Here is a 142,500-nt window from a genome sequence, read left to right on the forward strand (position 1 = left end):
AATATTCAGAAGCTTAACTGATTTCCATCTTTTCCCGTCCTCTGTTGGTGTGCGTTGTTTGGCTTGAATAACGTTCATGTTACGACGCCATCTCATAGACCACGTGCTACAGCCTGCCACGTGCCAGTGTTGTTTATTTTTTGACTGTTCGCCGCTTGATTGTCCCTTGTTTGTAACCACAATCCTCTTGTTAGTTAATTGTTTGTTACACCTGCACGCTGTTAAATCATAATCATAAAAATGTAACCTCCTCTGTTTGGAGTGTGTCAGTCATTGTTCCTTTTCTTCACTTTTGTTGCGCTACCCTTTGGCTACCCTGTTGACTAGTCTGGTTTCCATGCGTGCCATACTGTTTAATATTCGTGTTTTGTTGACAGTGTTTCATTTTCATTTTCAATAAACGTCTGTGTGTGTCGAGACTCGTTACAGCATCCTGCGCCTTACAATGAGGCACTCGGGCCGTCACAGTTCAGCTGTGTATACTGAATGAGTGCAGTCACCTCACAAATAAAATATATATTTAAACCAATAATGAAAATAATTGGGCCAGCGGCACACTCCAGAGCCTTGTAGCCGTCGGACACCTCCATTCCGGCCATGGCTGCAGGTGTCTCAGCCTCGCAGATACCACATTCTCATTTGTCATTTCTCACATTTCTCATTGCCATTTCTCACTAGGACTCAAACCCTTTAGAGAGCAGCTTTTGTATCAGAATCTGAGCTGGAAACAATGTGGCAGTCCACGAGGTGCCTGGACATGTTTGGGCCCGTCTCCTGCGGTCTGCAGGTGCACACACAGCACCATGGTCACACTAGAATTGTGCAGGAAGGCACTAGCACAGTGAACGCAGGCCCGAGTAAGGGAATTATAACATAGGGTTATGTCACTCTCTGAGGGCTTTTCTCCCCTAGTACAGCGGCCCTCAGCAGAAGGTTCATCTGAGCTGCGTGTAGATCTAATGCTTGGTTCTGCCCTTCACACAGAGGGTCTTCCTCTCATTGACCTGACCTGAGCATATCTCCTGTTCAGCAGCATGCCACAGGCACCCTCAGAGCAGAACACATGAGGAACCCCCTGCCCCCGCCAAGCAGAGGCAGACAGACAAGGGTGCGGGGTGGGTGAGGACATGGGCAGAGCGAAGGCGCATATTGGGCGTGTTCCAGCTAGAACAACACTTGCGGTTTTGTGCTCGCATGAAGTGGAGCAGTTCCACATTCTCGTGGGTGAGCATAACGAGAAACTGACTGTGGAGAAAGGGCAGGATGGAGGGTGCTGGAGAAGAGAGGGAGGGAGGGAGGGAGGGAGGGAAGTTATAGAAAGAGTGGACATCAGGAGAATGAAGGAACGAAATGGAGCATAAAGTAGAGCATGTAGCAAAACAGAAGACAAGGAACCAAAAGCCAATAGAGATGAAGACAGAAGGTGCTGGGGAGCAGAGAGGAGAGGCAGTGTGGAGGTAACGGCCTGGACGTGGAGGTCGAAGGTCAAAGCATGCAGCCATGGAGAGGGGCGAAGAGGCTGAAGCAAGGTGCCAGAAACTGCTGCCAACTGCTGCCAAGCTCAAGTGAAATACAAGATATGGAGGCATGAGAGAGAGATGCAGGAGAAAGAAGAGCATGTGTGAGTGATGATGTCACACTTCAGAAAAGATAGTACTTCAGAGAAAGAATCTAGAGGTGGCTGGTCAGTTAGGCAATACTAGTACTACTGAGGTAGGTGTGGCAGAGTGGAGTAGGGCACTACTGAGGGTAGTAGGTGTGACCGAGTGGAGTAGGGCACTACTGAGGGTAGTAGGTGTGACCGAGTGGAGTAGGGCACTACTGAGGGTAGTAGGTGTGGCAGAGTGGAGTAGGGCACTACTGAGGGTAGTAGGTGTGACCGAGTGGAGTAGGGCACTACTGAGGGTAGTAGGTGTGGCAGAGTGGAGTAGGGCACTACTGAGGGTAGTAGGTGTGGCAGAGTGGAGTAGGGCACTACTGAGGGTAGTAGGTGTGACCGAGTGGAGTAGGGCACTACTGAGGGTAGTAGGTGTGACCGAGTGGAGTAGGGCACTACTGAGGGTAGTAGGTGTGACCGAGTGGAGTAGGGCACTACTGAGGGTAGTAGGTGTGGCAGAGTGGAGTAGGGCACTACTGAGGGTAGTAGGTGTGACCGAGTGGAGTAGGGCACTACTGAGGGTAGTAGGTGTGGCAGAGTGGAGTAGGGCACTACTGAGGGTAGTAGGTGTGACCGAGTGGAGTAGGGCACTACTGAGGGTAGTAGGTGTGGCAGAGTGGAGTAGGGCACTACTGAGGGTAGTAGGTGTGGCAGAGTGGAGTAGGACTCTACTGAGGGTAGTAGGTGTGGCAGAGTGGAGTAGGGCACTACTGAGGGTAGTAGGTGTGACCGAGTGGAGTAGGGCACTACTGAGGGTAGTAGGTGTGACCGAGTGGAGTAGGGCACTACTGAGGGTAGTAGGTGTGGCAGAGTGGAGTAGGGCACTACTGAGGGTAGTAGGTGTGGCAGAGTGGAGTAGGGCACTACTGAGGGTAGTAGGTGTGGCAGAGTGGAGTAGGGCACTACTGAGGGTAGTAGGTGTGGCAGAGTGGAGTAGGGCACTACTGAGGGTAGTAGGTGTGGCAGAGTGGAGTAGGGCACTACTGAGGGTAGTAGGTGTGGCAGAGTGGAGTAGGACTCTACTGAGGGTAGTAGGTGTGACCGAGTGGAGTAGGGCACTACTGAGGGTAGTGTGCAATACGTATGGCTGTGTGGAGTAGGTGTGGCCATGTAGAGTATGTATGGATGTGTGCAGTAAGTGATATATGTAGTAGGTGTGGATCTGTGTAGTGGGTGTGGCCACGTGTAGTGGGTGTGGCCATTCACAGTAGGTGTAGATGTGTGCAGTAGGTATGGATATAGGTAGTAGGTGTGGCCATGTGCTGTAGGTGTAGATGTGTGCTGAAGGTGTGGCCGTGTGTAAAGGGTGTGGCCGTGTGTAATGGGTGTGGCCATGTGCAGTAGGTGTGGCCATGTATAGTAGGTTTGGATGTGTGCAGTAAGTGTGGGTGTGTGTAGTAGGTGTGGCCATGTGCGGTAGGACACTGAGGCCAGTGGATAAAAAGAGGTGAAGCCCATACACACACTGGAACAGATTTATATTGTCCCAGTGCCCAGACTTCAAACCATCAGAGACCAAAAAGTGTGTGTGTGTGTGTGTGTGTGTGTGTGTTCCAGAGATTGTGGAGTGCAAATTGATCCAACCCTGCAGCAGGACCATAGAAGAAAAAAAAAGAAAAAGAAAAACTGTTCCTCTTCAGCGCCACAGGAGTCTGGAGTGTGCATAGTTTCCATTCACTTTTTCACTTGCATTATAAAAATAATTAAAGGGGATGTTGTGCGTCTTGCAGTGTCCCTGATGTCTTCCTCCACAAAGCTGCCTGCTTTGTCATCTTGGCAGGGGCCTTTGCTGTCGCCACAGGTCTCCTCATTTCAAACAGTACTCTCCGACTTGGGCTGCATCTACCGTTGAGTCAAGGGCGATTGCGTCTTTCATTTTATGCTCATACATTCAAATACACGGATGTATCGATCAAAGAACCCAATAATGCCTGTGTTGATTAAATAAATTGCTGCAAGGTTTTATTGCCTGCAAGCTGTGAGTCATGTATCTGCTTGGCTCATTTCTTCCAGAACTCATTCCATTTTCTGCAGAAAGCGTCACAGTGAATCACACTTTTGACTTGCTGTTTGGAGACCATCATTAGCATTATAATATGTTGTTGTTGTTGTTGTTGTTAATTAAACCTGTGACCTGTGATAGTGCCTGTACGCTAATGGTATGCCCACTTGCATCACTGTAAAAGCGCAGAAGTTTCTTCCACCATATAGCTCAGCAGACCTCTTCATGGTTTACATGTGTGACTGTCATGAGACTGTTACGCGTACCAATTTCCCCTCAAATACCTGCCCTCATTTGAAACACATTAGGAAGCAATGCGTTCATTCTTTCCAAGGCGAGGTGATGTACTCGTCTGGTATGGGGCGCCGAGTTCGTGGGCGGCCCTGACAAGCCTCCGAAAGCGTGCAGTCTCTGCTACTAGTTAACATACATCTGCAGCTCGGGCGGACAAGGGGCCGGTCCTCCAAGGCCACGCAGCGGCCAGGCACACGATGAAAAATGAAATGCAGGAGCCCTCCATGAAAACTCACATCCAAGGTATATCCGCTTGCGTGTCTGGCCCTCGCACTCCGTGATTTTTTTTTCCTCGGAACAGCAGTTTATGTGTGTGCACAGTGTGTGTGTGTGTGTGTGTGTGTGTGTGTGTGTGTGTGTGTGTGTGTGTGTGTGTGTGTGTGTGTGTGTGTGTGGCTGTGCGTCTGGGAGTGTGACACAGTGGAAGAGCAGAAACAAGCGTGTCATGTTTTCTTCTGTGGTGTTAATGAGTTAAGTAACAGCAGGGAAGGGTTCTTTACAGGCACTAGGACATGGCCACACTGAAAGGGAGCTCACACGCTACTGCTGCTCACGTCGTCATAGCGATTACTGGCAGACTAAATATTATGTGGAATCAATCTTGAAAACTGACCCAAGGCCATAAAATGATTTTTACTCATTTGTAATTTGTGTTTATGTTGTGAAGAAGTTCAGTCCAATTTCCAGTGTATCAGTGGTGTGTATCAGTGATGCACATTGTGCATCATTTTATACTTACAGATGTTGAAATGGCTCTTGTGGTGCCAAACATCAGTCTGGGCTACAGATTCACACTAGTGCTTCCTTGGGAAACATGGCCCGCTGTTTCAGATTGGTCAATGACAATCCAGCGTGTCTACCAATGCGGAATGGCAATGGTAAATGGCCGAACAGGATTAGCTGTCAAAGCTGATGCTGATTGACTGCAAATGAATGAACCAGCATGTTTACAGCTGTTCCTTTGCTGGTTGCCTCAGTCACTTTAGCCCACGATATGACCCCATGATGCTCATTTATGTTTGAACTCATTGTGAAACATATGTGACATCCTCAGGATTAAAGGTCTGCTGAAAGTGGTTAAAATGGCTAGCACTCACTTTTGGTGTAAAGAGTTTGGATGAATCCATGCATTGTTCATCTACAGTTGTAAAATTTCTCTTTTGCTGGACAGCCACTATATAGTTGGCAGGCATCCAGGGACCGAACTAAGATCTCAGTAGTTCAATAACAGTTAGTGATTGGATCCAGATGTTTAATAAACACACACACACACACACACACACACACACACACACACAGCCCTACACACATGCCCCACCACAGGTCTCATTTTTCCGTCAAGCTGCTCCTTTGCCCTCCTAGTCTGGCCAAAGGGGTGTGAAGGCCCCGTTGTTTCAGCCTTCAGCTCTGGGGCCGGCTGATCTGAACGTGTCTCGCTGAGGTGCGGGTTGCCACCGCGCCTCCCTTCAGAAGCATTACTGCAGTTCATGCTCCACTGGCAACACAAATGAACTGGGCAGCAGAAGCTCAATTTTCCCCAATTGCACCAACAATAAAATTTAACCAAATGCAGGTCAGTTTACAAATATTTATGACAAATCTGCCAAACAAAAAAAAAGTGTTTTTAGTTTACACTCTTCAGTTCAAAACCTTGAATACAGCAGTTTTGATTTAGACAGAATACCCTTCACTTTCCTTATCTACCACTCAGATATAAGAAAGGTAGAGCGGTAATATTACAATACATACAATATGATGTTACAATACACAGATAATGTGTAATATAATACATAGATATCTTACATTTTGAATATTCTGGTGTTGTAATGCCGCTGTAAACCAATGCACATCATTAATCAGGTGCCCAGGACACATAAACAAATGCTGACCTGACCAGAACTGGCATACACACACACTGCACACGGCTGGGATGTGTCCATGCTGGCGTGAAACAAGACTGCAGTCGGCATGTAAAACCAAGTGCGTATGTGTGAAACAGCGACAGAATAGATTAGAAACAGGTGTTAGAAGTCAAGCGAAAGACTTCCAGGAATAGCAGGGCTCACCTTGCTGCTCTATAGTGGTGCTGTGTGCAGGAGACATCTTCAGTCCAGTAAGCCGTACAATACAGTGCATGAGAAAATACTGTAAGTATGATAAGCCTTCGTTTTCCTGTGGAAATCCATTTAATGACGTCCAAGATACTGTGATATAAATATTAATTCGTCCTCCAGAACTCGTAGGCCTTCATTTTCTATGTTTAAAAGATTAGATGGAGTCTTAGATGGAATTTTAGATGGAGTCTTAGACGAAGCCCTGCTGGGTTTGCCAAATGCATTATTCACAATCTGCTACTCCGTAGTTTGAATTCAGTACATTTTCATTTAGTATTGGGTTTGTTTGACTTTGGGTTCACATTCACCAACCTTCTGATCCACTTACCTTTTTTAGCATTCTTTATATTTGTATTGATTATTGGAAATTTAGTTTGTTTGTGTGCTTTGCAAGCCAGTGTTTTTATTTGTTGTTTGTTTATTTGTTGTTTTTACAAGCCACTGGCACTAGATGTGGACCTATGCTGATGTTTTCCAAGCCCTGAATCTTTTGGGAAAGGGGTTGGGTTTTTTTTTCCACCAAGGCCCCAGGGGTCTACAGAGAGGCAGTAAGCAGAGCTGTCTAGGGAAGTGTTCAACACGTCCCACCAAGAATCACGCAGCGTAACTGTGTGTGTGTGTGTGTGTGTGTGTGTGTGTGTGTGTGTATATATATATGTATATATGTATATATATATATATATATATATATATATATATATATATATATATATATATATATATATATATATATATATATATATATCATAAACACATAGTGTTGTGTGTAGTGTGTTGTAAGTTTCGTGTGTGAGTGTGTTCGGGGGGTGGAGTGGGGGGGGGGGGGTTAACTGACTGACTGTTCATTTCAGGAACAGGCAGCAACAGGAAACTCCCATGAGAGGTGATGCTACACAGATGTTATAGTAAAAGGCATGTTTTTATGACTAATTTTACTTTTGTGTTGATGTTACATTCCGTAATATTTGTATAATCAAATATTTGGCGCATGGCTCAGCCATGGCACGAGCAAAGATATTATCCTGACTGGGATCTGTTTAGCCATCTGGTAATCTGCTAATCTGCTAATCTTCTGTACACACTGTTTTCTCCTTTTGTTGTCTGCTGTCTTATTTTAGAGCCGAAGATCAAGAGGTGACTTTCAAGAGGTGATTCATTCCAAAATGAGCTAATAATAGAAGCTCAGTTAATTAGCTATGGTAAAATTAGCCTCCTGTAAATTAGCTTTGTTAAAATTAGCCTACCTTTGGCTCTACACAAGTAATCAGTGGGTATTTTGGGAAGGGTTTTTTTTTTTTGGATTGGCACTGACTGTGCTAAACCTGTGCTAAACCTGTGCTAAACCTGGCGTTTCCTTATATGAAATATTTTCAGATGAAACTTTGTGTGTGAGCCAGAGTTTATGTAGATTGCAGGAAGCTGGATGCTTCTGTAATGTGACCATGTCTATTACATAAAGAAAAGTGAATTGAAATGAATTGTCACATTCATAAAGACCAAGAACAAGAGTATGGAGTCCATTTGAATATAACCAGAAATAATTCGAACAAGCACTTCAACCATGGATGAGCGATGAATGGCGATGAGTATGAAAACGCGACGGATTTCGGGTAAAATTTACAAAGAGCAGCAAGTGTTTATTTTAAGGTTATGCCGACTGAAAAGTCTGTCATGGACATTTTTTCCAAGCTAGATTCAAAGGCACAACTCTGACGGTTACACGTAAACCAGCCCTTAGCTACAGATAGACGTGCACATCGTTATGCATGGCACTGCTTGATTTCTGGAAACTTTCACAAAATCTTGCTAAGTTTCCATGAACACAGCCATGGCGCTCTCTCCTCCGGAGCGACCGCGGCCAGGCCTTCCAGGTGTTCGTGCAGGCTGCACAGATGACCCAGCTGCCATGCAAGCACTGGGCGAGGAGGGGGGTTTTAAATTCAAGTCAGACATTTTCTTGCCTCAAATTGGGTCGTTCTCCAACAGTAGTTGTTTTCTTTTTGGAAGATGATAGGTTAACCGGTCCATCCTGTAGAAGGGGCAGGGAGTGCATGACCCCAACTCTGTTCAACTCCAGATGTCAGAGATGACCTAGGCTGAGTGGCTCAGTAGGAGCTACGCGCATGTGTGGTGGCATTACACGATGAAGACGAGATGGTTCCCTGTGGGCTGCAGCTTTGATCTGATGTCATTGCAGGCTGGAGCACGCAGGCAACGCGCGGTCAAAGTGTCAGAATGCTGACATATGCATATGTAGATGGTGTGTTATATATGGTTGTCTTTGTATGTGTGTGGCCTTGGAAGCTACATCCTCACTGGACAGCATTTCAACCAAAAGGTAATCGTGGTTGTGCTGTATTTGAGATGATGTTCGGTGTCAGCGCATGCCATACTGCGTCTTGCTCTTCTGTACTTGAAGTTGTTGGATTTCAGAGTAAATGTGAAGCATAAGCTTTACTCCAAGGGCCCGTTATAAGCGAGAGCTTTAGGACACAGATAAATCGTCTAGCTACACCTACTTTTACAGGACCAGACGTCGTCGGCCTTCCTTGCCATGTGTTTTCACTGTTCACACCAGTGCGTCACGAAGACAAACATGAGCAGGTTTCATCAAAGACATTCCAACACCAGAAACGCTCAGAGGAAAACCCTCCTTTCACTTTCCATTATCTGCCCTCTCATTTTGTGTTCTTGTCTGGCCATCAGATGAGTGAGTCAGTAGACAGCATTGCTCTTTGTGAGCCAAGTACTCAGCCTGCGAGCTTGTGGCTAGGACCATAGACCTCAGAGTTAACTTAAAGGGCTATGGCTTCAATTAGACCCCAGTCAAACAGGCCGTGGTTCGGGGAGACTCGAGCTCTTTCCCTGCTCCCTGCTTCTTATTTGCTCCGTGTCCCTGAGTCTGTACACACGGAGTGAATAAGGCTCCCAGGCGGTTTGCGTGAATGGCTTTTCGCATTGCGGCGGTGTCGTGCACTCACTGTTGACAGGCCTAGAACCAAGCCGGAGTCAATCAGGATTGCGTGCTCTGTTCAGCCCTGGGCATTCTGTTTACATTAGCACCAACCTTGAGAATCGATTCAGACCAGGTGCCCCCCCCAAAGGAATGTGATGTGTGGTGAAGTTTACAGAAACAGGAAATTACTCTGAAAAAGGAAGTGATCTAATCCACTTCCTTAACCGCAGTTCTACCAGAGAAGAAGCATGCTAATTCACCAGAATCATACCGCTGCTCCAGAGGTATTCAAATCTCGGCTCTTGAGGTCTGGGCACCGTGGATTTTCCACCCTCCCTTTTGTTTATGAATAGTGAGTGATGACAGAGTGTCTGACCAGTTACACTGACTACTCAGTAAACAAAGAGTGACTACAAAATCTACAGCGCTCTGCTACAGTCCATAAAAAAACAGATAAATAATACAGACATACATTCATGCATACGTAAAATAATTCAATTCTTTCTTCTTTTTGTCTGTAAATGGGGACATGACAGTGCAGAGAGTCCCTTAAAAGAGAAACCCTGCTCCTGTCCCTTGAGGCTGTGACCCCCGGATGACCTCACCCAGTACCTCGTCTGAACATAAAAACCGCCCCACTTCTCACCTTCCCTAATCCACCACAGCTGAGAGCAGTCACCATCTCCTCTGAGAGCGTCCATGCTGCTGTAAAACAAAGAGGCGTCCAATCAGAGCCTAGAATATGGATGGCAGGAATGAAGGCTGACCCGGTGCTCGTGAGCAAGCGAACGAGAAGCCTCACTTGTGCCTGTCCGTGACTCCGGCCTTCCCAGTTTTAACAGCTGTAATTAAAACAAACAGCAGGGAGGCCAGCCTCTCGGCCGTCTGTCGTGTCTTCTTCCTTTTTTTCCTGTTTTTTTCCTGTTTTGGACGGCTGGCGTGATGCACTCGCCGCGCACCGCCGTTGAACGCTGCGTTTGGAACGGCATCTGACGAGCGCAAGAGCGTGTGTGTTGGCGCACAGGAGGTGAGTAAACGCTTGTTTTTGCCTGTGCTGTTACTGGAAAAGGAAAAAGAGAAGGATTGGAGGAATATCCGATTTCACGCCTGCAAATGAGGGAAGCGCTCAGTGGCTGCAGTGCACGAAGACAAATAGTAATTCCAGTGTTTAAAGAACGTTTGGAAAGAGAAGTTGAAAAGTAGGTGAACATGGCAAAGACTGAACTTTTCCATCCAGAGACGTTCCTGGAAAGCCTGTGAGGTGGCCACCAACACTGCGAGAAGCCCACCAGGAGACGCAGAGGCACAACCTTCCCGGGAGCATTCGATCACAGAGCTCACAAACACTTGTGAAGGATCTGTGGCTTCAACAGTGTATTTCCAGATATTAACATAATCACGAGAGGAAACATTTATGATTAAAAATAATAATAAAGGAGTGAAAAAAAAGCCCTAGCCAAATTAAACCCAGCTGGAGCATCAGTGTTCAGTGGTATGTTCCACTGTACCACTGAGTAGACAGTGCTGGCTGTTTGGGGCGGGCGGGGGGGGGGGGGGTTGATGAAAGTAGACTTGCTTTATTTATAAATGAGAACTGAATGCACAAATTAACAGGTCAGAGGTTTTTTCTTTGTTAATTGCTGCCTTTTCAAAGAAATTGTAATTGACATACATAAATCTATATAGAGCAGTATCTGTTTAGCCATACAATTAATGTAAGTGGATATCTAAAGTAAAGGTTATATTATTCATAACCTAATGCATCTTGGATCTTAATACCTGTCTCTCTCTCTCTCTCTCTCTCTCTCTCACACACACACACACACACACACATACATATATGTATATGTGTGGGTTATTGTGAAAGTGTATACAATTTATGTGAGTGTATGTAGTCAAAAGTAGTTCACAAGGTTAGCATAGAAACAGGAATACACATACTGTTTATACACACGAAAACGATTACTATAAAATCAGTCAAAAACCAAAACTCAAAAACCAAACTAATACCAGAAAACCCACAACAAAAACCCAAAGCCAGTTGTGTGAAATTACATTATATCCCAGTAGAACAAACAGGTGAATGACATTCCATGTAAATCCATATAACTGAACAATATGGACTCCCATTCCATTATATGAAAACAGTTTGAGGATATATAAATATCCCAGGGGCATTGGGACTGTATATAATATGGCCTGACAAAGGCCATGTTTAATATAGGCTTCACCTTCTGCCCTTAAGGTCAAGACCACAAGTTCTAGACTAGCTCTGTGCTCATAGCTGGACCAAAGTGTTCATGAGGTCATTGGGTTTGCTAAATTCCATAGACATTTCCAAAGACTTGCATAATGTGCCCCATTAATCCTACTCAGGCTTTTTTGATCTTCTCCATAGTGCAAACATGTTGAAAATCAAATCACTTTCCCATTTTAACTCTGGAAGCTCAACTGTTGAATAAAATTTTTTTATTATTATTTTGAGAACAGCTTGACATATTACAAAAATGAAGTCGAGGAATATAACTTCAAAAAACATTCCACCGTCATTTGATGTGGACACCGCTGCTATGGTAACAAGGTCAGAGGGGGTCAGGGGAAGGTGTCTTGAGTTTATTCGGATTATGACAGAGTCCCACCTGTGCTGAGACTAGCATCTCTGGTCATTAATTCACCGTGACTCGTTTTGAACATTGATAGCCAGTGATGTCTTCCCTTGTTATCTCACTTTCCTGAAAACATTGGAACCAGCGATATGCTTGCGAAACCTTTTACAAAGTCTCCATGGCACTGTGTGGTCCATCACACAGACCCAATTTTGAAAAAGCATTTTGGTGTTAAGAAGTCAAGTTATTTTCACTGCTAAGATTAAAGCATATGTACCCAGCATTGTCAAACAAGCATTAACAAACACAGATTTTGGGTGGGTCTCCCTTTCAGACTGCAGGAAACATTTTAAAAAATGTTTTCTCTCCCAATAACTCCAGCTCATTGTAAGTTCATTGGTATGCAATGTCTTTGCATAATGTTGGTTCACAAACTCAGATATAAGGGCGAGTGCGCTGTCCTTTCCTTGGTTCTCAGAACAAAACCACATGTTACATATAGATTCTATTTGTCTTCCCTCTGCAGAACGGTGTGCCAGAGTGTGTAAATAATTCTAATCTAGATTAAAGTTCTACGCAGAATGTGATGTTATGCAGACTTCCATGCTGAAATGAAGAAGAGTGCTGGCAATGGGTTAAAAATGATTTTTGTCACAATTTAAAAAAAAATGCACAAACAAGTATTTTCAGGAACTGGGGCATACTTGGTGCACCTTAAAGTACAGAGTTAGTTTGGTTTATGTCTTAGTTCTCTTGGTTTCCACCTCCAAATATTTGCTCGGAGCCAAGATCGGCTGTGTTATAATGTGGTATGTTTTGTGTACAAAAACTTTTCTAACCTCCTTAGGCTAAGCTTTGATACAGTGATAGTTCTTCTGTTTCATTTCGTATTTCTAGTCATTATTAAATTGTTTACTAGGCATATAATTGTGGGCCCCACCCTCAGTATACAGTACAATAGAACTGTCTGTATTGCAGTTAACTAATGGAAAATAATGATGTAATATAGATCCTCCCCAATCCACTGTTTCTTTCTTGTCCAGACAGTTCTTGTCCTTTCAACTTTTAGGACATCTGAAATGGATCCATGTAATAATGTCTCCTTTTTTTATTTACTTCCATGGTTCTTGCTTTTGCTGTTCCACAACAAAAGAGTTCACACGACACTTGACGATGTGAAGTCGGAATTCTCCAAGCCACATATCTCCTGTGATGTCATTCTGTGCCGGGGTGCACAAATCTTCGTAGTGGGAAATGCCATCCCTGGCAGGGGATGGGCCTCGAAAGCCACTACCCTCAGAACACTTTATGTTACACATGACCCTTTTGTAAATCACAATCAGAATCCCATTTTTTGGCCAGGTTTGCTAACACACACAAGGAATTTGCTTCTAGCTGTTGGAGGCTCTTAAGCAGTTCTGACAACACACGATATACAGCACTGTACAAATGACGTACCAGACCAACAATATACATAAAGTGCAAGTGTGTATGGTAGTGATGACATCAGTAATGCATACTAATGGGAATGAAATTGCAGTGTATGTGCATTTTTGCAATACAGTGCTTGCAAATGTGAAGCAGGCTGTGATAATTATATAAAGAATTGAGAAGCGCTGGTATAGCAGATGAACCTGGTCTGCTGTTTATGAGGATGAATGCATGAAGAAAAAAGTGTTCCTGGGTCTGGAATTTTAGTATTCAGGTTTGTGTGGCGCCTGCTGTAAGGGAGGAGTTGAAAAAGGTCGTGTCCAGGGTGTGATGGCTCTGTAAAGATTTTCTCTGCCCATTTCCTGGTTCTTGAAGAGTACAAGCCCTGGAGGGAGGGCAGGGGAGCACCATTGATCCTTTCTGCTGTCCTTACTGTTCACTGCACTCTGTTCCTGTCCTGTTTGATCCTTTCTGCTGTCCTTACTGTTCACTGCACTCTGTTCCTGTCCTGTTTGATCCTTTGTGCTGTCCTTACTGTTCACTGCACTCTGTTCCTGTCCTGTTTGATCCTTTCTGCTGTCCTTACTGTTCACTGCACTCTGTTCCTGTCCTGTTTGATCCTTTCTGCTGTCCTTACTGTTCACTGCACTCTGTTCCTGTCCTGTTTGATCCTTTCTGCTCTCCTTACTGTTCACTGCACTCTGTTCCTGTCCTGTTTGATCCCTTCCCCAGTCCATTTAACTAAGAAATCCTCATAATCAGTTAAAATTCAAATGGATGAAGATATAGCCTTAGTAATTATTCTAAATTGAAAATACACTTTAGTATATATTTTGAAATGTAGTGATTATATATACGCGCACATGCACACACACACACACACATGCACACACACATACACACACCCAGACACACATGCGCACACGCGTGCACACACTTTGTTGAAGGACCTCTGTCTGAAACATCCTGTAATTATATATATATATTTATATATTTATATATATATATACACACTGCCTGGCCAAAAAAAAAGGTCTCACACTGTAATATTTTGTTGGACCTCCTTTAGCTTTGATTACGGCACACATGCTCTGTGGCATCATTTCCACGAGCTTCTTCAATGTCACAACATTTATTTCTGTCCAGAGTTTCATTAACTTTTCCCCAAGATCTTGTATTGATGATGGGAGATTTGGACCACTGTGCAAAGTCTTCTCCAGCACATCGCAAAGATTCTCAATGGGGTTCAGGTCTGGACTCTGTGGTGTCCAATCCATGTGTGAAAATGATGTCTTTGAGCCCGATGAATCCTGGCAATGCCATCTTGGATTATGCCCGTGTTATCAGGGAAGAAAAAATCCATTGGTGGAATAACCTGGTCGTTCAGTATATTCAGGTAGTCAGCTGACCTCATTCTTTGGACACATAACGTTACTGAACCTAGACCTGACCAACTGCAGCAACCCCAGATCATAGCACTGCCCCCACAGGCTTGTACGGTAGGCACTAGGCATGATGGGTGCATCACTTCAGCCGCCTCTCTTCTTACCCTGATGCGCCCATCACTCTGGAACAGGGTAAATCTGGACAAATCAGACCACATGACCTTCTTCCATTGCTCCAGAGTCCAATCGTTATGCTCCCTAGCATATTGAAGCTGTTTTTGCCGGTTAGCCTCACTGACAGGTGGTTTTCTTAAGGCTGCACAGCTGTTTAGTCCCAATCCCTTGAGTTCCCTTCACATTGTGTGTGTGGAAATGCTCTTACTTTCACTATTAAACATATCCCTGAGTTCTACTGTTGTTTTTCTACGATTTGATTTCACCACACGTTTAAGTGATCGCCGATCACGATCACTCAAGATTTTTTTCCGACCACATTCCTTCCTTGAAGATGATGTTTCCCCACTGTCCTTCCACTTTTTAATAATGCGTTGGACAGTTCTTAACCCAATTTTAGTAGTTTCTCCTTAGATGTTTTTTCTGCTTGATGCATGCCAATAGGTTGACCCTTCTGAAACAGATTAACATCTTTTCCACTACCACAGGATGTGTCTTTCAACATGGTTGTTTAACAAATGAGAAGCTACTCACTGCATCAGTTAGGATTAAATAACTTGTTGCCAGCTGAAACATAATCACCCATGCAGTAATTATCCAATGGGAGGCTCTTACATATTTGCTCAGTTAAATCCAGTTGGTGAGAAACTTGCCCTGTATGTAAGCAAAAAATCAATTAAGCATGTTTTCTGTGGATCAGTTTCAGTGTGAATCCTCATCCGAACAGGAAAATGGAGCGATCCGAGCGACTTCAAAAGAGGCATGTTCATCAGTGCTGGACTAGCCAGGGCCAAAAACTACCGACTGTGTGGGGTTTTCTCGTGCAATGGTGTGGGGAGTAGACGGAGAATGGTATGACTGATGAAAAACATCCAGCGAAAGGTTAACGTGTGGTGCAAACAACTTGACAAAAGAGGTGAAAGGAGCATGTCAGCAATCGTTCTGATGAACGACAGTGCACTATCAAACACATTACAGCTGAATGCAATGCCGGTGCTCCAACTAACGTGCAAACACACAACTCACCGTCCCTTAGCACAGATGAGCTATAACAGCAGACGACCACTTCAGGTGCCATTGATGATGAAGGCAAGACTCCAGTGGGCAAAACAGCACTAAAAAAAGAGCACTAAAACCGGATCACTGAGCAGTGGAGATACATCGCCTGGTCAGATGAATCCAGATTGCTGTTGCACCATGCTGATGGGAGGGTCAGAATTTGGCACAAGCAGCATGAATCAGTGAGCCCTTCCTGTCAAGTGTTAACAGTTCAGACTGGTGGAGGTGGAGTAATGGTGTGGGGAAGGTTTTCTTGGCACACCCGGGGTCCTCTGATACCTGTGGCTGGGCATTTGGACTGTAGGGCTCACTTAAGCATTGTGGCTGACAAAGATCTTCCCTTCATGGAAGCTGTTTACCCTGTGGCAGAAGGACACTTTTAGCAGGACAATGAACCATACTATAAAGGTCTTATATTCCTCGATTGGTTCCAGGACCATGACAGTGAGTTTTCCTTGCTTTCCTAGTTTTCACAGTCCCCAGATCTTAATCCTATACAGCTTCTCTGGGATGAGGTAGAATGGGCTGATCAATGATTGTCAGAAGCTGTCCTCTCTGCACGAGCCAAGATTCCTACATAACGATTATAACTAGTGGAATCTATACCACAACAAATTGCTCTGGTTCTGAAGGCCATAGGCCATATGCATGTGTTTGTTCTTTTGTAGCTAAACTAAAGATTGTCAGGAAAGTTCACACCTTCTCACTTTTAGGGCCCCTACCACTTAATACTCTTTATATGTTACTGTATGAAACGGTGTTTGTATTGTTTAATTGTATTAAATGATTATCCTTGGATTCTCTAAAAATTCTGAAAATTGTTATGTTAATGAATGAGATGGAATTTTTAAATAACCTGAGCTCAAGATAACCAAGCATACTACACTAGCATCATAAATAGACAAACAGTTCTGTCAAGGGGGAATTTTTGTCAAGTTACATTCATTTGTGATCACAACTGTGCCCAGGAAAATCCCTCTTTAACTGAAGCATAACCCTGTACATTGGCCAGGAAGCAGAGTATGTGTCTGGCTCTTTCCCATTGCTGCCATTGGTGTGATTGGGCCTGGGCACAATGGGACCAGTGTGTTGGCTATTGTCTCTGTTGATGACTGGGTTCCTGATCAGTGTGACCTCATTTCCAGCTCCACAGAGACCCTCGACCCGGAGGGGTGTGGTGCCGTGTCAGCTGGCCTTTAGTCCCTGTTGGGCTAATAACACTTTGGTTGCTTAATTTCATTGTTTCAATTGGTCAGCCTTTAACATTAGGTGTGAAAAGGTGGGGTTTTAAGCTCAATTAAACTGTTGTTTGTGTGATTTCTTTTGATTTGTATATTGGACTATGCTTGTAGGATTATAATAGCAACATTTAGCAGTGTTAATATTTAGGTAAAATATATTCCTTTAAAAACAAACTAATAAAAGAATACACTACTGATTAATCACTTCCATCCCATGACCAAGAAATCAAGTAGACCTACAGTGGACACAGCTGGCTGATCTGTCTCAGTGACGTCTTCCACGTATATGTCAGTGACCTGACTAACACTGAATGGACAAGCATCACTGAACTGAGTGTCTGAGACTCTGCTGAAGGTAAGCACGTTGACGAAGACGTGTGTATGTGTGCATGTGTATGTGTGTGCGTGTGTCTGTGCAGGCACATGTGCACTGGGCCATTGATGGGCAGAGCTTTCACGATGATCTATTTGAACTTGTCAAATGCTTCCCTTCTTTACACACTGCGGCATGCTCTGCTCTGTGTATCGATCATTCCTCTCCATGTATTGATCATTCCTCTCCATGTATTGTTCATTCCTCTCCATGTATCGATCATTCCTCTCCATGTATTGGTCATTCGTCCTCATGTGGACTCTGTGAAGTCACCCTATGTGATTAACACATCCTACTGTAACAGTTGCTTCTGGTCAGTGTTCTGTCACTGCAAATATTATACAGAGAAAGATGCCAAAGCTCTTTAAAGTAAGGTCCCACCTAACCCAAGCATAATTAAACTTTCGCCCATTCAAATTGTTTTCTCTAATATATGTGGAAGGAAAATATTTTATGGCTTTGAATCAGCCAGCTTCATGATTCATGTTGCCCATAACAGAGTGAATAACAAGAACTGCATTATCAGATCAGAGGAAGCTGGCACACCCTTATTTTCATATGGACAATAGGTATTAATGGACGGCCATTTAGCCATTATTGACCGAGTACTGCGAAGTGAAAGATAACGTGGTGAGTAAGAAGTAAACATAAAGAGGTAAAATAAAAACAGTGTCCTCACAGAGTGGTGTTTGATGTCACAGGGTAATAGCTGGTTTATCTGAGGAAGGTCATCCAGCGTCATCGTCCTCCTGTGGTGCCCGCCAGAGCGGCACTAAGAGTAGGCCCACCATCTGAAGAACCTTTGCTCACTCAGACATTTAGAATACAAATGCTTCTCCTTATAGTTTTTGTACATATGATTATTTTAAAGATTATGAATACTCAAGTTGTGATATGAAATAAATATTTGCGCATCTTGGATCATTGAACGAAGCTGTTTGTTAAACATATGTATGGACAAGACACCTGAGCTTCCAGCTGTGTTACTATTTGCTCTCCCAGGTGACCAAATACTGTGGCTGGCTCCAAAATAAAATGCCACCCATGGTCAGAGGAAAAGCATTCCAGCCTATAGCTCTGAAGTTCTGAAAGGGAGGTGGGCAAAATTTGAGTTGCCCATTTAAAAAAGCTATGTTTATAGTATTTCCATTTTTGTTGCGTGTGGTCTGTGGGCAGAATTCAGTAATCAGACTAACCCTAGACAACTGCACCACAGGGCCTTAGCACTGCCAACCTGGTGGCACTCAGTCATAGCACACAGGAGAGGCCTGCTCCCTTTGCCCTGTGATGTAGAAGAAGAGAAATGGAGAGAGGAAATAAGAGGGACAGCTGCACGTGACATGTTATCACACCTCACTGTGGTCACAGTCTAGAATGTTGGCAGTATTAGATTTTGTTTTCATTTATTGGATCACTCATATTTAACTTTGAGAGAACGGGTCCTAAACATTATGTTTGTGGTCAGTATGGAGAACATAGTGTTAGTGGTATTTCTTACCCTGTCAAAGTCGGGGTGGGGGGGAAGGGGCAGCAGACTAATGGTTGTGGTGAGGTAGTATGAATGGGAGGTGATGAGAAATGAGTTAATGAGCTGATGTGGAAAACATTCAAATGGCACGACTGAAGAACTGGATTTCTGATTCACACCCATGACCACATCTATTTACCTTCACCGGAGACACTGATAAGGCACATTGGAAGCAGCTTCAGGCGCATGGTCCAGTCTGGTCGTGCCTCCGGCTGCACTGACCCAGGTGTAATTGCAGGTAGTGGGAGAACTGACTGTGAGAATTTTTATTTTTTTTCACATTTGAGTCTGAGTGAGAATTGATCTTTGGTGGTCTCTGGATTGCTGGGACGCAGAATGCGGTTAGATATATGAGGTTGAAATATAACGATAAAAACATGGTGACTTGCTTCGCCAACTGTAAAAAAAAAACAAACAAAAAAAACAAAAAACAACTGGTCAGGGTCGAAAGCTTGACAGTGTCAAAAGCAGGAATTTTAACAGGACAAATTGCATTTGCCATGCCCATCCATCTTGGCCAGTAAAGGCTTTGTGCCGACAAGTATGTGTCAGTAGCATTCGACTCTTACTGATTCCTGTTTACTCGGTGGCTGTATGGGGAAGGTCCAAGCCCTGATTCCCAAACATTCCCAAACATTCCCAAACTGACTCTACTCAACCCTGAGTCATGATTCAGCCTGCTTTCATAAAATATTCATTTCTCAGTTTGGAAATATACAGAAATATTCTCAAAACCACATAAAATGGTGTGTAATTGGATTCCAGACTAGATTTTTTGATTTCTTTTTCTTTTTTTCTTTTTTTTTTTTTTGAAATAGCTTGTCTTTTGGGGTTGTTTGGTGTAAAATACAAGCCTACCATCAGATGAATGAATACAAATGTCTTATTGGACCCTACTACCTTGTGCTTATCAGTAAACAGCGAGGTGGTGCTTTAAACTGGGTGAGAGGAGAGCAGACGCTGGGTCATACCAGCGAGAGAGAAAAATGCGAGCATTCAGCTGGGAGAGCGCTGACCCCGTCCTAACCTGACAGGAGTGTGGGAGTCGCTCAGAGGGAAGAGGGCATGTGCTTACACTTCCCTGACACAGGCATACAGGCCTTCTCATCAGGGGATGTTGTCCAGCCCCAAGCAAGGCAACTGAGTCAACACAATGTGGCGTGGGTGGTGGTCTCTTTCACATGGACCTTTCTGATCAGTTGGGGGGGGGGTCTGGCTGTGCACATTCAGTTAACGGGGGGTGTTGCAGCACATGTTGAATACCCGCACCCCCAGGGAGGCGGGCATGGGGATAGTGTCAGTCCATAGAGGGAAACAGAGTTGTCATGAAGGCCATTCGTGAGTTCCTTCGCTACTAATGCATACTGCAAATCAGTCATGCATTTTGATGGTGTTTTTGTAGGTACATGTTACATTCGTGAGTCTTAGATGTTGTTTCGGAACAAAATATCTTGATCATCTAGAAGACTTGCCTTAAAGCCACTGCTATGTTTAAGTGAATGGAAAAAACTGTACCCTTTGGACCACAGTTTGATTGTATTGGCTGCAATGCCAATGTTAATACTGCAACGAGAGAATTCAAGCTCTGTCTGTTAGAGAACTGTAAAGTGACTGCTTTGAAGTGAAATCAAGTCAGGCACTGTGATCAGATTGTCTGTCACTCTTGTTTTAGAACCTTTAATTCAAGCAATTTGGACACGAAATTAGTGCGAACTGAAAGTACTGCACATTTCAAAACCAAAAATGTGATCCAATATCCTCAGGGCTTTTAGAGCTATTTCAGCAGAGGCCTGTGGGTAACAAATACAATGTTGATGTTGAATATTTCAACAGTTGTTTTAAACTATTCTTTCATCTGGGAAATAGGGAGTATTACTTATTCCTGTTAAAACTAATAATTCAAAGTATAATTTGAAAAGACATTTCACAAGATGCTTAGATAATGGTATTTTTTGCATGTTTCCTTTTGTATAGCATTGGATTATGTAAAGCCACAGCAGCACCTGACCGTCCATTCAGAGCTTGGTGTTTGAGCCATCAAATCAGAGCTTGGTGTTTGAGCCATCAAATCAGAGCTTGGTGTTTGAGCCATCAAATCAGAGCTTGGTGTTTGAGCCATCAAATCAGAGCTTGGTATTTGAGCCATCAAATCAGAGCTTGGTGTTTGAGCCATCAAATCAGAGCTTGGTGTTTGAGCCATCAAATCAGAGCTTGGTGTTTGAGCCATCAAATCAGAGCTTGGTATTTGAACCCTTGCCAGTGCGAATGCTGAGAGTTTCCTTTGTTTCATCAAACACCATTAACGCAGGTTGATGTAAAGTCTCAGTGGGATTGGTCTTTTGGATATGCCTTGCCCCACGGCCACACCCCAACCCCTTTAAATTTGTTCTTTTTCTTAAGATGCTAAAGCTAGATGTGAACTCTGGGGAAATTTGGGTTTCGCTGTTATGAAAAGATCTTAAGGTCCAATTTAAGGTAGATTAAGGTACACCAGCACTGGTTTAGCTAGCTGGGCCTGCTCAGTGAGGACTTGGATTTCAGCAGTGAGAAAGTTTGAGCACAAATAACTGTGAAAAATCGTGTTCCTGGTCCATATAGTAAAAATGCCTTGTGCCTTTTTTTTTTTCGGGGTAGAATATCTAAAGACGTAGTTATGCTGGATTATCTGTTTTCAGTAAATGGTCAATTTCACAGTACTACAGCTATTGCTGAGGATGATCTATACAACATTGCAACATGTTGGGAAACAACAATTTAACAAGTGTTGAAAAACAGTAAAGCTATCTTTTAAAGCCATTCTTTTGAAAGCACATCTGCCTGTAAGCAGTGCTATCAATAAATGAGGTTCCGGTTTTATAAAACATATTATACATTTCCATATACATTTCACGTGACGTCTGGAGGTGTCGTGGACTTAATTCAGCGAAACACAGACGGAGGGACGTGCCTACTGGATGACCTCTGAGAAGAGCTCACATTGTTGTGATTTCTGGAGTGAAGAGTATAAGCAGAGCCTTAGGTGCAGCTCTGATGCTGTTCTAATGGCATAGTGTATATATCCAATACAGGGCCGATCTGCTTCTGCCATTTTCCATCAGGTTTTACATGCTTTTTGTGACTTGCATGAACACATTGAGATGCACTGAGGCCACACTGATGAATGTGATGAATCTATATTCCTATTGTTTCTATATATTCATAATTCAGAGATTGGTAGGAACAGTTCTACATAGTGATTGTAAAATGTAGATTATTTTTGAAGATGAACATCTAACAGTGGTGTTACCACACAGGTAATACAGACTTTTGTTCAGCTGCCTACATGCTAATGAACTTCAAAATCAGTGGAGTTTCTAGTTAAATAAAATGACATTGTGTTAATATAGTGTGCAGGGACCCTGGGCACCTCTAAAGTGTCAACATTTGTCATATTATAGCAACAGTAGTGGGGTTCTGCAGCACAATATCCTCATCACACACATTTTCCAGAACAACTAGGAGTCTTTGCATCCCATTCTGAATAGCCGATTGAACTAACCTCTTTTTTTAACCTTTTTTTTTTTACTTAATGGACATTTCCAACACTGCAATCAACTTGGCTTAACTCAGATGTTACAATTTGTTAGAATTGTTCAGTAAGGCCTGTAATAGGCCAGCAACATCAGAATACGCTGATGCCTCCATAAATGAACAGCTCGCATGACTCCGAACATGTGCACTCTAGGATATTTCCCACAGTCTCGTCTCAGCCTGCTTTAGTCCTGTCCATTTGTCCTTCCTCTGTGTTGCTCTTTAAACGCAGTCCCTGGCTGATGAACCAAGAGCGCTGTCTTTCTTCTTGTGAGCGAATGCACACTGCACGTTACACTAAATCATGACATGACCTTTCTTTGCCCATGTCTTAATTCTTACGTCAGGGTTCTACTGCAGCTGAAATGCCACCTCCCTCAGCGAGTGCAGCGTGCAGACGGGGTGTTGGTCGGACGCGCGAGAACAAGTGAACAGGGGTCAGGCCTCTTCCACCCTCACCTCTACGATTACTTCTGCCATGACCACAGAAATGGAGGGAAAGCATGCCGCCATATTGGTTGAGCAGACAACATGTACACTTTTCAATCCGTATTGTTTCTTGCCTGCTACTCGTCTCCATTGTTCAATGGACAGGGAAGAGCCTTCAATTGTTATGACAAACCAGGGACATTCCATGCGCTCAGGTGGTTTTCAGAATCTCTCCTGATGGAAACCTCCCTTCTGATAGAAACCTATCTCTGTAAGGCAGACAAAGCGCACGTTTGCCTGTCTGTGGTGATCCCATTCCTGGAAGGTCCCTGGCTCTCACGCTCTGAAGGTACTTCTGTGTCGCTTCCCCAACATGCCCATGAGCCACAATAACACTGGGTTGCATTGCACTTTGCTGCTGTGCAGGTGGAGAGACTGGAATACAGCAGACACCCGATACGCTTCCCCCAGACAGCCGGAAGCACTACAGCAGTTTTAATTCTAGTTCCACTCTGGCTCTCAACTGACCTTTCTGCAAAAGTATTTCCTGAAATGTATTGACATATGTTTAGCAAATTGAAAGTTTTATTCAGTTCGCAATTACATTTAGTTCTTAATTATATTTCAGTATTAGTTCTGTGCCTTTTCTGACAGGTCTTAAACCAAAACAAATGTTCCATGCGATTGTGAAATGATTCTTCCTCTGATGAGCCGCTATAGTCTGCTGTGGTCTGAGGTCCGCAGGCATTCCAATACTGTGTGCATGGTGCCATGAATTTGTTGAATGAACTTGTTAAGTTGCTCTGAGGTTCTCTGCTCTGATGTTTTGGGCTATGGATCCCTTCTGAAAAAGTTGACCTGAACTGGTTCAATCAAGCAAATTGTACCTAGTATAAAATACTAATCTAAAATGATCCACACCATCAAAGGAAACAAATTATATTAATAAGCATAACAATTTTCTTGTGCCTGTGCTGTGGCCAAAATAACATTGTACTTTTATAACATGATTGGCCCATGAGATCTGATATGGTTCTAAAAAAGCAAAAGGTTCCCTGGAAAGAGCACTGCTTGGGAAAGAAAAATCTCGAGGTCTCTAACTTTTGCAGCAGACCCTTAGCAAGTTAGAATGTGAACCAAGATACACTGTAGTAAGGTTGTATGAGAAACCACATCATTGCCAAATCTGGCCTGGGACACCCAAAAGCATGGCTACATCCTGAGTTGCTGATGGGGGAAGACTGTTGGGAGAGGTATTCCTAAAACTGGAATATTGATGTTACCACTTGGAGGCTTCTGGGAGGGGGGACAGGCTCTAAGCCCCCACTAAACTTCACACATGGGTAGACAGTGTGCTGGTGCTACCTTCCAGACTACACAAGATACCCATAACCTGCTGAGTCTGTACCTGGCTTGGTCTGAGTCTGTGCTGACATGCCTACAGGGGAACTATGGAAAGTGAATCTGAAGAAAAAAATAAATAAAAAGAAAATGCCACTAAAATGACTAGTAATCATTTTATACCATAAAAATATGGTCTGCATTTGTTTTTGATTATACCCATTAGAAATCACAGGAAACAAAATACAAAATATGACTTGTTTTTCATATTTTATTTTTGGGAAGTAAGTTTGCTTAGTGACTGTGCTCATGTGAACAGGATGTGTGTGAGTGACGCTTTTCTCTTCATATTCCTGTCAGTGGAGGAAGTTTGGCCATCGGTCAGGGACCATTTCCTAAGTTTATGTAATTTTGTATTGTGTCTGCATTACATCAAAGGAGCAGTGTTGGATTTGTAATACTCGATAATAGTTAGTAGGCCAGCAAAGAGTGGACCATAACAGAAGTCTAGAGATGGACGATAATAAATATAACAGGATCCAAAACAGGCCCATGCCCATTCTCTTTACTAAACACCTCGGCCAGTTTCGCTAGCATGTTCCATCTGTTGGAGGTGGGCGTGGGTTAGGGGGCAAGGGTCTTGAGAGTGTGTGATGTAAATCTTCTTACATGTATAAAGTGCTCCACAGAGGCAGGGTGCAGGAGAAGGAATGCTGGGACTGATAAAGATCTCCTCTTGGTGAGGTGTGGACTGACTAAATAAAAAATGACCTTTTCTCACATCAAGTCAGCGCATGGGTCATCGTGGAGAAATGCAAACAGCCCCACGTTTGGCAGCTCGGCTGGCGAGGGAGTGTGCTGCAGATGTGAGCACAGACAGGATGGGGAGGGCAGAGGCGGGACGGGAGGTGGGTGGAGGGATGGGTGGGGGTTAGGGAGGTGGCAGGCGGGTGGGGTGGTTTGGGATGGAGCACGAATCGTGTCGCATGCAAGTGACACAGACCCAAAAGCACACATGTTGTTGCTGCTACAATGACGTGCTTTTTCCATACTGGGCCTCACTCCTAAGCGTGTGTGTCTGTGTGTGTGTGTGTGTGTGTGTGTGTGTGTGTGTGCGCGAGCACGCGCGTGCACTAGGGGTAGCTGATTGTGTCGTGCTGTCCGCCTTATTACGTTTAATCGCCAGACGCATGTCACGGCTAAGTCAAATCCTAGGAGGAAACCGCCAAGATTCAGAGTGGAAACATTACTGTTTGAAGATTTTATTTGCTTTGTATATTTGTTTGCACTGCCAAAAGAATGATGCCTTGCGTGTCACAAGTTTTTTATATCAAAAGATCCAAACACAGATCATCACTGAATAATATTTATCAACAGCAGAGTGTAGACCTGACATAAGTTGGGTCCTAGAGGGATGGGTAAGCAGCGGACCTTCCATTAGTGTGACTGGGTCATCAGTTCGCAGTGTGAGAACTGGATTATGCTGTTGCATGAATTCATAAATCTCATTCCTGTTTGTATGTAACAGCACCGGACGTCCTGAGCAAAGACATACAGATGCTTAGTTAATAATTAACATCACTATTGTCTAAGGTAGGATCAATTTTTTCTGTTCAAAGATCAAGTTTAGTCTTGGATTAAAGTAGATCTAACCAATGACAAGTCTCCAGTGAAAATCAGTTTTAGCCTAGGACTAGATTTACTTTGACTCTGTTAAAATGGCCTAGATTTGGTTAATTTCTCAGGAATGCTTCACATTGACAGGCTCCAAACTGCTGACCAATAAGATCACACGAAGAGGACAACACAGATGTCACAGATGCATATCAAGTGGTCAGAGTGGAAGAAGGACACAGGGGACCTGTGATGTTTTGCTTAGTAGTGAATCTGTCACTTCCTGGGAGCCTTTGCTGAAGAACAACATAATGTTGAACAGACCATGCATGGGCCAATAGACTAAGCACAATTAGGGGTTCACATTCCAGCTGTTTCCATAAATACCCACCACGTCTCCCCCACTCTGTCTGTCATTCTCATTAAAACAGTGGAAAATCAGTAGAGCTGTAGGGACCCGGAGCCCCACCACCCCAAGAACACTTTATTGGTGGCTTTTCAAATGCTATTGTACAGGCCTTCACATCCTGAGCGTAGATCTCTCAGGCCATTTAAGTCACTCAGCTCAGATGCGTGAAAACCCACATGACGCAGATTACAATGGGACAGCAACTAATGCACTAAGCACCAAAGACAGGCCAAAGGACCTTCTATTCTAACCGCTTGTGACAACCATTATGTAATTTCCACAAAAAGGGCCTAACCCGTCTGCTTTTCTACTGCACGGTAGTAGGATCCCATAAGCGTTTGGAATAAGTGAGACCGCTTAAAGGAAACGGTGCGTGACGATTTTGTTTCATTTCAGTTTGTCTTCAGACATCCTGCTTTAATGGATTCCTCCCCAAAGGCACAGTGAAAGCTTTCTAGGTTTGTCATGGTGCGCAGAGAAGTATTTATTTCCACTGTTATGGTAGTAATGAAAACCCAGTGCTGATGGAGACTCTTCATCTCCTCTCACCCACACTGTTTACCAGCACACGTGGAGCTGTCAGTGAGGTGCTGCAGTGGCTGCTGTACTCACACACACACTCACACACACACACACACTCACACACTCACACACACACACACACACACACACACACACACACACACACACACACACACACACACACACACACACACTCAGATGCAAACAGAGACACATACATACACACATTACTGAACACTTGAGCAACTGAACACCTGAACACATAAGAACCTGAACAGCTGAGCACCTGGGGACCTGAGCACCTGAACACCTGAGCATCTGAACACCGGAACACCTGAGTGCCTGAACACCTGAACACATAAGAACCTGAACAGCTGAGCACCTGGGGACCTGAGCACCTGAACACTTAAGCACCTGAACACCTGAGCATCTGAACACCGGAACACCTGAGTGCCTGAACACCTGAACACATAAGAACCTGAACAGCTGAGCACCTGGGGACCTGAGCACCTGAACACTTAAGCACCTGAACACCGGAACACCTGAGTGCCTGAGTGCCTGAACACCTGGGCACCTGAACACCTGAGCATCTTGAGCATCTGAACACCTAGTACACTAATGCTGTAATTCCCCATTACGCAACACTGCCCAAGCAGTCTTAACTGCCCACGTAGAAAAAAAGACATTTAATTGTCTGCTTCCTAAAGATTAATGCTGTTTTCTATGAAGCGTATTCTTCGGTTACAGTACATTCACTTCGATTACAGTGGCCATTACGGTGTAAAGGTTATTGTGAAGAAAAAGCACACAGAGCGCTAGGTTTTTTCTGTTCTATAGATGGTCGCGTTGTGTTTGGGTGGGAGAATAGCCGAAAGAAGTCATTCTTGGCACGAACTTTCTAACAGCAGCGAGTGGAATTGAGACCCGCGTGCAGTTACCGTGAGAAAGTGGGTCTGACATCGCTGTACGGAGCCTGAGGCAGATTGTTTCTGCTGGTCATGATGTCACTTCCTGGCCGACCATGGCTCGCAGAACAAAGCAGAGCGCACAGTCAATTCTCTTCTCAGCCTGCCTACCAGTATTAGTAGAAAGGGACTAACGTCTAATGAGTCCAGGCAAACTTTGCCAAGTTGTGACGACATCTAGTGCAGGTGCACATTCATATCGTGCAGAAAACGGGCTCTTGTCTGGAGCACTGCAGCTGTGCAGATAGGAGATGGGTCTCCTGAAGGCCCAGCCATAGCTGCGTTTCCTATGTCACCGTAACTGGTCAGATAACGGGTCAGATAGCATGAAAGCTGGCCTGCACTGCCTGGTCTTATGGGAATAGCTGTCAATTACTTCACTGGAATGCTGAAAATACAGTAGATCTCTACATATTTAAGGAAGGCTCAGGTAACGCCAGAACAAAAAGCACCATGATTGATCCACACACTCCCTTTGAGATGTGATCCTTTAAATAGCCAAAATGTCATTCACTCTGCACAATACAGAAGCACATTTTTAATTGAGTGTACTTATTTTTTGTACAAGTGTACTTAAATGTACTTTTTTTTTGTGACTTTGTCCCTAGTTTTCAGATAGATTTAGAAAGATCAGAGCTCTTCGACAGGCACATATAATGAGGAAAATATTACGTGAGGCATTGTGTTTCGTGAGGCAAGACCAATTTGTGGTCTGCAGTTTCCAGTAGTTACAGAAGCTCGAGTAGCACGCATCCCCAGGATGATTCGTGTTTTTGCTGTCTCAGATTTGATTTCACTGTTTTGTTTGGGTGTGTTGTTGATGCTGCTATTGCCTGCTTTTCTTTGTCTGTTCTTCTGCGTCTACCAGAAAAACTGCGGTTCGTCAATGACAAACTCAGCAGTGGGTCCTTTTCCGGAACAGGGTTAAAAGAGTCGGCCAACAGGTCTTTGAGTTTCCACCGCATAACAACAATGTTTCGATTCGTCTAATCGGGGGTATTTAGGCTAAGTAAACTATTGCTTTTTGGGATTTCGTTGAAGCCATGGCCCAGTCATACCGGCCTCTTATTCAAACCATTTGTGTGCGGTTGGAGTTGGGGGGGGGAGGTGTCTGTGAGGGAGGGGGGTGGAGGGATAAAGGGAGGATTGGATAGCCCTGGGAGAAAGGCTGAGATGCACGGTGTGAGAGGTCTTGGCAGCCAGTGGCAAGCCATGCGCGGCGTGCGTGATTGTGGCTCCACTTCAGCCATGTGCTCCCCAGTCACCCTCGTTCACCCCCAGAATCCCAGAAGCACCTGCACGCACTGCCACCTGACCCCTGTGACCTTTGAACTCCAAAGAGTAAGGATCAACTATAAAGAGTAAACGGGAATTGGGAGAGAGAGGGGACGAATATGAGGGACTCACAAAAAACGATAGCGGCATCACAGACCTGTAAAGCCGATTGGTTTAGACAGGGTCTTTTTGCGCAGCCCAAGCACAGGTCGGTTAAATGGTTCCCAGTGCTGCTTCTAGCCAGCAGAGCGGGATTATAAATGCATCACCAAACAGAAGTTATTATGTCCTTCATTCAGGATACTTTATAAGTAACACTAGCTGCCCATTAAAAGAAAGTGAATAACATTATGGCAGGCCTCGCATGCTTTTGACAACTGCCATTTTTCTTCTGTTTTTCTCCGTAAAAAAAAAGAAAGAAATGCAACAAGAAGAACGTGAGCTTGAGGAAGCTGTGAGAGCCAAAAAATCAGATCACGCCAGCAGGTTTTTAATGGTACAGGTTTATAATGAAACACTCCTTTAACCCCTCTCCCAAAGCAATGACGTTATCCACTGGACACAAACGCGTGTATTAAAAACGCATGCTATTCGTAATGTGTGGAACTGCCACCAGTGGCAAGAGAGGCTTTGCACCAGCTGAAGAAAGCTCTGCTAGGGTTCACAACAGAGTCTCTGGAGGCCACAGCAGGCTCGGTTAGCCTCGTAGCTCTGCGTTCAATCGCAGGTTCTTCGTCGGTTATGAAGTTCATTCCATTTAAACAGATGTATTGAGGTCATTGATACTGGTCAGCCTCTGTGCACAGACCACGACTGCTGGATTAGAGGCGGTCTTAATGAAGCACTCGTGATTTGTGGCCTCTTGTGCTCTGGCTCTCATCCATATGAAACCCCCAAGATGAAATACAGCTTCCTGCATGGCGTTTCAAAGCCACAGACGCTGCTTGTCCTTCCCGAGCCAACGGCGAGCAGTCAAACCGACAAGCCTGGAGCTGAGAGCCTGCCAGGTTGCATGACTTTATATGGACACCAGGTGCCCTCTCGCTGTGGGTCTGAAGCAAAGCCCATGACGTCCTGCACTGCAGGAAAAGTATCTTGTGCGATTAGCCATGCAGAGCCATTCCATAATTCCATGATTATGGAATTCTTGCTGGTTTTGGCTGACTCAGCGCTTGCCTTTGCTTCTCGGCAAACCTCGTCTGAGAGCTCATCAAACACCTGAAGAGTGGGACTGCCTTGTGAAATCTGATTGCAAGCTTTCCAGTTATAGAGTCTAAAGGAAGATTTGGCTTGGACATGTCTTCCTTTGCTCCTGCTCTTCATGAAGTTGCTATGCTAAAAACTCTTCCCGGGCTTCAGTATGGGTCTCCAGCTCCCTTAGTAAGCTTTAACAAATGCTGTGTGTGTGTGTGTGTGTGTGTGTATGTGTGTGTGTGTGTGTGTGTGTGTGTGTGTGTGTGTGTGTGTGTGTGAGAGGGAGAAAGAGAACTTTGTGTGTGCGTGTGTGCATGCGTGCATGTAAATATAGTAGTGGAAAAGTGTGACTCACTCACTCATGTATGTCTATGGGTGTTACAGTATTGATTTGGTATTGCTGAAGATTTTATAGATTCAGTTTAGTAGTTGCCTCACAGAGGTTGAGTTTCTTAATTTAGGTTCTTAAGAAATGTAATTTTCCAAATATGCACATATCCAAATTGCATTTTAAAGACAACACATGTCTTTAAGGTGTGTCACATGAGAAATACATTGAAATAAGTAAACAACAATATTTGTTCTTTTTTAGAAAGGTTTGAGGCATAGTCGACCATAGGAAGCCCTGTACTGCTTTGGAGCACCAAAGACGTGATAACGTTCGAGAATATTCTGGCATGACATTTTGGTGTATTTTTATTGTATTTTTAGATGGATCAGCCCATGCTTGAGCATCAGTACTGTAACCAGCCTGAAGTTAAGTTCTGCATCTAAGCTTTGAACAGAAGCATCTGGAAGGGAAGTGCGGCGGGTGCTTACACAAGACAAGTGGACACTATACTCATACTGCTGCTGTGACAACATTCATACTGCTACGTCAACATCCGCACTTTTACAGCAGCATCCATCCTGTTACGGCAACATTCGTACTGCAACGTCAACAGTCACACTGCTACAACGTTCTTACTGCTATGACAACAACACTCAAACAATTTTTTGTTGCACAGACATGAAAATCACTAGGAAATTGGCCTGCCAAGTTGGCCTAGATATGCTACTTGGCAGAGCTAAGGCCAGCATCCTTCATCGGGCCTACTACAATGTTGCGTCTTCTCGGCTTCCACAAGGGGGCGTGTGTTTCAGGAAGGGGCTGGGTGATATGAAATACTACTAGAACAGAAAAGAGGAAAGTGTTAAAAAACAACCTTTAATTTTTTTCCCTCTGTTTCTGAGTGAATGATGTGTCCTTTGACTCCAGAGGCACAACTACTCGGAGACTGCAGATTTAGTGTTTATTATGGAAATGTCCTTGATATTTACTGTTCATTTCCAGCCATTTAATCTAGAAAAAGCGAGAGAGAGAGAGAGAGAGAGAGAGATAGAGAGAGCGAGCAGACTGCATGAGTCTTGCCCACAAAGTGATCAGTTCAATTCTGTACAGCAAAGCAGCTACAAATGCACGTGGTTTGGTCCTCCTCTGACAGTTGTATCATACTGTACAGAGGGAAGCGTGATGCAAGAAACATAACTGTTTTGGGAGGTATCCCTATGTAAACCGTCTGTTTAGTAGGACTCTGTCACAAATGAACCGTGGAGAATGACTAAAGATTCAGCCAGTTTAGCCAGCCAGAACACTTTGGCCATATCCTCTAGAAAGGTTGATGTACAGCACAGCCTTACTGCTGCAGCTTGACACGCTCAACCAGCATTCCTTATGACAGTGCTGCCTTCTGCTGTTCCATCAAGGAATCCTCAGGTTCACTGAGTTCAAATGGAAAGCAGTTCAACTTGCTTTGTCCTCTGTGTGCATTTATTTGAAGAAAATCCGTGCCATCTCCACAACATTCAGTCTGTTTGTCATCATGAAGCTCACTGACACAGGCTTTCACCACTGTTCTTTCTGTGCATTAAACATTTTTAAATTGCAGTAAACCTTGATAAATATTGTTTCAGTTTACATGTTTCAGCTACACAGCCCCCATCGCTCGGCTCAGCTGGTGTTGCCAGCTGCCACTATAGCATGGAAACTAACGCAAAAATGGCCTTTCACATCCTCTTGGATACCCTGAGATATAAAAAGATGTGATTAACCTTAGTCGTCTGTGTGTGTGTGTGTGTGTGTGTGTGTGTGTGTGTGTGTGTGTGTGTGTGTGTGTGCGCGCGTGCGTGCGTGCGTGCAAGTGTGTGTGTGTAAATATAGTAGTGGAAAAGTGTGACTCACTCAGTAGAAATGGTAGACAGATGCTACAGCGCGGTTTCCTGGAGGGAAGCGGGTCAGGCCTCCAGGTCTTGACCTCTCCCTATACTGGCCTGTAGGCGAAAAACAGATACTGTTCTAGCCAGATAAGGGCCTGTTCATCAAAGTTAACACCAGAAGATTTAAATCCTGCTACTCCTAACCATGAGGACTGATGAACTAATTACATTTATATACCTTCAAAATTCTGATGAGCGTGTTCATATTCTTCACATTACTACAGTGGTAAGTAATATTTTGGCATTTTGTAAGTCTAGTAATTATTGCCACATAGTATATGCCTACTTCTATCTTAATGAATTTAAACATTAGGACATGTGGACATAATTTCTACTTTTATCATAATAATTTCAAACATTAGGACATATGGACACAATTTCTCTGTAGATCTGCTTGCCTTGGTTTAGTGTGTTTTGACTACTTGAGAGTTCACTCATACTGTAGACAAGACTGGAGGGCCTCAATATTCCCATGGGTCCATCAGCAATGCCACTTCAAAGAATATAGGGTATGAACAGTCCATGCTTGCAGCTTTAAACAATCGCTCCACCTAGTGCTCATCTATGCCAAGCAATTTATCTGCAAAAAATAGCAGCTCTCCGCTAGGAGGCAGTGTGGAACGTTGATGAGAGTACTTCAAATCGGACACAAACGAGAAAGATTAACAACATAGAGGCACGGGGCATGTACAGTCGTGGACAAAAGCTTTGAGACACACAAATTTTGGTTTTCACAGTTTACTGCCTCAGTTTTTTTTAGATCCTATTGTCAGATGTTTATATGTTATGGTGAAGTACAATCATAAGCATTTCATAAGTTTTAACTTTTTGTTGACAAATACATCCAGTTTAAGCAAAGACTAAATATTTACAGTGTTGACCCTTCTTTTTAAAGACTTTTGCAATTTGCCTTGGCATGCTGGATATCAGCTTCTGGGCAAAATCTTGACTGATGGCCACCCATTCTTGCCTAATCTGTGCTTGGAATTGATCACAGTTTCTGTTTTTTTGTTTGTCCACCCTCTTTTTAAGGATTCACCACAGGTTCTCAGTGGGATTGAGATCTGGGGGGTTTCTTGGCCATGGACCCAAAATTTCAATGTTTTGTTCACCGAGCCACTAGGTTGTCACTTTTGCCTTGTGACATGGTGCTCTGTCATGCTGGAAAAAGCATTGTTCATCACCAAATTGCTCCTGGATCGTTAGGAGAAGTTGCTCTTGGAGGATGTTTTCATACCATTCCTTATTCATGGTAGTGTTCTTAGGCAAAGTTCTGAGGAAACCCACTCCTTTCAATGAGAAGCAACCCCACACATTAATGGTGTCAGGATGGCTCACTGTTGACACAGGACTTGTGGCAGTGCTCACCCTTTCTTTTCCAGACAATCATTTGTCCAGTTATCCAAAACAGTCTGAAGGGAGCTTCATCAGAGAAAATATCTTTATCCCAGTCCTCATCAGTCCAATCCCTATACTTCCTGCAGAATGTCAGTCTGTCCTTGATGTTTTTCTTGCAGAGAAGTGGCTTCTTTGCTGCCCTTCTTGACATCAAGCCATCCTCCAAAAGCGTCACTGTTTGTACAGATGCACTCATACCTGCCTTCTGCCATTCCTGAGCAAGCTCTGTACTGGTGCTGACCCAATCCTGTAGCTGCATCCTCTTTAGGAGACAGTCCTGGCACTTGCTTGAATTTCTTGGGCACCCTGAAGCCTGCTTCACTGCAATTTAACCTCTCTCTTTGAAGTTCTTGATAAGTGTTTGATTCGATAAATGTTTGATTAGCTGCCTTGTCCTCGTTAACACTTTCTCCTGAGCTAACGAGAAGATCACTAAAACGATGTTAGCAGGCCATTTTGTGGAAGTCCTCAGCACGCGCCTCTCCGCTGACTGGCCCACTCCCTAGATCCAGACACCAAACAGTCCATGATTGTGCAGCCTTCCTGAATACTTGGTGATCTTGCTGAACCGTCTTGTTCAGTTCCGTCACTAGCAAACCTCAGCCTCCGCAGCACTGTGAGCAGCTGCCTGACCGAGGTTGCTGCTGTCACTTGTCCGAAGAGTCACTGAAGGCCATGGTCAATTCTGCCTGACCCAGAACGCTGCTGCTGTTTTCTGAAACATCGCAGAAGGGCCGTGGTCAATACAGCCTTGTGCACAGCTGGCTCGACCCATCTTGAATAGCGCTGGGCATGCTCATCTTTGGGCTACTTTTTCTTCATTGCCCACCACAGAGTTTGCTGATACGCTGCTTAGTTTCTCAGTAGTGGCATTCCAGTTCTTTTTTTTGTTGTTCCCTGATTTTTCTCCCCAATCTAGACATATCAATTTCCTACATCTCAGGAAATCTCCCCTGCCGCAGGACCGCTGTCGACCAGGGAAAGTGAGAGCTGTCGTGCTACCTTTGAGGCCCATGCAGCCAATCACTACATCTTTACGAGCTGAGGATAGTGCAGTCCCACCCCTTTATGATGCATGAGCTCTTGGATTGGCCGATATTGCTTGTAATTGACAGGGGAGAGTGAGTATGCCATCCTTCCCTCCCAGAGCGCTCAGCCAGTTTGGCTCTCTCAAGCTCTGGCCACAGACAGCATCTCAGTTCCAGTGTAGCATCAGCATGGAAGAAAAGTCAAGAGAATCTCCTTTCTGCTCACCTGGCTCACCTACTCCCTATAGATCCTTTGGCAGACACCATAATATAAGGCTTTCTCTGGACCTTACCATCATTTTACAATAATCATCAGCACCTGCATATTCCGTAATAAAGGTGACATCAAATATGTGCCCTTGCAAGAGACATTTTGTTCTTTCTTTTCAGTTGTTTTTTTTCTGTTATTAAAACATTAATTTTACATGACTATTGCAACAAATGATATTATGCCTTTTCACACACCTAACCTATAACGTTACATTTGACACATGGAGATTTTATACTAAAACAGTATTTTTTAAATATGAAATGCCACAATTTTAATATGACATGCACTAGTTCTACATCACATGTTTATTTATTCATTCATTTTAAGTATAATGCATGGCACCTTTATAGACTTTTTGCAGTTATTGTGCATATGGGTGAATAACCAGGGAACAAATCCATAGTTCCTCATTCATGATTTATGTAGTTGCGCATGAACTAGGAGCTTTACACAAACTAATTAAAACGCTTAAATGTAAGGGCCAAATACTATAAAGGAAGGAGAATTTCAGAGCTAGATAATGAGGAGTGTGATATTTTGCGATGTTCAGTTGATACGGGCGAGGGAAAAGGACGACGTTCTGTTATCGATCGACATTCTGTTTTCATGCATTGCGCCCCCACTTCTTCAGTACTCAAGAGCACGGTGAGGTGATGGAAAAGTTTCTGGTGTCTGTCCACGCTACGGGCTTCAGGACAAAGGACGCACGATGAACGCTTCCCAACAGATCCAATTTTCTCCAAACAGGAAAGTTGAATCTGCGATCATTTCTTTAGTATTTTCCGTTATTTTTCTGGTCGGCACAGTGGGGAACTGCCTAGTACTTGCCGTCTTGTTTCGCAACGGGCAGACGAACGCGAAGACAACAAACATGTTTATTCTCAACCTGGGACTTGCGGATCTCTGCTTCATCGTGTTCTGCGTTCCGCTCCAGGCTACCATCTACGCCATGGATGAATGGGTCTTCGGTCCGTTCGTGTGTAAGGCTGTGCACTTCGTTATCTACCTGACAATGTACGCGAGTATCTTTACGCTTGCCGCCGTCTCGCTGGACAGGTGCGTCTTCACCCTCTTAGGTGCAGTTAGTCTTTTCTGTTACAGTCATTTACAAATATTGGCGAAATTTTATTTTCGGGAAAAAAATAACATTTTCTCACCCAATAGGAAATTGATTCATTGCAACGAATATTGTCATAATTTATTTGATTGGAATTCTTGTTGGATGAGAACGGAACTCATATGAAATAGACAAATGGATTTTTATTAGTGTGGAAATCTTTTTAGTTTCTCTTTAATACTCTAGATATACATACTGGTGGTATACGTTCTTGTCAGGAGAGAAGTAAGCAACAGTTAGAATGAGCAGGTCAGAGTGGAAAGCAAAAAGAAATAAGTATGAATGCAATCCAATTATTCAGCTGTGCTGGAATCAGTGATACCAGATAAATGTGCTTTCTTTTGCTTGATTGTAATTTGTATAAAATCTGAATTGTGGATTTCTGCCATAATTAAATATTATAAGGTGCAGAGAGGTCATGCTTTTGGTATCAAACAGAAAGCTCTCTTGTATGATGATTTCAAAAGATATTTTGTATATTTCCAGATATTTAGCCATTCGCTACCCATTGCGCGCAAGAGAAACGAGAACCCCTCGTAATGCTTTGATCTCCATCGGCGTGGTGTGGACTCTTTCCCTGGTGTTCTCCAGTCCGTACCTTAGCTACTACCAGCAGATGGACCTTGATGGCACCATCGTGTGCATCCCTGCCTGGGACTTCCAGCACCGTAGAGCCATGGACGTCTGCACGTTTGTGTTCGGCTACCTGATCCCTGTGCTGATCCTGAGTCTCACTTATGCTCGGACGATCCGCCACCTGTGGACCAGCGTGGACCCGATGGAAGACATGTATGAGAGCCAGCGTGCCAAGCGCAAGGTGACTAAGATGATAATTATCGTAGCCGTGCTGTTCTGCCTCTGCTGGCTGCCGCATCACCTTGTCATCCTATGCATGTGGTTCGGACGCTTCCCCCTCAACCACACCACCTACGTGCTGCGAATCCTTTCTCACCTGGTGGCTTACACCAACTCCTGCCTCAACCCCATCGTCTACGCGCTAGTGTCCAAGCACTTCCGGAAAGGCTTCCGGAAGGTGTTTGGCTGTGTGATGCAGAAGCGGCCGGTGAACCGGGTCCACGTGGCTCCGCAGGGCCAGACGGTGAGCCTGGTGGAGGTCGGCTCAAGTGACACATCCAATCAGGGCGAAGGCCTGGGAAGGGTGCGTTTCTGGAACAAGAAAGGCAGGAGGAGGATGACTGGCACCTTCATGACATTCAACGTCACCTAAACCGATAGCATGTTACTGCAGTGGTCAAACTGAAGCTTGCTGAGACCTGTCGTATCCAAATGACAGTGAAAGTAGTGTTTTGACATTGTTTTGAGTCGTGTGTGAAACTGATTTAAACATGAACAGTGGGTGAAGTGGATTCCGTGTTGTTAGTGAAGAATGTGCTCTCCTTCAAGTTAGAGGTTGTTTGATAATTAGTGAATCAGTGTTCACAACAGTTATAGTCACAGAAATGCATTTTTGAAAGATTTTGTTAAACTGTGCATTAAAGAAACTTCAGTGTAATGACCATATGCAGACCGGGTAACAGGCACTTTAAATAAGTCATTTAAAGAAGATCAATTCAGTCATTGTGGTTGTAGTCATAGTGGTAATTTTTTGTTAGTTAATTCAGAGGTAGTGCTGAGCGCTCATACTTCTCTGACATGTTTTGTGAATGCCAGCTCTGGTCACCATACTGTATGTTCTCCGAAATCTGTTTTATTTGAGTTTCTTAGAACATCAGAAGTCATCAACACATGGGTTCTCTTGTCGATGACATGGGTGAGCACCCAATGATCTCATCTGATGTAGGACTGTCAGAGTGGATAGCTGGAGCCCTGGCTGGTGTTGGGACAGCACAGCGGAAATGGGAATGTGCCAGTGCTCCGTCAGTGGAAAATGCACCATGTTGCCGCTTCATTTAACACGTGATGTGAGCAGTGGTTTCACAATGATGGGTAATCTGGGCCCAGTCATGTGGACACCTACCTAGTGTGTGTGTTATATAGTGTACGAGCATGTGATGGTCTATCAAAAATGACCAAACTCTAACATCAGATGATGATTTGAGGACATTTATTATATGAATTTTATTTGTTACGACAAATATTTGAATGATCTGAATGTAGTAACTGAGATGGAATCATGGAGTGAAATATTTATGTTTATTGATGCATTAGTTCATGCATTTTTCAAACAAATTTCTTCCCACCTCTTTTTAGTTTTGTCCACACTTATTTATTCATGGCTTGCACTCTCTGTCTTGTCAGTCATGAATCTGACAGGAATGTATCTGACAATTCATTTTAGTAAAAAAGAAAACTTTTCTCTGTCTGAAGATGCTTGGGTCAGAAGGACAGAAGCTAATCATTCATCTGCCTTTTGACCTTCCAGATGCAGCCGCAGTGCGTGTCAGAGCTGTGCCGTGCTAACGGCACCCTGCATCATAAGGCACAATTCCGGCAGTCGGTGGGTGCCCATGTGCGTTATATGTAAAACCAGTGATGCAATGTGCCGTACATTTAAAAAAAATTCCTTACTTCAACAGTATTCATTCCCTAAGTTCATTTTACCAGCTAAACAAGCATAAATACAGGAAAACACGCTCTTCAGTGTGCACAGACTATGCTATAGAGCTCTCGCCATATGAAATGGCTTCCTGGTCCTATGCTGTGAGCTGCTTCGAGGTGCAGTATAAACAGATGTCACCAGTTAAGCCATGCTGCTCTGACCAGTAGCACAGGCGCTGCTGTTCTTCACATGTCCGTAGTGGCTTAGCTCGGCCTCTCTGCTTCCCCTGATCAACACCTCTGTCTTGGTTGCGATGCCATATTTCCTCTGCCATAAATAGCTTGTGTTTGTTGTGAAGTCTTGCAAGACAGCATGGTCTCTACAGAAGCACTGCGTTCTTCCTGCATCACAAGGTGTCTCCGGCCGATCTGTGTTTGCTTCTCTTTCTGCACGTGCGTCATCATTTAATAGGAGACATCGCCAGAATCCTTGAACACAGGTAGAAGGGATTTCCAGCAGGTGGACAGTCAGCTTTCAGCGAGTGCTCCTGGTGTAGAAGGAAATCAACCAGCTCAAGTCCACGAAACCCGAGAACAACAGCTGACTGTCCTTAATGTGCACTAGTAGTGCACTAGTGTACGATTCTGTGGTGCACTAGTGTACGAGCCTGTGGTGCACTAGAGTACGAGCCTGTGGTGCACTAGTGTACGAATATGTGGTGCACTAGTGTATGAGTCTGTAGTGCACTAGCATACAAGTCTGTGGTGCACTAGTGTACGTGTCTGTGGTGGGGGCATCTTGGGACCTCACTCCACCACCACCTGGATTGGAATCAGGTATGTTTGTGCAGGGAAATCACGAGGGACACCGGCCCCAGTACAAACGTTGGTATAACTGATCTTTATTATAGTAGTACTGATTATACTAATATTGCCTCCAACCCATTAATGCAATTCAAACCCTTACGTGAAAGGTGTATTTATTTATTGACTGCATTTATTTATTAACCTATTTGTAGCCTATTGTAGAGTATTGATAAAACGTTGAATGACTTTTATTGCTTCTACAGTGTTTACCAAGGCTCAACAATTTTTTAAAATCTGAATCTCCTTTATCTCCAGGTGGGCAGACCCCATCAGCAGTACACGCTGACCTGAGCCTGATGAGCTGAATCAAGCCGTGATATACAAGACACGGAGGCAGAGCATGCCTCGACCAGCTATGGGGGAGTCGGGCCGGAGAACTCCTGTGGAGCTCGGCCTCGCTGCTAAAGTGGGTCAAATGAGTGTTAACAAAGACTCCATCTCCGCTAGCTAAATCACCTGCGGAAAATGACCTTCTCTGGAAGCCACTGTGTCCAGAGTACATTGGCTTTTTGTGATGTGTTCCTTACAAACTCACGATCAAAAGAAGTGAATAGAAAATGTTGCCATGCCCTGGAGGGAGTGCACTGCAGCGTGTGTTTTCAGCTTTTCTGGGACGTGCTGACTCACACATGCCTCTGTATGTGAGCGCTGCTGATCTGAGCATGAATAGTAATGAGGTGCAGTGTCGGCGTGGGCTATTGGTTAATATGTGGTCCACTTTAGACCCAAGTTCAGTACATTCCTCATGCTAGTGGCATCAGCCAAATTATTTAAACATTACCATAGTTTGTAGATTTATGTCCCCTTATTTTAAATAGTGTAAACCCCATGCCAGTTTGCAGCATGGCAGAAGTAATAATGATTGTGAACAGTGCATATATGTTACACTCACGCCCGTATTGAGTCGGGAAGGACACTCACTAGTGGATGATGTGTGGTTTATTCTCAGAATCTGTAATGAGTATGGCAACCACAAAAAATCACATCATAACCTGGTTTCGTCGGCATACAGTGCAAAAGCTCTTCTACCGAGTTAAACAAATACTGTCAGAGTGAGAAACCCTGAAGTATACCTGTGTTTCACAGCTCTTCACAATCTGTGTGCAAATACTCGATTGTACAGTAGTTACTTTAGATGCGATGTTAATATAATTAAAACATTAATATCTACTTCGTAGACACGGCTGCAGAGTATATCACACATCCGTCCATATTTAAAAAAAAACCAAAACAAAAAAAAACCTTTTAAAAAGTACCATTTAAAAGTAATTCAACAACAAAAGAATAATACAAAAATCTACTGTACAAAATTACACCACCTGTCGGCAGAACAAAAAAAATCACAATATGGTACGACCGCATGGTATTTTCTCAGCAAACCAACTCTTAATAGTATGTGCCAGTAAATCTAAATTCAACTTCTACTAATTACTCAGGTTTGAAAGAAAAATAAACTCTGACCTGTAATGAGTACGGCAACCACAAAATCTAATTTCATAACTTCCCCTCAGCATACAGCGTCTGTCCACATGAAACAGGGTAATATTAGTGAAAACTAGCATCGATATGCTTCCGTTATAAAAACGACTGAAGGGATGTCCGTGTATAATTGTAACTTTGTGTTTATGTGTGTATTTATTTATCTGACATCCCATGTAAAAGTTGTTTCAATTTCTCATTACGTTATTATTTCATTGCTTAATGAACTGGATAAATGGAGCAGCGCTTACTCGCAGCAGTACATAATCCGTACTGTATCCGTTAATTATCTTTTTGACAGAGTTGCATAAACTCATTTAGCAGGAATTTCACTACATAACTGTTTTACCCCGTTACATATATACTGTAAAAAGTCTAAACATGCCAGTTTGTAACTGAGTTTTAATTACTATGACAGCTTTAGGTTGTAGAAACTTGAGTATAACCACCTTAAATTATATAATATGTATGCTTATATGTACGATTATATAATCTTAGAACCAAAATCGGTTTAAATCCAAATTATGTGTAGAAATGTGTGGAACATAGCGTTAGATATCTGGCCTAAGTATAAAGGTAAGCGTTCTTTGAGTTAACTACTGTGTTATGTAATTAACCAAGCTGAAGGTGCAAGCAAAGACCTACTATAAATATAGATAGCACAGACACATCTTTACCCATCCTGGGAAGTGCTGGGAAAAGGGATGAGACTGAGATTAAGGAACAAAGGCCAAGATGCAGGAAATATATCTGTGTACCCATTAAAATAGTTTAAATAGGTATACAAAATGGTTTATAGTAAGTGGTTCTCAGGTTGCCGGAACAACAACAATTCAGATGGCTATAGTATGCAATACAAATATACCCTATAGTATACGATACAAAAACTATACAATAGCAATATTGCAAAAATTAAACCTGTTCACAAAGTGAGAATTCCATTAGAGAACCTATTTGTAACGATACCCGCATTGATTTCGAGGTTTAAAAATAACTTGTGCCTTAAGAGGGCGCCATTGAGACACATTTGTAAACAAGGGGGCAGTGCCGCCGGTATTTGCTCTTGGAGTTCTGGTTGTATAAGCGGGGACGCGCATATATTGCAAATTTATGAAGAGTGGTGTCTTTAACTCCGAACATTTACATATCGTTTCAGCCATCCTCCACCGATTAAAGTTAGGTTTGAAAGTGCTGAGTTTATTTTTCACATGTTAGCTGTACATTTCTCCTTGATATGATTACATTTCTGGGTACATGTCGCGGTATTTCTCCAATGCGTTCCTTCTTGCGTGCCTTCCACGCCAAGCTTATCCAACTATTGTGCTCTTATAGGAAAGAAGCTTTAGAGAGGAGGAATGCCAGGTAAAGACCCGCATACCGAGAGCCTCAAAGGTAAGATTTTACACGTTAGCGTTACCTTTCCCCTCATTTGATTGTCTGTTAAAGTGTGTAAGTTGCGTATAATGTCACTACGCAGTGTCTGTAATTTAGGGGACGTGTCTGTCTATACTTGTAATCATAAACTTCAAGGAATCCACTATATCCGTTGAAACGTTGCTCTGTATTTATCCCTGGACATCCGCAAGCGATATTTCTGGGCCAGCAGTCTCCAAAGTACAAGAGATCAATATTTATTGTTAAGGTAAACCCTGATATTTTGGCAATGTAGTTGATTTTCCAGGGCTCTGTAATATAAAACTAGCCCGAACCGATGTCCTTAAGAGTATATGTGAACAAATAAAGGCAATTAGTGATGATGCATGTGATCTGCAGTGCAGAGGCAGACTGTGAGTCACCACATCCCGAAACAAATGAACCGTGTCTGCTAAAGTGCCTGAACTGGTTTGTCTTTAGTGTGCATTCTGCAGCTACAGGAGGAAGGCCTGTTGACTGACTCCAGCCCTCCGCTGGCTTCCTGCTGTGAACTTCTGGAGCACATACTGCGCAAGGGTCTCCAAAGTCAGCACTGAACACACCATCACCTGTATTTACACACACACACACACACACACACACACACACACACACACACACACACACACACACCTTAACATAGATAAAGGCGGTACAGGACACACATACACACCACAGTTTGTAGGAAGATGTATTTTTACTCTGAAATTTCTATTTATTGAGTGATTTGAAAGCAAACCCAGTAATTGTTTATGTCTGTAGAGCCAGTCTTGAGCTTGACACACAGAGACTACTGGCACTGTTTTGAGCAGCTGCTAAAGCAGGATACATGCGGCAGGTCAGTCTTACTGAAGACCACATCTGTTGTGAAAACTGAAAAGTGTCAACCTACTTATTCTTTGTTCACCCAGGAAACAGCAAAAAAAAAAAAGTAGATTAAAATCAACTCTCTCCAAATATTGATCAGCCTAGAAACTGATGTAACAGATCTAGTGTGGTATTGATTCTGCTCCCTGTGTTCTGGGCAATGTCTTGAATATGGCAATTTATAAGGACAAATGGGAATGGTTTAAATTGTCCTCAGAAGATCTTTAAATATTGGACTAAATTCCAATATCGTTTTGGTACTGTCAGTTCAGAACTGTGGGAGAACAGACCTAATGCAAGTTAGGTAAACTCATGTATAAATGTTTTACATGAGGAGTCACAAAGGATGTCTTCCTAATTTACATAACAAGGTTGTTTTGGGACTGACTATTCACATTTGTCTCTCTGACTAAAGGCTGGGTGCAGTCTCTCTGGCAGTGCAGCAGACCATAGCCTGCCCCAAGCTCCTGACTGCCCAGGGACGAGGACGCTTCTTCATCCGGCTAATGCTCAGCAGGAGGATTCTGGGAAATGTAGTCAAGCATCTGTTACACACAAGCAGAATCATGGAGGTGACTAAAACCATAGTTATGATTTGACATGTACACTTTCTTGATATGTTCTTTTTCAATGAATTAAAGAGTTTAACATTCTTTGCCCCCATTGCAGTGGTACCGTCCTGAGGTTTCAGTATTGAGGAATGAGGATTTTGTAGGTAAAGGTTTTTCTCTGGTAATAAACCTACAGTTGTCTCTTGAGGTCCCTGCCATTTGAATTGTTACTGTATTGCGTGTATGTGTGCTCTTTCCCTTCCAGAGCCATTTCTCTCCCTCTGTCTGATTCTCTCTGAAATGCAGTTCAAGCTCAACATAGAGGTGAGCATACTCCGCTCTCGGAGTACGGACACTGTGCTAATTGAGGAGTGCTCTGTGGAGTCTGTAAGTATCACTTCTGTTATGAGCAACGCTGGTGCTGTGTGGGGGACTCTGTGTTGGCAGGCAGCTCCTCAGCTCTGCTATCCTGCCTGTCCTGTGAAGCTGTTGCAATACCATCTTTCCTTTCACTCTTGTTTTCTCTGCCAATGGAACGCTACTGCATCCGCCACTCCAGAACTGTAGCTTCCTAGATGAGAGCTGGCTGCTACCGGTAAGCCTTCATCGTTGTTGTCGTCGTCATCATCATCATCGTTGTCATCATCGCAGTACGGTGGGATGTGCATGTGAAACGCATGCTGATTGGCTGCTTGTGTTGTTTTAGGTGTGTGAAACCCATGAGGCAGTGCCTTGTCGTGAGTTGGGGATGGTTCTGAGGTTAGCATGCGTCCACTGGGGTTCCAGCACGGAAGGTTGCTTTAGCACCAATTACATCAAGTTTTTTTGGTTTGGCTTCATTGTTTGACAAGATACTACTGTACATGTTGCCATAGGGTATGCATTCTGGGAGAGGCTATATCATCTGTCTTTTTGATTGTTTCTTTTTCCTGCTGTTCTTATCAGGTACCTGAACGGCCGTGTGTTTGTGTTGGAACTGCTACACGGCAGAATGGCTCAGGTGAACAAGTTTGCAGAGCCTGGTGACATCATAGATGAAATCAATGGGATATCGCTGCGGAATTCCAGAAATGGGCAGGTACGGGATAAAACGGAGCATTGTTCTTCACATGCTGTGACTGGAGCTGTTCAGAAATGTGACCTCTGGTGGTCAGTAGCTGAAAAAGTATGAGACCTTGCAAAGTGAAGGCAATTGTCATTTTTCTCACTACGTAGCAACGAAGACGTGACCTAGTTAGCGTGTAGTAACTAGTAACATAGATGTCTTCTCTTCTAATCAAAGAAGAGTAACACAGATGTGATCTAACCAGAGCCTAATGAAATGGACATGATCTATTCAAGTGAGTGTCTAGTAACATAGATGTGATCTCTTCTAATCATAACCTAGTAATGTAAACATGATCTATGCAGGGCCTTTTAATGTAGACATGACGGAACCAGAGTCTTGTAAGTTAGATGTGATCTAACCAGAGCCTAGTAACCTAGACGTGATCTCTTCTAATCAGCATCTGTGGCGGCTCTGCCCCCTGCTGTTGTGTGAAGGCAGGTGTGCTGCTGTCCCAGCTGAGGGGTCAGCCTCTGACCCTGCGGGTCCTGCACTGGAGAGGCGAGGACGGAGCCATGTATCGGCCGCTGGTGTCGCTCCTGCAGCGGCTCCAGCAGGAGAACCCTTCGCTCTGGTTCGGTCCGGACCCGGCCCGGCCTAAAGCCTGTCTCCCAGGGCAGGACCAGAGTCAGTGTATGAACGACGGCCGGTACGTACGTCTGCCTGTGTGGCCATCATAATGAAGATGCATGTCTGTGGAGCGTATTTGTGGCTTTGTTAGCTTCACATACCATCAAGTCACCCAGCTGTGCTCTTCTACTCTGTTAACAGGATCCTGTACTCTGTACGACTCTTAGGAAAGGCGAACATTGGAATGGTAGTGTAGTAAACATTATCACTGAATTAACTCACATTTACTCTTTTTGTGTACTGGCTTTTGTTCAAAAGCCAGTAAATAGCCCTAAAGCTACTGCTAAGTTTATACAAGAGTTAAAAGAAAATTTGCATAACTGATGGATTTTGAATCTGAATTGATTTGGGGAACTGTGATGTGGCTTGTATGTCTGTGTCAGTATGGAGGGAAGGAGGTTCTGAAGCATGCTATTCCCACCATTCTGCAGAAGAGACAGGGCACGGAGGTACGCCCGTCCCAAGCTGTAAACACATCACCAAGCCTTCTCCATTACACGCTTCTGTTGCTTATGATCAGGATGTACCTGGAGTCCTTTTGTGCATTATTAATTTGATATGTATCAAAATGGTGGGTGAAAACAACCCCTTTTCTCTGTACAGGAGGTGCTGTTAGATGTGAAGGAGACTCATCTGACCTGCACTGACAGATCCAATAAACAGGTCTGTAGCTGTAGTTGAGATATTGATATTGCGATTTTGAGAGATTGGAACTTGTGCATTTATGAGGACGACAATACCTTATCACCACCATTATCGTCATCATCATCATCATCACATTTTACCATAAACAGGAGCTGTTCCAGCATCACTTTCCAGAGATATCATGTGTGGGGAGGTTTGGCCAACCGGATTTTACCATCTTTGCTTTTTGTGTAGTGTAAGCATTTGGATTCTTCACTCGTTGTATTAATATGTTCAGTTCAGTATATTTTAAGTTGCTCTTACACTGTTGCAAAGAGACAAAGTATAATAATACATTTTATGCCAGTTTTTATACATTTCAACTGCAGCTCCTTGTGGTACATAAGCACAAACATGACGCATGCAACTTTTTAATCAGTGTAAAATGAATGAGAGAAATGATATGAGGACTTAACAATTATATATGGTTTTATACTGTGTAAGCATTCAGTTTATTTTCAGAGAGAAAAAAAAAACATGCTTCTTAGCCTCATCCACTCTGTATGGTCTACACATTTGCTCTATCCCAGTACCCAGCACCATCCAAGCAATTGACACTGGATGTAGCTTAGTTGTTGCAGTGGTTTCCTATAAAGGCCAAAGGGAGTGAAAATAGCTGTATATGTGAATTCCATTGGCGTATCAGTGGAAGAGAAAAGTGGAAAAGGCATTTTGGTGGTGAACTGTGACTTGATAAGTCGGGTCAGTATTGAAGCTGAGAATTTTATTATTTCAGAGACACTTCTGACACAGGCCAGCCACCCGGATTCTGTTGTGTGGTACTGCAAGCAGAATCCAGCAGTGAGTGTGAGGAGATAGTCCACCGTATAGGTGAGGAATTGAACCCAGTAGTGTCATTAATGTACCCCTTGGGTAAGATGTACTGACTTGGTGTTTCATTTTGTTTACCTTTCATAGCTGCTGGATTTAAAAACACAGAATGGTTTGTATGAGAAGATTAAAACACTAACAATGTTGGAAGTTTTACATGTTGTCATGAGGGACTCTGTCTGCAGTTTTTAACAAAACTACCCTGTCTATTTTAAAATGATTTACTGAAAATATTAATAGTAATGTAACATGTAACTTTCATAGGAGAAATTATAACAAAAGTATTGTAATAACATGTTTGTTAAATCATAAAAGTGTTTTAGAAAAAAAAAACTATTAAAGAACCTCTAAGGTCAAATTCTATCCGATTACTTATGGCTGATTACTTGATTATTGCCAAAATCAGATCTCTGGGTATCGGGAGAAATGTTAGGGGATGAGTGCTTTATTATCCTCTAAACTGCTTATGTGAGCTGCCTCTTCTTTATTATTATTATTATTATTTATTAATGATTACTTGTTGCTTATTTATTAGTTATTATTAATAAATAATAATGGTGATATACAAAAGGAAAGGGGTAAAGGTGATAAACTTTTTACACTATAATATTTCAAATGTGTGATACTACGAATAAAACTACATAACTGAAAATATGTTTTCTTGAATCCATTCTCTTTATTCGCGATATGACCATTTATCAACGCGCTTGACTACCGACTCTTTAAAATATATATATATATATATATATATATATATATATATATATATATATATATATATATATATATCTTTTTACTTTTGCCTTCGACTTTTTTTTTGTTACATCAACATGGCCCGGAAGTTCCTCTTTAGCAAACCCGCGCATGCGCACATTGAAAAAGATGCGGACTCCGAAGCTCTCGCAATATTATATAGTTTGATGGCGACAGTTCGGTAAAAAAAAAAAATTAAAAAAAAATGTCGAAGGGATCGACGCAACCCAGTTCGTCGGTAGCTGCGGCGAACCTCGGACCTTCCTCCTCTTCTTCCTCCTCGTCTCCTTCTGCGTGCGGCTCGGCGTCTCCCGCCAACGTGCTGCACGCTCAGCCTGAGAAACCACAACACTACACGTACGTACCCCCCGCACACCTGACGTTCCCCGCACGCAAAAACACACCTGACGTTGCCGACCGGACAGGTAGCGTTAGCTACGTGGGCCATCCTTTTACAAGCCGTAGCGACTTCTGTCACAGTGTGAGTCAGAAGCCCGTTTAACCCTGTCCTTGTGTGCTGGGGGGCCTACCGAAATGGCAGGTTAGCGTTTCCTGCTCTTCACCTGTGTTTTGAAGTTGCTGGCTAACGTTTAGCTAGCAAATGATATTCAAAACCTTTACGGTAGCTAGCTACGTTAGCCTTACATTACAAAGTTAGCTATGTTAGGTTAGTCTATAAGTTAAAACCGCAGTGGTGAGTCTAAGGACAAGCGAAATGCATTGCAATTTTAGCTAAAGTTGCTATAGATAGCTCTTAACAGCACGAGTACAGTTATTTTTCTAATGTAGCTTTGCCACGATCAAAAGACCAATAGTTGTTAAGCGCACATAACAAATCAGGCTTTATGAACACCCACCTTTAAACACATCCTTCAACACCATCGTTTTATCTGTATTTCCCTTCCCCCTGTCTTTTAGATATCTGAAGGAGTTCAGAACAGAACAGTGCCCTCTGTTTGTACAGCACAAATGCAGTCAGCATCGCCCCTTTACCTGTTTCCACTGGCACTTCCTGAACCAGCGTCGCCGGAGACCCATCCGCAGGCGTGACGGGACCTTTAGCTACAGTCCTGATGTGTATTGCGTCAAGTACGACGAGGGCACTGGCACGTGTCCTGATGGAGACGAGTAAGAAGAGATCGCTGGTTATTTTTTGGTTGTTTCACGTTGCACTGGTGCCCATATGTGAGCAAAACGCAACTTAAGCGCAGGTCAGATAAAAACGGTGGTGGTGTTAAGCTCACGGTTTTGTCAAAAGAGTGGAGGCCATGAGTTCACCTTAGCTAATGGTGTGTTAAAAGTAACACAGAACAGACGTTTTGGCAGATCTTCCGATAAATCAATGCTTCAGGAAGAAGCAGATGTTGAAGCGTCTCCTGAGCAACTCTATTTTTTCTTAGCTGCTGCTGGCATTATTTGTGTTTAGGTGTCCGTTCTTGCACCGGACGGCCGGGGACACAGAGCGGCGCTACCACCTGCGCTACTATAAGACAGGGTCCTGTATTCACGAGACGGATGCCAAGGGCCACTGCAGTAAGAATGGCCCCCACTGTGCTTTTGCTCATGGCTCTCATGACCTGCGATCGCCAGTATTCGACATCCGGTACGTCTCACGGCTGGCAGCGCAGGCCCGGCTTGAAGAGTGTAACCTTTTCAGTCGGTGTTCTTTTATGGTTTGCAGTGGTGCTTGGTTGCCTGGTGTTGTTTGTTGAATTGTATCAAGAATGGCATGTGGAAAGGAGCACAGCCATTCGCCACTGTAGAAGACGTCCCAGTAAGCCAGCACGTGGATGTCTGTCATGCAGGGAGGTACAGGCACTGGAGGCTCAGGCTGGCTCTGGATTGGCAGAGACTGGATTGGTGGAGGGACAGTCTGGCTTAGTGGCAAGTACAGCTCTAATAGAAAAAACTCTGAGTGAGGAGCCACGTTGGCAAGGTGAGGACAAATACTTCAATTTTTATGATGAAGCAAAATATGATAAAAATATTTAAGGAAATATGAGATTTTGATTGACTGGTTAAAGGAATGTTTGGAAAGCAGCAAAGTATTTATAGTTTCGCTAAAATCTCTCTCTCTCTCTCTCTCTCTCTCTCTGCACAGATAACAGCTACGTGCTCTCTCACTACAAGACTGAGCTCTGCAAAAAGCCCCCCCGCCTGTGTCGCCAAGGTTACGCCTGCCCTTATTACCACAACAGCAAGGACCGCAGACGATGCCCTCACAAGCACAAATACAGGTAAGTGCTAACCCAGCAAGACGTCACCCGGCAACCTTTAGTGCAGAAATGCTGATCATTTGTAAACGTGAGACTGTGTAGTGGTCATCCTTCACCTAATGTTCATGTGTTAGTTTTGTATTAACATAAATGTCTCAATCTGAGCAGTGTCGAGGGGTTTTGAACGCTGCTCTTATGGTGTGTGTGTGTGTGTGTGTGTGTGTGTGTGTGTAGAGCCTTGCCTTGTCCATCAGTGAAACACAGTGATGAGTGGGGTGACCCCAGTAAGTGTGAGAGTGGGGAAGGCTGCCAGTACTGCCACACACGAACTGAGCAGCAGTTCCACCCAGAGGTAGTGCACCTCACATTGCAAACGAATCGTTACTTGTCAGTCATACAGTTAATACTGGCATTTCACCCCACACCTGGCACCGATGTCACTAGTTATTAACAGCCTTTAGTAGAAAGTCACTGTATATTTTATTCTCAAGATACTTTCGGTTATTTAAAGGTTGTTTTAAATGCTCTTGAAAAGGGGGGGGGGGGGAGCAGCTGTGGCATATCTGAAACCACACTTAAAAATAATAATTGGTATGAAGAAATTACATCCCTGTGACACTAATTTGTTCTCTAATGTATGATGATTTGGCTTGCAGATTTTGTTGGTTGTTTGTTTTTGAAAACATCTCCTTTGCTCCGGGTCTGTCTGCAGATCTATAAATCCACCAAATGTAATGACATGCAACAGAGCGGCAGCTGTCCCAGAGGACCTTTCTGTGCCTTCGCCCACCTGGACAGTAAGAGCTCCTTAACCATGATTGAGAAAGGCCTGTATAGTTATCTAGTGTATGATCTAGTCCAGTGATTCTCAGGTCAGTCCAGTGGCCATGACGCTGCTCATTATATAATTATACTAATGAGTATAATCTCGTTATACTAATTATACTAAGTATAATCTCATTATACTAATTAGGTTCACTTCTGTGCCCAAAAGGAGAGTTGATTAGTTATGTGTGAATGCTCGTGCTATATTACGGCTACAATTACCCCTAATAGTGGAACTATATTGTGAATTTTATGAAATGTATCTAGGAAATAATGTGGCTGAAGAATTGCGTGTTCTATTTAGGTTTGCCAGTGTAATGTTGCTCGACAATAGTTGAAATTGCTTGAATGCAGCCCTTAAAATGCTATTGTCTTGGCAGAAGATGTGTAGCTAAAGTGAAGTATGAATAAAGTGTGTTTTTTCTTTCTCACCCAGAACCAAGTGGGAGTGAAGACCAGCCTTTCCCAGAGGGGGGCACCTCCCCCCCTGCAGTTCCCTGCTCAGTAATCACTGATAATGCCACCTCAGCACAAGGCCTTCTGGGAAGGGTTCTGTATGAGGAGTCCACCAGCCTGGATGTGTCTCACTCGCGCTGGGCAGGAGAGGGGGGTTATGGGAGAGCGCCAGGGTTTGAGAGAGAGGACCAGGTGCATAAAAGCAAACTGTTCAATATTTTGCTAGTGTTACTATTGAAATTGTAAAAATTAACAACCACTGTAACTGGAAGTGCCGATTTTGGTAATGGATCGCCTACGATAGACAGACATTAGTCATTTGCTGCACACGACTTTGTGTTATTGTGAGTGAGCACCTGAACTGAAATGTTCAGTGTGACAGGATAGACCAGATGTCCAAGGTTGTAACTCGGGTGTGAAATCATATCACGTGTTCCTTCGTCCCAAACGTTGATTGTGTCAAACTGAAAATCCTCCCTTAAATGTATTTCTTTTTTGTTCAGGCTAAACAGAAGTCATTTGCAGTGGAACCTCACAGTAAAGAAATTTCCACTATGCACAGCAAGCCGGTACTGTTCTGCTCCTTCTGCAGTTTTATATATTGCATTACATAACTTTTACATTGTTATTTTTTTGGAAGTACTTTTAAGTTTCCATGCTTGATAATTTTGCCTTCTTTTGCGGCTGTGAGGTTGACCCGTGTTAAGCAGTGCCGTGCGGTCTTTAATGCGGTGTTGTCTGCTGCTGTAGGAGCTGTCGGTGTTTCTGCCGGTGGGCAGCCCCCTCAGCTTGTCGTCCAGTGTGCCCTCGAGCCTGGCAGCGACACCTCCCAGCCCGGCACCCCCTGGCCCCACCACGGGCATGAATGCCAATGCTCTGCCCTTCTACCCCACCAGTGACACCGTGGAATCTGTAGTGGGTCAGTTCTGAATCTAAAATTAAAGTTCAAAGTTTGACAGGCCACAATGGGTTAAAAAGTAGAATTTGACAGGATTGTGGTGGAAAATGTAATGTCTGTGGTAACCTAAATGTTACAAAATAAGAGTATTGGTTGTAATATTGAACATTACAAGAATAAGAACATGGGTTAAGACCTTTAGGTGTTTGAGTGTGTAAGCTCTCGTAGTGGCACTGTAAGTTTTGCATGGTTTGTGTGTCTTGTGTTGCTCAGAGTCTGCGCTAGATGATCTGGACCTGAACGCTTTTGGTGTGTCTGCGCTGGAGAAGAGCCTAGAGAGCAGCTCCATACCCAGCATGGGGCTCATGTTAGGTTCGCACCAACCAGCTCAAATGGGAGCAGTGCTTAACTGTGACTGCAGGGTGCTTTTTGTGTTTATTTTTAGAAACTTGAGTGGGTTTGGGTGAAGCCTTTTTCCTCTGGGTTTGTAGCTTTTTTTTTTTTTTTTTTTTTTTTTTTTTTTTTTGAGTTAGTGAGTCAGCGAGTCAGCACAACTCTGTTGCTCGGGTTGGAAACGCTTTAAGCTTTGTGTGTTACCTGCCAATCAGCACAAGAAACAATTACAAGTTCGCCATGCACGCCTGTAACGATTTTTGTCATGCTTTGGATTGTGAAAGTGTGTTGGTGAGTTTTGATGAGAGAATGCCATTTTGAACTGATTTTGAGTGTCGTGTCTCTAAACAGGAGGGAATCAGCTTCAGAGCTCAGCTCCTGTTAATATCCCTGGATCTCTTAGTAGCCCCTCCCCTTTCAGGTCCCCCTCACCCTCTCCGCCAATTAGAGCTCATGCTTCTCCTTTTCTGGCAGCTCAGTTGCCACATCCCAGCCAATCGGAGAGCAGCTTTCTGGGAGCGTCGCATAGTTCATTAGGTTTGTAGCCTCTTGGAGCCTCTGCGATGCTGTGTTTTGTTAGTAGCCATTATTTTAGCAGCACTTCCTTTTCCCACAAGTATTGCTTACATGAGAAATGTCTTACACTAGGCATGAGAAGCAGTTAAAGCTGTAGCAGCATCTGTGCAAATTTGTGTGCTCAGCCACGCATTCTTTTTGTGTAGGTTTGAACGGAATGAGCAGTAGTATCTGGGAACACTTCCCCCCAGGTCAGAGTTCCCCCGGCACGCCACCAGCCCTCCTGCCCGCCGGAGCCATGTTCACCGAGGCCTCCCGTCTGAAACAGGAAGTAGACGAGGCTCACAGGGTGCTGAAACACTGGGACCACAGCTGGAGGCAGATGTCTCAGGTGAGGGTGCATCGGTGCGAGAGGGCGTGTCTACGCATAAGTGTGGGTCTACACATGAGTGTGTGCAAACTCAAGGATAAAAAGCAGTAGCACAATTAGGGATTTCTTTTTCTTCCTTTAAACATTTTTACAGAGACAGTTCTTCACATTTTGTACAGTAGCTATTGTCTTTCTCTAAGTGTCTTCTCATATAAAGGCTCCCAGACAGGTGATGAGTGGTGATAAGGCAGAGTAGGAGAGAGATCTGTACATTTCATCGTTTATGTATCAAAATCACAATTTAGAAGCAATGCGGTGATCTTTAACCAATAACGGTGCCTGTATTCTTAACAAGGTTTTTAGGATCTATGTTTTTTAAAATAATCTTTTTATTGTTCTCTCATGGCAATTAACAATAGTCCTATAATAAGGTTGTTTAAATATACAGTAGATGCAACTGCAAAGCAGTCTTTTTAATGTAGTAACCAGATAGTTCACATAATAAATATCTACAAACCTATGAGTTTAACTAATTAAGGATAAGTAACTAATTAAGTGATTAAGTAATTGCAAAGTCAACTGCAGTCACAATACAGATCAAGACAAATCAAAATTGGACACCTTGGCTCCTGACTGAACGCGGGCCTGTTTTGTCTGGGTACGTGTTTAAACGGCCGTTTGAAGTCTTCCCACTGTCGGCAGTCTTGGGCGGTGCTCAAAGCAGACGCAGAGGAATCGCGTGCGCTGGCGAGCCGGCTGACCATGGAGGCCGAGCGGGCCCGGCAGGCCGAGGAGGAGGTGCAGCAGCAGGCGGCTCTCCTGGAGGAGGCGCTCGAGAGCCTGCGCAGTGCAGAGAACCCACGCCTGCAGCTCCACCAGCTCCAGCTGATGCACAGGCTCCCTCTGAGCTCGGTGTGCAGCCTGCAAGCGCAGATCTGCACCTGTCTGCGGATGGTAGAGCAGGTACAAGCACGGGCACCCTATCCTGGTACACCAGTGCAGAACATTAAGAACGGTTACCTGAAAGTATCAATCTGTTCTCTGTTCAAATACTAGAATTGTTTTTGGTGGTGAGTACAATTTTTATTCGCTGCCCCTCCCTCTGGCTCTCTCTCTCTCAGGCCGTGTACAGGAAGCAGCGGTTGTGTTGCGTGTCATGCGAGGAGCTTGGCTCGGTGGCGTTGCCTTGCCAACACGGCGTGTGCTGTGAGCGGTGTGCCACATCTGCAGAATGCCCGGTGTGCTCAGATCACTAGCAGAGCCTGAATGTCCACCAGTCCGGAGCACCAGCCCTGTGTTTCCTGAACCATTCTGAACACTTAAGACCAGTCCCTCCTCTGAGCTCCATCTTAACCTAGGCCTGACCAGTCCGTCTTGTGGAGTTCAGTTCAAACCCAAAACTGTCGGCTCTTGAAGACGGTGGAGGATGACGGTTGAACCTGGACTTCAGAGAAGTTGGACCTCCAGGAGGACACGTGTGGGTACCAAACTAAACCTTCGCCTTGGCTCCGATCCACAGGCTGGCTCCTCTCTTAGGGCCCTAATTAGGAATCTCTGTATCTGCTCAGCAAGTTTGTAATTTTTAAGAAACAAATAACAAAAGCCACAACGAACAAAATGAATGTTTAATGCATGAGGTTTAGACTCCGGTCTGTTCCTAGCACACAGTGATTTGGCCTTTATCCGACACCTGTCAGAAACTGCCATTTAAATGTAACCAGTACCTAATCCTGTACTCCCGGACTAAACCCTGTTTCTTTAACCATAAGATCATCTTCATCTAACCATTCCAGGCAAGATCTGAACCTTGTCTTAGAACATCCTAGTGTAAACTCTCGGTTGTTGTAGAGATAGTTGGCTTGGCCTATCAAAGTATTGAATGAGGACCATTATAAGCTTTCATTAGAAATGTTTGTAGTTAGGGGGAATTGGCCATTCATAGAGGATTCATGTGGACCCTGACCTTACCTAATGTCCTGACATGGGTCCTAAATTCTCAACCTGAGCTTGACCTCATCAATAACCCTAAACCATTACTGATCCAGCTCCAATTATCAATAACCCTGCATCAGTACTGATCTAACTATGTTCCACACACTTTTTTAATGTATTTATTTATTTATTTTTTTTAGCGTTTTGTTACATTTTTCTTTTGGCTTTGCCTTCATTTTACTAATGACCCGTCTTTCCCCTGCCCACTTAATTATTTTCCTTTATTATGTCACATGACGGGTGCCAGTGGAGACAGCTGTCGCTGGTTGCGTGGGCCTTACTGGTTGGGATGTGGCTGACTGTGCGTACTACCTTGGTTCCTAGGTACCGGATAGAGGGCACTATGCCAATCCCAACGACGCGCAACTGGAGGAACAATCGCGGGATTTCGTTCTGGTCCCCATCTGAATCTGACTCGGATGGGTGACGCGTGCAATCCTTTAAATTGCAAAAAAAAAATATATATTTAATCCTTTAAACTATGATTAACAATAACCCAGCACAATTACTGATCTAACTCTGATTCTGAGGCCACCTATTCTGCTTCTTACACATAAATGCACGCGCGCACACACACATTCTCATATAGGGCTATTGGCAGGTGCCATCGTATTTATTTCCATGAGCCCCAAGGCAAATAACTAATGGTAAAGCTGTTTTTACTGAATTTAGACTTTTCATATTGTCATGAGTTTATTCATTGGGAAGGGGAGAGCTTAGGTGTAAATGAGTATTATTATTATTGCATAAATACTGTAATTTCAAATTATATTCTTAGTTTATTAAAAGGCTTTTCAGAACAAGAACTCTTGGGGACAGTTTTGCTCACCCAGATCATCATAAGACTCTAAAGAGAATTTCTGATTCCATTTCCTTTGCAATTTAGTCCAAGACTAGGTTTGATCCATGTATGGGAAACCAACACTTGCCAGTTTGCCAGAATCAGTTTCAAACCTAAAATATCAATGAAAATAATGTGATTATTATCTAGTAGATATTCTCTACCTGTGTCAGATGATAGCACAGCAAATACTGGTAAAGTGGGACAATCACAGCTTATTGCCTCAGCATTCAGAAAACAGTTTCCCGAACATTCCCACACATGCTTTGGGAATGTTCCAGAATCAGAATTTGTGACATGCATTCTTTCTGCAATTAGTGGATTTTGTGTGTTACATTTTGAAACTTCTTCAACAAAGGAAAATGTATAGCATTACTGAAAGCTCCTCATTGCTTTTGCAAAACCTTTTGTTTTTAATTGTATAACTATTGTTTTAAATAACTCCCATGATTTTCTAAAGAGAAACATTACTTTTTGAACAGAGATGGAAAACACACCTCTGTACACAGCTTGGCACACTCAGGTTAATGTCCACATACCACAACCATGAAGTACAACACAGAGGCAGGAAAAAGTGAAGATTTATTCATAGTTCTCTTTTAAGATATTGACTCTGTGTAATAAGATACTAGTCTGTTTTTAAATCTACCTTTTTCATGTAAGCTTTTGATTCATTTTGACATTTTGTGTGAACAGGTGTCAAACAAAAAAGATTGGTTTAAGCAACCTTTTATGTGCACTGATTCTAGCAACCCAACAGAGGGCGTCTTCTATATGAATATTCTAGGACCATGGAGCAGATGAGACTACAGACATTTTGAATAAGTACTGGGCATGTTTCATAATTTTAATATCAGATCATGAGTAAAGGTTAGGGTATGAGTGGGCTTCTGCCTAGGGTTGGGTATTAGGACAGTCTGAATAGACTGATCCAACAGATCGTAGGCTAGTCTAAGAGTTCCTTAAGTCTGGTAAGACAAATTACATTTGTGGGTGCTCTGTTCTTGGGATCCACTGCTCCTCTGGGAGCAGAGGTGCTAGAATAATTTAGGTTCATTTCAGTGTGAAGTTGAAGAAATGAAAGAATTTGACCTAATATCAGTGCTTCACTGTGAGTTCTGTAATCATCTGCTCAGAACCATTCAGCTACAGTCTTTCAATCTGATTTTGTACAAGAAAATAAATGTATATTTTTGGATGAAAATGTCTCGTTTTTTTGCGATTGGTTTTTAATAACAAAAATGCGCACAAAACATTGTCATATACAATGTATTACAATGTATAAAGTCTGATAGATATAACTAACACTTGTTCTAATATAATTGTGCAAAACATTTTAGAATAATTCACTTACATTTTGCTCTATAAAATAAATGCATCAGAAACAATATATCCAGATCTAAAACTGTTGCCACATTTCTAAGATCTGTTGTATACCTTGCTTCTTTGCTCATTACTTTTCCATTGTTTTACGTTTCCTGAGACTTCTTCTCTCTCTGCCTGCGCTGCTTTACAAAGGCTTGAGCCTCACGCTCACCTTTTCTTGCTTCGAGCAACTTGAGGGTGGTTTCACCTGCAAACACACGAGAGAGCCATGAGGCCTGCAGACTCCGCAGTCACGGGAGTCACAGTAGGGTTTCTCACGTGTAGACCACAGTGAAAAGCCTAATCACAGACACATTTATGCAGCATTAGGGCAGTGGTAAAGGTACTCAAGTAGTAATCAGAAGGTTGCCAGTTCAAGCCCCTCCACTGTCAGGTTGCCACTGTTGTACCCCTGATCAAGGCACTTAACCCCCAATTGTGCAAGTTATGTTCAGTCAGAATTGTAAGTTCTTTCGGATAAAAGCGTTAGGTAAATGTAATATGGCTCTGCATCCTTTGTGTTATTCATTCTTTTGTGTATTTGACAACAACTAGACCGACTGCCGTTATACTAAGAGCACATAATTCAGGATGGACGTGTGTTGTTTATGAAGTAAAATATGTGAAGCATCTTTAGCTTTAAGAGTAACAGAAGATTGTACTGTTTGGTTTGGGGTGCAGCAGCGGAAGGCGGATCTGTGCAGGGGCGGGGTCTGGGGAGGCTCCGCCTCCAGCCACCCCTGGCACGGCCTTCAGGGAGAGGAAGGCTTCTCCTTCAAAGTCATCACTTCCCAGGGTGTCGTGGTCCAGCACTGTCACCATCAGGCATGCTCCTGTTGACTGGCACTGCTCTAATGTTACAAGACTGCCCCCCATAGGGCATGAGTAAAATTACCACTATGAACCAACAATCAGAACATGTAGAAACATAAACTGAGTAGAAACTGAGTAAGACTAGTCATAGACTAAATCTTAAATTCTACTTATGTTGTTTTTGGTTTTTTTTGAGGGGGAGGGAAGGTTGTATGTAACCAAATCAGACTGAATTATTACTTTCATCATGTATGTGCACTCTGTAAAGTAATCGCTATTTTTACATTATGGACCTACTTTTTCCTTTCAAAATAGATCAAATTAGTCATTTTGGCCAATGAATTGTGTTTATTAGACTTAAATTAAAACTGCTGATTAAACTTAAATAGTTTTACTCACAATTCAAAGGATTCCTCAAACAGTGGGTTGAGCTCACAGTTTATGATCTTGGTATAGTGCGGTTCAACTTGTGGGAAGATGTGCTTCGGTTCCAGAGAAATCTGAACAAAGGGATCGCTGGAGCCTGCAGAGAAACAGTTCAGAAATCACACAGCATCACAGCCTTTGGAGCCTTGAGCAGAACCTACCTACGTCATGAAGCAGGTGAGAAATATTTCAAATCCAAATGCATTTGTATTTATTCTGAAACACAGCAGATGACTGACTTCCACTGCTCCTGTTCTGGACATTTTGAGGTAAATTGGACCCAAAACAGGTTTTCCTTCAGTCCAAATGTGGTTATTCTAATTCCACACATCATTGCTAAACTCATACAAAAAGGTTCTTTATTACTTCAGGGGAAGGACCCTACACCACTGTCAAAATATCATCTTTTGCAAAATTGTCCTTGGCATGTCATCATCTTTGGAAGGTCTCGCATGTCACGCCAGGAACACTTGTTACGCCGATGCCTACCATTAGAGTCCAGGGGGATGAGGTTGACGGCGTTCAACACCTCTACACGCAGCTTCTCATCTGAGCGCTTGTAGGAGATGATGAGCGTCACTGCGCCGTACTTCTCGCCGTGACACACTTTCTGTTACAGACATAAATAACCCAAGTGCTCTCACCCGCGTACACGTGACTACAGGCATGCTGGATCCACTAAAAGACACAAACAAGAATATTCACCTGCTCCCAGACTTTCCTCTCAAAAAACTTCTCCATCAGCTGTTTGCAGGTCATGGAGTTCAGCATCAAGTGGTTTTGCAGAGCCTGGAGTGGGAAATATGGACAGATGAAAACAAGACAGGCTATCCAGGCACAAGTAGACATCATATCTGCCAGTAGTGTACAGTGTTTCAAGAAAGTATCTTATTTTAGCAACAATTTTAGCAGTGCTTAAGATTTTTTTGACTGTCTGAACACTGATAATTAGTTCTGACCTTATACTCCTCTGTGTGCAGTGTGTTGAGAGGAAGCCCGTTGCCTTCAGCATGAAAGCACTGCTCCAGACACTACCAAACAGCACATACAAAAATACTCAGTTAATGGCTTAGCAGTTAAAAATGTACAGCGTATACAAGGAATATCAGGAAATATCTGGAAGCTGATTTCTTTTTTTTTTTGCCTGCCTTGTGAGTCAACTGGAGACTAGGTTTCTCAAAATACCGTAGTGTAATTAGACTGAATTCACCTGGTTGGGTCACATGATCAGGTTGAATGACCTGATGTTGGTCAAATGAAGCTAAATGTTTCTCAGAACTCTAAAATCCTGTGGTTCATGTCTGCCCATGTCTGTCTAAAGTGTTGACGTAAAAAAAAAGAAAAACCCATGACATAAACCTGCAACCCTGATGACTAAGATGGGAACAGGTGACATAAGACGGGATAGAGATGTAAGCAGTAGAATCGCCCCCATAGCTCTGGGTCCCCATAGACCTTTTTGTGCTGTGGCAGGTTGTAGTTTAGAAATGGATGCTGCACATTAGCGGTAGACTTGGAGCTCAATTGTGCAGGAAGCTTCCCCTGTAAGAGAAGGGGCGTGTGTAGAGAGAGTGAACCTGCAGTGTGAACTGCAGCCTCTGGAAGTAGATCACACTGCTGTCCTCCTGCTGGGAGACCTGATGCAGTATCTTCACTGAGTTTGTCCACAGCGGAGTCAACAAACTGAGAGAAAGCAAAAAAAAAAGAGGAAAAAAAAAAAAACAGGTGAATACTGTATCATAACTTGACCTCTGACCTCATGGCATCAGGCTTTTGATGACCTTAGAAAGTCTAAAACATTTTGCATTAAAGTGCGGAGTAAAGTCACGCCTGACTTAATATGTGACCATGTGGTTCTCAGACAGGCCAGTTATGGCTGTGATGTGATGTACCGACACCAGAGATCAATATACACTCTAGCCAACACACAATGTCCTTATACAAAAATTATATTGCCAAGCATCTCTGCTGAAAGAGGAAAGGAAAGACACCTGCTGAAGTTCTCCTGTACCAGATTTTCATTCATGTACTTCAGCTCTTTCTCCAGATACTTCATCAGAGGATTCACTGCCTGGTGGGGGAGAGGCAGAGAGATGACTGCAGCTCTGTGAACCAACACGTTTGCTCTGACCATAAGTCTCAGTGGCGTTTCGTGCATACATCCTCCGTGGATCTGGAAGGCAGCCTGTGTCGTGTGGCCATCCCGCGGACGAACGCCTCGATGTCTGTGTGCATCTGGGAAGACGGAGGAGAAACAGGAGCAGTCAGTGCTGGGACACTATGGTGAAAGTATTCTCACACACTCTCTGTGATCAGCTCATCTTGGAGCCCAGTCGATGGAAAATGGTCTCTTGTAAAGGTATTTAGTAACTAGTGTGGATAAGTATAGCGTTTATATCTTTATCTGTTTTTTTAATTATCATTTTAGGAGAGAAAATTAGACATTTTATTCACTAGCAAAGGACTTTAGTAAGATCCTGTTTAAAGCCTCAGATTAATTAGATGATTCTGGATTATATTTTTGACTAACATGTATGGAGTTTTGCTAGGTGATTATCGGCCTTTTTGAATAAGAGCGTTCCCAAATATGAGTGTAAGCACACACACACACACACACACACACACACACACACACACACGGCATTGTTAACATAATTGTTACATAATGCAAGGGACAGACACCAAGTCTAGTGTCCGTCGGCTGTGTTGTCTTGCACAGACTCCCACGGCCGTGATGTCACAGATGTCCGTAAAAGAGTGTTACCTTCTTCCCAAGGGTGTCAACAGCCGAGCGGATCTCACGGTTCAGGACAGCCTGTGTGTGCTGCAGCTGGGACGGAAGTGTGTTCTGGAACTGCGCCTCTCCAATCACATTGCGTGTCCGCTCACGAAGTCCTGCCCAGTTGAGCTGCTGAGGGAGACGGTTCAGCACCGAGTGCAGATGCTCCAGGTCGTTGACCACCACACACAGCTGGAGGCAAAACCAGACTGATCACCTTTCTCCAGAAAACCTGAGAAACTGTAGAGCTAGAAGTAGTTAGTGTAGTGGTGCGTCTGAGTGGAGTCTCTCTCCTTCCGCCTCTTGTCTTGGGCTCACCATGTTGACAGCACTGCCAGGGTCGGAGTTCTCCGAAAGCCTCTGCACCCGAGACTTCAGTAAACGGCAGTATGAGGAAGCAATCTTGCACATATCCTAACAGAGACATCAGAACTCGTATCAGAGTTAAAATGATAAACATGACATTTTATCATATATGATAAAAAAATAAGTAGAAAAAATGTTATTTCTTCCTAGAATACATCTACAAGTTACGTATAAGTTAGAATGTTGGGATTACAATGGCGCTTCTTTTGTAATGCCTTTGTGTGTGTCGTTATCTTCTGATTTGGGGATTTCTTCACGTTTGACTGTATAAAATCCTTAAACTTTAACCACTTTTGGGTCTGCTTAGAGTCATAAGTTGGTATATCGCTCAGTCACAGACTCAGCTGTTAGCCTAAAACACACAGACTTGCGCTTGTCTGCAAGTGCGGCACGCGAGTTTGGTTAGTCAGCCTAGAATAACCGGGAGCCTAGACTGTGTGAAGGTTGGTGAGTGTTAGGCAGGACGCTGGCAGGAGTTCCTAACACCAGCACGCACCTCTGTGAGCTTGACCATGAGCATGAATCCCTCCTCGGAGTCGGGCCAGCCCAGCTGTTCCCACAACTGCCAGAGAGGTTGCAGACATGCGGCCAGGTCCACGGCAGAGGAGCTGTGCTTCACCGCTACTGCCCCCGTCTGGAGAGGCTGCAGCTGCGCACACAGAGGGGGAGAGCCCCTTTTAAATCTCCCACCCACATATCAGTGTCATCTTTATGATCGTTCATTTAACCATGTCGGTCTTCATTTACACATTCACACTGGTCTAAATCTCTCTTAAGAGATGGACCACACGAGAGTCCTGAGGATGGGGAAAGCTCACCTGATCCACCTCCACCGCCTTCTCCACCCGCTCCAGGGTGGTGCTGAACGCTTTATTCAGCCAATAAGGAAGAGCCTCCCGAAAGTCCTCGTGGAAGCTGGTTAACTGCAGGAGTTTCCCTCTATGCAAAACAGGATATGTGGGCAAGACCCCTATATTTCACTTCAGGACATTTCATATGCCAAAACAATAACAGGCCAAATATAAATATATTTTCATATAAGAGAGGTGTCAGGTGTCCAATAAAACCCTTTGCTCCAGACTGATCTCCACTGAAGAGACACAATCATTATTTCATCAATGTACAATTTCACAACATATTAGTTTTTTTATTTTGTTTTGTTTTTTTTACTTTTCCATTACAAGTACAATATACTAACGAATTGGGGAAAATTTTCTAAGTACACAAGCAGCATCTATCTTATGAACTCTAGCACCTCCTTGTGGCCTTAGATAAAGTGTATGGTAATAGTAAATAACACTACAAATCTGCACGCTTATGTTTTTGGTTGAATGTTATGAAGTTGCACCTCTTCTGTAGATACGCTTTGTCTTTGTGGATGGCTTGCAGACTCAGGTACATGGGAAAGAGACTGTTAGCCAGAGACTGATCCATGTGATCCTCTAACTGAGACAGTGTGGCTCGAACTTCTACTGCCAACTGCATACACACCACACGCACACAAACTTGAATCAACAACAGATACTTACTAATAAAAACCACAGATACTGTGTAATGAATGTGATGAGAGTGTATTCTCATCACATAGAAAGATGTTTTAGCCCAACTGAGGGGGCGTTCTCACCAGTGCATCCAACTTCTGGTACACTATTGTAAACACATCTAACTGCACGGCGCTAGGAAGACATAAAGAGAGCAAATTATGAAAATAACAGATTTGAATGGGTGAATTTATGGTCAGTGGTTACTCTCCTACATAGTGAAGTACCTGACAAACACCCTGTTCCAGACATCCTTGTTGAGACGAATGTCCTCCTGCACTTCCCTAATCAAAAGACAGAGGGCACTAACGCTCTCCAGCAGATCCTGTAACAGGTGGACGTCAACATTTAATTAAGTAAATTAAGTCAATTTAATGGAAAATCCAGAAATATTGTTTAGCATTTTACCTTGGTCATTGGCTGATGAAGCCCCTTTTTAATGTTAAACCATTCTTCTGTACCATTCTATTAAAAACAATAACATTCCTATTTAAAATTTTGTAACTTTACAAAATTAACTTATATATAGTTAATTGTACCATTAATTACGTTAATACATTAATTATGTATTAATGACTTCTTAATTAGAATTCATGTGTGTTTGGTTCTCACAATTACAGCATCGATGACCTCATCGTGTAGGTCAAAATTAGCAGGGTTGAGCTTCTGGAAGGCTCGGGTTTTACAGATTTGGACCAGAACTCTACACACACACACACACACACACACACACACACAAAACAAATGCATTTAACTAATTTCAGTCTGCAAATAACACAAGCCTAAGATCTCAGAATCAGTGCCCAGTTGCCTACCTGAGCAGTGTGTGTAGCCGTGGGGTGGTTTGGGGCGTTGGTTGAAATATGTCCCTATATTTAGAGACTAAACACAGACCGTACTTCAGAAAGCCATGCAGAGAGTCTCCTAGCTCTTGTTTCTGTTGGCCAACATACCCACACATGCCAAAAGTTAAACAAAAAATCAAATGAACTGTCACACTTGGAAAATACTGTTGGTATCACTTAACAACACAAGAAATTTTAGAGCAGGTGGAGTGTTTAAACCAGGTTTGTTTATCTCACATATATGCCCTGTTTTAATCCTAGCAGTTTACAGAATGGTGTGAAATTATCAATGTTTCATCAGCTCACAGCAGCAAGCAATACTCATCGCACCCACTAACACACTCTCCCATACTTCAGGGTTAAAACTTAATACCTAAACAATGTGTACCACTTTAGCTTTAGCAGAATGCGATCATGTAGCAAACGTGATGTGACCTCACTTCCGGTACACCTCAAAATGCTACATGGCCCACGTGGGGGAAAAAAGATGATATGTATGAGCACATTTAATATGGACACTTTCTTTCTAAAAAAAAAAGTGGATATTCTGTTCCTACTTTCACATGCGTACTTCTGGAAGACTCAGACCTGCTGGTAAGGGAGCTCCTGTAGGTCCCAGTGGTACTCTATGCTGGTCAGTTGCTGAAACAGCACAGTGGAGTCCACCTCTAGACTCTGATACAGTTTACTGTAGGCCACCCACTTCCTGCACACACACGTACAAACATTCAGACATGTAAACCAGCCATGGATGATGTCCCACTGTGGATCGTACAAGTCTATAACAACATTCTTGTATGTAGGATGCTTGCAAAAACTCATACTACACACACACACACACACACACACACACACACACACATCCTAGATTTCAATCAAGCATTGTTAAAGTTCCACTATTTAAATAGAAGAATGTCCTAGAATATCAGCGGCTCAGGAGGAAACCCACGCTAGGTCTTGCAAAAATGGGGAGATGTCATTCTGGGTGGCATAGTGCTCCAGCAGGGTGGTGCCCTCCCCACAGATCTCGCCCTTCCAGGGCCTGCTGTCCTGTGGGGAGACAAGAACGGACAGATTGCAGGGGAACGAAAATGAACAACGACCGAGGCGCTGCAGCCCAGGTCACACTGGGGAAGGATCAGGAACAGCTGCAGCATATCTGCTGCATATCTCTGCTCTGGCAAAACTAGGCTGACTGAATTAGCTGAAGTCCATGCTCGAGCACTCACCAGTAAAGCTTCAGTAAGCCAGACCAGAACGCCCTTTGAGAAATGCTAGTTTGATGAATGCTAAGAATATAACTGGGCGGGGCGGGGGGGCATTTTACGTGAACCGTGTAATCAGCGGAGCGCCATGGCATCGTCGCTCTCAACACTGCAGGTGTGGAAGGAGGTACGCTGGGGCACGCGCACGCAACATACCTGCTGTTTAGAGATGTGCGCGTGAACAAGCTGCTGCAAGATTCCGCTGTAGTTCACGTAAGGACTTCGGCCCGCGCTCAGAGTTTCGTCTCTCTGCCGACCACAAAAAGTCTTGTGTAAAATGCCTTACTGGGCCATTGCTGTAGTAGTAAACGGCCTGGATCTGCTCGCTCCGTACAGTCGGGCGCACCGAGCCGACTGGCGCCCACCTCTTTGTGGATCAGTTTGAGCTGCAGGTGGCATTTGCCGCGGTCCGGATACGTCTCTGTTTGGGGTCCAAGATTGTACCATCTGTCCTCTGTGCAGTGGAGGTCCTGTCATTCATATTGGCAAAGATATTACATTCGTTTGCCATTGGATGTTTTGTTTTATGAGTAAATTGTCCAGTGCGTCACCTGCAGTCTGAGGACAATATTTCCCAGGAAATCGTCCTGACCCTTCTCCTTTTTTGCGTCCTTTATCATCCTGTAATGGGATGATATTGAATAACAAATCAACAATGTTACTGCCATGTGAATAATGCGCAAGCATGTGTGCGTGCGCGCGCTTGTGTGAAACACAGATAAGTAGGCAGCGTGACCTTTTCAGGCCGTAGAAGTTTGTTCGGAACTCGTCGAGTTTTTGAGCGAGCGAAACCTCTTCGTCTTTATCCCTGTGAAGCAGACAGACAGAAAGCGCCTCATTAAGACCCACCACCCACTTCCTTTCACCGCACTGACTCAGCTAAAATGCTCGCCCACCGTGCAGGGGAAAGGCTTTTACTCACATCATTTCCATGTGGAAATTGGCGCTGGTTATGTTTTCAAACACCCTAATCAACAGAAACAGAAACTGAAACACCGTTTCGCCATCACAAATTATCTCACACACACACACACATATATATATGGCAGTTAGCTGACGCTCTGATCCAAAGCGACTTACAAAACTACTCAGAGAATGTATCCTAGCTGGTACAATCGAGTCCAAGATACCTACTAAGATACTGCTAGACACAGGAGTCAATGCTGATACTTAACAAAATGAGCATATGTTGCTCGCCGTGCCAGTCCCTGATCATCCTCCGGGTTCATCTACTAACATGAGTTGTGTGCTACAGAATATCAGTGACTCCCAACCCCACTGCTTTCCCTGAGCTCCCCATATGCTACACACTTTCAAACACGAACTCATTCAGCTCTGGGCTGCACCTCTGTGCTGTCGATCATATTGGAAAAACGCACAAATGTGCAGTGTCTCTTTTTTTCCAGGCGCACAACTGACAGCCTCCACTCTGAATATTAGTAATGTCACTACCGTTATTTAAATGACACCCAAACCACAGGAAATAGATGACTTACACATTGCAGCACTGTGACCCTTTTTAAACTATGACCCTTTTATGTAACTAGGAGTTGGATTCTTTTCTCAGAGTTTATTTATGATGATGTTTGTTTAAGCCTGGTGATCTTTCTGTGTTCAGATCACAGTGATATAGTTTTGTGCACTGGTGAACATGTCAGCCCATGAGAATCTGCTCTTTCATTTATTTTTACACCCCACAAATCGTCACATTTTGCTAGATTTCTAGCGTCTTTTTTAATTCCGACTTTGAATTTGACGATCGGAATCTACATTATGCTACTCTCTCAAAACCACCACTATACGAAGACAATAACAGGAGTCGGTTTTTCTATACACTTACAGTGTAAAGGTTTCACCCCAGATCGGATTGAGTGTCTGTTTCTTAATATCGGTTTGGAAAATTTCTCCATGCTGGGCCAACTCCTTCACCACAGCTTTCTGTGGTTTGGCCCCTGCGCTGGTGCACGGAGGTTCCTGGCTTTTCTGCAGAATGCTCAGCAGGCAGTAAGGGTCGCTGAAGCCTTCCGAGCAGGAAAGAAGAAACAATTTACCAAGACATCTTATGAAAACGGTTCTGAAAAGGAAGTCTTTCCCTTGTGTTTGTGGTCTAACTTCCTTTTTTTTTTGGCTGGTTATTTGTGGAAGGATAAATATAGGTTTGTTATCAGCATGTTCTATAAAATGACAAGTGGGTGCTCGTTTTAGAACCAGAGGCACTCGTTTTGGGCACAGACAGCAGACATAGCCCCATACCGCTAACATCTTTTCCCAGAATCTCTTTGGCCTCCTTCACTGTGACCTTCAGAGCATAAACTGGCCGCTGTAAACGGTAAAAGGCCAAAGTGAGAAAAGCCATCATTCCCCTCGACCCAGCTTAGATAAGTGAATTAGGAGAAGTGCCAGTCAGCGGATTCACCTCTGCGTGCTTCACTTTGTCGTACAGGCTCTCGTGCTCAGCATCCGTCATGCCAAATGCCTTTAAAAACAGAGACCTTTTGTGTGCATTAGTATTTAGGTACAATAACATCACAATAACATTTTAAAGTATAAAATGAAGTCTACTTTTTTACAAGGACTTTAATGTGGTGTGCTGAAAAATTCCAGTGTTGTGGATGGTTGTCTATAAGGCGTGTGATACTGTATGTTGTGGACGGTTGTCTATAAGGCATGTGATACTGTATGTTGTGGACGGTTGTCTATAAGGCGTGTGATACTGTATGTTGTGGACGGTTGTCTATAAGGCGTGTGATACTGTGTTCCCACCTCTTTGATATAGTCCAGTAGCTGACTGCTACTGTACTCCATTTTGCTTGTTGTTTTGCCCAGTCTGTGCTCGATGGTGTACAGGAGCTCCTTGTATAAAGGCTTGAGCTGCAGGCAATTCCAGGTTGTATTAATTCGTTATTGAATTCATCTATGGAGGTTAAGTGTAAATACTATACAATACATCTTAAATGTTGAGAGGGAAATTGGCTGGGCACATCGGAGTTGAATGTACATTTGACTTAATTGCATAATTGCTAACGTCCTCGTTTAAATGTAGCATACGCAAGTGAAATGAGTTTAGTACATCTCAAATGAGTCAAACCAATCGTTTCCTGTAAACCAGATATAAGAAATGTGGCGTGGGCAGTGCAGAGAAAGCAGTTCTCTGAGAGAGTGCTCGCCTGGTCTTTATGTCTCCTCTCCCTCTCCTCTGGGTTCTCAGGGTCCTTGAAATCCTGCAGTGACATGACAGTACAGTTGGTCTGCATAATGCTTCTAGTGCATCCCCCACTTCTTTAAGATGATCGGCTAGTTCAAGAAGGCTTCCAGTATTCTATTCTATTCTATTCTATTCTATTCTATTCTATTCTATTCTATTCTACTCTATTCTTTCGCAGTATTCTAGTTGAACTGTATCTTTGACTCTAACCTGCTGCACTGGCTTAGATGCATTCTATGGCAAAGCACTTTTGTAAGTCGCACTGGATAAAAGAGTCTGCTAAATGCAGAAAATATAAATGCAAATGTAAAATGTTTCCTGGCCACTTATCAGGTATACATTGCAGGGGGAGCTCAACTCTGGATTTGACATGTGGAAACATCAGGACAAATAACTCTTTACCTTTCTGTCTTTCTGTCTCCTCGTGGTGCCCAACTTCCGTGCAGGAGACCCCTGATAGGCACACACACAGGAAATGCATTTTGATTCAACTCAGTGATCAGCATGCACCATGCTAGCATAGCACTGCATCTCCACAGTAATCCTGAAAGCACTAGTGACCCAAAAACATCTCAGTGATCTGTTACACAAGTTTAAGTACACTAAAACATGATAGACTATTCCTGTAGGAACATGTGAATGAGGTGAGGTGAGGTGGACAGTGTTCTGTCCAGAGGAACACAGCACCTGTCTCGTCCTGCCCCGGGGAGACCCTGGTCCTGATGGCAAGGACTGCATGGTCAGAAACAGTAGAAAAAATTATTCCTTTATTAATAATTATTGATAATTATCCATTATTTAAATATTCTGGCATTTTGGAGACTGGACATGGAACAATATAATGTGCCTAATGTTAGAGAACTAATATGAGTTCTAAAATTAGAGAACTAATATGATTAATTAACAAATGAATGAATAAATAGTATTTGTCTTCAAGGCAATTCACTGAGACAAGAAAACTTCAATTCAGTTCAGTTAAATAAAGGTTTAACAAGACTGAGGTTAATTAAACTTCTTATTTTAACATCCTGAAACTTGTGGTCATCATAATAACGCTCTGACTGATATGGCAGTTCTACATCACAAATACCAAGCCTATGCACATGAGTGAGCAATAATGTGGTCATATATCCTAGAGTTCCCCAAAATGTTTCCTTATTGCTTACACTGGGGGAACTTTGTAACGATGTCTACTGTCAGGGGTTTTATTTCACTTTCAGAATCTAGCCTCTGAAGCACTCAGATGTAAGCCAGTTCCACCCCTTAACAACTCTACACCTTTGCTGCACCACAGCAAACAATCTCCAGTTACGGTGTGACGTAGCTGGAAATAAGACTGCACTTACCACCATAAGTGGTAAGTGGTAAGTGGTAATGCTAAAAAAAAAACCCCTGTGTTTTCCTGAACCCAAACTACACTATCTATACACCTACTTTCAAATGCGGGCTAGAGAGTAATACGAGAGATCTAATTTTGTTCCTATTTAATTAAACAGTATTAAACTGAGTTGGAGGAATCAGCAAAAGGCCACAACACATCCACCCTCTCATGCGTGGCGAACAAAGCATCATTAAGCATCGAGACCCACACAAACCGGTCATGAAGCTTTCAGGCACTTGCCTCTTGTGGTGGAACGAGCAGTCTGTCTGTGGTCGTTCCATCCTGGACCGGGACCATGCTGTCGGCCGGTGCCGCGAGGCTTGCGCTGTCTTCCCTATAACACTGATGGTCCGAGCCCTCTAGAGGAGTTCTTCTCCACTGCCAAACATTCAGTCAAGCCAAATGTGCAAACAGCACATACATTAAACAAATCCACTCAAATGAAAAGGGGCTCAGCAAAACATTCAGCTTAAACCTGCAAAGATGTCGTACATCTTCAGGGGTGAGACTTTAAGCATGTTGCGGAAGTTACCATTTCCTGTTTAAGGTTGGTCCTCTTACTCATAACTGTTTCTTCATCAGGTTCTTAGAGCAGAGACTGTTATCTGACTGCCTCTCTGCGCTCTCTCTCGCTCTCTCTCTCTCTCTCTCTCTCTCTCTCTCTCTCTCTCTCTCTCTCTCTCTCTCTCTCTCTCTATACATCTTCCTTCCTCTCTCACCGCATGCTGGCCCTCTCTCTGCTCTGTCACTCCTGAAGTTCTTCAGGTTCATGGCAGAACTGCAAACAGCTTTGTATCTCTGACTTCATGAACATATCACACTGTTGAATATGTCATCTCACTGGGTAATATGCAGAGCTGCTAGATCAGCTTTGGTAATAAAAGAAACCTCTAAATGAATAACCCAGTCTATTTGCATCGGATGAATGTTAGAAACAATTACTTGTGTTATGTACTGTTAGGAGCCACCCAGATCAGGTAGGCTTACGCAGAGATAAGACAATCTCCAAAACGTTTCCCCCCCTTTTGTATATGGTATATTCAAAACATAACAAAGATTATACTACTTTTATAGCTGTTTGTGATTGTATTAAAAGTGAGAAGAATGAGTAGGATCTATTTTTTATTTGTGCAGGTAAAGAGGACCAGTTTGGGTACTTATGCAACCCTTCTTCCCACAGCGTTTAAATGACTGCTATATCATGTATTTTTCCCTGCACTCCTATCCTTTCCGCCATCTGCAGTCACAATAGCCCCACTTTCACTAGCTTTACGTTTTAGCGCCACTGTGCGGCCAGTCATGGAATTGCATATGGGACATTGTTTATAGATAGCTGGATAGCTATTTTATTCTGGCAACCTCCAAGCTAACTAGCCATCTATCTGAGACAGGGACAAAGTAATGTTAGTTAGGTGGCTAACTAATTAACTTGTCGAGTTAATTAGCCTAGCTAACGCCCCTAGAGATGTGATACGGTCAACTGTTGGCTAGCCAGTTAATGTTAAGTTTCTATCGACATTCATTGCCCTAATAATTAGTTTTACCTTCTAAAGGTTATTTTTGACAGGAGGATACCTAGAAGCTAAGTGTACTAAGCGTTTATATATGCGCCGCTGGTGTAGTGGTATCATGCAAGATTCCCATTCTTGCGACCCGGGTTCGATTCCCGGGCGGCGCACAGTTTTTTGGGCTATCAAGATATCAAAACGTACTTTATGTTAACAAAAACTGTAGCATATAATTAGATTGCACGAACATGGTTCTAGTACAGTTCATCTAAACCAAAAATGCAAGAGAAATCTTCCTAGACTGTTAAAAGTAAAGTGCGCCGCGTCTGTTGTCGCTTAGCAACGCACTGAACAGTCTCCGCCGAGCACGTGAAGTGCAGAAGTGGCGAAAAATATTTACACAGAGAAATCGAAAAAATATAAAATATTTACGTGTCATATCGAGATGCATAGGCTGGCCAGAGAGAGGAGCGAGTGGAGCGTTGACGGTACAGCGCGGTTTAGCTGTAAAAAAGAAAACGACGAGTTCAACGTGTGCGGGGGTTGCAAATCATGTCTCTTCCCTACCCAGCTGTACGATTCAACAGAGTGGCTGCTTAGAGCTGACGAGTCATTCAAACGAAGGTTCCTCGCTGGGATCCTAGTGCGCTGTCAGAGTGTGGAAATTCTGGAAAATATCCTAAATGTTTTGCAGGGCACGCTGGGCAAAGATTTCACGTACGCCAGGAGCCACGTTAAAGCTAGCATCCCGGAGGACCCGGGTAGCTTCGACTCGGATGGGACACTCGATCCGGATCTACTCAGAGTGAGCGTGAGGAAGACCTGGGACTGGTTTAGGAACAGCCCGCCCTGGACGAAATCTAGATATTTAATGCGAATCTTGTCCCTGTGTGACACTGAACTTGTGCGTATGTTGGGGAATCTAATTCGCGTACTCATAGCGAGAGAGAGACGGAAGTTCCTACAGATCAGCACAGGTAAAGGGAACCAGGGGCCAGTCTCATATGCAAAACATTTCGGCCTGTTGCTTTTGTGCGATGGAATTAACTTTGGGTAAAAAGTCCCCTAACACAAACTTTGGATACACTGTTAGTGATTCAGTAATGCAAGACAGTCATGTGTTCACAGCTTCAGTGCGTCCTGATCTTGAATCAAATTACTCCTTCCGGACCTTCTGGTACCTCTACAAACATGTCTCTTTTACTCGCGAAATTCAAGATCACCGAGCCAGAAGAGATTGTTCCCGTTTCCCCGAGGATGAACATTTGACCTTACGCACCTGAATAACATGAATATCACATATTTTCAACCCAAACATGCATGTTTTTTTGTCTTTTTAGGTATAGTGTATTTCTATTATACTAACAGAACTGTGAATATAGTATGTCATCGTTCACTGCACAAGATTTTATTTCACAGCAAAGAAAGACTACTGGACTGAGCTGAAGAAGGAGACCGTCGGGAGTCCGAAGAGGAAAAGCAGCGATGCGGACTCTGTCAGCTCCGAGGATCCCGCCCTAATGGTGGTTCCAGGGTCCGCCAAATCCATGTCAGGGGTGAGCCTTCACCGAGACTTCATTCGAGGACTTCCCGTCAATATCGCCAAGAGCATTTTAGGTGAGAAGGGAGATATTATTCCAGATGGTACAGAGAAAACTGTTAACCCCTTACACTCTACAGATCAAGTCATGGGTACAGATTCTCATCCTTCACTTTCTATACCACACACCATTCACATTAGTTTCAATATAGTTACAGAATAATTCACAATAGATACTGATTAATATATTAATCAAGTAATCAGAGTTTAAGGTTAAACGGTTCACTTGCATGAATAGCTGTGCTTTTTCTCATTGCTGTTAAAATGGTCTGGTTGTGCCCTTTAGTTTAGTAACTCAGTAAATAACTACAGTGTAATGTGAGCACAATGCCCCCCATTTCCCCCCTTGTCCTCGCTCAAAAGGTACTCGATATGCACTGTGACCTTTTGCCCCTCAACATGCGTCTGCGCTCGTATAGGCAGGTTTGCCAGGTCTGGCCATGTCGATGAGTATGTGCTCACACCATGATCTAGCCCTGAAACACCTTTATTAACTTCACAAGCTATAATTCAACAACTTTAAACAAACAAACAAAAACAGCTAGCTAAATGTCATGAACATGACATACTGACATATGTGAGACAGACAGATGAGTGATAGACATATGTGAGACAGAAATGGCTGAGACCCTGAAACCCAAAACCCTGCGCTCAGCAAAATGATACTGTGTTCTTTAATCCCAAATGTGTTACTACAGATGGTATTATTTTATTGCCTTTAAACTACTAGCATTTTGGTTTATTTTGGAATGAATGCACTTTTGGAATGCTAGTATGTAACCACAGTGGTAATCATGGAGAACCAGAACAATATCCTGAGGATGGAGTTCTTTTTCCATGAAAACAGGGTCCTTTATTCATTATATTAATATGAATGTGTAAAGTGGCAGCAAAGGTTTTTATTGTACATATATGGTTAAGACGAGAGACCAGGATACCAGTATGTGGCTATTCAAGTCAATGGGTTGAAAGGTGTTCGGTACAATTCCTGTCTGATTAAGTGGGTTTTCTGTTTCTTCCTTCTAGATAAACAGACCTAAAACAAAATTGATTTTCGTAAGCCGACTCATCAGAAAATACTCACTCTAATGACAAAAAGGGACACACAATCACTAATGTTTAGTGAAAAAAAACAGAGATTCCAATGATATGAATGGCTAATGCTTCCTCTTATCTGTATAAAGGGGCAACGATGTGACCCCCTAAATCCACCCCCCTTATCACATCATGTCACAGGCTCTCTGGTGTCACTCACAACCGTCTGTCTGTGAGTTTGTGTTCTCTCCCTCAGGCCTGTTGGATAAGCCCAGTCTACAGAGATGTAGGCAGGTGTCACAGCACTGGCAGTACCTAACAGAGGAGATCCTATCAGAGCTCAGTGTGAAGAAGATGGTGGAAGACCAGGCTATGGTGTTGCAGGTTAATTAATGACTTCATTTTCACATATTTTTTGTTTGTTAATACGATTCGTCAGATATAAGTGTTATCTATCTGTGTGTCTGTCCGGCTGTCGCTGGCTGTCTGTCCATCCTTAATATTCTGTGTCCTCTGACAGGGCAGCTCCTGCTCTGGAGTGAACCCTGCCTATGCCCAGATTCGTGAGGTTCCAGTGCCGTTCAGAGAAGAGGACGATCACATCCACCCTAACAAAATCTCCCCTAAATATAAGAAGGTAATTAATGTAATTAACAAAGTCTTCTTATTTTCAGATAAATGACGATATCAGATAAGCCACGGATTTTTGGGCAGCATAACTCCAATTAGAGTGAGAGAAGGAAGCTGCAGTCTCTGTGGGCGCTGTGTTGGCCCGCTCAAAGGTCTGGCTGTGTATTTTTACAGGATATCAGGGGCTTGGAGTCAGTCTATGTGGGTGTTAAAACCAAGGCAGTGGAAATGGACGAGCGTAATGTATACTGCGGTGCTTTCAACATCCTGGTATTGCTGGACAGGTACCACAGAAGCCGTCAAGCCCCATTTCATTATAAAGTTTAATGATGGTCAGGTCGTTTTAAATAAACCATACTGATGACACATGAAAAGAATAATTATAGGTTTAATTCAAAAGTATCTATTAGTACTGTAACAGTGAGGTTTTGATGATCAACATTATGCCCACTAAAACAAACATGTTTCTTCTCATAGTTAGGCCTGGCTCCTAGAGTGCAGTAACTGTCCTGATCTGGGATGTAACCTGATCCCAGATCAGAACACTTACTGCACTCATTTTAAACCCTGTTTACAACTGTTGGAACAGATCTGACCCTGGGTCATTTGTTCTTCAGTGAATGGATATAGGCTGTAGTGTTTTACTGTTGCTCCTGCCCTCTGCTTGCAGGGAGGACCCCGGCAGGGTGGTCCACTATGACGGAGGCCGGGTGGCAGCGCTGGGCTCCAGGGACCGTGCGGTGCGTCTGCTGGACGTCCCACTGCTGAAGGAGGCGCCGCTGATGATGACAGGCCACGCGGGCAGCGTGCGAGCGGTGCTGGTCTGCGAGGAGAGGGCTCTGGTCATCAGCGCCAGCTATGACCTCACCATCAGGTTAGACCACTGCAGCCACACTCCAGCTGCACAGAGTCAGTGTGTCTCACCATGGACACTCAGTCTAATCAGTAAGCTGCGGTTTGCTTCGCCACTTGCCTGTGCAATACACGGCAAACACAAGATGCGGTATACATCAGACTCAGTCTGAGGTTAACTCTGTGCCAAGGCCTTGCTGACTTGCTGACTTACTAATGTTTTGCAAAACATTCCCCTCGTGCACGGCAGGTATAAACATAAGGGCTAGATGTGTTTTCTTTAAATATTTGAGAGGCTTCGCAAGCTACTAAATGGCCTTGACCTCTTTGGAAGGTGCTGGAACCTGAACACAGGCGCTTGCACCATGCTCTTCACTGGACACACGGGCACCATTAACTGTCTGGACCTGCACGGACACATTCTGGTCTCCGGTGCCAGAGACTGTAAGGTCAAAGGTAACGCATTCGGTTCTGAGCCTGCATTCCATATTTATTAATCTGGGAATCAGGATTCCTAAAAACATAAGTAAGCATTGTCGGTAAGCTCTGTAAGCTTGTTGAAATGTAATACCATGAAACAGTGATCCCTGTGTGTTAATGGACTTTATTACTTTTCCACTTTCATTGTCAAAAAGCAAACATTTTCAAGAATTTGTACACATTTCCAAATGTTGTAAAGCTCATGTGCCTTTTCCACAGCAACGATTTCTCTAACGGTGAGGCAGAAGCACACGCAGAGAAGAGCGAGATTTGTTATGGGCAAATCCAGAATCATAATCGTTGGAACAGTCCAGGGTCATAGAACCAAAATGTACAGCACGGGAATATATGATTAAACTAAATGAAACAAAACATGATGAAAGGGGAAGCAGGCTATAACAAACACACAAGCAACGACAAGAACAAATAACTAAGACTAGCGATAACAGACAGGCAGCCAAAGGCTAGAACACAATGACCAGCAGAACAAACGCAACAAGACAGGGTTTAAATATACGAACTAATAACAGTTAACAAGACACAGGTGCTACAAATAAATGGGCGGGGAAAATGAAACACGGAAACACGAGGCAGGGTAACCGTGACAACGAAGACTAGGGAGTGGCCAATCATAACAATTTCTTTCACGTGCTGTGCCGTGATGTGATGTGATGTGATGTGTTCACTGTGCTGTGCTGTGCTGTGCCAGTGTGGAGTCTGCTGAATGGCCAGTGCTTGAAGAGACTGAGGTTCAGACACCATAAGTCTGTGCAGTGTGTGAAGATCCACACGCCGGTGGTGCTCAGCGGCTGTGAGGGAGGCCTGATCAAGATGTGGGACACAGAGACAGCTGCTTTGCTAAAGGTGCGAACACAAAGGACAAAGCACAAACGAGGGCAGGCGGAAGAGAATTCTCAGTCCTAACATGCACCAGCTTGGAAACGTACATTAGTGCAGGTTAGAAACGTTTCGGATTGATAAGGCTGACCAATATTAATCATCTTCAAGGGGCTGCTCTGCAGGTAACGGAAATGCTGGCTAATCGTATTTAAATACATTTCTTGCTATACATCACATAAATACCTACATCCTAACATTTGAGCAGTTCAGTGATATAACACAGAATAGGTACTATCCACTTTCAGAATGTAGTTCCAAATATATATCTACAAAGCTACAAAATATGTGAACTACAGAGATGAGTTTTTCACAGCTGTTACCAGTAGATGTAAGCCCTTATGGTTTGGGTGTGTGGGTGTGGACGTCTCTCTCTCTAGGTCATGGATGGTCACCAGGGTTCTGTGAGGTGCCTGTTCTTTGACCAGTGGCATATCTTGTCAGGGGGCTCAGATGGACAGGTCCTCGCCTGGAGTACCAACAGTGCCTTTAAAAAGTCCCTTATGACCTTTCCTCATCCAAGGTCAGCGCAGCAGTGCGCAGTCTATCTGGCCTTTTTAAATGGTCAAAACCTCCGCTGCTCAGATGAGAAGTGTATTCGATGAAAATATATATACTGACCCATACTCTGATGGTTATAACCATTATACATCTCTATACGTCTTTCTTATGACTCTTTTGGTTTTCTGTAGGGAAGTGCCAACGCTGTCTTTCCACTTCCTGCGAGTCATCACTGGTTGTGCGGATGGAAAGATCCGAATCTTTAACTTCCTCGGTGGAGACTGCCTTAGAGTCATCAAAATTAGCACCCGCCAGAGCACTGTTCTCTCTCTACATACACATCACAACAAGTTAGTTAGAATAATGAGGATGTCTCCCATACACAAACACAGAAAAATGATCAAATGATCACGTCTCCAAATACATACACACAGAAAAATGAGCACATGATCACATCTACCATACATACACAAAAATGATGACATGCGCAAACAAAGCCTTCAGATCTTTTTTTTTTTTTCATATAGTACCACTTCACAAACCACTTCCAACCATGCAGATAACACAGCAGCATAACACAGCAGCATAACACAGCAGCATAACACAGCAGCATAACACAGCAGCATAACACAGCAGCACAACACAGCAGCACAACACAGCAGCACAACACAGCAGCACAACACAGCAGCATAACACAGCAGCATAACACAGCAGCATAACACAGCAGCATAACACAGCAGCACAACACAGCAGCATAACACAGCAGCATAACACAGCAGCACAACACAGCAGCACAACACAGCAGCACAACACCTCCACCAGCCCATTTTTTCAGCATGGTCTTATTGCTACTATGAGCATTAACATTCGTCATCCCTGTCGCACACTGTCTTTCTGTCCATCCTGTCTCTCTCCCTCTTCATCTCTCTCCCCCTCCCTGTCTCTCTCTCTCTTTCTCTCTCTCTCTCTCTCTCTCTCTCTCTCTTTGTTTCTGTCGCTCTGTGTCTCAGCATCCTGGTGAATAGCAGCAGTCGTGTTCTGCTGCTGCAGTTCGCTCAGGAGCGCTGGGACTATGCGGCAGAGCCGATGAGGACGCTGGGTGGTGCGGGCATCTGCGCTCCACCCCGCGACCACAGCATGGCCTCATCTGGTTGGAAGGTCTCCAGACAGAGCAGAGGTACAAGGCTGGCTCCCTCCCACCACACCCGGAGCTGCTCAGCTGCCGGCATGCAGCAGCAGGCACATGGTGGGTACCAGCCTAACTGCTGGCTTTATCAGACAGTTCTCTGTTTTAACTGCTGGCTTTATCAGACAGTTCTCTGTTTTAACTGCTGGCTTTATCAGACAGTTCTCTGTTTTAACTGCTGGCTTTATCAGACAGTTCTGTGCCTAACTGCTGGCTTTATCAGACAGTTCTGTGCCTAACTGCTGGCTTTAGCAGACAGTTCTGTGCCTAACTGCTGGCTTTAGCAGACAGTTCTGTGCCTAACTGCTGGTTTTATCAGACAGTTCTCTGTTTTAACTGCTGGCTTTATCAGACAGTTCTCTGTTTTAACTGCTGGCTTTATCAGACAGTTCTGTGCCTAACTGCTGGCTTTAGCAGACAGTCCAGTGCCTAACTGCTGGTTTTATCAGACAGTTCTCTGTTTTAACTGCTGGCTTTATCAGACAGTTCTCTGTTTTAACTGCTGGCTTTATCAGACAGTTCTCTGTATAACTGCTGGCTTTATCAGACAGTTCTCTGTATAACTGCTGGCTTTATCAGACAGTTCTCTGTATAACTGCTGGCTTTATCAGACAGTTCTCTGTATAACTGCTGGCTTTATCAGACAGTTCTCTGTATAACTGCTGGCTTTATCAGACAGTTCTGTGCCTAACTGCTGGCTTTAGCAGACAGTTCTGTGCCTAACTGCTGGTTTTAGCAGACAGTTCTCTGTTTTAACTGCTGGCTTTATCAGACAGTTCTGTGCCTAACTGCTGGTTTTATCAGACAGTTCTCTGTTTTAACTGCTGGCTTTATCAGACAGTTCTGTGCCTAACTGCTGGCTTTATCAGACAGTTCTCTGCCTAACTGCTGGCTTTATCAGACAGTTCTCTGCCTAACTGCTGGCTTTATCAGACAGTTCTCTGCCTAACTGCTGGCTTTATCAGACAGTTCTCTGCCTAACTGCTGGCTTTATCAGACAGTTCTCTGCCTAACTGCTGGCTTTATCAGACAGTTCTCTGTATAACTGCTGGCTTTATCAGACAGTTCTGTGTGCTATTATTTTGTTTCAGTCAGCCTAGTCATATAGATGACATGAAGAGTATATATAAATCTGTTACCTTTGGCATTAGGTTGTGAGAACACTGTATCAATATGATAAAGGCGACATGAGTCATATTTCCAAATGTGTATGGAACACAGAGAATTAGCCAGTCTTCTGCAAAATGTGAAGGTCTGGATTTTCAGAGTAGTGCTGTACTAGTCCAAGTTTTAGTCTTAGGCTTTAGTCATTTTTTTGTGCAGTATGCAACTGTTGTAGCTCAGCGGTTAAGGTAATCAGAAGGTTGCTGGTTCAAGATCCACCACTGCCAAGTTGCCACTGTTGGGCCCCTGAGCAAGACTCTTAATCCTCAATTGCTCAAGTTGTACTCACTTTTATCCAAAGCAACTTACAATTATGAGTATCAGCTAATTTCCATAAATGTAAATGTAGTGCATACACTGCCCAGCCTGCGTGAGGCTTCAGTATTAATCCCACCATGCACTCAGCTGTTCAGTGGGGGTTACTGTGGCTGGCTGTGTGGACAGAGCTTCAGATGCACCTCTGCAGCAGGGCCAGTGCAGATGGAGCCCAGCTGCCAGTCTCCCCTGGCAGTGCGTGTAGCCTGGATGCCCACATCCTCACGAGCCCTGCCTTGGACTTGGGTGATTTGCTTAGAGACCTGAAAGTATTACTATGGTGAAGACTTATAATATTTGCACAATTTTTCTCTTGAAAAAACCCAAATGAAATTGAACACTCAGCAAATTGCCTAGTGTCCACTTTTGCTTTTTCCATTTTGCAGTCTTCACATCCTTTCCTTAAAAAGCTTAGAATTGTTAAATCATGTCAAGTAGACTTGCTTATGTGCAGCTTCTAAACAGGATCCGAACTGTTACTTTCAGATAGTTTCAGCCAGACAGCTTTTACTTTAAAGTAAATGAACTTCTAAATGCTGACATCGCTAACAACAAATGATGCCGTTTTTTTTTTCTAATGAAATCATGCCGTGTGAGTCGAAACACCGTGCAGAAGGATCTGTTGCACCTGCACTGTATTTCACAGAAAATCCCCCTGTGACCTCAGAGCGTGTGATGACCCTGAGCGAGAGGGCAATCCGAGAGCGTGTGAGAAAGAGAGGCCTCCATCACCCTGTGACCCCTGCCCAGGTGATCCTAAAGGTCAGCAGTCCAACCCAGCAGCCACACAGCTGTGACCTGGCCTCCTCCGTCATGAAGCTCAACGCTAGGGCACAGGACGCCTTGGGGCCCCTTTCGCTTGACCCAGACAGGCAGCAGCAAACTGGAGGCTCCTCTACTCCACCCCGCAAGACCCCCGCTCAGCCCCGTCCAGCCCCCAGGCCGTCCAAGGCCTACTTCGAAGGTATGGTTAAAATCTACACGCCATTCAGAACCCACACGGTTGACCTCGCCCTCCGGCATTCCCTGCACTCCGGACAGATCCACTCCAGTGTCCCGTCCCCGAAGCTCTTCCGGCCCCGGTCTGGACGGGTCGGCGCAATCACCCCCACAGCCGAAGAAGACAGCCGGACCCTTCGGCCAACGTTCACGAGGAGCGCCGGGAAACACCCGGACCACCGTGTGGAGACGTCGGGGATTAAGCCCACAAAAACTCGCAACACTCTGGATCCCTTCAGAGAACGTGGAGGCTTTCAGCTGAGGACTGACACAGAGGTGGAGGAGCTCACCCAAGCTCAACTGCAAGCCGATCTGTGTCACTCCACCCCACACCCCGCAGACGTGAGAGACGGCATGGGACGGCTTGGAAAATGAAAATCAGAAGTGTGTCAGCTCACGATTACACCAAAGAGGAGCAGGTGTATGCCCCAGAGCTGGGAGGGCACACGTATGTTTGACACATGCACCAGACAGTGTACAGTGCCCTACACCAGCAATGCTCCGCCCTAGACCATGTGCAAGCAAATACATTCAAATATATTTTAAAATGTTTAAATATTCTTTATTCTTCTGTACTTATCACGAGCATATCATGAACCATCGACTGATTTCAGACATTCCTTTAACCCGTCTTGTATGTAACAATTTGAGGCACACCAGTAGTGTCACTATATTATGTATGGATCCCCTATAATGCACAGCACACCTGTGTGAATTAAAATATTCTGTAAGACTGCCCAGTTTCTCTGTTATGATTTCATACTCAAATGACACCGCTGGAGGCCAGCACCTACCCTCCAGAAGCACAGGCAGAAATTAAGCTTTACGAATGTGCTCAGAAACAAAAGGCATGTTGTTGTTTTTTTAAAACAAACATTTTATACATGACTCTGTGATGTAAAACCTGTCTTGTTTTAAAGGATATCCCGTGTGGACAGACACAGTTATTTTATACACCCACAATAATGAATACCGGGTAGACAAAGTGTGCGTTTAAGGTTTAGTTCCACATCATACCACTTTTCTAATTAATGAGAAATACTTTTTTTACATTTCATAGATCGAGTAACTTTCACGGATGATCTGGCGTATTATTCAGTACATGGCGCATAGCAGCTGTCTGGACTAATGCCCTTTCTACTAGCCCAGTGTGTGAGGAGATCATGGGTTGTGTTCATGGGTCTGGACTGGAGCTAGTAAGGGAAATGCTTCCTTAACAATGGGCCTGGATATTCAATGATTCTTCTCAATTTAATGATTCAATGATTCAATGATTCTTCTCAATTTAATATGCTGTTTTTTGTGTGCTTCAGCCAAAAGAGCAACGTAGCATTTATGTTGCTCTTTTGGCTGAAGCACACAAAAAACAGCATATTAAATGCAAAATTAGCACTATGAGACAAATATGAGCTTATGCACAACAAATTAGCTTTAACCCCAAGAAATGTGGTGTATACAACAAGTTGAAAGTTGTCACATTTCGTAGAAATGTTTTTTACAGTGATTAGATCATTAGGAATAATCACAGAGTTTTGGCTCCATGAACTGTCAAAGACACGATGTTGAAGAGTTCACATTGTTTTTCACTAATCATTACAATTTTCACAGAAACCCAGAAATCCCAAACCACCCCCCCCCCCCCCCCAGGCCAAATAAAAGCCCATACAATGTTGTGTGACCCAGGGCATTTTGTCTGCTTCTTTTTATGACCCTTTTTATCAACTAGGCTTATAAAAAGTAGATCTACACCAAAGACACAGAACGCACACAACATCTACCCAAACCGGCTCTCCGTGACCTGTCCGCATGCCCCGGGCCTCTGCCTTTAGGGCATCATTTCAATGTGGATCAGAGAGCGCGGGCGGAGGGCAGTTCAGGCAGCTGCACAGCTGCTTATGAGAGAAAGCAAAAGGAACCGGCGAAGTGTGAGGTCGTCAGAGCGGCAACCCCTCACCCACCTAATCTCCTTCCTCAGGAGCACCTTTGTGCTAATTTGACTTAATCTGCAGAAAATTAGGCTTCGTGGGGTCTCTCTTCTCTCCCAGTGGAGGAAGGACAAAGCGTCTATGCTGTGTCTCATAAGAAGCGGGGGTATAATACTGATTCTGCCCCAGCACGGCTCCCTGGGCTCGCGGTCGTCTCATGGTGCGGTAACCAATGGGAAATTGAAGCAGCGGCCCATGGGACAAAGCCTTCATGTAGCGGACCTCACCAGGCACCGGACCCCTCCCCCACTCTGACTCCCACCCTCTCCGCGGCTGCGCCCTGGGGTGAGAGAGCTTGGGCTATTGGTGTGGGGGTGGCGCTTTACGAACTGCGGGGGGGGTCTGAGCCGTTAAAAAAATAAATTTGGCCCCTTTTAGCAAGGTTTTGAAGGGTTCTGGGAAAGGCAGACTGTGGGGCAGCACTCGCTAGAGCACTCCCCCTGAAATAACGCCGGTCTGGCTGACCCTTTTGATCCGGGTTTGACTGGAAGCCGGGGGGATTTGGGTCGGGTCCGTCTGTCACCTCGCGTTTTTGTGACGTGCCGTCCGTGCTGCTGGTGACAGTCGCGAAGCTGTGGCAGACTCTGGCTCCGGGCTCCGGGCCCTGCGTGGGCCATGTTAAGCTGATAAGTGACGGCGTATTTGCATGGCACACAGACACTTGCCAGAACTGCCCTCCGGTCAGCCAGACGTGATGCCCCACGAGCACATAAGGAAACAGATTTTTCACAGATTGATTTCCAAGAGAAAAGGGAGATTCTAAACGTAGCCCAATAACGGAATAAAGCAAAATGTTGCCTCTGTCTCTCATGATAATATAAATCTGCTATTTATGTCTTATTATACGTGCCTCGTCGCAGTGATAATGAATCATATAATTCACCATTTACATTGCATCTAAGAAGACTTTGCTAAAGTGAGGCATCTTTTCATGAAAGACCAAAAAGAAGTCATACTTAAGTCCTCCTGGGATCAAAAGCTATGGGCGTTTCCTGATAGTGCTCTCGCACTGTGGGGGTATAGCTGCTCAGCCCTCATGCAGATGAATAAAGAGTATTCAAAGCTGCATAAAGATAGAGAAATCTATTGAAAACTGACTAGTGGAACCATTGTGAGCTTGCCAGGTTAAAGGTGTCATGACAGCATGGTGAGTACTTGAATCACCTTCACGACATCTTCGCTCTGACACCTTCATACTTGTTCAAACCTTTAAACTCCAGTGAGTGCCATGTGATGGTGAGTCACTTGTGACGTGTGTATCGCCTACAGTGCTTTAAATACACGGGGATATCCGGCCATTTAGATGAAGTTCCACGGATGAGCAGTGAAACATCCTGATTATTATATCACTTCGGTTTTTAGACCACAAGTTGACATACAGCTAAACAATTCAGTGACTTAGGTGATGGAACATTTTCATCTTACGAAACATTTTTCCCCACCACTTAAAGATCAGAGGGTTTAGTATGTCTGTCAAATCAATGAGTCAAGAAGAAAAGCATTCTGTCAAACACACACACACACACACATAAACATAAGATTCAACCAGAAATGTCCTCCTCTAGACCAAAACACATGCATGACAAGACCACAGAATCTTTATATTAGTGATGACATGCTTTTGTGGTTGGAGGTCACTAAGCTACAACTCTGCTGCTCCCCAACAATAACTCAACCTCTCAATAACTCAGCATCAATGCCTTTCCTGCCCTCGGTCCTGCTGATAAAGGTAGTAAGCGAAAGATGATCAGCATAACAAGCTCATAAGCATAAGCAGATATTGGCATAACAATATCGCGAGCGTAAGGAGATATCAGCATATTGAGCTCATAAGTGTAAGGAGATATCAGCATTACAAAGCAGTGGTTTGCAAATTAGCTAATAGCTTATCAGCTTAACTCAAGGGGCAGCGAAGTGCCCCTTGATTGTTGCACTATCAACTGTCTCTGGTTTGGGTAACTTGAACTGGAGCTGAGAGGCCTTGATTAAGGCTCAGAGTCGGAGTGATGTGGTGTAGAGGCTACATTGGTCGTGGATGATAGGTTGTTTATACCAGAGGCTAAGTTATCCATTCCAGACTGTTTTTCAGTTTCCCCTTGCAGTGATGTGATTCCAGCTCCTTCTCTGGGGTTAAGAAGAATCTTAGTGGTGAATGAAATGCCCTATTTTGATATTTGTGGCAAAACATGAAAGCTAATTATAGAAATTCTCTTCTCTTTCACTCTACACCAATACCTTCACAATAGCCCCAGTAAACATATAAACACAGACATACTTGAAGTATGCATAACTATATCATAACGATATCTCAGTATTTTTACACACACACACACACACACACACACACAGTTTGCTCCCTCTACATTAACAATGGACATCTGCTGATTTTGAAGTGATTTTGAATCTGCTGATTTGGAAGTGATTTTGAATCTGCTGATTTTGACTGTCAACCCCCCCCCCCCCCCCGTCCCACCCCCAAAATACCTATAGGAGGCGCTCTTGAGCCACACATCACCCACAGCAAACCTTCTCTAATGAAAACAAGGCTATCACTCCTGCCACTTATAAATGATTTATCAACCCCCTGGAGCAGCATGTCATTATTTCCATATAGAACAGCATTTTCATCAGTTGACCCTCTTTCATTTTAATACCTGTACTTAACAGGCTGGCATTTCTGCATGTTGTCTTTGTTAACGGTCTCCTTACGAGCAGAGACGTTCCAGCTGCCCCCCATGTTCTGGTCCCACTGCCTCAGTTTGTTTCAAACTTGTCATGTATGGTAGACATAAGAAGAGATGTTATAGAAATGTTGCTAACTCTATTGGAAAATAAAGGGCTCCTCATACTTACTAAGAGCACCGACTACTACATTTGCATTAATGCAAAACATGTTTATTTTTATTGACACATTTCGATGATTCAAAGAGCCACATATGACTTTAGATTCCTGGTTTCTGAAAAGCAAAATTGGAGATAGCTCTACCGATTGAGAGACAATATATATGCTGAATTGGATGATCAAAATTATACAACCGATGTGCTCAAATGAAATACATGGTGAATGATTGAAGCCCATTCTTTAAAATGTCACCCAGTCCTGGGTGCTGCCATACTGAACCAGACCTGCACAGGCGCCAGTGATGAGCGCCGGAGCGTAAGAGCTCTCGGGGACATAAAGCGGGGCATGCAGGGGTCAAAGGTGAGTGGTATAAAACTTCCTGATTGGATCGAGCGATGGTAGGAAGAGGACAGAAACAAGGGAGTAATTCACACAGGAAAAGGGTCAGCAAATGTTGCCCCCACTTTCCGCTTCCTGTGCGCAAACAGAGTCAAAATTAATGGTAACACAATTAGACGAGATCCTTTCTTTCTCAGTACAGCAGTGGGTGCGGCACAAAAGCCAGCAGTGGTGTGAGGAGACCTACTTCCCTGTACAGAGGTCGCTTTAGGGTTGACACTGGAATGCACAGTAGTTGTATGATTCCAGATCTACACAGATTTATCACTTGAACCAAGAGTGCCATTTCTGATGAAAATATATTCCAATATATATAAATATATTCCAAAAGTGTAGAATCAATATGATTTACTTTGCAATTCTAAAGAAAATCATACTGATTCTACACTCTAATGAAAGACTTGTATTAATTGAGTACTGTGTTTATAGTCCTAGAAAATGAAAACGCAATTAGTTAACACTGTATAGATGAATTGCACAGTGTATTCAAAATACATCTTGCAAATCAAGAAAAAGTGCGCATACAAAGCATATTTAACATGTTCACTTTCTTGAGTATTTTTTTGCATCAGTGTCACTGATTCCAGTGGTTTTGACTTTGACATGGACATCCACCCAAGCTGAACTGTCATCTGAACTGAACTGAGGTGGTGATGCTCATGAGGAAGGCTGGAATAATACTCGTCTGGTCTTATCTCTGAGGTTTTTTCATTCTCTAGAAGCAAATGAACCATTTGCGTTTAACCCCGTGCCTGCAAAGTCCCTTCACGTTTGTTCAGAGCTGAACCTAGTTCCGGGATGTGATGCCTTTCCTGTTCTCTGCAATCCTTTACCCCAGAGTGGCCCCTCTGTTCACCCCTGAGGGTTACAGTATTCAGGGAGCTCTGTCTGCTCACACACGACTAGCTGTGGGTCAGTGTGGAGGCTATGTGAGAGTTTTTATCAGCACTCTCCTCAGGGTTTCGGGTCAACACTCAATCCTGCTTTAACCGGCAATTAGCCATGAGCCTGCATCAGCCGCACACAATGGCTCTGCCCCACTCTGGGCAGGAGAGTCGCGTCTGATAAAGGAGTCATGGCCTAGCTCCGGGGCCTAGGGCTCCGACATTAGGCATGTACGCACGCACACGCACTTAACCGGAAAGGCCAAGCCGACGTGCGAGAGTTTAAACACAGCTAAAGATGCAATGTCGTAAAGCTGGCCCAATTCAATCACACACTCTAGTTATGTATGCAATGTAAACTCCAGTCAGAGAACACTAGGTGGCAGCTCTCTGGAGCTTCCTCGGGGAAGAAGCACTGCTGTTCGTGCATTTAAGATGAAGTTGTGAGGTTAAACTGGTCCTGACCTCCTCCAGAGAGGACTGGCTTGTCTACAACTCATAAACAAGCACGGAGCTAAGAAACCCGAGCTTCCGTCCCGTTATACAATCAACCACAACCGCCAAACAATGAGTAAACAGTCCACTCTTACGAGCACCAAGCCAGACTTTCGTATGCCATTATCACATTCCATCATTCAAAACTGTGTCATGCTTCACTGTATCAGTTATGGGTAAGTACCATCAGTCACTGATAACGAAATCCCTGCCTGTCTCTTGCCCTTTTCGGAAGGATTCAAACTGACTTGGTAGACCTAAATGTCACCTTAAGATGTTTTGTCTAGCACGAGGCTTGAACCATGCAGAGTGCTTTTTGTTTAATTTTGACCACAGCAACAGGTTAGAGGAGGACACATCTATCGTTTTGCTATTTTTCTCTGCCCTTTCACCACTTTCCCTTCAGAGACACCCCAGTCCTGCACTAAATGGATAGAGCATGTGGAAGGTTTTTTTTTTGCTGCATTTCTAACTCTCAGTTTTACAAAAGAGCCTGTCCTACTAGGGCACACATTAGCAACAGATGGTATAGGGCTTCCAGTTCCGAGTTCTGTTTTGAAACTGGATGCTTTCAGTCGCACTCAAAATCTTCAGGTGGCCTCGTGATTGGACCAACAGAAGCAAAACTCAGGATGCTGGGCTGTGCTAGAGGTGCTTCAGCAAGCTTTGCACTATTAGAAAACTCGTTAACAAAGAGCTAGACATGGCTGTGTTCTTTAAATCTCATGTGCTTGGGGAACTCACTGCAGTGCTCTTACTTTGATTTATTTCCAAGACATGGGCTGAAACACATTTAAAGATCCCCCCTGTACCTGTCGCAGACTCCAGCAGCCAGTGCTAAACCCTGCCATGTCACTTCAGATGCAATCATAATCATTTTTAAACACAAACAAAAGATCTAGATTTCTTGCTCCGAAGAAATGGATCTTGACCTTAGGTTATCATCGTGTCATGAAAACGTTTTGTCATGAACTTGTTTGCAAGGGTGCTCTAGAAATTTGGCCTTCTCATTGACTTCAATGGATATCTGTTTAGACCTAAAAACTATTTACCAGAAACGCTTCTTGTAGCCTTTTAACGAGCATTTTGGTGAAACATTTTGGTGTTTGCACATACACACGAAACCGAACTCTTTTTGCGCCGTTATCGCTGGCATCCAGTTCGGACCTGGAGACATTTCCATCTTAGTCCTTTTGGTTAAGCCCGGTTTGACCAGAACGCACCAGATTTAAATTCCACACAGCGTGCTCAAGGGCTTGCGCTCTCGCGCAGCGTCTCGTGCTTCACTTGCAGCTGAAGTCGGTAAATCCCCTCAGACAGTCAGTAAACAATGTTCTTTAGATTTAGTCTGTTTGTTTTTTCGCTGGATCACACTTTTGTTTGTGCCTAGTTTGACAGTTCTGGCGTGTCACTGAGATGGCAATCTGTTTGACAATAATGGGTTAAAGCTTGCTTATATATGCTTAAACGAACTACTGGTCTCTTCGATTGATACCAAGTCCATCTTCTGACACCGTATATGAGCATTAACGTATCTACTACTTTAGACTACAAAGTTTACTTTTAATGTTCCCTGGTAAAAAAAAAACAAAAAAACTATTATCTAAGATGCTTTGATGTCCAATACGAAGATGTTAACAGATAGGGAAGGAAGAGGACACTGTTGAATGCCACATGTAGAACAGCCTGATGTCTCGGTCTTGCTTCAGTAATTCGACCTCCACTGTATAGACGGGCCATCGGTTATCTGCAGGAAAACATAGACACCCCTAGTCACCAGGGTAACATGCCGGCGTGAGCCTGTCCCCAGACATGTGCCCAAGGCTGAAAATGAATGTACTTGCCAGTATATGTATGGACACCCTGGGTCACCTGCCTTGTAAAACACACAAAATTACAAAGAAATCTAAAGAAACAAATATACAGGAAACAATGCAATTGAAGCCATAAGATTTTTGCAGAATTACAGTGATTGCAGAATGTCTGATGCAAACATTCTTTCATACAGACTCTGTTCTAGTGTGTTACCTATACTGGACCATGTAAAGTGGAAATGTGGAAGAACCTTTTCTTGGCTGCATTATCCAGGATGTGTGGTTGCGATGAGAGAGGTTTCTGTGGAACACACAGTGACACGGGTGAACTGTCAGATGCACACAGTGGAACAGAAGTCTGCCGGTGGTGAGGCTCCAGCATGGCCTGCTATGACCTGACCCTCAGTCAGCTCTGACACACAGCAGTGTGGCACTCAGTATGCACTTCAACCCCCACCCCAATACCCAAACATACATTCAGATAGCTACAAACCGTTCCTCTTGGCCTTTTTTGTTTGGTTCAGTTTTCAGTTTGGCGCTGCCAGCTTAAAAGAGCTATTATAGAGTACTGTCTGCATGACTGTGTTTGTGCTTTCAGATCATGTGGAAAAGGAAGAGCTTTTTGGCAGAATGCAAAAAATATAATACTCCACTAGTAAAGTGCTCCTCTGTGGTCTGTGTTGTGATGAGCCTTTTAGCCTTTAGCTGAGCCAAATACACTAGACACAGCTTCTCCTCATTTTCTTCTGTAATCATCTCAGAAGTTCTAAAGTGGTAAGAAAGTTTCATTTTTGTGTTGTTGCTGTAAAGAGTTAGATGCCCTTAGAGCTCATGTTTCCTGCTGCTGTAGATGGCCTCGGTCTTGTCGTTTTTCTTCTTCTCTCTCTTAGTAAAATGTGTCCTTGCAAGCTGTTGTTCATCTCCTTGTTCATCTCCTCTGAGGAGACTCGTTAACCTGCTGCCTTTGGTGTACGCACAGGAAATCTTCCCACCAAGTCCAGTTCACAGGATTTTAAAGGCTAGTAAGTTTGAAGACATTTGTGTCTTGTGATGTCTCTGCAGAGACGTTTAATTGGATCAGTGGGATACCATTATGTTGCCTTGTTGTGGTAAAAATGTAATACAAATTCTTTTTATGGTCTTTGGATAGGCTCAGCAGTTTTGGAGATTATGTGGTCATGGATTTCATAATTATATTCATTGTTTTTTTTTTTATTTATTAAAGTCAGGAATTGACGGGAAAGAGAGCTGTTGTTCATTTGGGATTATTCTCTGGAATGGACAGCAGAACTGAAACAGAACCACTGGAAATGATCTCTGGATGTTTCTACGCTGGTGTAAACATAACCTTCACTTTTCCCACTTCCAGCCTTCAAAATCAAAATGATTTTCTCTCCTTACTTCTTTAACCCATTCTATCCCATTAAGACAGAATGTGCATCTCTGCACCTTTCAGCTGACGTAGTCTCCTGCTCTGTTTTTAGATCTGCTTAGAGTAGGCAGGATCTTGCTGTCTGAGTTTATGCACTACCTGAGTGTTTTGTGCATGTGTTTGGAGCACCGTGACTGCCTGCACCGCTTTGGTTGACTGTCATGGTTCATGTGTCAGGGTTGTTCACTCTGCCCAATCCCCTGTCGAGCCGTGCTGCGGGTGGGCTGGCAGTGCTTTGTTCCGGCCTTGGTAATGCTTAAGGAAGCGGGAAGAAGAAATCATGAAGGAAAGATACTAGAGATATGTAGAAAGGTACATTTGGATGTAAATAGACCATGCTTTTCTTTTTTTAAATTGTTTGGTTGTTCAGATGTTGCACAAAATTCAAAGCTGTGTAATGCACAGTATGTATGAGCTTTACACAGATTTGCTGGATGCTTTTTCCCTTGTGGCCACTGTATTTTTGGTAGTGAAGTTTTCAATCGGATGGCATTACTGTGTTTAAAAGTAATGACAGGCTTGGGAAAAATGGATTTATTAATATCATAGTTACTTAATACATTGGCTTTTAAGTAATGTCTTAAAGCTCCAATGAAATGAAACCTAACCGTGTCACAATATAGGTGGACGTCCATTTGTTTTATTTTCTGTGTCATTTTCAGGTCAAACGAGTGCTGAATTGATTTACATCCTCCATCTTCCCCCTGTAACAGTGGGTGGTTATATCAGCATAACACTGGGACTACATTTCTGGATCTTGGTGATTTTATAGATTCACACCTTGGTGATTTTACAGATTTACAGATTGATATCTATTTTAGTGGTATTTATATCTATTTTAGTGGTATTTATCTTGGTTAAAATGCTGTTTGGAGCGAAACCTCACAAAGCCCCACAAATCACTCAGGCCTTTTTCTCACGTCCTGTCGCTTTTGTATAAATGCTTTCATGGCTGTGGCCTTTTGGCTGTGATCTCTCCTGCAAGTTTCTGTTTTATGATGCTCTCCCCGGCCACCAATAACACACATTTTAATGAAACAGATTTCAGGCCTTTTCCTCACAACATCTGTTAACAGCTGCAGAGAAATTAATTAGAGAGAGGGACAGGAAGGAAAATCCCATATCGCTGGCCACCATTCTCTCACACGAATGGCATCAGTCGAAAGTCCTGCTCCGTTGCGATTACAAAAGATCGGAAAGCAACTGATCAGCCACTCTCGCGGCCGCTCTACGGAACAGGGCTGAGGAGACGGCCTCGCTGGGAGAAGAGATGAGGAGTCCTCCGCTGCAGCCGGCAGGGAAGGGCTACCTCAAGGGCTTTAAATGCTGCTTCCTGATAGTCTCCACTGTACACAACGCACAGAGAAGAACCAGATGTAACGTCATCTGATTCGACCAGTTAAAAACGCCAGACTTATCACTGCATAAGTCTTAGCTCAGTATGCTGACACTTGTGATGTGAAGTGGAAAGTCGAGTTTGTTTATATAGCGCTTTTTACAACAGTTGTCGTGATGAAGCAGCATTACACAGCAATCACCATGAGTCCTAAAATACCCGTAGAGTCACTTTTTCTTCCCTAAAGTTTTAGTTGCCGAGGGCATCCATGGCAGGAGTGGAGAAAGGAGCTTGCAGAGGAGCAGGCAGAATAAACGGATAGGTTCTGTGAGGACTTTGAGAGTTTTAACTTCTCAATAGTCTAATCATGGGCTAATGTGATGCATCAAAGTCTGAGTCTGACCAGAAAAGGAAGCACATCATAATGACTTTGGTAAGTGAAAAATGTCAAATTTGCTTTAGTGCAGAACAGTTTTGTAAGTCACTTGAAACTTTATCTTTTGGGAGAAAAATATTTTTCCATTTAAATAGTCATAAGTTGGATAATGCCTCGAATATAATGATGTCATGAATATACATTGTCGTGCATATTGTAGTATAGGTTAGCCAACATCATCTTATGATTCTAATTTTCCCTAGATTCTGAAAACCTAGTTGCCAAAGTCCATTGCTTGACATTTTTGGATCAACACACATTTTATTCCCTTGAGTCAAATTGCTTTTGATTTTTTTAGTTCTAACCTGTCTACATAAAGACATACTACACTGAAGTATGAACTAGTGTCAATGACAGTATCATGTCTGAGTGTGGAATTTTGAGTAAATCTGATTGGCTGGTGAACAGCGAACACTGTAAAATGACCATTAGTCTTACCACTTGAAGATAATCATACCTGTAAAACAAAACTGAATAAGGTATTTTAAGCATAACTGTGTTATTTCAACTTGCAAACATTTTAAAGGTAAGGCTTTTTGAATCATTATTGGCAACATGTGACCTAATGCCTAGAGAACTATGAAATGTATAGTTTAAGTGTGTGTGAGTGTATGTGAGTGTGTGTGTGTGTGTGTGTGGGGGGGGGGTATTCAAGGGAAAATACTGGTGAAATGTAGAAATGCTTTTTCATGAATATAAAAGTTTTTTTTTAGAGGGAAAAATGCGACATGTCCACTTTCTGATGGTTATAGGATGATGCGCGTAGATGACTATCATTTCAGCTCACGTTACTGAAGCCAGACATTTGTAGGCACGTTGAAAAAACACATTATGTTGAGGGTCTCAGATCTGCAGCCAGAGCCTTTCAACAGCTCAGTACCTCTAACTCATATCTGATTGCCCAAAGATATTTTTGTTTTAATTTTGTAAAGTATTACAGGGATCAGAGAAAAGTGGATGATCTCATCAGACAAGCTACTTGTAAAATGACTCACATATATGCTAAGTTATAAAATTATTTTTAATATTTAAGTGTTACATTAACCGCTATGGATACATTTAAGTGCCTAAAAGTTTCATTCTGAGGTCCCCAGCCACCAAGTGTTATGGTTGTTCTTTCATATTCTTTACATAGCAAAGTATGTGTGCCAGCTGTGTGTGAGATCTTTATAACTTAAACTAGATTCAGTCAGTATGAGTCTGGTCATTAAAGAAATATTTCCCAAGGTTTGGCAGAAATGGTAAGTTCTTTTACTGAGGGTGTGGACATTCTGATAGCTCTTCTGTCCAAAACCAACCTTTGAAGATTTGTTTATCTTTCAGATCAAACAGGCTAATGAAACTGATACAGCATGGATCAAATTGGAGAGTTTTGAACAAACATGTGGCCTTTCACACCACAAAACAGAATGTTTGCATTAGAATTTATTACCTACATTTGGACAACTGTGGTAAGCCAGTGAAAGTGGAGAGAAACCCTTTTCAAAGGTAACTAGTCACCTAAATAGTTGAATAGTTGAATCGACTTGAAACCCAATCTTGATATTTTGTGTATGGGCTATTGGGGGAGAACTGCATTTTATAAACATAATTGTGGTGGAAAAATTAAATCCAAGCGGGATTAAACTCCATGGATAATGAGTGCAAACTGGCAGTTCGTATGCAGGTCTCTTGGGCGACTGCAAATGTAAATTGAGCATTTCTGGTGATCCCTGGAATTTTTTTTTCTGTCAGCTCACGTGACTTCTGTTCATCCAAGCTCTTGTTTATAATCTATTTACTTTATCGGTAGGCTGTGCCCTGATGTTTAGTTAATATGGCTGTATTAGGTCACATGGGGTTGTTTGCAATCTGCCCTCTCCCACCGTCTGCCGGTTTGAATGCCTTTTCATAATTGTGACGGAGTGCAGACAGTAAGTAGAAAGTCCACTGGCATCCTTCCTTACACCATAGCATGCTATGTCAAAAGCCATCAACCAGCCAGCTTTTCAGCAGAGGAAGTGCTGATTGCCCGTTTAGCTCTGCAAAATGAATCCCAACTGTCCTGAAAAGGCAAAACTTTCCCACATGTGAGCAGCAAACTTAACTCCATTCATGGCACTGTTTAGAGGAGCATGCCAGAGATTTGAGCCACTGATATATTGGGGGGCTGGGGGAGGGGTGGGGGGTGGGGTGGGGGTCACAAAGCCTAGTCCAATATTCTTATCTTTCTGTTTAAAGCTTTCATATATCACCATCATGTCCTTATGTAAATACACTGTATTTACAATTTTCATACCCCACTCTGCCATATCCTTTCTCCACATATTGGCTATATACCCAGACGCTAACATACACACGCAACAGAGGAGTGAGTGACCATCCAGCTCAGTGCTCTTTCATTGATTCTCATTGATTCTCTTGAATTGCAAAGTCTTCTTCTAACTGGGATTATTGTTCTTGGTCAGACAGAGTCAAATATAACTGCATACCTCTTTAATGCCCTAACGCAGTTACAATACAGTATGGTCTACTGGTTAGCATGGCCTGTGGCCCTCTCTCTCTCACTGTTTTACAGCTGGTGAGCATCTAAATGCTTTGCTAAGCTCGCAGCTTCTCGGCGTCTGAGAGATCTCTGTGTATCTGAACAGCTTTTGGGAAGTAAGCTCAAAGATGCAGCCATGCCAACATGCTGCCGTGTCTCCGCGGTCAGCACGGTAGACATCTCTTCCACGCTCATCTGAGGGAGCCAGAGCTTATCTTGGTGGTCTTGCTTTTTTTTTTTGATTAAATAAAGACATTCCTCTATAGTTGTCCTAAGAAAGCCAAATCATTAATGCCTTAGCCTGCCCAGCAAGGTGGCTTACTCACTTACCTATTATATCATGTTAAATCACACTGGTCAACAATGATCTTTTTCTGCAACAAAGGCACCTGTTTATTATGTATTTTTGCACACTGAATCCAAATATGTTTTGAGAATTTCTCTATCGGCCGGTTTATTTGTGTTCCAGTATACTCACGTGTAATTACGTATTGTATGGAAAAGCAGGAAAGTGAGGAAATTGGATCCACTCTATGTTTGCAGACTACTTCTGGACACAGAAGAGGGAAGACCTTCAGGCCAAATATAGGCATGTTCTACATATTTTATACATATTTGTAATAGCAGCCTTTTTTATGAATAAGTGATACTTATATATATATAAACAACTAAAGCCTTACAAGACTAAAGCCTTGATTTTATTTTTTTCCCCTTCTTTTCCCTTTATTACCTTGATCAACACCTACTTGGTTCTTAGATGTACTGTACCCAGAACACACACACACACACACACACACACACACACACACACACACTCGCAGTCTCTCTCTCTGCTCAGTGTGGCTGCCTCACTCGCTGCTTCCTGAAGTTTACATTCTAAACTAAAGCTTGCATTTTTTTCTTATTAGTGAAATCAGCTGGAATTCCACATCATCTTTATACTGACCTTTAAACTCTTCTTTTTGTGGAATGACTGACCACACACACACCAGGCATTAAGAGAACAGCCAGAGATCTACCTGTGCCACGGGTCTCTCTTCACTTGATCTACCTGTGCCACAGGTCTCTCTTCATTTGATCTACCTGTGCCACGGTCTTCACTTGATCTACCTGTACCACGGGTGTCTCTTCATTGATCTGTACTTAAAACCAGAAGAAATGTAATCTGATAATGTTTACAAAATGTTTATTCTTTCTAACAAACAAAATATATGCAGAAATAGCTGAAGTTAGCTGCTTCTCTAGCTACTTTCTGTATTTCTCCTCTCCACCTTAAAACCCAGCAGGCTAATGGCAAACTCAGTAGATCTTGTGCTTTCATGCGGTTTGAATGTACTAAAGCCACACCACAGAGTAATTAGCTCAGTGAATGTAGAGAAGAAGAGGGCATTATTAGTGTGGTTACACTTCTCTGGCTCTGTTTCTGTCAGATTTCTGATGCTATTTCTCCTTTCCCTGACCCTGAACTACCTTTACATCGTAGTCAAACTGGAAATAACGCTGTTTAATTTTTTCCACTAGAATGCAAATAATCTGATGCCCCACACTGGGTTTTCAAAATGTGTGTGAGTGCCAGTCGTCATGTGCGTGAGTGCATGGATATTTGCATTGGAACATAATGATGTGACCTGGCATCATGTGACCTGTGGTGCACTGCTGTTATTTTCAGACTGGGTTGTGATGGTATTTGATCGATTTACTTAAAACCTTTTCTCCCATTATCCTCTCCTGAATCTTTTCCTATCGACATGAATCTGATATGTGGTATAACATTGGTGCCATCTCTAATTGCCCCGTCACTTAAAAAAACATACGTGATAATACATTTCTAAAAACAGATTAGAATTCACCATATAAAAATTCACATTTCCAATATTGCAACCACAATATAACTGTCATCATTCACCGAAGAACTTGATAACTTTCAGTGAAAGTTGCTCTGGATAAAATCAGAATGTAAATTGTTTCCATCCAGGTCAGAAAATCTGCATTGTACTTACCCATAACTCACTGCATGAATATTAATTGTAGTCAGAGAATAAGCAAGTCCAAAGTCACATATGAAGTCACTTACTGTCCATATTTATGACTTATAAACTCCTTGCAGTGGTTCAGTGGCTACAACCTTGTCATGTAAACATGCCGTGAATGATGGAAAGGGTGTTAACTCTAGCTATGGTGTGGACAGAGGGCCAGAAATGCTCAGGCCTAATATTTTGGTTTAAGATCAGGTCACGGACTCCCAGGAACAGCCCAGAGTGAAGCAGTAAGTGTGGTCTACCTGCAGATGTATAATCAGCACTCAGCTCTTCCCGCAGTGACCTCGGTTTGGGAAAGTAATCCGCCGGGGTGAGAGGTGGGCAGGCACATGCTGCAGCAGAAGGCCGAGATACATCTGAGATTCATTACACAGCTGAAGACAAATCACAGCGGGTGCCGGCGGCATTCTTCAAGAAGAGTTTTTAGATTGGGAAATGCTAACTTTGTGTGAAATGCTAACTCTGTGTGATAAAATCCCTTCAGTCCAAATGTCTTCATAGCCTCTAAGTATTATAAAATGTTAGATGCCTTTTCATTTTGCCTAAAATGGGAAATGAGTGATGTGTAGTGTTAATATTATAACATATACTGTCCAAATCTCTTTCTAAAAAACCTGTTGATAAGCATTGAGACTAAGCTAATGGAGTCATTTCCCTGTGGGCATTTATCATGCTATGATAAGTACACTAAGAGAAAAACAGTATTTCTGGGGCTACAGAAAACAAGTGTGAGATGACAATAAATGTAACACAGACATGAAAAGGGCTTATCATACAACATGAGAGGCTTTCAGAAGTGGACAGGAATCTTAATGAAGTGATTTTTTTTCTCCTTTCAATTCAGTGCTATAATATATAGATGTAGATTGTTTATAGCAGAAACAATATCCCAGTCTGCCTCCTGTAAGAGCCTGGGGGGCCAAAACTGACATCATCACCCAAACTAATTACTCCTTCCCACTGTTAGAGTGCTATTTGTGGCTAGTTAGGAGCACAGGGACCTCAGAACACACACGCTGTTTTGAGAGTGCCATGAGGATAAGTGTACCATACACAAGCATGAGTTCACTTTTCCAGTGAAATCTGGGAATCTTAGCAGCAGTAATGATGGCTAAACCTAAATAATGAGGAGAAAACTCTGGCAGATTCCGAAAAATTCCAGATCGCAGGTACATACACCAGCCTCTCGTCTGGCTCGGCATCCTTTCCCCTGCTTCCCTGTGGTCCGCGTGCCCTTTCCATTCCAGAAGGTAATTTGTGCTCAATTGCTTTCGTTAAAGATCTACCCTTTGCTGATGGGGAGGCGAAAGGTGCTGGCCCAAACCGTTCTCATCAACTGCCTTCCGTTAAGGAGCTTTGGAGGTCCGCTGCGGAGTCACTGGCTTTGAGGAGCTCTCATGGAAGAGCGGGAAGGAATTGTGGGTAATACTCTCCAACGTGATTAATGTGCGGGTGTGAAATATCACTCGCTTATCTGCAAGCACCAGCTGACGAGGACATTTCGAGGGATCTCCTTCTGGCTGAGCCTCAGAGCAGGAGTGACAGGGCTGATTATGGCATTAATACCAAGAAGCCTTTGTTCTGTTTTTGTTTTTTTCCTTTCTGTTTGTAAGATGCCAATTATTTTATTTCCAGTGCGTGAGTGTAAATGGGGCAGTCTGTAGCAATGTAAAGTTTCTGAGTGATCTGTTGTCACTGTTGTAGTGATTTTTTAAACCAATGAGTTTTCATGTCATATTTACTTTTATGCACTCTAGCACAATAACTGATAGAAATAATCTTTTGCCCTTCTATGTGTCAGTGGTAATTTTTATGGATTTGTGGCTGATTCTGTGAAAAGAAAAAATATTTTTTGAATGAATTTTCATTTTCTCTGCATTCTGCAATCAGACAGTCCTGAACCTAATTCACTTGTGCTTGCTTTGTGTTGTTGGTTTGTTATTAAGGAATCAGATATTTGGGGCCAAGTACTTATTCAGCTGTTTAAGAAACATGTAAGTACATTAATCTTGATCCAAATTTATTCTCTTCTCACTAGCATGGACACGCCCTCACCTCTGACCTGTGTTTGTACACACACCACCAGCATGATCACGCCCTCACCTCTGACCTGTGTTTGTGCACACACCACCAGCATGATCACGCCCTCACCTCTGACCTGTGTTTGTACACACACCACCAGCATGATCACGCCCTCACCTCTGACCTGTGTTTGTACACACACCACCAGCATGATCACGCCCTCACCTCTGACCTGTGTTTGTACACACACCACCAGCATGATCACGCCCTCACCTCTGACCTGTGTTTGTGCACACACCACCAGCATGATCACGCCCTCACCTCTGATCTGTGTTTGTGCACACACCACCAGCATGATCACGCCCTCACCTCTGACCTGTGTTTGTACACACACCACCAGCATGATCACGCCCTCACCTCTGACCTGTGTTTGTACACACACCACCAGCATGATCACGCCCTCACCTCTGACCTGTGTTTGTGCACACACCACCAGCATGATCACGCCCTCACCTCTGACCTGTGTTTGTGCACACACCACCAGCATGATCACGCCCTCACCTCTGACCTGTGTTTGTACACACACCACCAGCATGATCACGCCCTCACCTCTGACCTGTGTTTGTACACACACCACCAGCATGATCACGCCCTCACCTCTGACCTGTGTTTGTACACACACCACCAGCATGATCACGCCCTCACCTCTGACCTGTGTTTGTGCACACACCACCAGCATGATCACGCCCTCACCTCTGATCTGTGTTTGTGCACACACCACCAGCATGATCACGCCCTCACCTCTGACCTGTGTTTGTACACACACCACCAGCATGATCACGCCCTCACCTCTGACCTGTGTTTGTGCACACACCACCAGCATGATCACGCCCTCACCTCTGACCTGTGTTTGTGCACACACCACCAGCATGATCACGCCCTCACCTCTGACCTGTGTTTGTGCACACACCACCAGCATGATCACGCCCTCACCTCTGACCTGTGTTTGTGCACACACCACCAGCATGATCACGCCCTCACCTCTGACCTGTGTTTGTACACACACCACCAGCATGATCACGCCCTCACCTCTGACCTGTGTTTGTACACACACCACCAGCATGATCACGCCCTCACCTCTGACCTGTGTTTGTACACACACCACCAGCATGATCACGCCCTCACCTCTGACCTGTGTTTGTGCACACACCACCAGCATGATCACGCCCTCACCTCTGACCTGTGTTTGTGCACACACCACCAGCATGATCACGCCCTCACCTCTGACCTGTGTTTGTGCACACACCACCAGCATGATCACGCCCTCACCTCTGACCTGTGTTTGTGCACACACCACCAGCATGATCACGCCCTCACCTCTGACCTGTGTTTGTACACACACCACCAGCATGATCACGCCCTCACCTCTGACCTGTGTTTGTACACACACCACCAGCATGATCACGCCCTCACCTCTGACCTGTGTTTGTACACACACCACCAGCATGGACACGCCCTCACCTCTGATTTGTGTTTGTTTATCAGTTTATCAGACAGCCACGGAAGAGACACTGTGAGCAGGAAGTGGTCAGTGAAATAGTGGAGGGATAGATATGTAGCATAGAGAACTCACAACAGAGATTGACACAGAGCTTATTGGAAAGGTGTGTGTGTGTGTGTGTGTTTGAGAGAGTGAGAGAGTGATGGACTAAATGAGCTGGGTTAGCAAGGAATGCTTCAGACACAGGCTTAAATTAGTTAACAGGTTTCAAACTTTGACCACGATCTCAAAAATAGCCTGATGTATATGTGTTACGTGGAGTGATCACGAGGCGGATGCGTATGCTGAAAAGAGCGAGATTTATTAAGGGCAAATCCATAATCAGAGTTGTTAAAACAATCCAGGGTCAGTGAGCCAACACGTAGAGTCCGGGAATATATTTTAAACAAACATACAAAACCACACCACGATAAAAAAGGGAGCAGGCTACAGCAATGATACAAGTAGCGATAAGAACACTTAAGTAACACTATAAATTTCAAAATGAGGCTCGGAATCACACAGAGACTAGGATTTAACACAATGCTAGGAATCATGAACAAGGCATGGACTAGAATGACCAGCATACACACAGGCAACAAGGCAGGATTTAAATACACGTACAATGAGACTTAACAAGACACAGGTGCAAGTCATGAGGGGCTGAGAAAATGAAACTGGGGAACAGAACCACAACAAGGAAGTAAAGCAAAACAAAGACAAGGGACAGGGAAGCCAAGACAAGGAAAATGCTAGAGAGTGGCCAAGTGGCCAATCATGACAATATATATATATATATATATATATATATATATATATATATATATATATATGGGGTGTGTGTATATGATTTATATGCAAATAGTAGTGAACCTAAATAACAACAGTAATATGTCAGAGAGTCCTTAGTCTTTTTAAAAAAATGTTTAAAAAGTTACTAATTAGTATATTTAGTAAAAAATAAATTTGCAAACCAAATATTATCATATGGCAAGTGATTTAAGAATGGTCTTTTCAGTATTCAAATGGTCAAGTAAACCTATTTATTTTTTTGTAATTGTGAAATTACTGTTCACTTCTTTAAAAGGTTTCATAGGAGCACAATATCCTGGAATATAATTCATGTAAACATCGGCTGACCAATTATTTGATATTTCTTTTCCAAGCATAGCCAGAGGAAGTAAGCTGTAGAAGTGGCACGTAGTACGAAGGTCTGGCTGTTTGATCTTGAGCTTGTGAGGTGGGCACAGTGTGCTGAAGGGCTTCTGGAAACCTTTCTGGTTACTTCTTTCCTTTATCTTATTTATAAGATGATAAACATGTTTATAAATTATATTTCATTATGAAAACATAATGAGCACCAGAGGACTCAGATGACTCACTCTCTCTCTCTCTCTCTCTCTCTCTCTCTCTCTCTCTCTCTCTCTCTCTCTCTGCCTCTCATTGTCTGTGTCTGTTACACACAAACACACACTCATGCGTGTACATTCTATGAAAGGACCTGATCTGATATTTGATCTGTTATCATCATCTGTCAGATTTTTATTTTCCATTATTTTCAGTAGAAGTTGCAGAAACGTATTAACTGCCATCGTAGCGTGCTGTCTGTTATCAGAGTTCATGCTGGTATGGTAGACTTGAGGCATAGTCCAGATAAAAATAACATTGAGTTAATGCAGCTAGCAGGTTACTAAAGCTTGGGTCACCCTTGTAGTGACTTAGAGACAGCATGCTGTAGTCATCATGTTTGCCTCAAACTGCATCGTTTCTGTAGTAATCTCAAATAGAATTGGTTATGTGGTTTCTGACAGTGTATGACATACTGTTATCTCTACAAGTGGACAAAAATGTGTAACATAGATTAGTAGTGGCAGCCATCTTGAAGCCAGATGTTCTTCTGCACTTTTACCCATTCTTATATATAATTGGAAAAGAAAATTGTTAAAACTCAATACTCTGCTGCAGAAGCTTAGCTGTGGTTGTTTGTAACTATTGAATTGATAAGCATATCGTGTTAACCATTTCTGACGCTAGAGCATTATGGAATCAGTTTAAGCAAACTGTAATCACAAATTGTTGATGTCAAGACCCATAAATTTATTCTGAAGTCTTTTTTTCTGCTTCATGCAAATAAACATATGTTCAACATAAATGCAACCTTTGTGTAGGGCACAGTTTCATCACCTGCCATGCTCTGATCAAATCTATATTAATGAATAGGTCCTCACAATGGGACTTCCCATTTAGAGGCTGACACTGAGATTAATGAGGCAGTGAGCCGACTGCAAGCGTCTGTCACAGACAAACGAGTCTGTGGGCTACCAATGGGAGCACGGAAGGCGTGCCAGTCGGGTGTAGACAGGGAAGCTGGGTAATTCGTCTCCCTGTTTGAGTAAACGCCGAGATTGATATGCACATGCACCAAGTCGAAACGCAGACAAGTTGGATGGATTGGGGAGATGGTTAGGGGAGGATGTTGGATGAGTCACTTTCTGTGTAAGGACGGGATGGACGGAATGAAGAAATGGGGCGCTGCGCTTGAGTTTGATTTTGCGATAGTTCCTGCCACGCTGTTCAGATTAATCATGCGCAGTAAATTGCACATCATGGTAGGTATAGTAAGGCTCAAGATTAGGGAAGAGAGCTATTGGCCCTGAAGGGCAGCCTCTTGATGCTCCGGGGTTTACCACATCTGCCTCCATTGAATTACCATTCAGCTGGATTACACTGAGTTAGTTTTCTGTCACCCTGCTTAAGAACCACAAAAAACCCAGTAATTCCTCTGAATGCTGAAGTGCTTCCATTTCAATGGAAACAATGAGAGGGCAATGGAGAGAAGCTTCTTTCACCATCAAAAGGGCAAGAAAGGCCCATGCGAAGCGTTGAAACCTGTTCCAAAAGCACAAATGTTGTGGATGAATAATGTCTGCATTGTTTATTCATGCCTGATGTGACATTTTAGACTTTTAAATATATATATATATTTTAATAAATACAGATTCTAGTCTATTCTGACTTCATTGACAGACACTTTGCTTTTGTTTGGAACGTGTGCTGTCAGATGTGCGTGTAGAGAGAGAAACTGCTTCACGGACCAAAATTCCATAGCAAGAGTTTGAGCATAGCCTTAAATTAACAAGAAGTTCATCATCTGATGGCTGGTTTTCTAGAGACAGGTTAATCTTACAAGTATAATCTTAATCTGTATGTTGAACTTTGAATAATTGTTAATAGAAACTGTAATGCTTAGGCATGTGTGATATGTTTACAAACTGTCACTGAAAACTTGCTTCAACCTATGAACTTGGTCCATGCACCTCCAGTACATTGCTATCTTTGAGTGTTGTTGTCCTTTAGAGAGAACATTTTATTACATGTGGTTGTGGAGTGAGGAGGTTTCTAGCTCCATGCTCTGAATGCTAACCCTACTTACAATGTAGTCAGAAACAGCATTGAATATGGTGCTGTCATAAATCACATAATACCTATTTAGGGCACAGTGTCACGTGCGCACAAATGGTTTCGTGTACAGGAATATAGACAAATAAACTGTGAAATAATGCAGCATTGGAAATGGATGGTTATAAAACAGCCATTTGCACAGACCTCTGAAAATCCGTTTTCACTCATGACCCATATGTGCAGTGGGAAGATTCTGCTCTGCAGAAAAAGTGCCGGCAAGACGAGACCAACAGTCTTTCCAACCGCTTCAGTCAGTCAAGGGCCCCTGCGTGTTGAATCTTGGATCCCAAGCACAGCGAGCACCTTCACAGTTTTTGAGAACATTGCAGTTCACAGAGATCAAATTTTCCTGCTAGTGTGTCTCCGGCTTATGATGTTTTGATCTGAGGAGGACTTTAGAGAGAATTGTGATTTGGAGGAAAATCCTTGATTCTGCCCGAGTGCTTCTCAGCTCAGCAAAACATCAGTCTCTGTGTTGAGGGAGAGAGAGAGGGAGAGAGAGAGAGGGAGAGAGAGAGAGAGAGGGAGAGAGAGAGAGAGAGAGAGAGAGAGAGAGAGGAGAGAGAGAGAGAGAGAGAGAGAGAGAGAGAGAGAGAGAGAGAGAGAGAGAGAGAGAGGAGAGAGAGAGAGAGAGAGAGAGAGAGAGAGAGAGAGAGAGAGAGAGAGAGAGAGGGAGAGAGAGAGAGAGAGAGAGAGAGAGAGAGAGAGAGGAGAGAGAGAGAGAGAGAGAGAGAGAGGGAGAGAGAGGGAGAGAGAGAGAGAGAGAGAGAGAGAGAGAGAAAAGAACTGAGGCTTATGGGTAGGGCTTTATCTTTTGGCAGAACTGGGACAGAATTAATCCTCCCTAGCAAATATGTAGCTACCCCAATAATTAATTTTACATTCCTAATACAGTAATTACACCACATGGATGCTAGTTTTATGACACATGCACAACTGCTGTGATTTAAACGCTGGTCACACATCTCCATTGGATTTTGTATATGTTGCAGGATTTTATATTCTTTATGTCAAATATGTTGAATGATGCATGTCAGAAACCAGCAATAAATAAATAAATCTTCTCATTATGTAAATGTACCATGAAATACATATATGCATACGCCTTGGCACTCTTTATAAAGCATTGAGTGCAGAGACATTTTTCAGATTTCTGATATTTGTTGTATCAGAGTGGCATCACGGACCCTCACTCTCCTCCCCTCTTCTGTCAACGTGGAGAGAGCTAGACAAATTAGCTGCAATCTCTCTGTCTGCCCTAAAAGCCATCAGTCTAACAGATATTGCAGACATCTGTGCCTCTCTGCCTCCTGCCAGTACATGCATGGTTTTGGAGAAAAGACCCCCCCCCCCCCTTTGTTTTAGGCCTGCAACTCTGGGAGATGAGAGAGCACACTTTAGAACTCCTCAACAGATGAATAGATGGTGAGACATAGAACACGGACGAATTAGAGAATCCCAGCAGTTATTTCTCCCATTTTCTGATGGCTTGCTAAGAGATGCAGAGACAAAATGTCTGTTCATTGACTTTGAATTTTACTGAAACAGGAAAACATGAATATTATCAATTAAGAAAAAAAATCCTGCCTTCTCAAACTTAGTGCTGTAGCCAAAAATCTGAGGAGTTTGGCAATTGTTATTGCATTTTAATGTAAGATTACAGAAAAATGACAATAAGGTTTTGTCTTAAGTGGTGTTGCTGATGAATTATGCACAGTATGACCAGGAACATGAACTAATAAGATAAATTATGGTTTCAGCTTGTAAAGTACTCATCTACCTACAATCATCTGTAACTGTGATGGATGTTCCTGTTCTTTCTTCTTGGGCTCAACGGTAACATGGGCAAATTGCACCTCAAGTTCCAAGCACTTTTCATGGACTAAAAGGACAGTCCAGTTTTTATTGGGAAACATTATGTCCAGTTTGACATATGACTGTTTTTCATTTTATGACTGTTTGTCAGAGTTAGAAGCATCAGTGGTGTTGTAAGACAGCCGAAATAACCATTTCAGTGGATGAGTGATACTCGAGGGAGTTCTGGTAGTCTGCATCTGTTCTCAAGATCATCATTCAGGCATGCTGCCTTGCAACAAATAAGTGTGTACATGTACTCTTATTTACATCTAACAGAACTTATTACATATACATACCTGACTCTTTATCTTGATTGGCTGCCCAAGGTCGTTGGTGGATTCATGAAGGATGGGAGGAGCTATCATTTACATTTGTCTTCCAACACTGCCTTGAAACATCTGTGCAAGGAAAGTCTATCTGGTAGGAGCCTCTGCATGTAAACCCCTGAGCTGACCACTGCAGATCAGTTGGGCTGCGCTGGCTGCTCCGAAACCAGACTTCAGTATCTCATCTGATCACCACTGTATTGAATAAGTGGATCTCTCACATTCCCAGTCTGGCCATAGACCTGCCCTTTCATATTGCCTTCAGGAGTAAGTATGGTAATACCGAGGAATGGAAATGTTGGCTTTTTCTTGCATTCTCTGTTTTAAATCCTTGGGCAAGAATTGATTCCTCTTTGTACGTACGGTCTGTGGTCATATTTGTCACAATTCAAAAGACCAGAGGTCCTTTTCCATAGCTTTGTATTAAAATCCTTCCATATGCAGAACCCAGTAGCTGCAACATCTTGTGATATGGACACTGTGAATGGCAAATGATGTCAGTAAAGACAACAGTTCCCAGATCCAATCAGCTCTGTGTTATGTGCTCGCAAAATTAAGACAGGCTTGCCGATTTATCAGCCAAGCATCACATGACCCCAGTCTTTGTTGAAGTCATGGCTAGCTTGACGTAATTCAAGGCACAAATCTGAACTATCGTCAGTCCAGTTACATTGCAACCTAAAACCGCCATTATTAAAACAGACAATGGCTGATCTTTCCCAGTGATTAGTGCCCTCAGAAAGTGTTTACAGATTTCCAGGTCTCTCTGCTCAGAAGGCTGTGAAACACAACCCAAGGTATACGACACCATGTGAACACTGAGCTCTTGCTTGCAAAAGAATAAGACACAATGAAAAACTCCAAACGAGGCAAATTCTAAATACCCTCCATGCATTCTGTAAACAAAGATCGCTGGTGTTTGTTGTCAGACCCTGCTCTATTTACGACCTTAAGACATTAAGACTGAAGAGTGGTAAAGTCAAGACATTCAGATGTACAAAATTATCTTCACTGTAGCGTAACTTTCACTACATCACATGACTAGCCCGAAGTACCTTCTTACAGACGCTTGGACAAATCCCATCAGCTTTCATTTCACTCACTCTCCCTTTCTAATTGCCAACTCTGAGCTGCATCGTGATCTGCGTTTCATCCCCACATCTCTTTAACATGAGTTATGCCTTTGTAGTCCGCAGATTTCATTTCACAACTGTTCCCCTTAACAGTAACGCTTTTCTATATGTACCAAATGTGTGACAAGCCAAAGAAATAGCCAAGAATGTTGCATGTCAGTTATTGACTTTCTCATTCCCTTTTGGGTCTTGGTCCTCCCAAAGTTTCCTCCTTAATTCCAGCCAGGGAGTTTTTCCTTGCCACTGTCTCTTCTGGTTTGCTCATTATGGATCTGGGCCCAAATATTTGTAAAGCTGCTTTGTGACAACTTGTAAAAAATGTTAAATAAATAAATAAAATTGCCTTGGCTTTTAATATACATTTAATTTGTCTCTGTATTAATGTCCAATGTTGCAATGCATGCAGTCAGTCATGTGTGCTGGCTGTTGGTGAACCAGAAAAAACAATGTTGTTTTTTTTTTGTTTTTTTTTAAAAGATAATTTAAATATAGTTACTTCTGTCCTGATCATGGAGTTATATTTTTGGCTATCCCCAACTTCAGCAGCTAGTTAGTTTTCTTTTGTAGCATAAAAGCAACTATTAAATGGCTTTTGACTGATCCTGTCATCTTCAGCATCTGGTTTGGGAGCTGTTTTCCATAGCAGTCACTCTAAAGGAAGTGAAACCGTGACCCTGAGACCTTCCTCAATGAGGCTTCATGCATGGGGTCTAAAATGTTCCATAACGCAGAAGCCTATTTTTAAAAGATATTGATGAGAAACTAAGTTTAAAGACGCAAGAATTCTACTGTGGTGTGATTTTGGATGATCCAGTCGATTTTTCTGATTCATTATACTATTAATCCTTCTGACTTGAGTAAGTTAGCAAAATCAGGTGGTTGGAACACAATCCTGGGGAGAATTTTGAATCACACCTGAACTATCCACCTCTGCATGTCGAAACCATACAAGTGATCATGACACATCAGGTATGTGATGTGATAAAAAATGAACCAGGGTGGGCCCCAGGAAGCAGTTGTGGTGTGGGCTGATGGTTGAAATCTGGGTCTGGATTTTCCCTTCTGGGCTCACGTCCATGCGACCTGGGCTGCAAACTCACAGGACCAAGCCTGGGAAACCCTGTAGACAGCCCAGCCGTGAAAGGTTTCTTGCGTAGGTTGTTTTCTTTTGCTTTAGGTATGGAACATTTGGACATCATCTGTGCATCCATGCAGCTGTCTACTGAATAGCAGTCAAGCAGTGGGAAGAGTAAATCCCAGTTACCAGACCACACATGATGTCCTACGGATGGGAAGATGGTTTTAAAATTTCCTGCCGTCTTTCTGCAGAGCCCACACCTTAAAACATGTATTATAGCCTGTCCTTGTCTTGCTGAGAAAGTTCATGAGAAGGTTCATTGCATCATAGCAATCTGCTTGTTTTACTGAATGCTTCTTTTTGAATGTGAAAGAGCAGAAAACCAGTTCTTTGGTTTGTGTTACATAATTAGGAAGTGCATTGCCAGTTAGAGGTAGAAAAACATCAGCATGGTATTTTTTTTATTTGCACACATGGCCAGACTCTCTGGTATAGATGCAGTAATAGCAGTGTCCTGCTGAAAACACCTGGCTCAGGGAAGCACAGCACCAATGTACATCAAACATTATTGGTTTTTTTTAGTTTATTTATTTATATTTTTATTTGCACTTAAAGTAAAAATATCTCAGGAGAGGAGTGCTCCAGCAGAGTGGGTCAACTATCACTTTAAATGTATGTTGGTCTGATAGTCATAAAAGGATTTTTATGTATGGCTTACAGAGATCAGACATTTTTAGATGGTTCTTTTTGGGCCTTGGAAATTGACTTATTCATTAATGGATTTCCTTTATGACCAAAATTGAATTAGCTAATTGAGATATGGGCCAAGAGTATCAGGCGAGCCTTTGGCAGGATGCATTTTTTATTTCTAATCCTAATCAAATCCAGGGCTGGGAATACTGGAAAGAAGCAAAATGACTTTTCTCCACATGGCTAGGCCGGGGGAGGGGGGGGGGGATCCTGGAGGAACGGTTCCCGTTGTCTCAGCATCTCTGCACTTCCTCCGTGCAATCATACATGTCGAGCTACTCTGTCTCGCCACTAAGTACAGCCAGCCTTTGTTCTTTAATGGTGACCCCTGTGGATATGGAAGGCTGCACTTGGAGAGCCAGTCCCAACCTAAGAGTCCGCGGTACATGGTAGCTGCCTGAGGACGCCTGCACCAGCCTCACGCTTGCTGCCAGTCCTCGGAGGAAAGAGGAAATGCTGTTTGTAGCAGGGCTGTTTTGTAACCCACAGGGGTTTGCAGAAACCCCGCAGAGAAGTTGAAACGTGCCATCAGTGATGTTCCACGTGACCCGGTGCCGCGTGTGTGGTCTGGCGCCGGGTCTAAATCCAGCCCAGCCGAGGTGCTGTGTGCAATCCAACACTCCTGGTTCCACAGAGAAAAGAGGCTTTATTAAGTCTTCTCCACTCTGTCTGAATGTGAGCTGTTAATGTGACTCTGCATCTGATTTCCTGTCTAAATTCTGCAAATTACTGAGTGTAAAATAACTGGTTGATGCAGCCATAAAAGTCAGTTGGTATTATGTCTGTGATTTTTTTTTCTTCTCAAACCTCCTTAGCCCAGCTGTTTTAAAGGAAATGTTATTAGTGGTGGAAAAGTCTGCCTCAGTGAAATTCAGAATGTCACATTTTAATGTTGTGTGATAATTAGCTTAATAATTCACCACTCTCTACCATCACTTGACATTAGACAAATGATCCCATTTGTCTAATGGAAATTACTGAGTCCACGGGTCTGTATGCTAGGCACCGTAGCACTCTTGCTTCCAGTTCTGGTATTTCCTACAAAATCATAGACTGGATTTAGCAGTTTTAGTGCCGTCAAACAATGTGGGTCATTATGCAGTCAGGTGTTGGGACAAGAAGTGTGCCCTCTGTCAGTAGGTCATTAAAGCTGGCATCCTGCTGGGAGGCACCCATTTGCCCAACATGGCTACGTTACATTTTAAAGTAGATACCGCTAGAGCTCATCCCATGATCACTTCCAGACCAATTTCCTGCCATTAGATGGTTTCATAAATTAAAGAGAGGACTCAAAGACAAGGAGCATCTATGAATTTGTAAAATAAATAACAGTCCTGCACTCGTGGGCTGTGAGCGATCCTGCACTCAGATGTTTTCCCACACCTTTTTCCTCTCAGCCTCTCTGCCATGCTGCAAAAAACTTCGCTGAGACGATTACTCCCACCCGCACGGGTCCAGGAGGAGAGAGAAGTTGTCTGGTGGACACAGTCACCCTCAATCACTGAGAAACTACTGACAGCAGTTAGCGATGTTTGGCTCAAGCACAGCAGAGCCTTTTGGCAAGAAAACTATTTTAAAAAAAAAGGCAGAACCTTCATTTTAATTAGCACCCTTGAGCCATGAAATAGTTGTAAAAATCCCACAAATGGAGGAAAGTGATACTTCTCGTTTCTTTAACAGATATAAGTGCTTTTCCAGTTGTCAACTGAGTAAAAAATAGGTATTGTGTTAAGGGGTCATGTGTTAGGGGTCGTGTGTTAGGGATTCAGATGTGTATGGAGCTTATGGCCACTGTCTTGGTTCTATTTGGTCTGGACAGCTGTGTTTAGAATGTCCCTATATTTTTCCCTATATGGATTTCTCTAGCTGTATACTTTATACCTTTTTGTCTTACTTTAGTTAATGCAATATAAGACGGGAATTTCTCACCTTCTTGGTGTTTTTTAATGTTGCATATTCTAAAAGCGTACAAACAGAATGTCCCACATTTAATTGTGCTAGGGGAAAGAAACCTCAGTGCCACTCACAAAACATACTCACAAAACATACAATGTCCTCCAGGGAAGCAGGAAAGGACAGCGTAGGATTGTGTGGCTGTCTGCTTGGACATCCTTCATGCAGACGTCCGGGGCATAGCTCTCCATAGCACTGCTGGGCACGGCATTGGGGAAAGGCTACAATGATGGATACTGTTTGTGCCGCATAAAATCCCACCACCCTGTTTGGACGCTGCCGTGAGAGCTGGAATGTGACAAACGTCTCTCGGTGTCCCAGACACAAGATTATGGCAACATGTCAGACAGTGTCTGACGCAAATGTGCACTGGTGATGGCTCATCTTTCTTCTTTCCTCTATTTTATTCCCCTCTTTAGTATTTTGAGGACCTTTTGAGGAAGCCGGGTGAAAAAAAAAAGAAAGACTATAACTCAGACTGTTCAAAACTGAGAGGCAAGATTGACGACTTCAGAGTGAGTTTGTAAAGTTGAAGACATGAGAGGAAGACTGCCAAGGGACAAGGAAGCCATCTAGGTCTGCTTACCGGTCCTTGTATAACTGAGCAGCTCTTTGAACTTCAACCCTGTGCTAAAGCTTCAGACACAAAAACCATAAAAGGTCCTGCCTGACCTGTTGCCTGGTTGAGCAAATTGCGTCTTCTTTACCACATCAGGCTGTCTGAGAGAGCTCGGGCTTATTCTGGCTCTGTCATTAAAACGTGGATGACAAACTCGTCAGGAGGTCATAACCCCGTGTACAGTGGTGAGTTCGAGTGAAGGCTGTGGGGAGGCTCTGGTTTCATCTGTCTCATGTCCTGCTATGTCCTGGGTGTCCTGATGCTGTCCTACCGTGTCCCGGGTGTCCTGACGCTGCCCTGCATTTTATGTCCCCATCAGTCCTTCCTGCATGAATCAACATACTCTTGCTCCCACCCTGCATCAGCTGCTCTGATTGGCCTGTCATATAGGCCTAATCACTCATGGCAGACCTGAAGTCACCTAATGAGATCTTGACCTCAAGGGCTTGACCTCATGTGACCGTTGACCCAGCCAGGATAGCGGTAGTTAGCAGACCAGCCAATGATCGGCTTGTTGCGGTCCACAGACATCCCAGCCTGAGGTGTAAATAGTCTCCAGCTTCTGCTGACATTATATATAAAAAATGACAATAAAAGCATTGGCAGTAAGATTAATTTACTTTGGTGATCCAAAATTAAAATGTCTGGAATTGCATTATTTTTCCTTGTAGCTCCAAATAGAATACAACTGCCAGGACAAATAAGCAGCAATTTTTCCATCATCACCTTGGCCAGCTGCCTCTGTGGATGCCGTGACAGTCGCAGTGACATCACATTGAGCTCTGCACCGGACTGCTGCCTTCTTACTGCAGACGTTCAGCATGCCAGTGCAGAGAGCAGATTACTGCTCCCTCTCAGCTAATTACGCTCACAGGAGGAAATTGCCCTAAATACAAGCTAATGAGAAGTTCTGCCTCCCCACACTGTGGGGGATTTGACCCTTTTAACCACATAAGACTGCATTAGGAAACCGTGTCTCATAGCGGAACAACACAGAATGTGGATGTTGCTGTTTTATTTAGGAACCTTTTTTTCAGAATATTGTTTATTATAAAGAGAGTAAAGTCAAATAATAATTTTAAGATGGAAGGTATAATTCCTAATAATTGATTTTCACTACATATTGGCAACAGAATTAAATTTGCTCACGTTATTGTCTTAAAGGGTTTACTTGCCTTAAGGAGTTTTACTAATTAAAAGAGTTTCATCTGAGTTCAAGACATTTTGTAATATTAAACTAAAATGTGTTTATATTGGTAATTAGATATTTGACCAGACAATTGTAAGTCAATTGATCAGGCGAGACACAAAATCCATTAAAGTCTCAATACTGCTCATCATAGGTGAAGATTCCAAAAACATAGCTTAATAGGCTTGTGGTCAGGTTAATACAGACATCTTTTTTGGGAAGAACTTGCAGAAGAAAATGTGAGCAAGCATTTCATAATTCAGCACATTACATGCTGAAGACAAACATTCGGAAACAAAGATGACCAATTGGCGTGATATTTAAAACTCAGCCCACAAACTAATCAAATCATGCTCTTACCTATTTAAAGTGCCATGGAAAGATGGAAAGCACTGAGAGCTGCTCAAGGGGAGCCCTGGAATGGCCAGCTGTGAAAGACCCAATGGAGGAAAATTAATTGCAGTTCCACAAAGCTGTTATTGAATTTCTAATTGACCCCATGAGATGCTCTTTGTACATGCCTAACACAGCATCCCAAATGAGTGAAGAGCTTGGAGTGCTGGCCTGCTGCTTCCTCTGCCGCCCGTGTAAACTCCAGCCAGAGATGGGGCTCGGGTTTGCTCAACACATGTTCTCCTCGGGCCTCCCTCCAGCCTCGGCCGGCTGGGTCTGAGCGCTGAGGAGGTGTGAGGGCTTGCCAGCGACTCCTGGCCTCTAGCAGAGACAGGCCCGGTGGCCACCTGTTTCTCCTGCTCTGCCGCGGAAAGCCACTGCCCCAGCTGCTGGACAACAGTAACGCAGGACGGTTATGTGAGAAGCAAATCGGGCACGCCGGAAAGGGGCCCCTCGTCTTCTCCTCTCCCTGTTCCCTGGTGTGGGATTTGAGACATTGGGATTGACAAACTTCCCAAGGCATTGTGTGCAGGAGGCCAATCCATGCGGAAAAACGCAGGCGGATATGGCCCAGGTCTTTTGTTTGTTTTATTTTGTCGCACATAATTAGGAAGCGAAGGGGTGGATTAGTTTAATTTGATGCGCAGTGATGGGTGTTTGGTGTCTCATTTCAGACCACAATCCACTTTTATCAGCTGTGCCTCAACCCCATGAGATCCAAAGTGCGGAATCTCCCTCTGGGAGGGATGAAAAAGCGCTCTCTGTTTTAGCTGAGAAAACAGCAGGGGGTAAAAGGGATCAGATTACATTGATTCAGTATCCTTACTGCATGTGACGGGATGTTGAATCAACGCTGACAGATGTAAGCGAAGATCAAGAATGATAAATTTTCAGTCATAAAAAAATGATTTTCCTGGTCTCTAAAGTATGACCCAAACTCTCTGATTCACCGAGCGTCGGCTTGAAATCCCAGTTTGCTTGTTCAGGTGAGTCTTGCTGTTGTGACCTTGAGCAAAGGCACTTCATAAACAATCCACCATGAAGTGGACAGACAGGCTCTCTGGTTTCACTATACACACAGAGGAGAGACACGGCTCTCTGGTTCCACCATACATGCAGAGGAGAGACACGGCTTTTTGGTTCCACCATACATGAATAAATGTTTTTAAAAATGTGCATCCTGGGCCAATATCCATCACCCAGGCTCCCTCTGGTGCCGCTTAGCCCCAGAGACCAGCGTGGCAGTTATGAGTGTAGGCACCATGCCCAGAGTTTATAGATGCCTGACTGATCACTGCTTACGCTTTTCCCCTGTCCTGTCTCTCCTCCTGCTCAGTGAGGTTTTATAGCCTGGTTATTAAAGAGAGGCAGAAGGTAAAGTGGCATTTCACAAGTCTTGTAAGAACGGCTCTCAGCCCATAAATCTCCTGGAAATTCACATCTTACGAGACAGCCTTTGAATTAGTTATGAAGCAATGAGTGTGTTTGTGTGTCCATTGGCACATATCACTGTTGCCAAGACAAAACTTTCCTATTTACATTCTCATTCCTGGATGGTTGTTAAACATCCACAAAGAACAGGTGAATATTGTTCCAGGAATAGAAAAGAATCAAATATGAAATGTTGGCTTTTCAACTTTTACCTCTGTAACCTTTAAAGTATGCATTATTGCTGTTTTAATCTCATTTTATCTTAAATACGAAGAACCTTTAGGTATTTCTTATTCCTCACATTATCTGTTTCTTCTCTTAACCCCTTATCTTTTTTCTCTTTCTGCCTCAACAAAAGAGACAAATATTAAAAGCAGACACAAATGATTGTCATATTAAACAATATGCAGGTAAATGCTGAAAATTGATATTTTTATAATTTTGGGAACATGTTCTCCTGAGCATACGAGCTGTGTCAAAAGCCACAGGTGCAGAATCAACAGGACTAACGCCGTAGGGGACACACGTCACTGGAAACGGAGCATATTAATTACATGAACCTGTCGCTTCTAAAGTTCCCCTCTTAGCAAGATGACACAGCAGATCTGAAGAGCACAAAGTGGCCTTCAGCTCACCTTTCAGGTCTCTTGCTTTGAGCTGTGTAAGCTGCCTAACAAGTGATAATAGACAGAAGAAAGTTGGTTCTCCATTTACCTACCAAACCACAACACAAGGAAAATTACTAAGCCTTTGTGTAAGAAGCTTTGTGTAAAATTGTGGTTGTATCAGGACATTTACAAAACTTGTATCCGCTTTTGTTAAAAGAAAGTTAAAAGTTGGATAGTGAGGGTTCACTCCAGTACCCTATTGTAGGATGGAATGCTGTGCTCCAAACTGGCTCTGACACTCAGCAGGAGAGCAGGTGTACTGAAAGGTTCTTACGGTCAAAAATCTCAGTCCACATAACCAGAGCATCAAACTGTAAAGCACAATTAAATGTATGTTGTGAGAGGTGTGACCTTTTGTTAAAAAACAAAACAAAACATGGAAATAGTAGATTATAAATTAAATGAGCTTGTATTCAGTGATTTGGACTCTGAATTTTATAAACTTGTCACGAATGGCCACCCTTCTGACATCCCTGTTGTAATGGTTTCCCTGTCTTCTGTTTTCCTGCACTCCCTGGTTCCATGCCTTAATTTCGTTTTCTCCGTGCCTCGTTTGATTTTCCACACCTGTCCCTCGTTGAGTTCATGTATTTAAACCATGTCTTGTTCTCTGTCTTTTTGCTGGTGTTTGAATTATTGAATGATTTGTTTATGTGTTTAGTTCATTGAATGTTTGCATGTTTATTTGTATGGGAGTGTTGGTTTGAACTCCCTGTTTCCTAGCCTTTGTGTTTCCTAGCCCTGAGTTTTCCCTAGCCTTAGTATAGCCTGCTTCCCTGTTTGCCTCAGTGTGTGTATTTATTTTATTACTCTTGTATCCCTGTGCCTTCCGTGTTGGCTCTATGACCCTGGACTACGACAACGACTCTGATTTTGGATTTGCCCTGAATAAATCTCGCTCGTCTGCACTTGCGTTCGCCTCCGTACCGCTCAACATTACAGAACTGTTGCTATTTGTAGATAATGCTATAACATCTGATATTAATATAGGCATTGAGAAGAGAAAATTGCAGCTTGACCAACTGTGTGTTGGTAGTGGTACCGCTGGTCTTTTCACTGCTGTGGAACCAACTGTCCTTCCTGGGGGATGTCTGTTGTCATTTTCTTCTAGCCAATCGCAGCCAGACAGGGACTAATCAGATGCTAAACTAACTTTGGGCTTAAATGGCTCCAAAGGGTTGGCTGCTCAGGGGGTTGCTGCCAGAACAGGAATGGGCGCCATGACAACCAACCAGATACCACTGCATTAAATTCCAAAGTAAAAATTGATCATAGTTAGACAACCTTTTGGAGAACTCAATATGTCTGGTGCCAAGTTTGTGATTCAATATCAAGTTCTTGACCATAATATTATAATCAAGTGATACATTTATTAAGAGGATAAGACCAACTCTACCTTGTATTTCTTATCCCCCCCAAAAATAGAATTGAATGGATCAGTTTTGCAGAGTCTTGGCATCTTGGCTACCAGAACAGATGGCAATTAGAAGCATGGGCATATTGTACAAGATTGATCCAATAGGGTAAACCCTAAGGTTCCTGTAATGGGGGATGATTGGAGGGAATTTCAGAGCCAAAACCATTAGGGGGAACCCAGGCAAACAAATCCTCTCCTCTAAATGGCATAATAGAAATAAGCTCGTCTGTCCATAAACTGCTTGTCCCAAGGCACTCCGACTGAGGGAAGACTCATATGTAACCTTTAGGGGTGGAGTAGCGGTGGGGGACACCGTGACTGTAATCTGATCCAGTCGCCTATTGAGCCTCCCTCACTACCACGCACTTAAGAGACAGTTGGGGGGTGGGGGGGCTTTATTCCCCTCCAGTCAAGAGCGTCCTCTGTGTGCCCCTTAGTCCTGCTTGAAAGCCACACCAAAGGGAATATGACCCTGATGTTGTTATGAAGGAGGGACAGAGGAGCCTGATAGTTCATCTCATCGCCAGGGTAACAGCGCGCGAGCTGCTCACTAAGACTTGTGTGGTCTTAAAGGACAGTGGCAGCTGAGGGATGCAGCCCAGCGGAGGAGCCGGGGGCCATAGCTCCGCCCCCTCCCCATAACTACCACTCTGGATTGGCCAGGCTGGGGACGGAGTGATAGAGGCCCAGCCAGCCAGCACGATTGCTTTTGCATGTAGTTAACTTTGTAGTTTGGAATGTATACACTTTAGTTCAGGGTAGGCTGATAGTGGGTTTTTGCCTAACAAAATTATCTCTCACAAACTAATGTCTTCAGTCTGGTCTGGTCTGGTGTCTCTCTCTCTCTCTCTCTCTCTCTCTCTCTCTCTCTCTCTCTCTCTCTCTCTCTCTCTCTCTCCCTCTCTCTCTCTCTCTCTCTCTCTCTCTCTCTCTCTCTCTCTCTCTCTCTCTCTCTCTCTCTCTCTCTCTCTGTGTGTGTTTGATTGTTAGCTGAGAGTATTCCAAATTATCTCTCACAAACTAATGTGATCTCTCTCTCTCTCTCTCTCTCTCTCTCTCTCTCTCTCTCTCTCTCTCTCTCTCTCTCTCTCTCTCTCTCTGTGTGTGTGTTTGATTGTTAGCTGAGAGTATTCCAAATTATCCTTGTGGGGGAGGTGATTACTTGCGTATCCAATTCAGACACAAGTACCATCATTGTCATCACCTTGTTTTGATTTCATGTCATCTTTCAGCGACACTATAGAAGGCCACTTGGACCTCTCTAGTTACAGGCCCCCTGCTCTGTTATTTCATGGGAAACCAGGGGAACCAATGAATGCGTGTATGCATAGTACTTCTTCTGTAACTGTCTTTAGGCATTGGTGCTTAATTATAATAAACTGGAAGAAAATCCTGTTATTTAGGTTCTGTGCCACCAATATAAGAATGTTTTGGGTTTTCAGTAGTTCAGTGAAAATGAATATGTAAAAATAATGAATATCAGTAGTGTTGTATATATCTACAAGAATGCTACACTGCCTTTTAATTCTGAGCCTGTAATATTCTGTGACACTGTTCAGTTGTAAAACTGACACCTCAAATGCAAGCCAGAAGCATTAGATCTCTGTTAGCAATCTAATTCTATGAGGGATCACGAGCAGAACACAATACATTTGTATGATACAACAAGTCTATGATATGAGCTGTTTAGGTCCTCAAGATCATTCAGAATAATAAAGCAGAGAGAATTTAAAATGACACCACATAGATAAATACATGTGTTCATGAAGGCATTTCTTATAGTGTAAAATGACACTAACAGTATCAGCCTGGAACTCCCATGTCCCACATCATTTCAGTCATGCACTGTGTGTGCTTGAGACTTAAACCAAAATGGACTTGGACATAGTTACTGTGATCAGTTTAATTGCAAAACTGTGAGTTTCCACCCAGCATTGCTATGTCTAGTCAGGGAAGATTCTGATGGGGACCAAGGCTATTTCGATTAATGATGCTATTTTGGCAAGTTAACAGGCTGTACAACTGTTATACGAGGTTAAAGACAAGCTGCCTCGCAGTTCTGAACTTGTATGAGCTAATGTGAGACACAGATCCCCTGTCTAAGAATGTAATTAATGTAAACTTACAAGTTACAGCCTAATCCCGGCGATAATGAGGCCGATTGTATTTCACTGACTTGCTCTTTCTCTGTGTCTTTGTCTCTTGTTCTCAGTGTCCAGGTTATTGTTTTAGGTACCACTGTTATTCATTTCACTGTAAACAGGTATTGTTGCACTCAGACAGGGTTGCTGTTTGTGTGGTTGTTTTTTGTTTCTGAGGCATTAAGAAACTAGGGACGTGCTTGCAGTATAATAGGGGAAATAAGGGGACAAAAACGGATAACTTCAACAGAGTTCACGTAGTTATATTAACTGTGATATTTCATGCAGTGGTTTAGTGCAAGATGCTGTATAGTGGTGTAAGAGAACCTTTCTTGTGAAATGTCTGGTCCGTGGACTGTTGTTTTTTAACATATAGTAAACCTAAATGGTCTGAGGGTGCTCACAGCTGCTGAATGAGGGTTATGTGTATGCGTATGTGTAACATTCACTTTTCACACGTTTCTGTTTCTAATAATGTTCAGTGTTGCTACTGGACAACAGAGACACAGGAAGAACCGATTACGAAGTATGAAAGTACCAAACATACAGACTTGAAAATGAGATGAACATCTCTAATATCACATGGGACTTTTTTGATGTTGGTTTATTGTTTTTTTTTTGTGTGTGTATTTACTGTAAGCATTCATTTAAATACATTCCAGACACTACCACTTGGCCCAGTAAAATAGATTAGAGCCTAAGCCTTTTAATCTGTGTTGTAGATAAAAACATAGCTTGACCTTATTGTTCTTTTGAAAAGCAGTCACATGCTTTTGAGACACATTTGAAAACAGGTGAAACATTAAAATACACAGACTCTTATGTTTTCAACAGACCTTCCAGAACTAATGGAAATGGCTTCTGTTGCCAGACAGCTGCTAGCTTCCCTAGCAACAAGTGCCTTTGAAATGAAGTGAGGTCATGGTCACTGGTGGGAGGTCCCTCCCAACCTATCTATCCCAGCATGCACTACCACCACCTCATGACCCTTCAAGATGGTGGCCAGGGGAGTTGAAAGACTCAGTGTGATGAGTCAGTCCAGACACACTGGAGTCCTGCGTCTTCCCTCCTTTACGGTCTAGAGTTTTTCCCGAGGACACTGCTGAGACGGGGCAGGCCAGGCGAACATAGCAAAACAAAAGCTGTCGAGAGCTGCTGTTTGTTTCTGCACGGTTCAAAGGGGCTGTCCTCAGAGCCCTGTCTGACACACATCTACAGCATCCCCACTGCTGCTGGGCGCTCCCCCAGACCTGCAGATGCTCCGTGCTCCTGCTTACATTCTGCCCTGCCCTTTTGGTGCTGCCCAGGCTGTTCCATCATACAGAACATTGTTTTAACCTATACCACACGTGCTTTGAAACACATTTAAACATATTAAAGCATCAGTACAATAGAGGATTGCTCTCTACAATCTGACAAAAAAAGGCAATTGAAGTAAGAGGGCCCCAGTATATCTGGGGGAGAATAGACAGAGCGAGAAGCAGGTGGCACAGCTAGGAAAAGCTGTCATTCTGCCATCAGCGGTATGGACAGAGCATTAAAAACATGTAACGCCTGTAAACATACCTCAAGTATGGGGTAAGACCAGGGAGATAAGAGTGCATGTGCTAATGTATCTAACAGGATTGTATGGGGGAACAAAGACCGACAGGAAACAGTTTGTGTTTGTGGCTTTTATTTTGTAGAATTTTTCCAGATTTGGTTTATATTTTGTTGTGAGAGATGAGCAAAGTTAGTACTGTATGTAGATGTAGTTTAGCCCACCTGGAATCCTTATTACAGGAGCTTTCGTAATTGTTGATACCTTGGTACAGATGAACAAAAACAGGCCGTATAAAAGTCAGGGTTATTTTATAAGTCAGGGAAAGGCTATACAAGAGTGTGTCAAATGCAAAAGTACCTGTTCCTACTAAAGGAGTGGGTTACAAAGTTTTAAACAGCTCTGGTGAACATAACTAAAAGATGACGCAAGTGTTTCAAGGGACAAAGCGTCCTGCAAGGATCCCAGTTGTAGAACCACTGCAAGAGTTGCATTCTGGGGTCACAATGTCTCCAAAACTACAATTAGACACCATCTGCATGCCAGCAAAGCTATTTGGAATGCTTTCGAAAAGAAAGTCTCTGTGGTTGTGAGACCACAAATGTAAGTGCCTAAAGTTAGTTAAACATCACTGGAACTTTGACTGGAACCGGTCAGAGGATACGATATATAGCCTTTTGGCAACTTGCATCAGAGGTGGGTTTGGCATAAAGAGCCAAGGTCATGCAGCAAAGAATTTAATCCCCACTGTGAATTATGGTGGTGGATCTGATGATGTGGGGCGGTTTTTCTTACAGAGGCCCTGGGAATCTTGTTAGGATGCATGGCATTTTCAATTCCATCATATGCCAAGAAAGTTTAGTCTCCTGGCAGAGACAGGCAGTTTTTGATTTTGGATTGGGAGGTGGATGTGTCTTCCAGCAGGACAGTGACCTAAAGCATACTACCAAATGAACAAAAAAATGGTTTGTTGACCACAGAATCAGCATTGTGCAGTGACCATCCCGGTCTCCCGTAATCCTCTCTGAAATCCTGTGGAGTGAGCAGAAGAGGAGTCCCATAAAAAGGACAAAGCTGGAGAAAGAAAAGAAGACCCCAGAGCCTTTGCAAAGAGAGGACATGGACAGCGTGACATGGTGCCAGTAAAAGTGGTTTTGGCTTCTTCTTTTTTTTTGAGAATTGTTTTTACCTTCTCATATTTTGTAAGATCGCGGGTTTGTTAGGTTTTGTTTGACTAGGGCTCTGTGGGGCACAGTATATTAGATCTGTATCAATATGATGAACTGACAAAGGATGTATAAATTCAATGTGTGTTTCTGATTTGCCATTGTATGTCCCTTTATAATTTTCCCAGATGTATAGCATCATAGATCTGAAACCGACTCAGAGATACAAATATCCCAGTTCCTTCTTAGTTGATAGAGATTTTATTTAAAATAGCATGTGCCCATGAAAAAAAAATGGTTTAAGAAGAACCTGTTTGACCTGTGATGATCTTGAGAAGTTTATAAGAGGTTTGTAATTGTAAAGGGGGACCCACATTCTTATACATTGAGATTTGGTGCTAGTTTAGCATGAACCTGCTGCTGACTTTGTATCGGGATGCATTAGACTGGCTACAGTTTGCCAATGTGATAATGTGCTCTCTTCATCAAGCAACGATACTTAAGTTTAAACATCAGCCTGTCGTGCAAGATACATGATTCCAGTTTTTAAAAAATGAGGCAAGTCGATCACTTCAACAAAAGCAGCATTACAGGAAGTGTTCCTAAATTCCTCTCCTCTTTGAGAATACTGCACTTTGACTTACAGATGAAACAGTCTCACACTTGTATCGAGGCATGTTTCACCATGACGGAGGGAAAATAATAAAGCAGAATCAGGGATCACTGGCAGGGAGACCAGTTGAATGTGTCTGGAGAAAAAGCCATGTTTTTTCTTTTTAATTATTATTTTTTATTTATGTTTCCTCCAGCACTTTATTTAGCCTTTTTCTATTTCTCTTTTTTAATCTCTCCTCACCTCTCTTTCTCGCTCTCTCTCTAATGAGTGGGTCTTGTTCCCCACGCCTTTCCTTGTCTGAGTGTCCTGGAGTGTGGTTATTATCAGTAAAGTGCTTTTAAATCCTCTGCTGCTCAACAGCAGGATGCCTTCAGCATGCTAATCCTGTCAGATAGCGATCCGTCTCTCTTCCATCGCTCTCTCATGCCTGCCGTGCTATCAGCAGCTGGAAAAGCATTCCCGCCTCCACCGTCGCTGCACACGATGGGGGACCGCCAGCACTAGACAATCTCCCCTGCATAGCGCTTTACACGAAAGCGGGGCTGATGTCAGCCAGCTTTGGTTGGAACACAGAGTAACCCACCCACACACACACAGAGCATACAGTTGTTGTTGTTGATGATGTTTTGGTCCTAAATTTTTAACAGAATGCTTTTTTTTCACACCTGTGTCACCGTCTTCACATTCACTGGATATGAGGTTATGGACAAGGTAACGCTCCATCAGATACGTAGGCTGCAAAACCTAAAGAATTTTGCCTTTCTAAAGGTCACTGTTGTAGAAGGGGAGGTGACATTTAAACCCCATGTAAGCCTCCAGGTGCAAGGAAAGATTTAAAACTTGATGGTTTCTACCACAATTTTCAGAATATTGAATGACAGTAATTGAAAAATGTATCACTGTAATTAAAAAAAAAGAAGAAGATGATTTTGACTGGAAATTACAGGTTATGGCTAACCTTAACCCTCTGAGAAATAATTATTATTATAAAAAGCCAATCGTCAAATAAATGTAGAATCAAGAACCAAAATGCTATCTTTGCAAAGTGGCATGATTTTCTCATGAAATACCCGCACTTACCACAGACTGAAGCTGTAGAGCTGATAACATTTTATGAACGAGTAAAACGCATTCATTTACCTCCGTGTGACGTTAACGATAACTACGTACCAACTTGCCCGGGCCATAGATTTCTGAACGCTTTGGGTTATTGAGCTTTGTATTCTAACAAAGCCTCCTGACTCCCCCCGTTTCAATAATTTTTTGGGGTAACTGAGGTTCACATGCATGGCGCATGGTAGTGGGTGAGAGAACATCAGCTGTAAAACACTGCATGCAACCTGAAGCACACGCATCCATCACAAAACCGCATGCGCACCTCGTCAGCTGCACGTGAGCTGGGGATTAAACGAACGTTTGCTTCGGAACCTCCAGTTAATTCGTGCGGCGCCGAGCCCAGTCACTGATGCTGGGGTACCGGGGGCGGGCGGAGTATTCCTGTTGATTCAGCACATTAACTGGTTAACGCACTGAGGAAAATATAGCAAAACAAACAGCAAAAACAGCAATTAAGAATGAGGCGAATCACTCCTCTCTGACTTTTTCCCTTGGACTAGACTTGCAGTCTCTTAGGTTTGTGCATTTAAAACTTTAATGCTAGATGTTATGTTACTCAAAACCTATGAAAACATTATTAGTTAATTACCTTTGGTCCAGGGATGCCAGCGAGAGTCTAGTACCACTTATTGAAGCTCACTGAAAATATACATGCAAGAAAAAGCCTAGTATGATCACAGAATTAAGAGTCATCTTCACCAGTGTAGTGTGTCTACTGGTCAGCAAACATTCTTGCTAAAAATGAGACAAAAAATGGGAGTGTGGTTACACTTTGACTACGTAGGGGGCAGTGTCCACAAAGAGAAAGCAGGAGGTATGTGGCCAGGAGTTTTCCACAGCATTTTGTAGAGTGTTTTCCATTCACATAAGTTTATTTGGCTAAAATCTACATAAAATCTGCACTTTTGAACAACACTTCTCTGTTCATAAAGGATGTGTTAACTATCTGATGGAAAAAATAAAACATTTTGCATTTATATTTTTGTTATGTTTGTGTTTTGTAAGTATGGAAAATGTGAAATCTGAAGGGTAGCCCCCAGCAGGAGTCTTGAGATGTACTGTGGTGTGTGTATAATGGACTTCCACACCTTGCAGTTGATTGGTCTTTGGTGCATGAGGTCATTCCTGTAACTACAGGGATAGTCTTTACCTCTTGCCTGCTTGTGAAGTAGCAAATCATAAAACCATATAGTAAATCTCACAATTCAAACAATGCAGTTTGATGTAAAGATTTTCTTTATGTGTGTGTGTGTGTGTGTGTGTGTGTGTGTGTGTGTGTGTGTGTGTGTGTAAACTATTGAAGGCTTTCTGCATGCTATGATGGAAGATGTCACTGGAAAATACCCAAGCTGGAATACTTTCAAATACTTTCACATTGTAGTTTGCAACAATGCTTTAATTACACATGGCCTCTCTCTCTCTCTCTCTCTCTCTCTCTCTCTCTCTCTCTCTCTCTCTCTCTCTCTCTCTCTCTCTCTCTCTCTCTCTCTCTCTCTCTCTCTCTCTCTCTCTCTCTCTCTCTCTCTCTCTCTCTTTGTCTGTCTGCTTCATGGCCAACTGAACAAAATCTAATCTCTCACCAAGATCAGGGCCAGTTTGGTTTTGTTCTCTCCTGCTTGGAAAGGGCAATATAAATTATTGTGCCCTTAGGACTGTGGGCCAATCAAGATCTCAGGGCAGAGTGGCGGTTTTTCTTAGCCTACCAAATCTACTACAGATATCTAGAAAATGTAAACACGGCTTAAAATATGTCTATGTTCGGAGTGGAATAGAGAAATCTGGGTCTATAAAGCCTGTTCATTATTGTGCTGTGTAGCCGCTACAGACCAAATGCAGACGATAGACCACTCTCATTTCCTTTCCTCAGTCCTCTGCTCAGCAGAGCTGGAGCCCTAATTCTCCTCTCCAGCTCCAGAACAATTATTTTTAATTTTCTGTTTTATTGTCTGTTTTATAGTTTTAGTAATGTGTACTACAATTTAATGATAGTAATTAGAATAAATATTAATCTATTAATTCTATCTATTAAAATTGCGTTTTGTGTGTGTGATGAAGCAAAAGGATCCTGGGTTTTCTCCCTGACTCTAAGAAGAGCACAGTGTCTCTTCTCCCGGACAGAAATAGTACTTAATAATGAAAGATTTATGTTGAGTAAGCTGGCAATTACATACTGCAGTAGACAATTAGGTGCCTCCCTAACACAGCTCACAGCTCCACTGACTTCCTCTCTCTCCCGTTCTCTCTCTCTCTCTCTCTCTCTCTCTCTCTCTCTCTCTCTCTCTCACACACACATACACACACACACACACACACACACTCACACACTCTGCCTGCTGTTGTCTAAAAACCGAAAAAGATTCTGATAGAAAGGATGGAAGAAGGAAAGAAAATGAATGGTGCGAGCACTAGGCACAGCAGCGCCACACGTTCAGTGCTGCTGGCGGTGTAGGCAGCATCGCTCCACTTCCACCGCCTGTTAGCTGGTTGCCACATCTGAGTGGCACCAGCAAGTGTTCCCTGCCCCCGATACGCAACCCCGCTGTCCGACTCAGCAGACTCGTAGTTCATAGTAACCTGAGCGTGGCATTATGATCGCCCATTAGCCCCGTCCAGCCCTTCAGCCCTGCCCTGCTATTCAACTTGTACCTGCTTGTTTGGATGGCCATACAGCACGCTGGCGTCCCTGACAGCTCAAAGGGCTGCTTATCCGCTCTCGGCTTACAGCTGGTAATTACAGACAATCATGGGGGATCAGGCCTTAGTTGCGTGAGTGACCCAGCGTAGCATCTGGCGCCTAGCCACGCCTCTCGCCGGCCTCCCCCTGATGGCCTGCACGGAGCTGGAAGGACCGGCGACGTTGTGTGTTGCGTGCCCACAGGTGGACAGGAGAGGTAGACGGCGGAACACAATATCGTCATTCACGTTCACAGCTCTTGCACGGATGCTTTTAACAGGCTTAGAATGACAGACACTGACAGTTGCGGAGTGCTCCCTTCACTTCAGGGTTACAGGAATGAGTGCCTGTGTTACAGGAATGAGTGCCTGTACTTTGTTTTCTGTTGGTTTGTAAAAGATGAGTAATAGAAGTTGCTAATGATTCTTTGTTGCTCTTCAGAAAAGGGAACAATGTGTCTGGTGTCTGCAATACCTCAGTCTGAAGATAATGGGGGTGTTTGAATAATCTCTGGCTAGAGAACCATGGTGTCGCCCTGCGTACGGTATAGACGGAGGAGCTAGAGACTTTACATATTCGACCACACTGCAGACTCCATTCTCTCTCCGTCTCATTGGGGATTTGATTAGCAAATGATGGTGGAAGCTTAAACTACAGGCAAAGGGGATGGTGGGGTGAGAAAGAGAATAAACGCAGGATAATTACAGAGAGGGGAATGTAATGGACACGAACGCTGTCACTTCAGTAACCACAGAACAGCCAAACTACTGTCATGAGCGGGGGGTGCTGTACTGGGTAGAGCTGAATAACCACAGAAAATGTCTCACAGACATATAATCATCCACCATGTCATTTTTTTCCTCTCTCTTTCCCCCATTCTCCCGCTCTCTTTCTCTCTAACTTGCTCTTTCTCTTTCCCTGTCTGTCTTGCTCACTCGCTCGTACTCCTCTCCCTTCATCATTCTCTCCATTATTCCATTCTCCCTTGTGTGTGTATAAACATGTTAATCAGAGTCAGCAGACTGTGGTTGGGCTACTCCCCATATCCAGTCCTCACGTTAATCAGTCACCTCATTAGAGACGAGGGAGAACACCAGGCAGACATGCGGACAGCCCATCGCGTCCGGCACAGGAGCCCATACTCCTCCGTGTGCCTCCGTGCCCCTCCCTGCATAGCTGTGTTCAAAAGCGCGGCGGCTGAGAGAATTCCCAGCCGGCCCCTCTACGTACGTTGCGTTTGCGCCTTAGTCCTAGTCAGAAAAGAGCTTAAACAGATTTGTCATTAAGTCTGGAATGTTCCGACGTTTCTGTGTTGTTTCTTCTTTTGTGTGTCACCGTAACTGTGACCCTCCTGAACTCTTGTGATCATTAAGCTGTAATGGTGTTGCTTATTGAATCAGTGGAACGAGAGATGGGACCCACCGATAGGCCCACAGACACCAGGAGCTCCATCAGCTCCATCTATTTTGTCTAGAAGACACCACTGATGAACATTTGAAATCAACTTTGTTTGGAAGCCTGTTGAGAAGCTCTTAGTTCCTAGCGTCTATTCCAGTGCACCACAGCACAGTACAGTTCAGTATTTATTTTTTTTAAAGCTTTAACTCACTCCATTAGCGAATTACAATACAATTGTGAAAATGTGTTCAAAGACACTTTCTTATTGTGCTTCTGGTGTGGGTCAGCTCAGTGTCTCGTTTCAGATGAGGAACGGTGCGCTGCGTAGAGCCTTGCTGTGTCAGTCAGGCTTGCTGGGTGCTTTTTAAAGTCTCCCAGCTATTACCTTACTTTATTACGTCGTAAAGTGGAAAATCCTTAAGGCATCACTGGGATGCTGAAAAGTTTTGAGACTTTTCTGATGTGTGATGATGGAGATCTTGTCACACTAATCGAGACTGAACATCCCACAGGAGCACTTGTATTTGAGGAGGCTGAATGTCCCATGAGTGCAATCGTTTTTTGAGGAGCTGTCCAGTGGTTGCAATGACCTAAAGGAGAAAGGAAGCCTACCTCTACTCCAGAACAGTCGGTATTCCAGAACACAGTCGGTATTCCAGCCTGCACAGTGCAGGAGCCCTGTTTTAGGTTTTAAGGGAGCATGTGTTCGACAGTGTAGATGTACATGTGTTGGGCTGTAAATGTGTTTTGACAGATGTACATGAGTTGGAGGGTGTAGGTGTACATGAGTTGGAGGGTGTAGGTGTACATGAGTTGGAGGGTGTAGGTGTACATGAGTTGGAGGGTGTAGTGCTCTGTAGTGAAGTGAGGAGCAATGTAGGGGAAAATAGTGGTTGCCACACCCTGGAGGCAACCTTGTCTTGGTGGAGGCAAGGAAATGGAGCTGCTGTTCTATCTGGGTGGTGTTTTCTGTGTATGTATGTGTGTGTGTGTGTGTGTGTGTGTGTGGTTAGAAAGGGGTGGTGGTGCAGTGTCAACAGTGTGTTATTATGGATCCATCTAGAGTTGTGGGGGAAGGACTCTGATGTAGCATTGAGTGGCTGCTAGCATTCAAGACTGGCAGTAGTGAGCAGAGGAAGGCTAGCAGCTACATTCCTATGGGAAAACAACCTTTTTACTTGAATTGTTCTGTATCAATCATACCAACATTTTGAATAATTTGATTGAATAACATTTGAATTTTTGATTGAATAATTCTATGTTAAGTAGACAGTCTGTTAGTTTGTCACTTATCCTCTTAGTTGGTAAACCCAGTGGAGACAAATCACAATGAAAATAACAGATACCCAAAGTAATTATGCATATAAACATACTACCTCACGTCTCCTTGAGAATTCATAATTGGGACTGTGAGGGGAAAATGTCCCAGAGCATTTCTAAATCGAAGTACTACATTTTAAGTCATTCAAATCAACTGCTCCCTGGAGCATTGACCACTGGCCTGTCATAATGCTTTGAATGCCAAGACATGACGGCCAATCGCAGCGCTCGAAATGCCACAGCAGTCCTGTACCCAGACCTCAGGGGGGATTATAATGTGTCAGTGGTGGAGTCTCCCCAGGGTGTCTTAGCCTTGACATTCTCCATGAAACCACATGCCAGTTTTCTCCACTCTGCTTCTCTTGCCAGCTCTCTTTAGCCAGAACAAGACACTTTTGTATTAAAACCTGTTGCTTTTTTTTTTTTTTTTTTTTTAAAATAGAAAACATGTAATGTGTGTTTATGCATTATGCGTATCGCCGGGTACGTAGAGTGCTGGGTGCTTATGAAAAAGAGTCTGTTTATGGAATCAATAAAAAGGGACATCTGGCACAGCAAATGAGTTACTGCATTAACATCCACACCTGCTGCTATTGCAGAATGGATTCTGGAAGATGAGTGGAGCGAGTGAGCCAGACGTGTCCTACACCTTTAGCGGGCGTCGCTCCTCCCTCGGCCTCGATGAACCCAGAGTGGGCGGGGCTCACGGGGAAGGCGCGGGCGCACGTCTGCTGCTTTGGCCCCTCCCACTGCCAGCCCTTGGGGACAGTGATTCGCTCTCGTCTTGGTGCAGCACAGCCCTGCGTCGCAATATAGTGCAGGGGTGTGGCTGCCAGGGTCCTCCCAGCCAAAAAGGCACGGAGCTGGGGAGGAGGCAGGGAGAGGGGAGGAGGCGTGGCAGGGAGAGGGGAGGAGGCGTGGCAGGGAGAGCGGAGATGAGGGTAGAGGAGGTGTGAAGGGGGGAGGAGGTGGAGACAGGAGGTGGAGAGAGGAGGTGTGGAGGGGGGATGATGTGGAGAGAGGAGGTGTGGAGGGGAGAGGAGGTGTGGGGGGAGAGGAGGTGTAGGGGAGGAGGTTTGGAGGGGGGAGCAGGCAGAGAGAAGAGGTGGCGAGTGGAAGTGTGAAAAGAGGTATGGACGGGGAGGGGGTGTGCAAGAGGAGGTGTGGAGAGGAGAGGAGGTCTGGGGGGAGGAGGAGGGGAGAAGAGGTGTGGAGGGGGAAGAGACAGGGAGAGGAGGCGGGGACTTGGGGAGGGGACCTTCAGCCAGCACCACGCTGGAGCTGGGCCTCCCCCAGCGGCCTGGACCCGGGCTACCCTGCGCTCTTTGGCATGAACACAGCTGTCCAGACCCCTCCAACGACCCTCCCCTCCTTACAGTTTACCCGTGCCCTGCTCTGATAGGCTGGGAAGAGCAGCAAGAGTAACTTATGGTTACAGTCTCAGAGGATGCCATATGCTCAACACTGGGCATGTCATCAAGTAATCTGTTTAAACCGATTTTGAAGTGAGTGATGCCTTCAGGAGTGATTAATAGCAAGTTCTTGACCAGGGCCTTTTTACTGCTCTCTGAAGTTATTTTGATGTTATGCAGTGTCAGGTTTTGTTTTCACATCGTGAAAGACGTGCATGTGCACTCGGCATCATCTGGAATCTGTGTGCAAGTGTGCGTGAGCGTGCATGTGTGTGTTGAAAGAGCTCGCTGAAACGTCTACACACTGTTTGAAGTGCACTGTTCCAGTCCCTCCCTCTATTACCATGAAGCGAGGCATGAAATACTGCTTCCCCCCTCAGCTCCTTGCGTGGAACATCCAATCCCAGCTCTGATCTCCTCGCTCTCCGAGAACCACCCCCGCCTCCCCTTCGCTTTCTTTTTATACTTTTATACTTCCAAACTTTCCTCCTGTCTCATAAATACACCCCAGGGCAGCTGCCAAGAGGTGAGGAATTGAGATTTGATTTCAGCAGACTACATGCTAGAGGAGTACAACCGTCCAGACCAGAGGCCCCAGCCTGAAGCTCCAGTGTTTGGCGCTGATGTACGCCGACGCAGCCCCGCTGCCCCGCTGCCCACGTAATGAAAGACTCCTGACACCAGCAACAGTTCATAATGCAGCAAGATAGACTCGCTTCTTGTGAATTCTGTACCGCACATACAACTTCATTCCCAACCACCAGTGTCAGCGCAGCGCCTGCTGTTCAGAGAGGGAGATCAACACGCATGTGGACCTGGGAGATGGTAGCTGTTTTTTTTTGCCTTGTTCCTTAACGTCTACAATGCTCTGCACGTACTAATAACGTGAACATCGGAATGCTCCCTAAACATTTTGGTTCCGCCAGTGCATATTTATTATCATTACTGGGTTATTCCGCATACAAATAAGTTTGTGTAGACTCATGAAGCGGTTTATGTGTGAGCGTCACCCAGGCTTGGATCTGATGTGCTGCGGAGCTCTATCAGTAGCTAGTTACACAGGGCTCTCAGGACGGCTGTGTGTACTCCTGCCCCACCTCTGCCTGATTGGCTGGCTCTTTGTGTCCCATTAGCCTCCATTAGCCCTACCCAATCAAGGCTGCACAGCGGAGATGGGTACGTGGAGCGGCTCGGAGGCTGTGGAGATGACCCAAAGGACGGGCTTAGAGCTGAACAGAAGCCATACGATTAGAGGCAGAAATGTGTGTGTGTGTGTGTGTGTGTGTGTGTGTGTGTGTGTGGCATAAGGAGTGAGAGAGAGAAAAACAGAGTGTCTGTGGGAGGGGGGGAGATGAGAGCATGTGAGGCCTGACCCGTCTGTTTGTGTTGCCTCTCAAACATGGGTCGTAGATCCAGAAAGCAGGCCATGGATCCAGAATGCTGGCCATGGATCCAGAATGCTGGCCATGGATCCAGAATGCTGGCCATAGATCCAGAAAGCAGGCCATGGATCCAGAATGCTGGCCATGGATCCAGAATGCTGGCCATGGATCCAGAAAGTAGGCCATGGATCCAGAATGCTGGCCATGGATCCAGAAAGCAGGCCATGGATCCAAAATGCTGGTCATGGATCCAGAAAGTAGGCCATGGATCCAGAATGCAGGACATGGATCCAGAATGCTGGCCATGGATCCAGAAAGTAGGCCATGGATCCAGAATGCTGGCCATGGATCCAGAAGGTTGGAGATCTTAAGCCACAGTTGGCTGGGCACGTTTGAGGTGTTCATTAATCCGACGAATTTCAACAGGTGGTTAAAAACTTACCGCTGACATCAGCATGAGCGCTTTTCACAGGTAATGGAAACCGGTACTTATCTGTCCTCAAAGAGCACCCACAGCACGTGACAGCAGTGCTAGACACCTCGCTGAAGAGCAGCCTACGACTGTAAACAGGCGAGATGAGAAGCACTCCTCCTGTTTTGGAAACCAGTCGAGTATTCGTGCGTTGTTGACACAGGCTACCAGCCCCGCTCCTACCTAATGGGCCGAAAAGTCTCCATCTGCCTGTTAGAAACATCTCCGCGTCTGTCCCTGTAGGGCACTGTGACCCAAAAACAGCCTTGACTTGCTTTAAAAAACAAGCAGAGGAAAACTGCTAAGGATGTGCAACAAATCGATTCTTTGTTTATGCAGAAATGTTATGGTCAGTGTAATTCACTGTTTGATCCATTTTGCCTTTTTTAGACATATGAATCTACAAAATTTCTTGAGAAACAGCATCACTTACCCTCTCTTTCTCTTTCTGCCTTATTTACAATTTCTACATCTTAAAAAATATTTTTATTGATCCTTAATTTATTCCCTCTACTTCCACATCCCGTTTGATAACCGAGAAAGGACCATTTAAAACATCTGTTGGTTTTACAGTCTGCAGAGCTTCGACATGCATGCTGAGCTTGCACTAGACAAACAATTATCCTGTGAAAAGCTCTCTCCCCGTTCTCATCGGAAGGCTTCTGTCTTTCATGACGTTAGTGAGAGGAACCACCTGCAGCTAAAACTGCACAGACACGGCAGGCGACACTAAATAAACCAGAGCAAACACACTTCAGGAGACAGTGTTTATTCCGCCATAAAATAATAGCCATGCACATACCAACGTGACACCTAAGCCCTCACACCCTCACACACACACACACACACACACACACACTCACACACACACAGAGAGAGAGAAGCAAAGTGTGTTTGGACAGAGTCGCCGCCACTTTTTCAACATCCACATCTGGTTGGCACAACCCAAAGGGTCAAAATAACAGCGCAGCTTTGTCCCCATATGATTACTCCACGTTTTCGCTGCAGCTGTTCTTAAGCTAGAGATGTCAAAAGGAGCACCGTCACCGGAAGCACCAGGGCTGTTTACAGGAAGGCGAGGGAACTGGACGCGCCTGTCAAGACACCGATGACGCCTCAGGTGTAGAGGAAAGCGTTTCAGCCTGCGTGAGCATAGTGTGAGCGTCTGCGCTTCGGCCTGTTTCCACTCCTCCTGGGGGCGTTTAATCCCCGCAGCGCCACACCGTCCCTGTCAGGCAACACCCCGAGTTTTAGGTGAAGCAGCGTTCTCCATCCGATGGGTTTCCCTTCCTTCATAGACCAGATGGCCCGAGCGGGCTGCTTTCACTGGTGGAGAGAGGGAGAGAGAGAGAGAGAGAGAGAGAGAGAGAGAGAGAGAGAGAGAGAGAGAGAGAGAGAGAGAGAGGTAGGTAGGGGTGACCGTGGTGTCTCTTTTCTGTTTCCCCATGTTCATTGCTTGACCGTCTCTTTCTGTTTTCTCTCGCTCTGTCTTTGTGTCTCTCTGTGTATCTCTGTCTCTCTGTCTCCATGGAGCGTGGCAGAAATTGTGGTGGTTCACCAGAGTGCCAGGGAAAGGAAGACATGTTTCTCCTCTTTGATGCACTTGTGATTATTTGCATTGCACATGTATAGGGGTGTTTGTGTGTGTGTGTGTGTTTGTGTATGTGTGTGCATGTGTGCGTTCCATTGCACTAGGCTTAAGATGTCATGGCTGGCACCCATCCTCTGCGCTGACCACAGTAAATGTGTCGCTTGGCAGTGCAGTTCTTCCTTCAGAGTTGAGGCCCGTGGAGCTCAAGCTTGGGAGCATCCCATGCCTGAACGTTTACATGTGTTCCTCTCCACACAGCAAGCAAAACAAAGAAGCATACTTCCTTTTACCCAGCATGGCTCACTTTCAAAGTCAGAATTTGAATGTTTTTCAACGTTGTGTTTAACTCACGACACCCGATCGCACAAGAGACGGCCTCAGCTCAACGAGTCTTCCCGCGGGTGAGCCCGGGCCCCAGCACGCGGGCCGTAAGATGACATCTCGGTGCTCCTCCACCGCAGTCTGCCGTGCCGTAGATACAGCTCCCCGGCCTGGCTGGCTAATGAGACACGTGCCTCCGCAAGATTAGCGAGAGACATCGCAAGGCCGTGCTTACCTTACACTTCTGCTGCAGTCAAACATCCCGCTTCTGTTTTTCAGTAGGTCTGGTCTGTCTGCGATCTGTGCCGTAGTGAGTAATGGGTTTGTTTTTTTTTTGTTTTTTTTCCATCTCACTTTGTCTTCTGCCTTTTCCCACCCGTGCTATAAAGAGTGAGGCACCATTTCAGCTGGCAAACCCAAAGCTTTTGATCCAGATATTTTAATCACTGAACATAGCCCTATTAGTTCCTCGGTAACTATGCACACATGGTTTTAACTTGGACGTTATCTAACGCGAAAAGACCGTTGAACAGCAGTGTGAGACTTTTTCTTCTTACGTTATGATGCCATGTTATTATGCCAGTGTATTATGCATACATGTAAGCACTATAGTATTTATCATTTTTCTGTATACCTCCATTTCATGCTCTATAAGGACCATCCAATAGCTTGATCGATCTCTGTGTCTGCCCCTCTCTGCTCTCGGAGTGTATGCTCGCTTGCCGCCATTCTCTGCGGCTCTAACAATCGGTGTTCTCTAGTTTCCCTTACATGTGGCACGCACACATGGGCCCTAATTGTTTTCACAGCTCCATGCCCCGTTCTCTCCTCCAGCCGAGCAGACTCAGCCCTACTCCGTTGCCAGCGTGCAGCTCCGTCCTCCAGCCCGGCTGTTCAAAGAGCGGCACGGCTCCACAGCTACGGACCGCGCAGGGCCTGATAAAAGCCCTCCGCCTGCGCGGCTCGGGTTCCGGCTGTGGTGTGTGTTTAACGCCTGCCTTGTGAACAGCGTGGCCCGTGTAGAGCTTCCAGGCCTCTGGCCCACGCCCCACGCCTAGTCTGATTAATCCAGCTTCTTCTCCTCGTCTTCCTCTCCTTCTCCTCTCTTCCACAGTCTGGCCCTTTCTATCCTTTCATTCACCCTCGAATCATCCCAAACGTGTCTCTGTCGCCATCGTTCGTTTTACCGTATGGCTGTCTCTGGTTGGTCTTGTCACATTCACATATAAGCCTTCTCTGTTCTGTTTACTTTGTTCTGAGAGAGAGAGAGCGAGAGAGAGCGAGAGAGAGAGAGAGAGAGAGAGAGAGAGTTTGTGTGTGTGTGTGTGTGTGTGTGTGTGTATGCACGCGTATTAGGGTAAGCAGCAAAGCCCTTGAGAGTGAAGGATATTAGCATTTCTGCAGCAACATCAGAGCTGAACTCTCTGCCTCAGACACTGCCAAAAACATATCAGCAAACTCCAAAAAGAGTGATGGGGAGGGGGGGGGAAGCAGGGAAAAGGGAAAAAGACAGAGAGACAGACAGAAAGAAAGAGAGATGGCTACCTCTTAATCTTCATGAGGATCTTAAGCACTGCATGCAGTTACAAGCTCAGTGGTCAGAGGTCTTTAGCTCTGTGTGTGTGTGTGTGTGTGTGTGTGTGTGTGTGTGTGTGTGTGTGTGTATCCAGGCTCCCAACCACTTCCATGCTGTTGTCTAGTGTGGTACATGCCATATTTCCATAGTCCATGGGCACACTGGCACTAGAAAGCCTGGATCTCCAACTTCCTAACAGACAGATCACAATCATTATGGGTGGGCAACTGTGCCTCATCCACGCTCACCCTCAGCACTGGAGCTCCTCAGAGTTGTGTCCTAAGCCCCCTGCTCTACTCATTGTACAGCTATGACTTCCAGCTCTACCACGTGATGGGCCTGATCTTGGACAATGACCTACCTGGAGGAGATTAAACACCTGGAGATCTGGTGCCAGGAAAATAATCTGCTCCTGAACATCAGCAAGACAAAGGAGCTGATTGTGGACTGCAGCAAGACGCAGGAGCAGAACTACCAACCTGTGAGGATCAATGGAACCACGGTGGAGAGAGTAGACAGTTTCAGGTACCTTGGAGTTCACATTTCACAGGACCTGTCCTGGTCCCGCCAGACCAACTCCCTGGCAAAGGCTCATCAGCGTCTTTACAACCTCAGACGCCTAAGAGACTTCAGACTGCCCTCCAAGGTCCTGGGGAACTTCTACACCTGCACTATTGAGAGCATCCTCATGAGGAACATCACAGCCTGGTTTGGGAACAGCACCAAGCAGGACAGACAAGCACTCCAGAGGATGGTGCATTCAACAGAGCACATCATTCATATGGAACTTCCTGACCTGCAGACTATCTATCACAAGCGGTGCCAGACCAAAGCCAGGAAGCTTGTGAAGGACCCCACCCATCCCAACAATAGGCTCTTCTCTCTGTTGAGGTCAGGGAAGCGCTTTCGCTCCCTGAAGACCAACACAGAGAGACTGAAGAGGAGCTTCTTCCCACAGGCCATTCAGGCCCTGAATCAGGGCAACTGATGAACTATGGGGACCACTCTGTGCACTGCATATGATGTCAATAACATCATGAAGGACTGCAATAACTGTAAATTGTAAACTGTAAATTGTAAATTGCAACCGGTGATTGTAGATTTTGTATGTACACATATATATACATATACATTGTACATTGTACATATTATATTATACATATACTGTATGTATCCCTGAATCCCTGTATCCCCTCAGTTCGGACAGAGCAGTCACAAACGTATTTCACTGCGAGTCATACCATGTATAACTATGTACGTGACGAGTAAAACATTGAAATTTTGAAACTTTGAACTTATATTTATCACAGTTCTTTTTACCTCTAGGGTTGTTACAGCAGACTTTTGTTACAGACGACTTTTCCAAAATGCACACAAAAATGTGTTTCTGTCTGTTTCTTGTCTGTCACCATGTCATTGTTCACTTTTTTGTTGTTGCTACCTGTATCATTGGCTGTTTAATTCTTGATGTAAAATATTTTAAAATAAACATTTTAAAAAGTTCGCATATATACAGGTTTATATGCATTTTTCCTGCTAGTGGCCCCTAAAATGCCCACGATTCCTATTTTGAAAACCAAAAATTAAACAACTTCATATCTTAGCACTAAACTACTGTATTAAACAACACCATGGCATACAACACTGTGACCTCATATCTTAGCACTGAATAATTATAAGCTCATCACTCTTTTTCTGGCTATGTTCTTTTACATAAATGCAGACCAAATGTTTTGTGTTTGAACTATATAAACAATAGTCCAAGTCAAAACACAGCTGTGGGATATTTGGTGCATTTAGTAAGTAGCTTTTTTGGCTTTGATACATTTTCTATTTACAAAATAACTTTTGTAAAAGGTTTTCAAAACAAACGTGTATTTTTAACCATTCACTGAACACCACATGATATTTTTAGACTAGATTATTATAGCATGAAAATTTCAAACTGCTGCACCTCACCTTCCCATGTGAGGAGACCCCCCTGTGCGTGCCAAACACCCATCGCTGGGCTGCCCGTAAATCTACAGATCAGAACATGAAATGGAAAGATGGTGTGAAAATGCTTCCACAGCTGTGAAGAGCTTGTGTCCTTCTTAGGAAGCAGCGAACCTGGATCTGCACCAGCAAGCTGAGCAGGTGACTCGCTCAGGACATCAGGATGTCCGCAGGGACCCGTGGGGGTGGCGGGTGAACGGGGCGGATGACCTTGATGCCAGCACGGCGGAAGGTTCGGGAGTGTTTGCGCTTTTGTTTTTTATGGGTCGCTGTCGAGAAAGCGCCTTTGGCCGTAACTTCCTTTGGGTGAACTGGAGCGGCGTGGAAATTGTGGCTTTCCTCGTCGGAGCTGGTGGACCCGGGTTTATCGGCACGAGAGCAGAACTGCTGCGCGAGGATTAAGCCCTCTTGAAGGCTTGAGTCAAAAAACGTGCCGATGTCGACGGGTCATTTGAAAGGGTCATGACCTCTAAGGGGAAAGACAGGCTCGTGTTTCTCTGTGCTGCTGTCGGAGGAGGGTTCTCTGTTCTGGGTGGACGACCGCTCCGCCACTCTCTTTCGTTGTCATGTCCACAGGACTTTAATCACTGGCAGGGGGTGTGAGGGCTCAGTAAAAACCCATTTTGATGACTCATTGGTGGGGCTTTAAAATTTCTTCACACTCTTTCCCTATATTTTTACCCCCTTATATTAAAATTAACAGCATAGAACAGCAATGATTGCACAAGGCCTGTGATCTCCGTGAACATGGAAGCCAGAGACAAACGTGTGATGGTTTTTCCTTGTTTGACCACAGACACATGTGGATCAGAATGTGTACACTGGACTGTCTCATATTATGCACACTCACTTTCTGAGAGCATTATTGTCCTTGTTTGTCCTGAAAATAGAATAAAACAAAACAAAAAAACTAGGAAATTAATTAATTAGATAATGAAATCAACACACATATACTGAGGCTCAGTGTATATTTTGGGCCGTATGCTTTATTAAAATTCCGAATTGTAACCTTACGTCATGCTTAAACGTCTTGAGCAGCATCGCAGATCATGTAGGTTTATCAAGGACAGGTGCAGAATCAAGTCTCGGCGATGCTTGCAGCATATTCTGAAGACCTGCTCCCTCATAAGGCTCAAGGATCAAAGCCCTGAGGTGTGAACCAGCAGATCAGGGACTGCACACTGCTGCGCTCCGTTGTGTTGTCTTTCCCCTTCAAAGGTGAGGGTGTGGGTTTCATGCCTCCAACGACTGGAACATCCACCTCCCCCTTCCGAGACGGGGGGGATTAGCGGAACAAATCCGCTGGAATCGATGGGGTTAATGGGCAGACCGGCGCCGGTGACAGTCAGCTGGTGAGATGTGGTTGAGCAAGGTATGTGATAACAGCAAATAAAGTGTCATGCGTTTCATTATACTGAAAGGGGAATCAGATAACCCCCCTCTATTTCCTTAGTGATGCAATTCTATGCCTTTTCATTCTTTACACAGCGCCACATGAATCTTAGCTTTCCAAAAGATATATAGCATGATAATTAAGGAACAATGGCAACGTTTGCTACTCAAAATATTTCAAAACATTTCTGACAAAGAAACTTTTAAAGCCACGCTGCAGTGATTATTTCAAAGTCAGGTGCTGTCACTCCCATATGTGCAGCGCAGCCGCTAGTGTGAGCCATTTAGGGCGTGGGCAGATGGGACTCATCCAACACCTGCTGGTACGCAAGCGCACCTCGTTTAAGTCGTACTCCACTAACGTCTGCTGCGCAGATGATTTGGGAAGCCTTTATTCCCTTCTGGGCTTGTGCTGCTGAGCACTGGCAAGCATATGTTTTCAAGGACAAGCCTTTATGGTCCTTTCTGACATCACTTTTACCCTTGCACACACACACCCACACACACACCCACACACATACATACATACATACATACATACATACATACATACACACATATATATATATATATATATATATATATATATATATATATATATATGGCTCACAATGGATCTAGTGTTGAGAGGCACAATGTGGTCATCTACAGGAAGTAATTTTCAGGGAGTAACAACCACTGTCTGTGTGTCTCAGCCATAAATTCTACGTTGAGTTTCCATTTCCATGCTGTCTTTTAAAAATAAAAAAAAGAGGGTGGGGGAGCTGGAAATTTCATGTTTATTAGCTGTCTTTTAAGTCTTTAAAATAATTGCTTTGAACGTAAAACGTGCCAAAGCTCAGGTGCCATTGGTATAGTAGCTTTGGAGAAATGCCAATAACAGCACCTATAAGAATCGGTTTCTCAGTTTATAGTGGGTTTTTACCCCTAGGCTGTAGCGCATGATGCACAGACATACTGTTGTACTGATGTGGTTTATGTCTGAATGTGAGGTAGACTGCAACAAATGCTACTAGTCGGTGTTCACACACCAAGCGAGTGCCGAGGCTTTCGTTCTTGAGAGGTGATCATCGGTTTGGTTTCATAGGAGGCCGATGGTGGGCGTGTCGTAGACTTCCAGCGTGCCGCTCATCGGCCGTGGCATGTTTGCCTCCCTACCCGTCGGCCACTTTCTTCTGCCTCGCAGCCTGATTTGCAAACAGATCCATTTGCAAGTGAAAGTGGCTTTGCTCACTGAAACCGAATGCAGACTTTTATGTAGCTCGGCCCCCCAGTGTAGCGCATCTGTGCCCACACGCCGCTTTGACTTCCACTCAACAGATTGCCGTCATTCCCTCCTGAGTTCCTCACTTCTATTTCTATCAATCTAAACTTTGGTATAAACATGAAAATAAAACTACGAAACTAAACTACTTTAGTGAGTAAATTTTTTTTAAAAGTATAAATAATGATCAAACCGCACGCATACTTTCTTCCTGCGCACGTCAGCGTGAGATTTCCATGCTCCATCCGACCAGAGGATTCCTTTTCCACATCCTTAGGTGAGGTCACACCAGGAGTGTTGGCCTGCCATTTTTTTTTCTACCAGAGACGCTTTCCAGGATGATGGAGGATCATAGGGTTCCTCCGGTAGCTGGGCGGAGCTGCTGCTTCAGAAGGCCGGGCTAGCGAAAGGTTAACAGCCCCTGAGTCTCGCACACACATTCTTCACCAGGCGCGTAATAAGATCAGCTCCTCTGGAACTCCACTGAAGCCGCCGGGGGTCCAGAGAAAGACCCGGGTCTTCACTCATGCTCATCAAGCCTTTTAAGAGTAAGGGAGAGCTTTGCTTTTTTTTTTTTTTGACTTGAAACTCAATTTCCATGGTGTGCTGAAGCAGGCATGGTCTTAAGTCCAGGGTTCCAAGGCGCTTTCAGTTCGGACTACAGTGTGTGCTGTGGCGGAAGGGTCCGGCCGTGATTGAATGGACCACTTTGTGAAGATATTCATAAAAGTTTCCCCTTAGCCCTTGAATAAACTTTCGCGAGGCCAGTTTCTGTTCTCTGCTCTCCACTCTCCATCTTTCTCCAACAAATGGTGTTTGTTGTCTTTAAAGCAAGCAAGAAAAGTTTTGTGTGACTTATGGTGATATATTGAACATATTTCCCCATTCATCATGTTTAAAGTCCACCAAAGCACCTTGATGAGTGACCAAATGTGACTCCTCCATCAATGTAATTGTTCTTATCGACCTCTTATTTATCGAACGGGCCTCCCCAGACGACCCTGAGGCAAAGAGCTGTCGTGTTCCTGCTCTGAGCCAGATTTGGAGGAAGTCCAGAGTATGGGTTTCCTCCAACAGCACGCGTGACCTTTCCACCACGTCACACACTCTGTGAGTCATGCGACTGTGTGCATGGAGGCCCAGCGCCAAGCAGAAGTCTCCACAAACTACTGTGTCGGTATGATGGAAAGGAAAGGGCCCTCACCCTCGACCCCGGAGGGGTGACGGATCTGGGCTTTGCCGGCGTCAGCCACTGCAGGCGTGTTCCTCCCCTACTTGTTTGTCGGAACTTCTGCAGGTCTTCAGGTCGGCATCTGACGGCAGGACGTGGACCACGCGTGCGGTTAGACACCTCCGTAAGCCCTGTCAGACGTCCGCTGCCTCGGCACGTGCTCATCATGTCGGCTGCTCCCGTACCGAGGGCCGAGCAGGAGGCCGGCCTTCACTGTGGAGAACCACTCATCAACCTCCTTATCATGTAATGCGACTTCATCTGCAAAACAAATATAGCTGTTTACACTATAGTTGCACTATAGTCTATTTGGTATTGCGC

The 142,500-nt window shown here is 43.8% G+C and overlaps 5 protein-coding genes and 1 non-coding gene across 20 annotated transcripts; 5 read left to right on the forward strand and 1 right to left on the reverse strand.

The window, feature by feature from the left end:
- The first annotated feature begins 35,671 nt into the window (after nucleotides 1-35,671).
- LOC113585640 (galanin receptor 2a) lies at nucleotides 35,672-38,524 on the forward strand. Its single transcript, XM_027023250.3, has 2 exons — nucleotides 35,672-36,148; nucleotides 36,696-38,524. Exons 1-2 carry the CDS (start codon nucleotides 35,802-35,804, stop codon nucleotides 37,435-37,437), a joined length of 1,089 nt encoding a protein of 362 aa, XP_026879051.2. The 5' UTR covers nucleotides 35,672-35,801; the 3' UTR covers nucleotides 37,438-38,524.
- Nucleotides 38,525-38,663: 139 nt separating this feature from the next.
- On the forward strand, nucleotides 38,664-47,787 carry si:ch211-250n8.1 (uncharacterized). 7 transcript variants are annotated; one of them, XM_081698140.1, is made up of 18 exons: nucleotides 38,664-39,545; nucleotides 39,831-39,981; nucleotides 42,387-42,446; nucleotides 42,909-43,013; nucleotides 43,230-43,305; nucleotides 43,750-43,906; nucleotides 44,004-44,049; nucleotides 44,151-44,272; nucleotides 44,445-44,480; nucleotides 44,592-44,644; nucleotides 44,831-44,963; nucleotides 45,428-45,639; nucleotides 45,762-45,807; nucleotides 46,004-46,069; nucleotides 46,224-46,283; nucleotides 46,415-46,500; nucleotides 47,041-47,135; nucleotides 47,223-47,787. In XM_081698140.1, the coding sequence occupies exons 3-18, from the start codon at nucleotides 42,410-42,412 to the stop codon at nucleotides 47,255-47,257; spliced, it is 1,365 nt and encodes a 454-aa protein (XP_081554266.1). In that variant the 5' UTR covers nucleotides 38,664-39,545; nucleotides 39,831-39,981; nucleotides 42,387-42,409; the 3' UTR covers nucleotides 47,258-47,787. The 7 variants fall into 7 exon arrangements, 4 of the variants coding, with proteins under 4 accessions (XP_081554266.1, XP_081554267.1, XP_026879046.2 ...); XM_081698141.1 differs by lacking the exons at nucleotides 38,664-39,545; nucleotides 39,831-39,981 and adding an exon at nucleotides 40,069-42,228 and having other exon boundaries at nucleotides 42,385-42,446; XM_027023245.3 differs by lacking the exons at nucleotides 38,664-39,545; nucleotides 39,831-39,981 and adding an exon at nucleotides 40,071-42,229 and having other exon boundaries at nucleotides 44,151-44,209.
- A 177-nt stretch (nucleotides 47,788-47,964) lies between these two features.
- On the forward strand, nucleotides 47,965-56,229 carry unk (unk zinc finger). Of its 3 annotated transcripts, XM_027023246.3 has the most exons (15): nucleotides 47,965-48,245; nucleotides 48,807-49,016; nucleotides 49,315-49,491; nucleotides 49,694-49,824; nucleotides 49,990-50,125; nucleotides 50,339-50,456; nucleotides 50,817-50,901; nucleotides 51,366-51,577; nucleotides 51,889-51,954; nucleotides 52,136-52,304; nucleotides 52,557-52,655; nucleotides 53,028-53,213; nucleotides 53,399-53,583; nucleotides 54,265-54,525; nucleotides 54,684-56,229. In XM_027023246.3, the coding sequence occupies exons 1-15, from the start codon at nucleotides 48,094-48,096 to the stop codon at nucleotides 54,816-54,818; spliced, it is 2,322 nt and encodes a 773-aa protein (XP_026879047.2). In that variant the 5' UTR covers nucleotides 47,965-48,093; the 3' UTR covers nucleotides 54,819-56,229. The 3 variants fall into 3 exon arrangements, with proteins under 3 accessions (XP_026879047.2, XP_081553515.1, XP_081553516.1); XM_081697389.1 differs by lacking the exon at nucleotides 52,557-52,655; XM_081697390.1 differs by lacking the exons at nucleotides 52,557-52,655; nucleotides 53,028-53,213.
- A 1,372-nt stretch (nucleotides 56,230-57,601) lies between these two features.
- On the reverse strand, nucleotides 57,602-72,460 carry unc13d (unc-13 homolog D (C. elegans)). 7 transcript variants are annotated; one of them, XM_081697384.1, is made up of 35 exons: nucleotides 72,322-72,460; nucleotides 70,622-70,759; nucleotides 69,688-69,732; nucleotides 69,403-69,453; nucleotides 68,963-69,016; nucleotides 68,559-68,666; nucleotides 68,212-68,271; nucleotides 68,049-68,115; nucleotides 67,636-67,816; nucleotides 66,718-66,762; nucleotides 66,532-66,603; nucleotides 66,347-66,416; nucleotides 66,161-66,265; nucleotides 65,952-66,044; nucleotides 65,480-65,580; nucleotides 65,119-65,236; nucleotides 64,501-64,622; nucleotides 64,298-64,388; nucleotides 64,094-64,150; nucleotides 63,913-64,010; nucleotides 63,769-63,820; nucleotides 63,493-63,623; nucleotides 62,963-63,083; nucleotides 62,641-62,793; nucleotides 62,097-62,192; nucleotides 61,764-61,970; nucleotides 61,160-61,234; nucleotides 60,991-61,070; nucleotides 60,577-60,682; nucleotides 59,959-60,030; nucleotides 59,705-59,788; nucleotides 59,489-59,609; nucleotides 58,973-59,096; nucleotides 58,423-58,625; nucleotides 57,602-57,968 (listed from the first exon to the last, which is right to left on the reverse strand). In XM_081697384.1, the coding sequence occupies exons 2-35, from the start codon at nucleotides 70,676-70,678 to the stop codon at nucleotides 57,865-57,867; spliced, it is 3,324 nt and encodes a 1,107-aa protein (XP_081553510.1). In that variant the 5' UTR covers nucleotides 70,679-70,759; nucleotides 72,322-72,460; the 3' UTR covers nucleotides 57,602-57,864. The 7 variants fall into 7 exon arrangements, 6 of the variants coding, with proteins under 6 accessions (XP_081553510.1, XP_081553513.1, XP_026879054.3 ...); XM_081697387.1 differs by having other exon boundaries at nucleotides 68,212-68,287; XM_027023253.3 differs by lacking the exon at nucleotides 72,322-72,460 and adding an exon at nucleotides 70,914-71,059.
- Nucleotides 71,989-72,059, forward strand: trnag-ccc (transfer RNA glycine (anticodon CCC)). The gene has a single exon. It is a non-coding gene; the product is annotated as a tRNA-Gly (tRNA).
- Nucleotides 72,335-82,284, forward strand: fbxw10 (F-box and WD repeat domain containing 10). Its single transcript, XM_081697388.1, is given in 13 exon segments — nucleotides 72,335-72,866; nucleotides 73,309-73,506; nucleotides 74,781-74,908; nucleotides 75,045-75,161; nucleotides 75,329-75,438; nucleotides 75,825-76,028; nucleotides 76,341-76,462; nucleotides 77,196-77,350; nucleotides 77,764-77,906; nucleotides 78,076-78,234; nucleotides 78,895-79,130; nucleotides 81,217-81,888; nucleotides 81,891-82,284. Coding segments are annotated over 13 exon segments (2,892 nt in total). The 3' UTR covers nucleotides 82,007-82,284.
- The last annotated feature ends 60,216 nt before the right edge of the window (nucleotides 82,285-142,500 follow it).

This window comes from Electrophorus electricus, chromosome 15 (genome assembly GCF_041902795.1).
Source record: "Electrophorus electricus isolate QZ-2024a chromosome 15, ASM4190279v1, whole genome shotgun sequence".
NCBI classification, from domain to species: Eukaryota; Metazoa; Chordata; class Actinopteri; order Gymnotiformes; family Gymnotidae; genus Electrophorus; species Electrophorus electricus.

Coding starts and splice junctions, on each gene's coding strand:
- unk (XM_027023246.3), top strand. CDS start 48,094: ATGTCGAAGGGATCGACGCAACCCAGTTCGTCGGTAGCTGCGGCGAAC. Junction 48,246..48,806: donor GAGAAACCACAACACTACAC/GTACGTACCCCC, acceptor CCTGTCTTTTAG/ATATCTGAAGGAGTTCAGAA. Junction 51,578..51,888: donor GGTTTGAGAGAGAGGACCAG/GTGCATAAAAGC, acceptor TTTTTTGTTCAG/GCTAAACAGAAGTCATTTGC.
- si:ch211-250n8.1 (XM_081698140.1), top strand. CDS start 42,410: ATGCCAGGTAAAGACCCGCATACCGAGAGCCTCAAAG. Junction 44,273..44,444: donor AGGAGTGCTCTGTGGAGTCT/GTAAGTATCACT, acceptor CCGCCACTCCAG/AACTGTAGCTTCCTAGATGA. Junction 46,284..46,414: donor CTGACAGATCCAATAAACAG/GTCTGTAGCTGT, acceptor TACCATAAACAG/GAGCTGTTCCAGCATCACTT.
- unc13d (XM_027023253.3), bottom strand. CDS start 70,946: ATGAGTAAGAGGACCAACCTTAAACAGGAAATG. Junction 68,667..68,962: donor AGAGGAGACATAAAGACCAG/GCGAGCACTCTC, acceptor AATTGCCTGCAG/CTCAAGCCTTTATACAAGGA. Junction 65,237..65,479: donor CCATTTTTGCAAGACCTAGC/GTGGGTTTCCTC, acceptor GTGTGTGTGCAG/GAAGTGGGTGGCCTACAGTA.
- LOC113585640 (XM_027023250.3), top strand. CDS start 35,802: ATGAACGCTTCCCAACAGATCCAATTTTCTCCAAACAGGAAAGTTGAA. Junction 36,149..36,695: donor GCCGCCGTCTCGCTGGACAG/GTGCGTCTTCAC, acceptor GTATATTTCCAG/ATATTTAGCCATTCGCTACC.